At 38.3% G+C, this 101,463-nt stretch overlaps 4 protein-coding genes and 1 long non-coding RNA gene across 7 annotated transcripts; 3 read left to right on the forward strand and 2 right to left on the reverse strand.

The window, feature by feature from the left end:
- Positions 1-4,958: 4,958 nt before the first annotated feature.
- Positions 4,959-23,180, reverse strand: LOC139973335 (uncharacterized). The gene is made up of 3 exons (XR_011795186.1): positions 22,976-23,180; positions 11,160-11,257; positions 4,959-5,703 (listed from the first exon to the last, which is right to left on the reverse strand). It is a non-coding gene; the product is annotated as an uncharacterized lncRNA (long non-coding RNA).
- Positions 15,265-22,974, forward strand: LOC139973334 (uncharacterized). Its single transcript, XM_071979947.1, has 4 exons — positions 15,265-15,544; positions 17,973-18,233; positions 18,827-19,697; positions 20,236-22,974. Exons 1-4 carry the CDS (start codon positions 15,497-15,499, stop codon positions 20,523-20,525), a joined length of 1,470 nt encoding a protein of 489 aa, XP_071836048.1. The 5' UTR covers positions 15,265-15,496; the 3' UTR covers positions 20,526-22,974.
- Positions 23,181-27,258: 4,078 nt separating the features above from the next.
- On the forward strand, positions 27,259-43,745 carry LOC139973285 (protein DEK-like). Of its 2 annotated transcripts, none has more exons than XM_071979848.1 (11): positions 27,259-27,416; positions 29,052-29,310; positions 32,679-32,831; positions 34,493-34,569; positions 35,414-35,511; positions 37,645-37,781; positions 38,137-38,345; positions 38,859-38,985; positions 39,456-39,520; positions 40,131-40,283; positions 41,020-43,745. In XM_071979848.1, exons 1-11 carry the CDS (start codon positions 27,384-27,386, stop codon positions 41,032-41,034), a joined length of 1,326 nt encoding a protein of 441 aa, XP_071835949.1. In that variant the 5' UTR covers positions 27,259-27,383; the 3' UTR covers positions 41,035-43,745. The 2 variants fall into 2 exon arrangements, with proteins under 2 accessions (XP_071835949.1, XP_071835950.1); XM_071979849.1 differs by lacking the exon at positions 27,259-27,416 and adding an exon at positions 27,500-27,620.
- A 2-nt stretch (positions 43,746-43,747) lies between these two features.
- Positions 43,748-48,431, reverse strand: LOC139973286 (nuclear inhibitor of protein phosphatase 1-like). Its single transcript, XM_071979851.1, has 7 exons — positions 48,273-48,431; positions 47,763-47,823; positions 47,490-47,643; positions 46,374-46,603; positions 45,403-45,553; positions 45,042-45,106; positions 43,748-44,718 (listed from the first exon to the last, which is right to left on the reverse strand). The coding sequence occupies exons 1-7, from the start codon at positions 48,329-48,331 to the stop codon at positions 44,401-44,403; spliced, it is 1,038 nt and encodes a 345-aa protein (XP_071835952.1). The 5' UTR covers positions 48,332-48,431; the 3' UTR covers positions 43,748-44,400.
- A 2,889-nt stretch (positions 48,432-51,320) lies between these two features.
- LOC139973054 (uncharacterized) lies at positions 51,321-93,925 on the forward strand. Of its 2 annotated transcripts, XM_071979420.1 has the most exons (10): positions 51,321-52,240; positions 60,083-60,225; positions 61,367-61,488; positions 61,975-62,099; positions 62,511-62,707; positions 63,656-63,777; positions 64,412-64,545; positions 67,606-67,677; positions 68,258-68,372; positions 90,006-93,925. In XM_071979420.1, the coding sequence occupies exons 1-10, from the start codon at positions 52,141-52,143 to the stop codon at positions 91,117-91,119; spliced, it is 2,244 nt and encodes a 747-aa protein (XP_071835521.1). In that variant the 5' UTR covers positions 51,321-52,140; the 3' UTR covers positions 91,120-93,925. The 2 variants fall into 2 exon arrangements, with proteins under 2 accessions (XP_071835521.1, XP_071835522.1); XM_071979421.1 differs by lacking the exon at positions 67,606-67,677 and having other exon boundaries at positions 51,322-52,240.
- The last annotated feature ends 7,538 nt before the right edge of the window (positions 93,926-101,463 follow it).

The following is a 101,463-nucleotide window of genomic DNA, read 5'->3' on the forward strand; positions in this document are numbered from 1 at the left end:
ATGAAGATTTCTTTGTAAAGTAGACTTGGAAAGACACCCCCCCCCTAAGATCATCAGTAGTGCCATAAAATATGCTAGAAGTCATATAAAAGTCACCAATGTTCAATTTTCAACAAGCTAACCGGCTTCACAGGCATATTGAAAGTATTTAATTGTCTAATTTCTAATATTTAATTATAAATGGCTGGGACTTTTATTTCAAGGATCAGAGCCTCTAGAAAAGTGCGGTACCTTCTGTATAAGCTTGCTGATATTTGGGGCCAGTACGGGTGACCTTGCAACAATACTACTTCTAGAAGTACTACTTTTAAAATGTTGTTGTTGTTTATATAGCAGAATGAAAACGATGCAGAAGGTATCTGTCATTTTCCGATAATGGGGATGAGGAGGGTGGTGTTGCCTCCTTGCAATTTTCAAAGCCGTAATTGTCACGCTGGAGTGGCGCCGCAATTGAACACCACTGGACATGTACCCGATAAACCTGCTCCCTCTCCCTCCTCTCCATCTCAAACCTCTCTCCGGGGATCTCTGGGTTATTAGACTTTTACTTTTGTCGGAACGACTGTTTCCATAGTATGTGAAGAACCTGGTTTGTAAGGTCATTTAGCAACAATTCCTCAGTATGATGATCTTTTGAAAGATCACAGAACGGGGACATCAGGATTAACGAATCCTGCGATCTATATCAACTGAAAATCTCGGTATTTTTGACTGAGACACACAATACTATCTCGACTTTGTCCCTGAATAGAAAATTATACTAACTCTACGTAGGGTATCATAGCACAAAACCTGCCCAAGGTGGGCATCGGTTTTGTATTAAATGTATTGGTAGTACAAAATTCAATTTATTTGTTCGTGTTTTATTGGTTCAGGTGTTGTTAACTTGTAGTTGCCCCACATTCATCCTGACATAGGGTGGCCGACAGCGGCCCTATCGAACCCACAGCCGCTCGGCTAGTTACAACCTTGTTGGGGGCGCTACACTATGAACCAGAGGTTCTAAAGGATTTTTCTGCTTTGTGACGAGAGAAAAAATATGAAACTTCATTGGGGTTAAAAAGAATAAAAATCTCACTACACATATAGATTAAGTGATATACCGGTAGGTAAGTATACCATTTAAGTTAGCCCTAAAACCACATCATGTGAACGAATACCAAAGTTTGGCCTAGTACAAGATTCACGCTGTAATATGCATGTTTAATTGTTTAACGACTCCTGACTCCTATTACTATTATTAGCTCAAAAGGAGATGACGATGAAAACTTAACCGGAACCATTGGCGACACGTAGTTTGTCAAGGGCGATGGACTTCCAACGATTAACACACAACGTGAGTTCAATGTTACATGTAGCTAGTGCAATAAACAAGATCCAGTTAGAACCAGTTTACTAACCCAGTGTAACTGTAAACTGGATAACTATATTGTATACAACTCATAAAATAGAGTTTAAACCGGTTTCGGGCGGTAACATGCGTTATTACTATTATTATTATTTTTTTATTGTGGTGGGCTGCTGTTTCAACCCTTCCGCTACTTGGATTGACCCGCGGTTCAAATGTTGATATTGATAACCCCCCCCCCCCCCTGGTCGATATAAATCCAACAAAATGTCTCATGCAGGACAGCTTCCCGGAAGCATATTTTTGCGGTGTCTACCATTTTTATTGCTGAGGGGAGGGGGGAGAGGGGTGGATGTGATGGTACCAAATATGAGGCACATCTAATTTTAGAACATTTTAGCCCTTCAAAGAGTGTACATTTTATTATTGATGAGTAAGTATAGACCTATAGTTGTTAAGAGGCCAGTGATAGTTAGGCCTATCATCATTCTTTGTTGAACGGTATATATGAAATAAACTACCAATGGTCTAAAAAATCGGTAGATTAAAGATAATTTAAAGCTTCAAGTTTTAGCTTATTTATATCTAGGTAAAAACATGAAGAATGAGAGTTGGCAAATGGGTTGGGGAGTATTGTCTTAATTCCTTCCAAGTATTCTAGTTCAAAATCTGAAACGCGTCATGATGGGTTATAGTATATTAATGGTATATATGTTAGCCTAAGCCATCAGGGTGATCAAATGGTTGAGAGGACATATCCAATTGAAAAGTTCTACCAATGTTCTTTACAGTGAACTTGGAGATTTTTTGGACAATGGTGAAGTTTGAGTTATTAATTGTGGCACCGCAAATGTGGTCCAAAAGTACTGATGCAAAATTAATATTCTGCAGACAATTAATTCTATAATCCAAAGTAACTATTTTTTTTTTTGCTTAATTTTTTCTTCAAATTTACCGATATCTAATGCTTCTCAGCCCAAACCTTTTAATATAGTAAGCATACTCCTAAAGCTGTTATTGAAATGATTATCTAAATATTTTCAGACTGCCAAATATTTGCCTTAACCTATATACATGGGCTATATATTACGATAATTTACAGTCTTAGAGCCTTGCTAATTAAACGCAGTCTCAAACATTCCACCGATGTGGAATGAGAAGCTTTAGTGCGGAACCCGCATAATTATAAGAATAAATTTATTTTATAAATTCGTTAATATGTTACGGGAAATGGAAACATTATGTTGACAGAGAGAACACTGGTGACTTTAACATACAATGTGGTAACCATTGTCAACCGGCATGAATGTAAACTTCTTTGGGGACCAGGCAAACTTATGTTGTGATGAATCGAAAAATGTGGTGACCAATGTAAACATATAATTTGACTTGGCAAATGAATGCGATGATTACACAACTTAATGTGGTGACGAGAACACATTTGTGTGACGACTACAGACAATATTTTGGTGAAGCGCGAATTTATGAAGCGAAAATTGCATTGATGCGGCGAGAAATTCATATATCAGTGCAGCAAGGGGTCATTACTAGGTCACGTATATTAATATTTCAATAACTTGGGACATATAGAGTAGCCATGGCTCTATACGTATAAAGTCAGAGCCACGTAATACATGCGACTCTGCGTAAAGTCATTCTTTGGAGAGAGCGCTGTTCAACAAACATTTCCAGAACAGTATATGTCGAGTCTTTTCATATAGAGCTTCAGGTGGCATACTCCTGTTATAGTCTATATCAGGAAAAGTGCCAAAATGCAGTATAGGAGAACATCTTATTTGATATGTTATCAATCGGGATCTGGTTTTTGTGGCTTGCATGTTGAAGAGCATGAATGGAAGTATACATGTGGGCAAAAATTTGGGCAATTGTGGCAATTTTAGACCCCTTTAAGCCTTCCAGGGGCAGCGTATGAAAATTGTTTACTATACTGAGTGAAGAGGTTTGTTTACAAGACTAGTGCGAAAAATCTGCGCGGTCATGATTCGGGAAATTGATGGTGCTATTAACGGCCAAGTTTTCAGCTATCAGTAATAGGTAGCTTTTAGCTTGTGAGAACTTCTATCTAGACTGACAGACCACATTGCTTTTTTGATTTAGTGTGTAAGTCGATGGTGATTTTTAAGGGCGTATTCCACTTTAAAAACTTTAAATGTCTCCCTCTAAATATCCTGGTCCAAATTTACCAAACAAAAACAAAGCCTGCTATTACTTCCGGCAGTATAGTTGCCTTTTATTAAGCAGCACTAATATCAATCTTCTGAAGTAAACGTTATTCACATTTTAAGTGATAGGGATAGTAGGTACGGTACTATAGAAAAGATAATAATAGGTAGTCATTAAAACTGCAACTCACCAAATTACAATTTAGACAGCCTTCTGACTATTCACAACAGATCTCCCGCAGTCCAAAAATAATAAATAGGGTCCGGCACGAAATATATAAATGAAACGAAATATATATGAAAACAAAGACGAGAGGAGGCTCTATATTTTGTGGATTCACGTCGAAAAGTAGCCATGAATTCCCTTTCTCCGAAATACTAACACAAAGGCCGGGTCATTCATGACTCGGAGTGGTCCACTGGAAGAACTCCAAACTAGTTAGGACGTATTAGGACCAAAAAGGTGATATAGATTATCTGGAAAAGTACAGAGAACATTTACAAGGATGATATCTGTTTTGCGGCATTTGACCTACAATGAAAGACTTTCTGCTCTAAATCTCACCACACTATCCACCAGAAGACTAAGAGGAGATTTAATTGAAGCTTTTAAAATTATGAAAGGTTTCGTAAAAGCTAGCCCTCAGTTATGGTTTGAATTTAGCGACATCTCTTTTACTAGAGGCCATTCAATGAAAGCGTGCGCAAAATAATCAAAATTGAATGTGCGCAGACATTTTTTTTTCGGTCAGGGTTGTATCTGAATGGAACGCCCTTCCACAGTCTGCCATTGATGCTACCAATCAGTTCAAGGGACTTTTGGACAGACATCTGCAATGTAGGGGAGTTACAAGAGCTGAGATCTCTCTCCCTTCTTCATCCTACACTACATCTGTCTAGTGATGAGGTGTGGGATACAGGTGAATACAGTATTATCGAATTAGCGCAATCTATCGTGAAAGTATTGCGTCACTACAACAGCACTGCCATCATAATTTTTGCCTTACATCTCCTTTAGTAGATCTCCACCATAAAACTTCTTGGAAGTGGCCAATACCATCCCTCTTTATGAACATATACTTAATTGTTTCAAACATTTTTTTTTCTCAAAGATACCTTTTTCCTCGACACCCTTATTACGAAGCTTATTATGAGCTTATTATTAAATTTAAAATTTGCCAGAAGTATCTAACAACGAGAATAAATTATTCTCCATACCATTTCATTTCCCCGGCCGCTATCATTGCCCGCCGATCAAACCAGCATATGTTGTATTAGCCCCCCCCCCCCCCCGTCCTATAATGCCTGTACGTGTCAATAACTTACATGTATAAATAATTCAATGTCGCCGTAAATACGTGGCCAGATAAAGGTATTTATATATAGAGAGAGAGCTCTCTTGTATATATCAGTGCAATATTGGTTGCGCACACCATGCATCATTTACTTTTGGCCACAGTATTATGTCAGATGCGAGTGTAGCATTCGGCTATTAGTGTATCTTTGTAAAATATGTGTATAAATAGTAGGCCAATAGACTTCAACGATGTGGTACGGTGTTGAAGATAGCTTAGTGTTAATTGATGTGTGTCTATCGAAGCTCAAAGCTCACAAAGCATCTGTGTCTGTCTTTCTCGTGCCCGTAGTTTCCTGATTGTGCACTCCAGGCATGGATATAATTACTGTACTGTACTTTATCAAATGGCCCGAAGTAGAGTTTAGATCTTGTGACGTAACGCTTGATGTTCAGATAAAGATACATAGATGAAATTATTTTGCGCCCAGAGTGTGTCACGTGTGCAATAATACGTCACAAAAGTCTTGCTTCAAAGATCGACAATTGGTACTGACTCTATGAGAAATAGCTACAAACTGCTAGTAATGACGCCATTCCGAAATAGAGGTCGCTATTTTACTTTGACGTACACATCTCTACAAATGGACAAGGGTATTTGAAGAGATCTGCTCGTATCGGTGTAGAGCAATACTCTACACCGATACGAGCACCACGAAGTATGGTACACTTCTCTGGTAATGGACACAATAGCATGCGAGACGATTAGGGCATCACCCATCACTTGTCTTCTCTTTCCAACTCCCTCCACCATAAAAGTGCACAAGCACACTCAAATATTTATTGATGCTTCGATGCTTTCCGTAGTTCCTTATAAGCTGCAAAAAACAAAAAACAAATCTCAATGGTACACACTGTTGATCAGTTTAAAGTAGATATTGTTTTCTTGATGTGCGTTATAAAATTCACCCTCATAAGTTCTACCTTTGTTTAATAACAGGACTTATTAAGCAGTTAAATAATATTTGAGCATAATCATTCGAACCATACAACGAGTAAGGTTTGGTATGCCAGTAATAGACCTATATACATTAATATTTATTGAAGAGTATTCGATTAAACGCACACAAACATGTCGAGAGTGGGAACTATTTGTGCACAAATTCACGAACCTCATGCGTGGCTCTATTAGCACTTTCCACAATATGTTTGCTTGATGAACACTCCATGCACTCCAAGATCACCTACCTACACATATTCGCTGGTTATACGCCAACTAAAACGAATTTTTAACTAGCGTCCCCAATTGCTTTGAACTCATCGAAAGGATTCGGCGCTATTGTTATAATGTGTCATTGAACGACAACAATAAGTTCGTAATACTATTCACAGGAGCAAGATACATTATGGTATTAAAATAGCCAGGATGTTTGAGGATAGGCACAGATGGGGTGGTGAGGGGTCGCTTGGTAGCTAAGAAGTCCCCTTACCCGAAAATGGAGTCCTATCATTTACTAAGCCTTGGGGCGAATGACATTGGTAAGAGTGGGTTGAGGTAAAGGGAAATGGGAAAGAGGGGATGGGAGAGGGGGGAGGGGGAAGGAACTTAATTCCTCGGTAACCTGGTTATACGAAACTGAAACGACCTCACTTTCATACCTGTCTGCATGCCCTAAAAATCGCGAGTTCCTGCTTGCGGGAAGATCACATATACATACATACATACATACATACATACATACATACATACATACATACATACATACATACATACATACATACATACAAATGCGTGTTTGGTACATTGCTTTACTTCGAATTGCAAGATGGCCAAGCGCAGTACGCCCATAACAATGACGAAAAAATCATAATAAACATATTTGAAAGATAACATGTTTTGATACTTTCAAAGCCATACACTGATGATGACGCGAGAGAGTATGCATAAGGTGAGTATATAACAGCTTCCGTGGCGTGAAAGAACATCCCAGAGCAGTTCTCTCTTCAGCAGACGAACCCCGATGGACTTATTATAACCCCGGCCGAAATTACTCACCCTCCATGCTGCCATGAAGTGCTGTCGTGTAATAATTAGACATAATAACAAGATGACGGCTTATTGGTCGCATTTATATCGTTATATAAATCAGAGAGGCCATACTCTTGTGTAATTCAGTCACGTGATGGAAGTATATACATACACGCATAATGGGTATCATAAGCACGCAGTTTCTATAATATTGGTCTGTTTATGACCTGAACTTTGTCTCCACTTATGCAACGAGTGTTGATTCTTGTAATGCACATATTAACTTTAACAACTTATTTATTTGTTTTACAAAATAGTTCAAGATATTATGCCAATATATATATATATAATGATATGTATGCGAATATAATAACAGGTGTCATACGTTTCACATCACAACAGACAGACAGAATTCATCACGTGTGTATAGCTCGTGAGTGTGACAGTATACATGCATGCATATATACAAAATGCAGCACTCTTAATACACGCGGGAAAATATGCATGTCGCGTGACATTGGCAGAGACACAGAAGTAATGCATATCCACCCACCTCCACTCCACTCCCCCACCACACCCTTACCTTCTCTAATAGTTGCTTTACATACCGTATTTTATATACCCCGTTCCATGTGTGGTAACATTATAAACAGTCGGCTACTTTTCTAAACCAAACTGATCAATGATCGCAATTATTTATAGCGCACGATATTCTTTGACGGGATCGGGGAGGGGATTAGAGGGGTGGAGAGGTGGGGGAGGGGGCAAGCTCATCTGGCTTGAATATAGTTGGTCTCCGGATAGATATGAAGTACGGTACTCTATATCGGGTCAATTTATTAGAAATGGCTATCTTAACTATAGTTCAATCTGTACACTATATCCATGCATGGAATAGGTATAGGTTGTGGTTGCCTACCGTTCCCTCTCTTCCACCCCTCACCCAAATTATGCGACAATAGTGTAACATTAGTAGTTCCTATATTATGTATAACAGGCGGGGATCCAGGGAGGGGACGTTAGGATGCATTCACCCCAGTGGCGTAGCTAGGATTTTTTGAGTGGGGGGCCATGGGGGGCTGTTCTTTCTAGTGGGGGGGCCGGAGGTTACTATCTAAGCGGAGCGCCACCATGGTTGGCGCGGAGCGTACAGAGAAAATTTGAGATTTTCAGCACCCCCAGATCGCAGGAGATGGCACCTGTGAGGCAAAATAGCAACCAAAAAAGATGTGCAACTTTGGTGACAGAAATGCAAAAAAAGTTTTTTCTCTTTCATGCTGACTGGCCTTGCCAACTCAACCAGACTTTTAACTTGAGGGAAGTTGGCATCATTTGCAGGAATTTCAGAATTCCCAATATTTTATATCTCTACCAGTAGTGGAAAATCCTGTTTCGACAGTTTCGTGGCCATAAAAAAGTTGTTTTGTGGAATATTCAATGACATATATTCATTTGACTCGAGGCAATATATGAATACCTGCATGGGCGGCGATCTGTTTCAAATATTAAGGGGGGGGGGGACATCTGCTTGGATGCAGGCGAATTACTGTCAAAGCGGAGCGCCACCATTGGTTGGCGCGCAGCGTACAACAAAATTTCTGGTTTTGATAGCCCCCCAGATGACCGGAAATGGCACTTCTCGGGCTTGAAAATGACCAACCAGATGTACACTTTTGCCTGAGAACCAAGTTTTTCCTATTAGTTTTTTTTTTTCATTCATAACCTTTTGTCAAGATTGTCACCAGTCACACATCATGTTCGACCTCATTGCATTTGTAGGTAATTCTACGTAACGCCCCACAATACCCGTCAGCCCCACTTTTCAAGGTTTTAAGCCCATTATTTGTTCAGAATTTGAATAATAAATTCACTTCAAAACATACCCATAATGTTGCACTAAATTTCATCTATGGAAAACCAATATAGAAAACCCCCCTCAACCACTAACAGACCGGTCAAAATTGTACGAGTATAGAGGGAAGTATACTATGATGAAGAATGTTGGTCAAGGAATTTTCGAAATTTCAGACACAGTTAAATTATTGGTGTACAAATATTAAAACCTCTTATAACGGCTACTATAAAACTTCGATATCATAGAAAATACCAAAAAAAATATGCAATATGCTCGAGGGGGAGGGCGGTCTCCACCCCTTCACCCCCCCCCTCTTGGCTACGCACCTGCGGTTAGAAATCTTGTAGGAAACAGGCCAAATGGAAACCCAGTGAACCCATATCGATGTGGATCCTATGTATGATTGTACGTACTTACACTCATACACAAGATGCAAACCAAATTTCATTACGGATGCGCTCCGTCTAGCTATTCATTTCGAGAAAAAAAAAGTAAAAACCACTTTCGGTCATATATAGATACAAATTGTGACACGGTTAGACAGGCGCTTTGCGAGGAATTTGCCAAGGGAGGGGCTAAGCTTGTACCCAGACTTTCTAAGCGTAGCGCCACCATAAGTTGGCGCGAAGCGCAAAAGAAAATTTTGGCCGAAAATGCCTCCCAGATCGCTGGAAATTGCACTTCCTAGGCCTTGTTAGTTGTATCTAAGCATTTTCTATTTTGAAATTACTAGCGATATCATAAAAAAAATACAAAACATATGCTTAAAAAAAACTATGCCACCAAATATTGGGGGGGATATTAGATACTATATCCCCCACCTGAAATATTGGGGGACATGTCCCCCCCCCGCCCCCCCCCCAATGATCGCCACCCATGAATACCTGATACCTCGGCTCAGAACAAACGGAGCCAATCTTTTGATAGATTGTTGCGCTAGGTGGAAGCACTGAACATATTTTCAGCAGATATCGCTATCACGCAGCACAACAAGGTTCGTGGTGTATGGTCGCAATCGTCGCATCGACCATTGCCATGCCATGCTGTGTGACCATTCTCATGATTACTACAGATATTGTATTATTCTTATTCTGCCAGATGCAGACGAGAAAATTGTGTAACTCTATTTCCCAAATTATTGAACAAAAAATATAAGCGAATCGCACTGATGAGTGTTTTTTTTTTTACCCCATTCCCAGTGGGGGGCCAGTGGGGGGGCCAGCCGATTTCATGGGGGGCCTCGGCCCCCCAGGCCCCCCGTAGCTACGCCACTGATTCACCCCCCCCCCCCCCACCCCACCTTTTCCACCATTATACTCATTAGTAAAGTAATCAGTAGAACCCTGCTAATTGTATATTTCACATCTACACTTTGATGTGTTTCTATGAGAACACCCCCAGGGCCCCCTACATGGTAGTCGGTCTCAACGACCACAGAGCCCCACCCTCTTCCTTTTTTTAACTTCTGGGTTCGCCCCTATTTACATCTATACCACCCTGTTCACATCCGCCCTGTTTACAAACATCAGGATGTCTTGTTCAATACATGCACTGAAAGTTATAGACATAAAAACCCATGTAATATATCATAATAAAAGATAAGCAGTCTTATAAATTACACGTTTATCTGTTTTATGGGTCTCTGCTGACTGAAAACTGACATATAAATGATAATGACAATAAATAAAATAACTATAGGCATTGAATCCTGTTGGTTTACTGCAAATATAAATACATATCTATGGCATATCATAAGTGAAGATATTTTATACAGATATTCTGATTACAGCAACCTATAGCCAAAATACAGAATACAGATTGCAACCTATAGCCAAAATCTAGTATCAAGATTGCAACATATGGCCAAAAATGAAGTATAAAGATTGCAACCTATAGCCAAAATATAGAGTAAAGATTGCAACCTATAGCCAAAATAAAGTATATAAAGATTGCAACCCATAGCCAAAATATAGCAAAAGATTGCAATCTATACCCAAAATGTATAGTATAAAGAATGCAACCTATAGCCAAAAATATAGAGTACAGATTGCAACCTATAGCCGAAATATAGTATAAAGATTGCGACAATTTGGAGGGGTGGGGTGCGCGATGGGAGGGGACGGGTGGGAGTTTGCGTGATCTCTTCTAACACACCCGCGGTTGTGCAGTAAACTATACATGAGCCACATAAATATGTCCATATATAAATATGTTAGAACATTAGTACGAGATTAATACGAATGTTTCCTATGCGTCGGCTGTTTTTCAAGCTATACAATCAATTAAATTTGCTGCATCATGGGAGCAATATGGTCTCTGGAGCCTTTACGTGCGGTGCCATGCAGGCTATTAGACGTTTCGGGTACGTTCAAATTGTTGGTAGGGAGAAAAAATAGAATCATTTAAAGTTCGTAACCTATCTTTTATCATAACTCATATAAGCGTCTCACATGACTATTGTAGGTGCTGGTTGGCTTTGGTTCTATAACTCTCTTACACCTGGTGCACTTCTGGCAGGGTTTTCTTGCCAAGTCTGGTCGGGATATTCCTGCAATGCATCAAAATAATAGCTGGCTGGTTACACTTTGTACTGAGTGCAGTATGTTCTAAGTTTGGCTGGAGCCAAGTACTGTACAAATTATGTATTGGCTGCGAAGCGAGTGTCAGGTATGGCATGTAATAACTCTCCCTTTTCGCCTCTCACGGTAGCCTACAATACAGGGCCACTGAAACTAGTTGAGGGGAGGGCCCGAGGGGAGGGAATGACCCCAATAACTCACCGTTTGGTCTGGCATAGTGAGACCACAAGTGGCAATTTTAACACCACTTATTGTTGTCCTAAATACTGCTACCTCTCTCGCCCCATATCAAGTCGGATATGAAACATTATCGGAAAGCATAGGCCTTTCCTCACCACAACTCCTCCACTCCCAACACACCTCCCAGCTGCCCGCACACACCTCTTACCCGCCCCCTTGATCCTTCCTCCTATCCACTCTCTTTACACCATGCAGCTAGGAGTTTTGTAAAGCTGGACCTAAGGTGTATGATGCAATAGCAAACTTGTGCAAGACGCTACCAAAGTTAATACCAATCCCTCTCTCCCCTACCCCTCATGCCACCCCATCCTCCTCTTTAAGCATATACTCGATAATCGAGTTCATAACTTCTAGTACAGTTGAAACTTAAATAATTCCCCTTACATCATTTCATAATCATACCTGTTAAACCAATTGACTAGAAATGTATCTACGTGAGTCTTTAAACGAAATTATTCACATCAAATTAATTTCCTCCGAAATGATTCATTTAGGTGAGTAAATGTGTTATTTCTCGGTACCAAACACAACGAAACCACTTGTTTTCACGATTATCCGAATAACGGCCAAGTTGATGAACCTCACGTAGCCATGATAAAAACCCTCTGATATGATACTCGCCATGACTTTGAGACCATGTCACGCTTAGGATGAATGTCAACTTGCACTTCCTTGACAAGGCCACAGACGTGCCCCTCACTATCATACAATGGGATTGCAACAACAGACACAACCCACGTTTCACGGGGGATGTTATTCATATCATATGCGGGTTTACTTCCGACCAGTGTGTAGCAATAACTGCAAAGAGATAAGCACCTTACGGAAATGGACACGAGCCATCACTTAGAAAGACAGTAAGTAAAGAAATAAACGTAAAATATGGCACAAAATTAATATCTTATTAGTATTTTTTCAGACACTTGTCACCCAAATAAACAAAATGCAATGAAAAGTTCTCAAGAAAGTAATTTCTGTAGTATTCACCATAGATTGATAGGTCACAATGTTGTGAACCATGGGATTTAGAGTGCATGACCCATGCCATGCATGGTTCACCCTCAGAGAGGTACGTTATCCCGAAGGAATGAGGTGGCGGTGGTGTTGGCTACGTGTGGGGATTTACTTAGTCAATATGACTGCACGTATCCCTATCTAATTTTGTCCACTATCCGCGTAAAAGGAAACATTCCGTATCTCACCACAGCAATTATGAGAAATTCCTTTAATATAAATATATATAAGTAACTATAGTTCAGTGAGTAAAAATTCCATATCATATATTATGACTATGTTAAGAAGGTACAAATTTATGAAGTCGAAACTATTAATTTCCCCTTCGATGTGCTATCGAGCCATACAGCTGACAAGCGGACAGAACTCGTGCAATATACTGCACTGATGATTTGTGACTTCGGCCCATACAAGCACGTCACTGAATCATAGCTTTTCAAGGCTTCCGTATTGTTTTCATTTTGGTGCATGGTTTCGTTTCGTTTCGTTTATTCCAGTATAAATTGCATAAAATACAGTTCATAAATAGGAAAATGGTGAGTATAATAATTAAAATAAATTAAATAAATAAATAAAATGTTATGTGCCTTCATAAAATGTATAAAAATTATGAAAACAGTAACCCAATTAGAGAATAAAAAAATTGTGGAAACTATACAAATTACATCAAATCAAGTCATTTAAAGTGTCATGTTGAATAAAAATAGATGCTCTGTATACAAACGAGTTTCTGAAAACTTGCACTCTATATTCTGGTGTCAGGCTAGACAGCAACAGTAGCTAATCCTGTGCGTTTTGTTCGAAGGATTAGCCTTCTATTTCAAGAATGATTATCAAATACCAACATAAAACTTGATCACCTCTCAAGGTCTGAATAATGAGTAAATTTCAGGCACTGCTCTAAGCTCATACTTCAAAGTAATAACGTTGGCTAATGGCTATAGTGTGTAGATAATCAGGACTAGCCGGACTGGAGCACTTGGGCCGAGACACTCCCCTACCCTCTTTCGCAGGACAATTGACACCCTCATCTCTGCCTCCATCGTGAGTATATAAAACAACATCACCCTCCATAATTGTTGGTGCCTCTCCAACTTAAGGTTCCTGGCTATACGGTTCTATAGATAATGTTTTAGCCAAATGACGAAGGATTTCACTTGGGTTTTTCAGATACAGACAAGAACCGATGTATTTTAACGAGTGCCCATGAAACGTGGGCGTAGTATGGGCGGATGGGACTGATCTGGCTTTTACGTAGCTATTCTATAGGCCCAAGTGAAATGAACAAGAAGAATTGGAAGGTTTAGTCTGTTGTGGGGGGGGGGGGGCTTGGTGGATTGGACAAATCGCAATTGCATGTAATTGTCGTCCTAGGCTAGGCGGGAGGAATGGTGCAACTCTTTCTCGATCGATGCAAAATAAAATCCGCTACTGAGCGTTTTGTACCCCGACTGGAGTTGGAGGGGGGGGGGGTATAAAGAAGTTCCGTGACTCGATCCTCCCCCCCCAATTTGTCCACGTCACTGATCAATCTACAAGGAATGGTGACTTTATCTATAAGTTCAGGAGGTGGCCACGATTTAGTCCTATCTGAGGGTCATGGTGATATTAATCGGTGGCCCGCAACACTTGTACTGATATGAAGACAGTTTAAGTTCAATTGCCGGCATTTTGGATATTCTGCCTTGCGTGGCCTTATCGATAAGATTAAAGAACCCGTACCTTGTGAGGAAATGCCCTCAGTAGTATATCACTTTTATCATCGCCCATGTTGACATAAATTTATAGCCAATATGAACAATGAATACATCTAGGAGAAATTTCGGAGTGTGCGGTACCGCGTTAAATTATATGGTTAAGAAAGCCTATAGGCTGCAGAAAATTTAACATTTGATCGGCCGAAATGTATCCACCTGTGATCTCTGTATAGGCTCAGTATACAAACAGCAGAAACGCCACTTTTAAAAGACCCAATTTCGCTGCTTGGCCGGTGATCCAATCTTCACGGTATGATATATATGCATTGTCGCCGGAGATCCTGCAGTATTCCTCGAAAGAGGGGACCAGGGAGGCAAGAATTGATAGACACCAATCGTATAGGCCTTCGCTACCGAAATGGCGATGCAAATATCGGTAAAATAAAAGGATCGACGGCGCGTTAAGTATATGCACTTAAGATTTGCAAAGGTGTGTTTAAAAAGAGTCTTGATTCTGAAAAACTTAACGGAAAACAATATTGACAATTTTCAAATTCTGGAATTTGCGGTAGGGAATGCACAGATGATCCATTCTGTCGTCCGAATCCCCCTTCCCCCTCCCCTCCCTCCCCTCCCCTCCCCCTCGTCTCCCACATATTGAACCCAGTTTTCAGTCAACTACAAGGAATTGTTTAGAACTTTTCAATGTTTTCACTCCGCACCACATTTTATTTGCAAGGAAGTATTCGTTCGAAAGCTTTAAAACACCCGAATAATTTATATTGTAACCCCGGCTTAGGGGATTCCTCGGTTTCCGTAAATCAGCTGCTGTATGCATGCTTGTTTCGCAAACGTTCATTCATGGAACAGGCCGCTGCTGCGTGATCAGTCCGTTGTCAGTCTTCTCTGATTGGTTGAAAATTATTCGTCAATGCTCTGATTAGTCGAACCTCTGACAACACCCCCAACTGACCTTTCTCACGCGGAGCGCGCGTTGTTTTGGTCTTGAATCACCTGAAACGCCCTAAGCATGATCAAAACATATGATTGTGAAAGAGACTATCCGAGATAGGAAATATCGATGCACGTACAGTATACTGTTTACTGGTAGTAGGCCCTAGTACTAAAACTGTACATGACGATATATCGAGATTGGTAACACAAAAGGAACGACGTTATTACATCGAACTATTTTACATGAGGAATCTATTGGGATTTAGTTAACATATTCCTTGTTCGTATATAGGCAATTCTAATATGGAATGTTTTCCTCCGTCTCCGCCATCAAGTCCTCCGTCGCAGTTGGTAAGTTGGAGTTTTGTTTTGCTTTTGCTCGTTACGATTAAGAATTAAGAGACTATTGCCATTGTTATGTTGTTTTAAATTTAATATTTATTTAAATTACATTTCACGAAAGTCTATCGTAACCGATTTTTTTTTTTGCGTTCCGTCACAAGCAAGAACTTAGGCATAAATGAACCTTATAAGATATTGTGCCACAGCTAGGCCTAGGCCATAGCTGGGCAAAGTTCTGATGACTATTTTGACGGGCTTAATTTTTGTTCGTGTATAGTTCAGCACAGCCCTGACTCCTCGAGGCCAAGGAATCCAAACAGTAACACTTACGCTTACTTAGCAGGCAACAACCGAATGGTTTCCCTAATTCAAATACAATTTCCATGACACCTAAACTTATACGTGATACTGCTGATACTAGGCAGAGGCACCGCGTAACTTCTGCTTCCAGTTCTAGTATACTCTCCATGGCCCAGGGCCTAGGCCCTAGTTCTAACTTAGGCCTAGGCTAGCCTAGACTTAACCTAATCTTAACTTAACTTAATCAGTAGGCCCTACCAATAGTTTACTTATGTTTTATCATAGCTTACTTTAGTCAAAGTCTAGCCGTTTTTAAGGGTCAAAATAAACTTTACCTAGCCAAGCCGGGACCAAAGCTAACATCGGGCTGAATTTGTTCTGACTTGCTGTTTCAGCAAGTTGAGCCTGGTGTTAGGCATAGGGTCAAGGTTTTTCTTACAACCCGAAATATTGTGGAACTGTGAGTGTGACCCCGACAGTAGGCCAAAGTCCTAGCCTAGGCCCAATCGTGTTTGCAAACATAATTCATTTTATCTTCGAATTGATCCTCCTGCCATTCATCAGTATGGCTTCCATTTACTGATTTCAAATTGCTGTCAACATTTTCCGGTAATAGGCTATGCTAAAATCACTTTGTTATCGAAACAGACAATGATTTAAGCTAGTTATAGAAGTATTATTTATAAATTGAAGGCCTAAGTTGTAAGTAATCAGGATTTTTATTTGTTTGTTTCATTTTGCAATGTCTTGCTACGGATTACTGAGTAGCTGTTAATAGAAAAGTTGGGTTGAAATCACAAGTCAGTTGTTCCTCGTTTATGTTATACTTACTATCAAGGGAAAGAAAACGATTTTTGAATGATTACACATTTCATATAGCCTAGGAGTACTACACTACAGGCTAGATATGCCTAAATTAGTAAATAAAAGTGTAACCCTTCTAGTTCTAATTTGACTTTTAAACTTTTTATTGGTTCAGAGAGAAACAGTAGAACCAACTTTGATGAGATTGTGTGTTCTTCGTAACATGTATACGGTTCAATGTCCTTCCAAATCATCGTAATTCGTCATGACTACAAACATCGTGATTTTGGTACTGATAGCGATATACTATGAGTATGACTAGCAGTCACACTAGTGAACACACGTGCTGTGCATGTCTAATTAACATAACAATTCGCAGGGGTTTGACCGTTGCTTTCTTTTGTTTTGATGATTACCATAACAGTCGTTAGCTCTATTGAGGGGTGGAGTTTATCATCAAATCCAACCACTGCGCGAAAACTACAAAGGTCATGCACATTTTTTTTTGTATTGTATCACGATCGGAGTTTGTCATGAAAGAGACCTTGTAGTAACAAATTCGTTCAAAGTTAATGACCTGATAAACTGCGTCGATAGTAAACACACACCAAGAAGAAAACAATCGGCTAGGATGTGATCGATTACGAAAGGAGGCATGCTGCACCCTCCATAGGGCATGCTGGGGGAGTGTCCTGTGTGCATTGTTGCTACTGTTACGAAACAACATACCATTTGTTCCATTCATGATAACCATCACGTTTGCACAAGCTGACCTTCCTTTAACTTTGAGGGCGGGAACTTATTTTAGTTTTACTGACATTATAGGTTTATATCACGTTCAAATTCTGATAAGCATGCGTAAGAAAAGAGGTTTATTTATCTTTTGTTGATATACTTTCTTGGCGTAGATTTATCTTCTGTTGTCATGTGCAACTTGCTATTTTCTAAGACTGTATGCAACCTTTGTAGTTAACTGCATAATTATTACACAAGAGGACAAGTATGTTTTCTAAATCTGTTTTGGTGAACAAGGGAAATGTGATTATTTGTCAGCAAGAATTTTTTTGCATAATCAAATTTTGGCATCACTTACTAAAATGTCCCATAAGTTAAATTAATGCCCCGTCTTAGGGAAAGGGAGAAAAGTTAAGAGCTGGGCGGGCCGGGGGGAACTTGAAGGGCTGGGTAAAAAGATGTACACTTTTCAGTTTGATAGTCCCAAGAGTTTTGATTCTCTGCAAATAAAATGTCAATGCCATTAATAAATAATTTGATGATGGTTTAGCATATGCATAAATTTCTTTTTTCCTTTTTTTCCCCTTTCTTCTTGAAGGATTCTACTCATTTCAAGCCCACAAAAGAAACAATGAATGTTGCCAGATCTGATTTTGATGCTATTCAGACGTTGCTCTCCATGAGGAGAATGTCACCCCCAGTCTCTGAGGACTCATGTAGCAGCATGGAGAATTCAGAAGATGAAAGACGCCGGATACCGGTGGTGCAGGCCCTTCGTGTCCCCCCATTGGTCGAATCAATGTCCGGGTTGGTCGTCAAGCCAACCTTGAAACAAATTTATCCTGAACAGCATTCAGTGGTGAGTACTGTCTTGAGCATTGTATCATGGAACTAGTGGTCCTCAAGTGGTCGACAAATTTACGTGGTTATATTTGTTGTTTTTGTCATCAATATTTCAATTTGATCAAAGTACTTAAAACTTTTAGCTTCCTTGCAAAGCTGAGCCACAACCTAAATGATATGAAACTTGCCTTTCTTGACATTTGTTTCAATTGTTTAAATCATTTGAAAAGTTAACTTTGGATTTTACTAGGTGTGTCTTCTAGGGTTAAATTTTGTTCTGTGCGACATTTGCCATTAGTGTTTAAATTGGACATGAAAAGAGGCTTTATTGAAAATAGATTCTTTCTGCTGTCAGTTTGCTCAAAACAAATCTATTGGGAAAAAAAAACATTTTTTCACCTTAATTACCTCGTATAAGTTTTTAGAGAAAATTGTGTCAATGCCACAACATGCACATTGGTTGATTGAGGGCACTTGTTGTTTGCTTTAGGTAAAGTGTGACATCATGGTGAGATTTATACATCTTGATGTCAGGATTTTTGGGGTCTTACATGATCAGCTATTCAGATAGTTCAAGTTGTATTTTGTTCCTCTTCTTGAACTCCACAGGACATCATGACGCCTCCCATGACTCCACCACACAGTAAGGTTGCAATGTCTGATGTCATTCCTCAAGTCTCCATGTGTCAAGCTTCTCAGCCTTCCAGTCACACCACCTCTGTCCTGGTTCACACTAACTCCCTACTGATGACCCAGAGGCAGGCAGCTTGTAGCGTCGTCTGCGCTACGCCAAGCATTATGAGCAGTAGGGTATCACCGACTGCCTCCTCAGATCAAAATAAAGCACAGGTGATAGTCAGAACTTCATATGATAAACCTGCAACAAGAGAACAAACTGGTAGCCTTGAAACCTCACATGCACAACAACAGCAACATCACCAGCTGGAACAAATCCCAATGGAGGCGAGTGCCCCGACAGCAACACCACCACCACCACCAATTGTGCAACAACACGGAGTTCAGGCAGTGCTGTTAAGTAGTGGTGCTCAGACACAGGGACAATGCACAAGTACAAATATGCCATACAGAACTCAGACGTTTGTGCAAGTCTCGCAAGCAAATGCTGTTAAAACGTCACAACCTATGTCTTTCGTCAGCCATAACGTTCAGCTGGGCCAGTCCCACCCGACGGAAGACGGCTCTCTTAAGACTGTCCTCATGGCAATGCCACTTCACACAAATTTAATTCTGGTCGGGTCAGTTCCGACGAGCAAGACTGAGAGCTCGACAGGACAAAAGTTGATCCCACTCGCTCCTGCCCCTGCACCGAACACCCCTGCGGCAGCCATCTTGAACAGGCAGCAAGCAGTAGCTCAGATGGAGTTCTCCCGAAGGAGAAATCACGTCTGCCATTACGAAGGATGCAACAAGACCTACTTCAAAAGTTCACATCTCAAGGCCCACATCAGAACCCATACAGGTGAGTTTACTTTGAATGTCAAAGGTCACAGACCACTGAAGGTCCTTGATTGTTCAAAGGTCAATCTTATTTATTCCACTCATGTACAATAATGTTCGGTATGCAAAATGCTTGTCAAAGATTGATTTTGAAAATGGATGAAAAATGTTTGCAAAGGAATTTGAATGTTAAAGTAAGTTGAATTATGAATTTCCATGAGAATTGATTTATGAAAGATTGATAAACATTGCTTGGTTGGTAATGAATGTATTTCTTGTCACAATTTGATCACTTCCATGTTGCTGACTCCAGAATGTTCCTTGCTCTCCCATGCAAATGCCCCATGAGAGTAACATTTGGAAGGGGGGGGGTGGTGGGGATGGGGATGGGAAAGAGCAAGAGCGAAGGGGTGGTGAGGTGCTAGACCGATTGATACTTTAAGGGTGAATGATTGTTTCACTTAACATGATCTGCAGTTTGTAGATGAGTTCGGAATGGTAGAAAGCTTAGCATCAAAATAATTTAGTTTTCTAATTCTCCTCAATATTAAATTTTTCAGGTGAGAAACCTTTTCAGTGCGTCTGGCAAGGCTGTGACAAACGGTTTGCGAGGTCCGATGAGCTGTCCAGGCACAAGAGGACTCATACAGGGGAGAAGAAATTTGTGTGCCCAATGTGCGAGCGTAGGTTCATGCGCAGTGATCACCTGACGAAGCACGCCAGGCGTCACCTGTCGGTGAAGAAGGTTCCCAACTGGCAGCTCGAGGTCTCCAGGTTGTCCTCTATGGCAAAAGCTGCAGAGAACCAGAGCATGATTCCTGTCATGTTGGCCCCGTCACCTAGTAAGTGAATTTACAGGAAACATCATCAACAACAGATGACAACAAAGATATGAGGTATAACAACCCAACCAGGAAGGAGCTGCTGCTTGCTGCTGGTGATTGGGAGGAGTGAAACTCAGAGCTTCTCTGAGAAGAGAGGTGAAGGCTGCTGCACTGTTAGCTACTGATCTATGTAAAGGAGCTCATTTAATAGAGAAATCAAATAGCAGTGTATTGTATGTGGAGGTTGATAGGTAGAGTAAGAACTGGCAAGCACACTACACATTTGATTGCAACATTCTGGCCATGCATGATATAGTCATGGTAAATGACCCCTGTTATGTATAATATGTCATGTTTTCCCTACACAGTTAACAAATTGACATGTTGAGTTTGTAATACACAGGGAAACCAATGGTAGTGATATCGGCGCCGCCATAAAATGCTTAGAGTTCTTCAACCTGATATGTAGCTCTTCATCTCATTGCTGCGGTGTGTGTTATTCATGCACACTTTAAACACACATGTGTATCATTTGTGTTTATTTATTTGTTATATAATATGCAATTGTTTCATGAGACTTGCTTGGCCTAGCTTTGACAAACAATGTTTTCAAACTATCTAAAAGCCTAGCGAATTTGAGTTTTAACTAGGATAAGGTTGGTAAACGGCTTCTCAAGTTTATGTGTCACACACTACATGAAATCAGTTGAATGTGATTTTAGCCAAGCGAACGCTGTATAAACTCTGAGCATTAATGTAGTATTGTACTATATATAACATCTCTGTACTATATAAGCTATTCAGCATGTTAGTGACTCATTATCTTTAGAAGGTAGATTTTTGTAGACTTGTACTTCAGTAGTCTAGTTCTCATATGGATGTCAACTTTGCAGCAATTGTTATTAGTGCCTGTAACTACAACTGCTACTATCAAACTTGCCTTTTAACATGCAATGTTGCATTGATTATACTGTAGGCAACAACCATTCAATTTATGTTAGGTTTTTCTACTCTGTTTTCTTGCATACTACATGTTTGTGTGTGTGTGTTTTTTTTTAATCAAACTAGACACATTCTTAAGTACTTCCACAGTGCCACATTTTTTATCACAGTTATCAGTATTAATTTTTTTCACAGTCTCTCATTGTGTAATGTGGATATTACATGCATTTTCACCATTTTCATTAAAAAGGGAAATGAAAGGAAGTTGAATTCAGTTAAAGCTAAGGTATGGTTTATGTTGTAACTTGTGTGTGTCATTGGTAGAGAGCATTTACATGATAAATGCTGACAAAGCTTATAAACTTGGATGAAGTCTGCCATTTAGTGTTGACGTAACAGTAAATTGTACAGTGGTTAGTTTATTAGCAAGAACAAATGTACTCCATGTGATAAGGTTTTAAATTACATAAATAATTATATACCATGATGAATCATATAACATGATTTGGAGGGGGGAAGGGGAGGGACAAGGGGTCCAAACAATGGGATTTCAATCCCTAAAACATGCTGAAAGTGTTAAAAGTCATGTGAAGGGTGGTGGTCAACTTATACAAACAAAAATGGTCTTTTAGTTAATGCCTAAAGGGTTTCTAAGTTACTTAACTTTTTAAAGGTTCACAAAAATTATATTCCAGCATTTATAAATCAATCTCCGTATTTGTGAGGGCAAAGCCCCCTCCCCCCCCCCCAACACTGCAACATTTTTTTAAGTGCAATAACTTTTCAATGCTTTAATAGAAGGTACATGTAATTTAAATAAATTATTTTGTGGGTTGAAGGGGAGCTATAACATAGTTATTAATGTCTTTAGATACAATGTAAAGGGAAAAAGTCATAGGAGAAGTTATATTTAAATGGATAAAGTCCAACTTTTTTTCGGGGGAGGGGGGGGGGGGGTAAGGGTAAGGAAATTTTACCAAATATTATCTTTAAAAAATAATTAAACAGTATTTTTAGTTAGAAAGCTTCATTCTGTGAAAATTGAATAAATAATTTCTGTATTATTATCATGTCTCCTGTAAAAGCATTCATTGAAACTTGTGAGGCTTTGAGTCACAAGGATGGGGGGGGGGGGGTTGGGATGGTGTTTGGAAAACAATACAATGGAGGGGGGTGGGATTGGCTCAAAACTTTGTATGCCAATGAAATATTGCAATCACCCTGAGAATATATCAACAGAGAAGTGGTGTGGAACAGAGAAAAATTCCAATCTTAGTATTTATGTACTTTTTGATATCTATATATTTTTTTTTATACTGACGAGTGACGACAAATACAAAGAAAATTACCTTAAGGAGAAGAAGAGAAGAAGTTGTGTGGTTTAGAGAAGAGATAGATTAATGGTATTCTTAAAAGGTACAATTTAAGTTACACTACATGTATAGAGTTAATGTGGATGACAGCTTTTATGTGACTGAAATCGTTGGAAAGCATTTCATACTTTTTCAAATACAAAATGTGTAAAAGTACTTACATTTGCTTGTTCTCTTCTTATTTGTCTCTGAACTTTCTCAAATAAGGCCAGTCCAGATTGGAGTTTGCCTAGCTATATAGCAGAGAATTCTTATTAGTTGCATCAGCCCCCCTGCCCCTTTGGACTCCATCAATCCCTCTTGCAAAGTTTGAATACAATCTCATACTGGACGTTTGGGGGAACTTGATTATAGCTCGGATTTTCATTTTAAGCAATGACAAAAGCAACAATATGATTCATGACGGAATGGTTGAGGAATTTATGGAAATTTTTATGGCGTTTGTATGTGTGTATATGACACACTTTGGCTTGTAAAATCTATTACTGTAAAGTATTGGATGGTTGTACTGTATATCTTAGTACAAGAACGCTACTGCCTGTAAAGGAGCCGTTGGTGTATCGTATACACAGGGTAGCAAACAAGCGGCCTCCTTAACTTAAAATAAGTGTTAAAAAACACAAATACCCAAAAATTTCGGCATAACGATGTAGAATTTCGACCCGAGGGAATCAATTTTAACGAAAAGGCTGAAATTTCAAAAAGGTAGAAAGTCTGACTGAAGCCAAAGTTTATGCTAAAATAATCGAAATTTTAAGAAATCTTGATATGAGATAATCCCCGATTATGAATAACCCTCGTTTCCACGAATATAAAGAGATATTCTCATAGCTGACAATGCCATATTTATCTGAAAGATAATAACTCTTCAAAATTGAAAACCATATCTCAATTTCTTTTTCCCTAACACGAGAAATCAATATTGACTGGGAGTGAGCTGTTTGTACTGGCTTTTAAAAAACTTGGGAGTGATACGCAGTATGCGGTCTATGACGTCATCATGCAATATGTTCTTCAAAAGCTTTCCGATAATAAATTTCTCGTTGATTTATCCTTTAAATGTGATATAGTTTGAATGTTTGCCCAGCTGTCAATTTTCTCGGTATTCACAATTTCTCCCAAATACAACTTTTCTTGTATACTGTAATATTCTTTTCCCCTGTCAGTAATTGAGATACCTATTATTAAGATTAAATCAGTACATTTTCAGCGGAATTTCCGTGAAGACAGATCTGCAATTGCAAAATATCACCAAATTTCATAAAGTGCTTCGAGGATGTGTTTTTTTTTTACCTAAGTATCAAGAAACTTTCTTCATGCACCGGAATAACCCTCCCATATAATGCTTACTGTAACGTTCGGCAAGTCCTGTCATTTACAAGATTACAACGTTCCTGGTAGTGACATTGTCAACATACAGTGTCAAAAAACAACAACATAAACACATGAACGAAATGACGCTATCCGCCCTAAAATGGGGGCAGTATATAGCAATACGGATCTGCCCTACCAATAGTATCCGAAGTATCATATAGGACTATACCCACATGGAATATTAGTAAGAGAGAGGGAAAAGCCTGTCTTCATGAACCAGCCAGGGAGAGAGCTTCGCTCGTATGGCAAGCCATTTTACTTTTTATTCGATATTTGATGATATCATCAAATATTTGTTGATATCAGCAAATAATTGTTGATATCATCAAATCATTTGATGATATCATCAAATCATTGCTGATATCAACAATTATTTGGTGATATCAGCAAATAATTGTTGATATCAGCAATTCATTTGCTGATATCAGCAATTCATTTGCTGATATCACCAATTCATTTGGTGATATCACCAAATAATTGCTGATATCAATAAATAATAGCTGATATCAACAAATATTTGCTGATATCAGCAAATGAATTGGTGATATCAGCAATTGAATTGATGATATCAGCAAATCATTTGCTGATATCAACAATTCCGACATATCACTAATTAATTAGTGATATGAGGAACCGAAATGCTGATATCATGAAATGATTTGGTGATATCATTAAAAGATTTGCTGATATCAGCAATTGAATTGGCGATATGTTGGAATTGCTGATATCAACAATTCATTTGCTGATATCACCAATTCATTTGCTGATATCAGTAATTCAAGCGTATCGAACCAACGTCTACAAAAAGGAATTAGAAACGAGCGCCATCAACAGGCATTCTTTTTGGGTCTTAAGAGCGCTGTTTGGCTGGTAGCGGGCACAGAAAGGCGCCTGGTGCGCGGTTAATTTCAGCCTTGGTTATAGCGATCAACGGGAGGGGAAAGGGGACTAAGTTACACAGTACCACTACTGCCACTGGGAGAGGTACCGTGGCTACTCATGCACTTGTGACAGGGAGGACAAACATTGGGCAAGCACCGAGTAGGCCAGGCCTATAAACCTATGAAAAATAATATCGGGGTGGTTAAGTAGCTCAATATTAAATACCAAAATGTAAAAAGTATACCCTGGTCTGCGGGCGACAGAAACAGGCTGGGAACTGCGTCCAAAAAAAAATAGACTGGCTCCCCGATGGTGGCTGCAACCAGTCATAACCTTCAACCCCTAACAGACCGGTCAAAATGGCACGAGTAGAGGGAAGTATGATGAAGAATGTTGGTCAGGGAATTTTCGAAAATTCAGACACAGTTAATTTATTGTGTACAAATATTATAAATATAAAACTTCGATATCGTTAAAAAAAGACAAAAAATATCTTCGCCCCCACCCCCCCCCCCCCCTACTTGGCTACGTGCCTGCGGTTAGAAATCTTTCGCTTCAGAAGCATTCTACTTCGCCCAAAATCCGACAACTTCTGTCAATAGCGATCTGTGCTTCATGAAGTTTACCGCAATCGCCAAGGTGAAAGTAACGCTACCCGTACCCTGTTGTCTCGCCATTGTCATTTGCATGTACTGCACAGTACACTGACATCGTGTGTGTTGCTTGTAAGACGGGCTGCCACAGTTGAATTACTGATATCATCGTCACGGTTGAATTACTGATATCAGCAAATGATTTGTTGATATCATCAAATGAATTGGTGATATCAACAAATGAATTGGTGATATCAACAAAAGCATGCATTAGTGATATGTACGTTTCATTTGCTGATATCATTAAATCAATTACTGATATCACCAATTGATTTGTTGATATCAGCAAATGAATAAGTGATATGTTGGAATTGTTGATATCATCAATTGATTTGCTGATATCACCAATTATTTGATGATATCAGCAAATAATTGTTGATATCATCAAATGATTTGCTGATATCACCAATTCATTTGCTGATATCACCAAATAATTGCTGATATCTGCAAATATTTGTTGATATCAGCAATTATTTGTTGATATCAGCAATTATTTGATGATATCAACAAATGAATTGGTGATATCAGCAAATGAATTGGTGATATCAGCAAATGAATTGCTGATATCAACAATTATTTGGTGATATCACCAAATAATTGTTGATATCAGCAATTATTTGATGATATCATCAAATGATTTGATGATATCAACAATTATTTGCTGATATCACCAAATATTTGATGATATCATCAAATATCGAATAAAAAGTAAAACGGCTTGCCATACGCTCGCTTTAGGGGCCACTTTTAATCCGTACCCGCTCCTGAGTCCCATACCGTATTAATCATCACCGTTGTGGAGAGTGATTCAAGCAAAGCTTAATGAATGAAGACGTTTATGGTTATGAAAACGCTATATGATACCACTAAATAGTCTCATAGTGTTCTACTTCTATAGGCCTAAAGGTCAAGAAATTTTGCGAATTGATTTCTTGCCGGATATTGAAAACTGAATATATACAAATATATCACCAATGACTGACTGTTTAAGTACCGTATTTATAGATACACGCCTAATCAACGCACATGCGCTTCCCGATTCATCAGTTCTTTGATGTTGCAATTTGGGCTTACGGATGGAGGGGGAGGGGGGATGCCACCACATCCATCAACAGTCGGGTATTTTTATATGAAAATGAAGGCATCCATGTCTCTGCCTGAATCAGTTGTTGATTTAGGATTTTTCCTAATCGACACATATATCCTTTCCCTTGCGAGTGTGTTGTTGCACCTCCCTGGGTGACTTCCATAGCTATAAATATTCTTTTCAAGTTGATGATGTAAACGCTGAGTAGGTTTTGTAGGTATGACACTACAATAAGTGTTATATTTTGGAACATGCAACTCACGTACGACTCTCCACGTCTGCTGACAACATGATGAACTCAGGTGACTTGGAAAAACCAAGATAGCCAAGAGAAATGCTCTTTTTTTGTGGTCTTTTCAGGCGATTCCTTTTGTCGACCCTTCCCTCTCCCACCCGTCCCCGAACTCCTAGACAGTAGACACTCGCTTTGGTTCTCAGGGAGAACGACCAATCACCCATAGCTTTTCTTCCTTTTGTTCACAAGATAAATGTACTGACTTTCAGAAATCTTACGTGAATGCTGATTGGTTCGTATTCCCGCGTACCTTGGAAAACAACAATTTCGCCACAGTAATGGAGACTACAGAAACCCCCGTCCAGAACGAGGTTTGCTATTATTCTTATCTTGAAACAGTTGTCGATTCGTGACATTTGATTGTTCAGATATGAAAACACTGATTTTGTGTTAAAAAATGTGTTCATAGTCAAATAAACGCGAAATATCCGCACACGTGGATGAGGAATTAATAGTGACTCGAAAGCGATTACTTCATCATGTTAGGCTGAATATACATGTACTACACTTTGCACGTACGTCGGTAACATTAGGCCTCTTTTGGCCCGTGTTTTATTATAGCTACAACCGGTATTATAGTGTTATTAGGCTATACAACTGCGACTCGCACAATAAGTTAATGTACACAATACATTGTGAGTCTACGTTTGTATATAATTACGAGTTTGTATTGTTAGCTTCCATATGTGGGCAATTTTATGTCTATTCATGTGATTAAATATAGCCTAACACAATATCTTAACCAACTTGCAAACTAGAAATTAAATAGCCTAGTTAGTAATAGTATAGTGGTTCTGCCAGGCCTAGCCTTAGTTGGCATAGTAAACTTGAAAGTTTCAGGTTTAGCTGGCTCGGCTATATGAGGTTGAGAAATTCCCACTATTACTCTATCCAGTTTTTGTGTATAAGACACCAAAGAAAGTTCACTAAACCCAAGGCTGCAACTATTGTTCGAGTTGGAATTTTAGCATCTAGGCTATAGCCAAACATTATGGTAGGCCTAAATTGGTTCGACTTTCTTATAATCAGAACAGTTCGGTCATACTAATTAGCCATGAAAAATATGTATGCACGATGGTTCCAGTCAGTTTTAAACGTGTTTCCAGATACACTCTGATTACAACCATTGTATTTGATGGTATTTTAAACTTGTTGTCTTGAGTTGTCGTGAAATGGGCCTGTTGACGCTGATTAGTACAACCCCAACAGTTGTATGATCTACCTTCCAATGTTAGCCTCAGCCATAATATTGTGCCTCTGGCATGGACTGACTTAACATTTGCAAAAAGCATACACTGAATGTGATCCTGATGCTAGGCTACCTGTATTTTGTAGCAAAAGCAGCATTCATTGACAAGTTAAGTTGTTTGTTTGAAGTCAAGAGTCCAACGCAAGAAAGGCCCTACTTCAGGCAAGCATTGTCAGTCCCCTAAGGAATGTGTCCAAGTGGTGAATAAGCTTTGCAATGCCTTAGAGATTTTACGTGAGAGCCATGAGGTAATGAAGGTGTGGGCTGCTCATCGCTTCTGCAATTTTTCCAATGTCACTACTAGATTGGGCTGATTTTTATAAGTCACATGAGATCGTGTGAAATGTTGTATTTTTGTTGTAATTTTACATTACTATGCAGGATTGCAGAGGTGTACTGTCCTATGTATACATGCTAAAATAATACATTTGCAACAGGTACAGTACCAGGAATGTAGAGTGATGGAAAACCACAAGTGCAGTAATCATAATGGAGTGTTTAGGTAACTTGCAAAAGATTTAAAATGCAGAATAGAACTTGTAAAGCATTTTGGAGGGAAGAGAAAGCCAGAATTCCTAAACCATACTGATCAGTTGGTACTTAGTAATTGTTCTACTGTTTTAGAACATGTCATATTGGGGTCTTTAAAACAAGAAACTCTCAACAGTAACTTGTATTGATGTGATTGGTTTGACAGGAAATATCAGAGAAGACAACTCCAGTGAAGGAAGTAAAACAAAATGGACAAGATGGGGAATCAACGGCAGAGAGTTCTGGTCCAACAGAGGAAAATGTAGAAAAGAAAGAGGAGATAGAAGAGGCGGTCGATAACCACCAAGAAGAAGAGGAAAGGAAGGGCGAAGACGAGGCAGACAAAGATGAGAAAACAAAAGAGAAGACGGAGAAAGCTGGAGATGATGAATCAGATGAATTGAGCAGTGATGATGAACCGCAGAGTAAGTCACAGTCACGGTAGTCACCAAAGTTGTTACAAAATCAAACTTGTCTACATAGATCTTCATATGGTACAACAAGCCACATCCATCTTCAAGTTAACTCAATCAAGTTGGTATTTGCTGCACACGTGATGATAAATGTCAGGGTCAATAAATACACAACTTTTGACTTCAGGTTATTATTTCTGACATTCAATTCTCCGACCAACTTGATAGAAAATCGAGGGATAAAAATTCAAATCACAACCATTACAAAGGAAAGTATGACTGTATGTTAAGTCAGTAGATATTCCAAAACCTATAAAAAAAAAACAGACATATATATATGTGTAATGAGATCCGGCCTGCTACCATTAAAGCTCTATTTTGGGGTGCACCTTTGAGTCCTTTTGACCAAAGTCATGTAGTTTTCACACATTTGTATCACTCCTCACTCCCCCCCCCCCATCCCCACACACACACTAGGGCTGTAACGGTTAAACGGTTAACCGACCGAACGGCCGGATAACCGTCCGCCGTACATCGTATAAGTTTAACCGTTTTTGTAATGCCAATTACGCAGTCGCAACGGCGCGTCTTCACATCACTTTGTTCCCGAAATAGACCGCAACATTTGCTTGCCGAAAATCACGTAACAATTGCAAACTTTATCACACATCCATACAAAAGATTTTTAAGATTGGCGGTACGATTGAAGGGATTACCAAGCGGTATGCGACCCGTGAAGCGCCTATTGTTACCCCGTTCGACAACGTGGCGAGTCTGCATCTAATCCTTTCAAATTTAGATTGTATTTAAGCAGTAAACGTTTTCTTTATTATGATGTAATTTCAGTTCAGTGTTCCCTCTAAGGTGCGGGATTGCATTCAACAGACTCAGTAATCCCACAAAGAAAACATTTGTCTACTGGAAATCCCCGCATCGTTTTCTTGCATTCGCGATAAGTTTATACTCAATGCACAACGCTTGACTGTAAAAAAAACTCTGCAAATCAGTAGAGAAATAACCAATTGTGTACGAAAAGTAAGTTGGTGCACCTTTCAAATTTTACGAAAGGTCGAGCAAAAAAACTTTAGAAAAATTCACGCGAAACTGGCATATCGTGCTAAATGGAAGTAATGTCATGTAATCAAGGCTCTAGTACACCCAATTATGAATAAAACGTAAGAACACATCTGGTGTTGAGCGGCGAAAAAGTATTTTCTAGAATTTCCAAAATTACGGAGAAAATAATATCCTACCATAGTTTAGTGTATAGCAAATAGCCTAACCACCTCGTCGGTTACGGATCTCACGTAACTACAAAAACACAACTAATTGTATATTGCGAAGTTTACGTTTTCTACAATAACATGGAAACAATATTAAGCATTTAGTTAATCATGCCAAGTGGCCTTAAACATGTGATTACAAGGTTTACTTCCATGTATCATGTGGAATAGATTGTCTTGGTCATGCGGAGGAGTCAGTTGCCTGTTTTACTTACCTAGCTGTTACGGGGATCATATTTTACCTACTTTTCTTAAACGCAGTAAGATAATAATTCTCATAACTTAACCGAACCTTTACTGACTGACCTTATTAATTCTAGACCATGAAAAGTTCCTTGGCAACATGCCAAAAAATTGTTAACAACAGGTGTTAGACAGGGGAGGAGCTCACAGTTGTTTGGCAAGGTACCTTGGAAAATGTAGCCTACCGTAGTTGTAGTATAGTGCAAGCTATTGTTAGGCAGTCTAGGAATGGGGCTTTGCCGAACGTTGTTTCATAAAATCGCATGTTTTTTAAGTTTAACTTTTTAATGATTATAAGACAGATAGATCTCTTTTCATTTTATAACAAAATATGGCTACTCTAACTTGTCATTTCAAAATTTTCATCAGTTTCGTGACAATTTAAATTAAAAAAGTTGTCAGTATTTTGCATCCACAGCTGCGAATATTTTATCGCCAGACGCGCCAAATTTTCCGGGGCGTTAACCCCTGGACCCCCACAAGGGGTTCCACCACATGACCCCACCGGTGGCCTACCCCACGCAATTATGCTACGCGTGCTAATTGTGTTTGCTGCACGAACTCCGGCGGGAAATCGACAGGGTGTTCGCGGGAAATTTTACAATGTTTTCCACACTTCCCCCCTACCCTCTGCCTACCCCGCCACAATGCACAAATTCAATATATCTGTGACCCATTGTTGTACTTGTAATTGCGTAGGCCTAGCCCTACTACCGTACACTTCTGTAGCAATCGCTTCCTAACAACCGACTTTCCTGACCTTGGCCTAGCTGGTGAAAGCCTTGTAGTCTAACACTCCATATGATCGCGAACTTGCCAATGCCAATATTAAGTAGGCCTAGTAATATTAGGCTTAAGGCCCGGTCACACTACAGCGATATTTTATCGAAATACGGTCCGATTTTTCCGATTTTAGGCCGAAGAGTGAGGTTTGTGGTAGTGAATGTAATGAATGCAGTAGAATATTCGAATACCTACTTCAAATCTGAGGGGTTCTAGAACTGACTACATTCTGAAGTGACGTCACATCGAAAAACGATAAAAATCGGAAGAGAAATCGGATAGCTAACCGATAAAAGGAAACGGAGTCAATATCAAAAGTTAGGAGAGGTCTATTCCACATCGGAATGGCTCAACAGATAGCAAATCAGGTCCTTTATCACTGTGGCTAGAAGACCCGAACGAAAAACTGTCTGTTTCGATTCCTCTGGGAAAATCGGATAGTATTCCGATAAAATATCGGTATAGTGTGACCGGGCCTTTATAACTGCCATACAATGCCTGCGCTATTACAGTAGGGGCTACGCAATTAACGAAGAAATATTTGCTTCAAATATCTCTGTAACAGTTACCGATGAACTGAAAGAGAAACAAAAATCTGTTTAAAACTTCATGAAAACGAGCGATTCGTCTTTTTCAATGCAACGATCGTCAAAACTAAGCAAATACAACCAAATTCTTGACATACGCGTTACGAAAAAACGATACTTGCAGCGCTATTTTGAGAATGTACTTCCGCACAAAAGTGGTGGCGCTCTTTCGGAATTATAATCTGAGCTATATAACTCTGATTTTCGGCTCTTATTTTGAGCCAACAACACGGGTTACGTTTAAACGTTAACCGTTCGGTTAATAGAAACGGTTAACCGGTTAGTGAATTAACCGGAATGACACAGCCCTAACACACACACCTCCTTACCTCTCCCCTCCTGTCAGTCAAGACAGTCAGGAGCAGTTTAATATAAAAAAACAGAAACTATCGCATCATGCAAATTTATTGTGGTTCATTATTTAATTTACAAGTCAGAGGTTGAGTCTAAAACTCCATCTGGATCTGTATTTTTATACTTGCAGAGGGTTCGTTAGATGGCCCAGTTGAAATCATGACGGGGAAACGGGAAAGGAAAAAAGTTGAGAGGTTATCCATGCAGTCCCCGCCAGAGAAAGAAAAAGAAAAGTTTGAAATCAAAGAGGGCAGAGGAATTAAGCTTGGAGATTGTCCGATGGGTAAGTTTTCCAATAATGATCAATATCTGGGACAAAAAGCTGCTACATATGCTTTGGCATTTATCCAACAACTTGTCCATTAAATGCTTTTCTTTATGATATTGTCCATGTTGTGTTTGAGTGTGATTATTTTAGATCTTTAGCTTTCCAAACGAGCCAAGGTTGATAAGTCTAATGCTTGCATCATTTCAAAGTTTCTTGAAATGTTTCAACGCATCAGAATATGTTCCTCAATAATTGTTTTGTTTTTAGAAATTTTAGAATAAATCGATGCAATTGCAGTATTGTACATAATATAGAATTGCAGGCCTTGAAATTCAGGCTATTTACTCTATAAATGCATGTGAATTTCATTGTTTACCAGTCGATTAACAAACAACACTGGCATTTTTCTGCCAGCATGATGCACAAGTTGCTTTTGAATTAACTCAACCGAAGAAATGCCAGTGCGAATTAAATTTGAGCAGATATGTTTCTAATTTTTTCTTAAATTTTGAAATTGTAGGCCTGAGTATTGTATGTAATAACTTTATCAGGTCTGAAAAAAGTGTTGCAAGATTCAATAACAAGCAGGTCCAACAATCACCAGTTCTAATACAATTTCCTGATTATTTGAAATGACAGTTGGACAGTTTTAAGCTAAACATGTGGATATAGCTTCATATGAACTAGAGAGTTTATTTGTTGGTGTTGTTGCCACAGCGATATCAGTGTTTCCTTATCGGTAAATATGCAGATTTTCCTTCAAAATCCAGATATCATTGCTATAACCCACGCACATTCTGACAGAACAAAATTATTTACTATCAGTAGCCAGTACATGCTGTAGAGTGCATGTGCAAGCTACAAGAGTCTGAAATGGTGATGGCTTTGTATCTATGTGAGTGTGTGTTTGAGACACCTGCTTGTAATCATGATTACTCTTGGTTGAACACTAAACTTGGTGTTGATCCCCCCTCCCCCCACTTCCATGTTGAAGTTTTGTGGAGGTTGATAGTTATTTTAGGTCACCATTGGTCAAAGTCTGCAAACCTTGCAAATATAACTTAATATGACAGAAATGATGATTCTTGTAAATGCCTGTCGAGATTGATGGAAGTTAAAGGTCATCTGAGGTCAAAAACCTTGAAAACAAATATAACTCTAGATGTTGCACCTAGATCTACCTTATTGATTCTCACAAACTATTGTTTTCTCTGGCTGTTAAAGTATGTTAACTCTGAACAGGATAATATCAAAGGTTAAGCTTGGATGAACTTGAAATGGGTACAGTAGGTCCACATTGGTTGAACATTCTTGCTGTCAAACTTCAGTTCCAAACATGACAGCCTTCTGTACAGTGTTATATTAAATGCTCTCATGAAATGTGGCAAAACAAGACTGAACAAGTCTGCTAGCAATCCGTCAATGACACTCATCATTGTCGATATTGAAATCAATAAGATTTGTCTGGTCTATTTATTTCTCACTCCTGAGGCAGTAATCTCTCCTGTTCATACTATGGTTAGTTACAGTTGTTCTTATGTCCGTTCATTGCAAGTTATGGAGTAATTTTGGAATTTTGGCTTGTCGGAAGACATCTCCTATTCACCTTCAATATAGAGGAACTTCTAAAAAAATACCAGACTTTGAGCAATTTATTTTCTCTTTCTTCCACACAGTTGAATTCCAGTTAAACAAGACAAACGCTGATGTGCTTAAGCCATTGTACAGAGTTCTCTTTGGAAGGACGGGAAAGGTATGGATAAAACAATGATTGATCTTGAGTGAGAATGTTGCTGTTCTTGTTGAATGTATTTCATGGTCAACCTCTGGTTGTGCTTGGGAAAAATATGAACACAACACAATATCTCTTCATTATGTTAGTTTGGCATTGAGAACATTGCTTTTCATAACATGTTGTCCATGGTTAGACAATCTCTACTGTTTGAAACATTTTAATTGATGTAGCTAACTAGTAAGTAGGTATAGTGGCTTTTATTATACCACCATGTTAGGATTACCAAAGTTCTGTAATAATATTGGTCACATACTGGCCTGGTAGTATATGTCATGAGAGGGTATGCAAACCAAAGCATTGTTTGTGATCTTGCCCTCCAAAGTTGAAAGAATATTTAAAGGGGCCTTTGGGCAAGAAAAGAGATAAGTTTATAGATTTGCGTCTCCTCAAAAAAGTGCCTTTTTACTTTGGTTCGTATCTTTGTTATTTTGACCTGGCCTTTTTTTATTTCCATAAATATTGAATAACCGGGAATCTAATAAAGTAAGACTTTCATGGCTGTAGCCAGTAGTCTACTCCTAATTAGCAATTGATGAACTATTGCTTCCATTAAAGAACAACAATTGTCCCAAACTTTAAATTTAATTTATTATTATGTCATTGTCAACCTTTGCAAAACCTTTAACAAAACATTTTTGAACCTCTAAAAAATGTTACACCCAATTAATTTCAGTCATGATTTTGGTGGACTAGAGTCACGATTCAGGTATCATATCAGAACCCTTTTGATGGAGGTGGGAGGTAATTGACTGAAATTTGTAGCTGTAAATATCACGTAATATCAATCCTATTTTATTTTCAGGTAAATGAAATCAAGAGACATATAAGGAAGTTTTCTGGGTTCACGTTTACGAAAGAAGATAAAACAGAATATGAAAAGAAAGAAGTCCAACTCAACAGGTGTGTACTTGAGTAAATATGAATGTATTGACACGATTGATGCTAAGGAAGATATTCCATTGAGAACTAATTTCATAAAGGTGACACACGCCCAACCATCATCTTTGCATGCTTGCATGACTGAGATATCTGTGAAGAAGTCCATCAAACAGCTTGTCCTTCTTGGGAGGTACAGGGATGTACCCACGCTGGGCGGCCCCGCCCAGCACTAAAAGTTACCGACCAGCACTATTTTCATCTAAAATCCTGGCATTCCTAACAATGTATTCAACATAATTTGAAGAAAAAAAATTAAAAATGTAAATTGTTAGTAAAACTAGTACTTGTGTATGTGCTTATAAAGCTACACAAGTGCCAGCATTTAGTATCTGAACACCTTCAAAAGACCCCCCCCCCAGGACAGCAATCAGTATACCTGGCACTCAGGAAATCCTGGGCACATCCCTGGAGGTATCCTAGTATAAAAATCATGCCTGGGAGCTGTTATATCTGTGATGTCATAGCGCCACTAGGAACTGAAACCTTTTGAATGAGTTTGCTCTCTCATAATTTTCAAGTTAGAATGTTAACAATGTTTAATACTTAAATTAATCCCAGCATTAATTAGGTATTTAGGTCATGTTATGCGGTTAGTTATTTTAGGATCCAGCCTTTGCGCAACTCATTTATATTACGGAAAATAAACATTCCAGTAATCAAAGAAAAACATGTAAGCATTGAAGTGGCTCGATGATGTCATACTTAGACTTGATCAATTCTTCAGCCTTTTGTGTAAGGGGGGTGAGGGGAATCACTGGTATCTTCCGAATGGAATAAGAACTTTTCTAATTATTTCTATCACATATGTAAGAGATGCGAGATATGGGGTTCTTGTCAGCAGCAGCTGACCAGCAGGCTTGTTGGGATTCCCCCCTAGTGGTTACGAAGTGTGAGGACAGCTAGTCACTATATTTTGAATACAACAGGCTAAATAAAGAATAAGACTTGCTGTTAGATTCAGTATATAACTATATTAACTCGGTCTCAACATTTAAGTAAATATGCATCGTGAGAAACTTGGCAAAGTACACTTCAAATGAACGCACTGTTAATACAATTATACTTAAAACAGGTATCAATTTACACTTAATTGTGGGATAAAAGTTACAATTAACTAGGGAGTGTCAAGTGGCCACAAGACTAGTATATTGTGCATGTTAATAAAAATAAGAGATAGGTTTATCTGGCAGGCGGGTCTGTATCTTCCAGTAGCACTGTTTTCCTGTCGGCTGTTTGCTTTGTTGTTGCTGGATAGAAACCTCTTGACCATGTGAATAAGTCCTATAGAACATTTTTTTGTGTCCCAAAGTGTTTATATTAAACAGTAGACACCAGATGACTGGTATGCATCATAAATGATAAAAAGGCTCGATGAATGTCCGGCAGATAACAGCAAGTACAAAAATGGACGTTGGTCAATAGCTATAGATGAACTTCCAGTAAATAACGAATATGTTCGAATGGTGTCCTTCCCAAGGAGAGTAGAAAGTCCAGGTACAATATCATCAAAACAGCGACTAAATGACAGCTCTCTGCTCCATCAATTCCACTAGTGTGAATAGGCACAGTAAACAAGATATATATACAATTTACAAATAATTCCTCCAACAAATAATTCCTCCAGAAAAGTTTAGATTAGTCTAGGTTGACAGCGCAGTTAACAACAACTCTATATATATCCACACAGTGGACAAACTTTAACCTCAAGAGTGCCCAGATTCTACTAATGCCCTGTTGACTGGCTCACAAGAAAACTGCAACTCTTTGTAAGACAGCTTTCTGGAAGTCAGCTCCTAAACCACAGCATATAAACATGTGACCAACTGAACTCCTCTCATTGGCCCAACTACACCCTTGGTCCCAGTAGCAACACTTAGAACCAATCAGGGTTAACCATCCATACTACATTTGCATACTAATACTGGGACACCCTGTTTCTAAGAAAAGGGCAGTAAGTTGGGAAGTTGTTCATTACAGACAGAGCAAACAGGCAGAAATTGACACTTAAACCTTTGGGTATATGTCAGTATTTGATGTAAAATGAAGCATTCTTCCTAGGTATTACCAGTTGTGTTGTATTATTGATCCTCACAGGTTTACGACCGGAGGTCTGAAAGAGCTTTGTATGTGGCTGAACTTAGAGAAGGGTGGAACCAAAGAAGATCTTATTCAGAGGATCTTCGAGTACTGCCTCAATCCAGTCATGTCCAAAAAGAAGCCACCGGTCAAGAGTAAGTAATCTTGTGCCAATTGGTAATGGTCACAACCGGACGTCTTCTGACACATCTAAATACTCGATTGAAAGACATTTTGTTACTTTGTTGCTTAGTGTTGTCAATACTTGTTAATTTACTGTGTGGAACCCAGAATACATTTTCTGTGAGATAAATCTTTTGCCAGACAAATAATGAAATATTTAAATTATACCCTTAGCATAAGTGGGCAAATCCAAACACATCAAGTAAGATTATAGGTTATGTGAAAACAAACTTGATTATGATAATCATACCAACTGTGGCAAGATATATTTTTGGCTTGTATCAAAACTGTAACGGTGATTTCCCGAACTTGTTGAATCTGCTGCAGGGAAGAAAGGCTCAAAGAAAACGGGTAAGAAGAGGAAGAAAGTCGACGGAAAAGGAGACTCCAAGAAAAGAAAGAAGAGCAGTAAGAAGAAGTCAGGCGACGACACTGTAGAGGACGAGGATGAGGGAGATGCGATAGATGATGAGGAGGATAATGATGATGATGATGCTGCAGGAGATGACCTAGAGGATGAGGACAGTGAGGTGGAGGTAATAGAGGAGGAGGGGACATTTTTTTGGGCAGGGGGGAGGAGGGGACATTTGCTTGGGGGAGGAGGGGACACTTGTTTTGGGAGGGGGAGGAGAGGACATTTGTTTTGGGCAGGGGGAAGGAGGGGACATTTGTTTTGGGCGGGGGAGGAAGGGACATTTGTTTTGGGAGGGGGAAGGAGGGGACATTTGTTTTGGGAGGGGGGGTGAGGCAAGGAGAAAGTTTGGATAGTAGTCTGTAGAAAAATTGCAGGGCATGGAATAGCCAATGCCACCATTTGACAAAATTGCTTTGGTGCTCTCCACATTTAGGAGATTATAAACTAGATGAGGACTGTGCATACACTTTCATGGGTAGTGGCGGGGGGGGGGGGGGGTAACTGTGTAGATGAGAAGCCAGTTGGATATTTTGTGTTTGGTGAGTATAACAGCTGGTACCCATAAATTACTATATCAAAGTTTGAGAGCTTACTGAGCAGAGACTGATTTTAACTCTTTTCTGCTACATTCCAGGAGCCAAAGCCAAAGAAAGCGAAGAAACAAACGCCGAAGCCAGTTAAAAAGACAAAGGCAAAGACCACGCCGAAGAAAACCTCACCTAAGAAATCTTCAGCCAAAAGATCAGCTGCAAAAATAGAAGGTGAGAAAAAACAGTCCTTGTCCCGCCTTTCACTCTTGACGTTCTGTTTGTGTGTCTTGAAACATGAGCCTTTTGTATACATCTAGTTCTGTAAGTTAACATGTCTACAGCAGATGTGAAGATGAAAAAAGTTCAATTCTGTGATTTCTTCTTTGCTGAATGGTGGGCGAGTTGAGGTGAAGGTCAAATTTTATTTATGATCACATGACATCAATCATATTTATCAAAATGGTTTGCCATAGAACTGGAATGCACTAAAAGTCAGGTGCAACTATTCACTTGAATTTTCAGATAAGGTAAAACGGGCGTATAAAACCATATCAAAATTTGCTGTCATTTTGCGGTCGTGTTGTTTAGCTATGGCCAATTTTTGTGTGCGTATATTTCAGCTTAGTTTTCATGGTCCTCGGTGAATATTTAAATATTTAAATATGAATATTTATATATGCTAATGTTGTTTTGTTTCCTAGATTCAGATGATGAGAGTTCGGATGATGACGCACCCCTCTCAAAGAAGTCCAAATCTCCTCCTTCTGTAAGTTCACATTCAGAGTGGTCTCTTTATCTGATAAGTCAGAATTACTTTGATTAAAGTCAATAAAAAACAACAAATTACACAAAGAAGATTTCTATTAGTCCTCTGTAAATTTAAAATTAATTTTTTGAGCTTTTTGAGTTATTTTATTTGAATTATTTGAGAATAAAAGGCCTTATACATACAGTCCAGCCATTCAACTGTACCATTCTATTTTGGTCTCCTTCTGATATGTCCTACATTTTCCATCAAAATACATACTTTTGTCCCAGTGTTTCCTTCCAATTTCCAACTTTATCCTACTATTTCTCCATATTTTTCATTCCTACATTTTGTCCTACTATCTTCATAAGGGTGTGCTGAGATATCATGGTTTATGTTTTACTTCTGATTTTTTGGTTTCTTTTGGAAGACTTTGTGGAAAGGTAGGTGGGTCTCTCCACTTTGACTGTTTAACTTCAGATTACTCTGAAGGAAACCTCAACATAATAAATATTTGTTTTGAAAAACAAATAAATGTAGGTGTTTGGTGGGTTGGGGTATAGGAAGGGGTTGATATATTCCTTTTCAAGAATATGTTTTACCAAGTTACACAAATTTTGCTTTACAGGACTCTGAAATGAAAACGGTAATCAAGAAATTCCTAGATGGGGCCAACTTAGAACAAGTAACCATGAAAACAGTGTGTAAGAAGGTGTATGAGATGTACCCTGAATTTGATCTGACACACAAGAAAGACTTCATCAAGTCAACAGTCAAGCAGGTGAGTAACCAGCCCCCCCCCCAACCCCCTTCCATCACCCCAGTCCCCCTTGACTATCTCTCATTTTGAGTCCAAATTGTACAGTCATTCCTGGTAAATTCATATCTTTATTTATAAAGGATGTACTGTCCCTAAGTATTGCCCTTTTCTTCAGTTTTCCATTTCTTGCATCATATTCAAATTATTATTGCGTTTCATATTAACCACTCATTTTTTTCCACCTAGTTCCTCAGCTTTTTCAAAAAATCATATTCCAGACATTTTTGAGACGAATACATGTTTTACATTTTACTGTGAAGCCTACACACATTAATGAGGACATGATGTTAGGCTGCTTATAGAATGCCTAAATCTTGTAACTTTTGCAGAATGTATGCCCAGCACACCTATAATTTCAAATTACATGGAAAATTTGCAATCACTCGATCATATAAATCCAAACTTGATGGCTCTGAATATGTTCTCTTTGCAGGAAAAAATCAATGATCCATATTAAAAAGTCATGCAAATAATAAGTGTTCAAAATGAAGACTTTTTCCTCACTTTTGTCAGACTAAACTGCAAATTTCATGACTTTCAAGACCCAGAAAATAAGTCTTTAATTTGCCCCCCCCCCACCCCCATTTTTTCATTTTCCAGAATTTGTGGGAACCATTTGTGACCTTGTTGATATTTGTTAACATCTTTTTCTGCTGAGGTCTCAACAAACAAGATATGTTTTTCCTCCAACTTTCAGATCATTTCGACATGACAGCTTAATTGAAAAAAAAACCCTGCAACATGGAGAGGTCACCGTGACAAATGATTCAGAGACAATTTTTAGCCGCGGTTCAATCCAGTACCTTGTTGTCATCATTCTGTAAAGGTTAATGAGAAAGTTGCCGGTTTTACCCTCTTCCCTTATAAAACCGCTGAAACAATATAAATGACCTCTATTCAATGCAGTAAAGTTTGCGACATATATTGGGAAAAGACATATTTTTACATATTTTAAACGGGGTCATTAACCACTGGTTTCTGTGACCTGCTGGATATGGGGTAGTAGCCATCAGGGATTAGGAGTGGGGATGAGAGATGGGTCGGGTCGGGTGGGGTGTATACATGTTCTGGCATGCAATGCACAACGATAGCAAAAATAAAAACATGACAGACATCCCTAGGAAGGAGCATAGGCTGGGTATGCATTCATTAATCACTCGGCCTGTGGGAGTCGGCTGTACAACTACATGTCCTGACGACTATTCAAATCTTGTCTAGTGGCATTCAGTGTCTTTGGTTGGGCAGTGTATAGGTCTGCATAAAACAACAAGGTCTAAGTTAGTCATGACTCTCTGGGGGTAAGAATGCTGCTTTACGTCATCTGTCTAAATCCAGGCTGTCCAATGCACCATGACAATCTCTCTGTGACTGGTTATTTACCCTGTGTAAACTGCTTCTCACAGTTGCTCTGTTATTTTGTCTTTGCTATACAGTTAATATCAACTGAAAGTCATTGCATATAGCCATTTATAAGGTTGGTGCTGTAAATGTGAAAATACCATGTATCTCATCTCAGTGTCTCAATACAGGAATGTTTTTGCCGGTTGTCTGAAATGACCAAAGTTTCTGTGGGCAGCTTGTTGTTTTACATCAATTTCAGATTGCATTGTTATTAAATACCGCAAGTAGTTGAAAATGATAGATTTGTATCGCCCTCATTCAATTTGAAGTTACTGACATTTTATCAGGAATTCATGAGGGGAGTTTTTGCGATCCAAACCTGGTATTCTATTCACCAAACCTACACATAGTATGTATTGATCGGTCTTTTGTTGTTTAAGCTACATTTTTGTGGACAAATGGAATTTGCTGTTCGGATGACTGAGGTAAGACCTGTTGGCCTAGTGACAACCAGAAATAAATTTCTTAAAATTTTGCCCGAAATTTTTGGACATTACATCTGTTTCCTCAGAATAAAAATGCACTCCCAACCTGTAAATGAGACCAGCACGAGGTTCTTGTGCCATCTTGATTTGGACAGGTCAGGGAACAACTTATTGCCTAACATCTGGGATAGCATGTTTCAGTTTTATACATTATCTTGCTACGCAAACAGTGCTAAGGTTCTCAATACAAGTAGTTCAATAGGTCTTAACATTTGTGAAGCAAGATGGCCAAATTTGTATACCATTATGGCTCCCTAGATGAATGAATATTAATGTAAAATATGTAAATTTTGCTTACTAAATTAGGTATTGAAATATGGTGAGATTAGATTTTATTCAGAACGAAAAAGACGGTTGACTGACTCAATTACGGTAATCCTGAGAAAAAAAAATTATTCTGGTTCTACTTCTTGAAAATCAGCGTCGAATGCCTTAAACGTCTTAAACGCCTAAAAAAGTTTACTCATTTGGACTATTTTAATACCGAGATATTAGTCAATCCAGTTCTTTTTCACCCATCGGACGCAATCGGCATGTTTTAACTGAAAATGTTTGGTAACTTTCTTCCCCCACATTTTGGGGAAAATTTTGCTCTCATCCCATGACAGTTTTGTGAGTGTGTGGATAGGATACAAATGTTAAATTTAAAGTTTGGGGATATTTTCCTCCCTTCTCAGACAGTACACATGCAGATCATTTTATTATTGACTTTGAGGAATATTTGTTTCCCTTGCTGATTGATTATTCCTTTGGAGAACATTTTTAACCATTTTGTAAATTTTAACCAGAGTCGGAGGTTCATTTGTTACGTTTCGTGTATTTTTGGTTTTCTTTTTCTTCCCAATCGTCTTGTTGCATAAATCTGTGAAATATATTTGTTCTTTATAATAAATGTAATATTATGTGAATTGACTAACTACAAGTGGTTGTATTTTTTAGGTCAGAATTGCTAATTTTGTAGAATTTTAGACTAAATTTGTTTTTGTCTTGTAGTAAGAGCTTTGAATGTGTCATGAGCTTTCATTTGGTAGTTTGAACATAACAATACTTTTGAATGGGGAAAGGGGGTGGGGGGGGGGTTGTGAAAGGGGCTGTGTGTCAGGGCCATTAACCTTCCTTAATTACAATTCTGTAGCATGCTGTATATCCTAAAAGAGTAAAAGTAAGTGTGAATTTTAATCGACGAATCTGAAACTTAGAAAGGACAAAATGCTCTTGGAGAGTGGGTTTAATTTGTTATGAATTGAAAACAAAACTTTTGTCTGTCTGATGATCCATGGGAGGTCTTTAAAGTGATTTGTTCTTCCTATTGAAAACATGCTAGTATCATGACACATTCAAAACTTCTCTAATTATGTACAGATCTCTGGTTGCCTTATCCTGCTATGTGTGAGCTTTGTATCATTGTTTTCTTTGCTTTTCCATTCCAGAGTGAACATTTAAAAATTTGTTTTGTTTGGTTCTCTTCTTTCTGAGGAGGAGAAGAGAACTCGACAGATTGTAGAAAGTAAAACACAGAATAAACTAGAAAAACAAGCGTTGAGTTTCTCTTTCTTTTTGTTTTTTACACTTGATATATATACAACTTTTAGAAAAACATCGACAAATATGTAAAAAAAAAAGAGAACCGGTTACATCATAAGAGTACTAATTTGAGTAATTCTTTGCAGCATGCCTCAAGAATGACTATAGAGTGGAATAAATCATTCATCCCCCAAGTGAGTTAACAAAGCTTCCATCTGTCCCAATAAGTCTGTAAACATATATGGATCTGGACAGGAACTTTTGCTTCGTAACATAATTTATGTAAACTTAAGCTTTCTGATGATGTATTCGTTGCTTAAGATACATTTTCATCAACTAGCACTAACGAGAGTGTTGACCAAGGAGGAGAAAATTTACTAAAATTTGACATATTACACCCTCTTAATGATTTCACCCATCTCTGCCACACCCCCCCCCACCCCAAAACCAGACCATCTCATCAATAACACTATCTGACAGTCTACCTATCCTGTCAGTGTTTGGATGGGGGTGCAATGGCCTCAGTAGTAAAAGACCTCACGTTGTATACACCATCTGCTCCTTGGTGATTTTTGCTCAACTTGGCCGAATACACTGCATAGTCCTTCTGCCACATGAATTTCCATGTAAATGACTAATTCCATGTTATTCCATGTAATTCCGTAGATTCACAATAACAGTGACGGGGTAGGTTTCTTTCCCGGCCACGCTTCTTTCATGTACTTCTTTTTCTTTGGTTCTGGCTCTGTTGTCACGGTTACGTTAGCCGGAACGATAGGTTGAGTAGGAACTGGGTCCATGCCCACGTCGGGGGCTAGATTGGGAGCGTTCTTTAAACCTAAGATGGTTGAACCTATAAAGCTAAAGGACGGGGAAGTGGGAGTGGTCGGCGAGGTTTTCTCTTCCAGGGGGAGGTCATCGTAGAGAGAAAACCGATTTCTGCCATTTTTTATATCAACTGAAAGTGGTGATTCGCTCTTCTTTTTCTAAAAAAAAAAGGTAAATGAATAAACTATTTAATAGCACTGTCAACATTTCAATCCCTTGGAAAGAAGTTGATTCACATCCATTCATATATGATGAAAACCTTCCTGGTTTCAAACGTATGTTGAAGCTTGACAGAAACTGTTATGGAATAGTTTGCGTAAGTGTTAGAGTCTGTAGAAATCTTCCCTCCACATGTTGTGAGTCATAGTACAATTATGATCAATGAGGATATGGTTTATTTAATTCAATTTTATGCGTATAAAGTTTTGTCACTTCTTCAAATATATGGGGAAAAAAACTTACTTTAACATAACTTGCTTACCTTTAAGGGTATTACAGATGTTTGCACAAGGTTTCTAAATCTCCCAACAGTTGGATCAATATCCTCTGAGGAGTTGAAAGAGATGGAAAAAAACAGAAGTACAGAGATAAACATGCATTTTGTGTTAAATTTGCTTAAATCTGGTGGTAACATTCTTGAACATTAATGGATAGATGCGGTAGTTGAAATGATCAAGTTAGGATGATGTGATGGACTAGGAAGAAAACAGTTTCAGACTTAACACAAATTGCAACTATAAATGAAGGGGTTTAAATACAAATCAGCTTCATGCAATTACAATAAGGTTACAACTGTGAGCTGATTGGAAGTTTTACAGTTTTGTCAGCTAATGCGTACATACCTGGGTTAATAACGACATCTTCATCACTGAAGCTAACATGGGATAGTTTCCTCTTTCTCTTTGTACGAGCTATTTCTGGTGTGATCGCCGTGTCCTCCACCGATGCGACGCCGATTCTTTTATTGTGCGCTGTGTTGAATTCTGTCAAATTCTGTGTGAAGTGGAGAAAAATGTTTTTCAGCTGAACATTTTATTAAAATAGATGTCAACAACGATGCCACGACCTCTAGAAAGGAATAAATAGGTCTTTGTTTCTCCTATTACTGACTCTTCACAAGGAATTTCATGGGCATAGCTGTATGACTCTTTAACTTAAATAATTTCCCCAAATATGTCATGTGGCTTTTTCAAAGGCAGGTAATTGTCCCACAGCAAATGATTTGCAAATTACATGAAGCTGCACAACTCTTCTGGAGTTAAATAAAACTAACACAAAAACAAATGCAATCCTCCTAATACAGCATTCAACTAATCATGGATTACACAGCTAATCCAAATGCAACTACCAACTAATCCCCACCACAACCCCCCTACCACCACCAACACACATTTTCCATCAGGGTTCACATATCCATGATCATCTACTTTATGATTATGCTCTCCTTTTCCTAGGTAGCATACTGAGGCTGAGTGACCATTGATTGTCTAGCATATTTTGAGACATTACTGTTGACCTATAAAATTGCTTTTAGTATGTATACATCTTTGAATTTGTGTAGCTATTTTGAAGAATATGAATTTTGTTTCTTATAAAATACTGAAATATATTGTGCTGGAAATTTAGAATGCTATAAGCTATTAGCATACTGGGCCTCGTTGAATTTGAAGCAATCTGCCAACATTTTCCATAGCATTTGACTATGTCATGCCAGGGCTCCTGTGGAAAGCAGTGCTTCTGCACTGAGCAGGACTACCCTCATTTTATATCATAAAAAAATATAAAAAAGGATAAATTGCTTCCTTCATCTTACATTTAACTCTGTCTCTTCCTCTGGTAACCCAAGCAACCCTGCAGTCATCTCCTCGTCCGATCCCTCCGCTGCTTTCTGCGCTGCATCTTCTCCACTCTGCGAGAGACTTTGAGGTTTCTCTCTGAGGATGTAAGACCTGGTGGATGCTCCAAAATGAAGCGTGTTATTTAGCTGAACCTGCTGAGGTTTCTGTTTTTCAAGGCGAATCGATCCTAAGAATGTCCCATGAGCTGTAAATGAAGAGATATAATATCAAAAGGACACTGTAAATGATTGTTGATTTTATCTGTTACTGAGAATCTAAAGGATGAGAAAGCCAACAAAAGCTCATTTGAAACCCTACTTATGTGATGATCCTGGACGATCACCGGCTTATATCACGCCTTCTCTTTCTGAAAACTGTTCAGAGAATTACGAGGCGGGGGGGGGGGGATCGTTGCACCCATTCCTGCTAAGGGAAGGCCATCTGATGTCTTCATCCGACATGTAATCTACCTCAGCATCTTACCACCTTCTCAAATACTGAGGGAAGTGAAGGCACCTTATTCTTCATCAATGCAGTGCAGCCTTAGCGAATGAATTTCAAAACTTGATTTCCCAATTTACAGACCAGTTCTAAGTACAACATGCAAGGAAGACACAACTCACCAATGCTTGACAGCAGCAATTTTGAATATGTTATTAAAGAAAATCTTGTTTTAAAGTGGAAACCAAGTGGTTGTTTGGTGAGCAAAGTACATGGTAAAGTTTATTTATTTAGAAACTTGATCTGGCTAGGCACTAAATGTTTCAAGTTGAGTGACTCATGTCATGTAGCCATATGTACAGGATATCATCACATTTCTGTCGAATAATTGGATTCATCGGAAAGCAGAAGGATACATTTTCATTGATGATTTGCCAAAACATGCCAATGCAAGGAATATATTTGCCTAGTGACAATATTTAAAAGGGAAGTATTATGAAGCATTTAATTAGCATATATTATTTTGAAAGTACTTATAATTAATTACAGGTATGACAATATGATTACTTAGACATGGCATGCAGGAGAAATGCTGTTGATAAATACTGCTTAAGGTGTACTTGATGAATAATCTTCCATAATATACTCACTACTTCCTAGATCGACCAGGAATGACCGCTTGAGATGCTTATGATATATGAGGGCAGCATGAACTCTTGAACAAGATGTATGATCCAAAACAAAATCACAGACTTGAGAATTCCTTCCAAATAGGTAGCTATTCTTATCATCGATCATCATTTTCTATGAATGAAAAAGTAAATCAAGATGATGAATGCAGATATAATTAAACAAAAACTCTTTGAATTTTGCATTTGGCTACCATTAGTGCCATCATTGAGGGTTCACTAAACTATACTAACCTCTATCATTCTGCCATCCTTGAGAACATCAAGATGAAGTCCAGGGGGAGGTTTCCCTGCCCTGTGAAAACAAAACACATGCAGGATGGTAAGAGAGAAGACATGGTTCAGTCACTTCATTTGTCATCACTAAACAACTGATTGTTATTTTATTCTAAGCTTGATTGGCAAAAAAATGTGTAAATTGTTTCTATTGAACAAACGGTAAAATTGCCAAACGTGTATTAATTCGGCTTTTATGTCGTATCCTAACGTTGGTTTGGCTAATAAGAAACATACCTTGTACCTTATTTATAAATAGTATAGGCCTACATAGTACAGTATAGCAAGCCAACCCACTTCACTTCTGTAGTACAAGTATAAACTTAGGAATAGGACACATCTAACGTTAGCATTCGACGTTAGGCCTGAGTCAATGGTCATATTATACTAAGGCTCAGTGCAGAACTGAGTTAGACTGTTGCCGGGCAGTTACATATAGGGAAAAAAAGACAGCTAAGGTTTTATTACCAAGACGGAGCTTCATATACACTTTGCGTGACCTGGCTGCTAATCTGTTTCTTCGACATTTTAAAGACAGTGAACGAAATTTCATAGACTGATACTGCGGCAACGCATGGTGAGAGCACTAAAGTACAGACATTTGTATGGATTAGCGTGTAGACATTAGTAGAACTAGACTAGCGTAAGTACCTGTATGGAGCGCCAAATGGGAATATTTCCTAACATCGGAACCCAACATAGTACTGGCCTAATGATGATATAAAACACTAATGCCAATCGGCAGTATCAATATAAATGGAATTACTAGGTGCATTTTCAAAGCTTACTTTGGTCAGCGACGTAGCCAGGAATTTGAAAGGGGTGGGGTGGGGGGGAGCACATTTTGCGATTGATATGGGGGAGGGGCAGTGGCGGCGGAACCGGGGGGGCTTGAGGGGCTCAGCCCCCCCAATGAAAAAGTTGAGGGGGCAAATGCATGATAAGCCCCCCCAATATTTACCAAGGCTCCGAAACGTGCATCTGCCCATTTTTCAATGCATACTTGTCGATCTGTCCGATGCACACGTATACTATATAGGTGTAATAATTTTAGTAAATGCTGGGGAACCCTCGGCCCGTCCCCTGGCTATAGACCACATTGATTGTCTGTATCATGCCTCATCGATTATTTGTGTTTTAAATAAGAGTGTAATAAGCTAAACGCTACACTCATCAAAATTTGCGTTTACACTACGAGTACACGCAAGGCGTGGAACATGGCTCTATGTTTAAACGCAATCAATTATTAAACGAACAAAAACACATTAGCATTTCACCTGTACTGTATAGGGTACATGCATTCGTGACAGTGCTTGGTTTATAGAAATTTGTTGGCAACTGCACATGGTTTTGGAATTACCCATTTGTTGACATTAAGAAATGCTTTCTGTTTTTGCTTATGACATTTATTTAATTATTACATTTAATTGCAAGTAGTAATTTACTACACTCAAAAACGTCTTTGCGAGTACACTACGAGTAATAGCTACACTCTTAAAACACCATCGAATATACAAATTACAATGTTTTTACAGATTTTTACGTGCAATCTGAGAAATTGCAGGCTTGAGACCCATATTTTAGGGCTAGTTATTCGCAGCATAAAACACTCGGAAAGTGCCGTTTCCGGCCATCTGGGGGTTTGAAAACCCCCAAATTTTCTTGTACGCTCCGCGCCAACCGATGGTGGCGCTCCGCTTAGATAGTCTCCACACATTAGCCCCCCCAATAATTTTCCCGTTCCGCCGCGCCTGGGGAGGGGTATAAGATATTTTTGAACAATTGAAGGTCCTTAGATGCGATCTGGTGCAATGTTTTGCCAGTTTCATCATTATCATGATATCGTTTTATCAGCAGATTTTGATTCCTGTTTGAATTCTTTTACATGTTTTTTTACATATTATATCAGAAAAGCATAGGGCTCTTTTACAATTTTTCCAGTAGGATGATTCTTGTTTATTGGCCAGTGTCTGGACTTTAATACATTGACGAACTTAACTGATGGACAATATAAACTTTCATATTGTTGTAAGACAGTCAGATGTGCAGTGGCTTAAAAACAAATATCGTTATCGCAGTGTATCAGCAGTGTAATAATTATTTATAGGAAGTGCGTATCACGCACGATTGCTAGCTTAGCTTCATATCATGCTGTTCGTGCAACACCTTGGGACGAATCATAGAAAGGATAAGAACGTTGTCGACGTCGTTGTGCATACGGTTCGTGACACTCCATCGAGTGCTGTTAGGTAGGCAATATGTATTTTATTACGCAGTGGCCAACCGTAGGCTTGTAATAGGCTAAGGTCTAAATTTAACTCATTGCATCTGCCAACTAAGTTAGTGGCTGAATAAGTAGGCCTTAATGTTACTACGTATAATCGAATTAACGGAGCTGACGAGAATTCAAGATCAAAAGAGCACTAACAAAACACCATGCTAAAAAACAACAGTTCCTAACATGTTTTTCGAGACTGAAAGGGGGGAGCAGTTGCTCCCCTGCTTTTCCCCCATGGCTACGTCCCTGAATTTGGTCATGCTTTTACAATTATATGACGCACTTGACACATGCACACGTCAAATAATGAACCAATGCTATCAAGTCAATTTGCTTCCTTATCTGACCATTTCCTTGTTGTTATGAACTTGAGGACCTTACTCAGGCTGAAATAACAAGTGAACAGATTTTGCAATCTAGAACCTGTGGGCGGGGATCATGGGCGTAGGAACCGGGGGCTGGGGGCGCCAGCCCCCAGTGAAAAATATGGGGCCAGAAGTATCATTCCGCCCCCCCCCCCCGCTTCGCAAATCAGAAAACCCCTTTTTCATTTCCAAATGAGAAAAAATCTCATTTGGAGCACCAAATTGCATCTTAGGCCAGGTGGAAATGCAAAATTATTTACAAAATGGAGTGGGTGTTGAAGTGTGCTATATTGCACCAAATTTCATCTGAGGCCACCTGGAAATGCAAAACAATAATCCAAAGGGGAGGGATGACACCTCTTCCCCTTAGACCCCTCCCCCAGGCCGGCCATCAGTGTTCAGCCCCCCCCCCCCCAAACACACACTCAAAAGTATCTTCCTATACGCCACTGGTGGGGATCATTCTTTAATAAAGTGTCGGAAGACCGGCATTCACTTCATCGAGTAAACTTAGACGATAATGACAATTTACTCAATAATTTAATCTGTCCCACTATCCCTCGAAGTATCCCCCATTATAACCAAGACTGAAATTATTCTACCATCCTTGCTGGTAGGCGAAAACGAAATTTTGTACCCAACCCACAGTCCGCGACACTTAGGGGTATACCTGTATTCGCATGACCAAAATTGGAATACTAAAAAATATAGGATAATGAAAATCAGAATGTCCTATGAATGTGATTGCATAACAATACTGCTGGAAATTGTCTGTATATCTTTGAGTCCAAATCTCAGGTGCATATAACATTGTGTGTGGCGAAGATACAGATTATTCAAATAATTTGGTGATATTTTTAATGAATCTGGCAACTATAGACTGAATTAGATCATCACGGCATTTCAGCTGAAACTATGTTTGTGTTTCTATGTAATATTTAAATCATTCACACACAGAGGAAGATTATATTTTGTTCTAGTTTCATAAAATTATTAATGTAGAGAGCCATGGCAGTGCTATTAGCAAACATTCCCATGTTATCACATTTCAGACTTATATCAACATGAGGGAAGAGTCAATTTGAAGATTGTCTGCGGTTTATGTTAGTAAATATCTAGCAGTTATATAGCTTATCACATATATGAATTTTAAGTTCTTTCTTGAGCCTGCCTTCAGAAATATCACAAAAAGTACGACTCACATGCAGTCAGTTTTGAAAGAAAGCCCTGACGGACAAATACTCATCATGTTTAACTGTTTTCGTTTCCAAAAACACGATATTTGTTGCTATGATTTTAAACAACAGGATACAAAACCAAGCAGGAACGAAAAGTAAAACTTTGATAGGCATTGGCTTTTAATTGTGACTAATACTCGTTGTTGATTGGCACAGATAAGCATCGGTACCTTCAATTAATCCTTTCGAAGCAATAGAGCAAGATACAAAGGAAACGGTGTGCTTTTATTCCGTGAAAACGACCTTGTTACAGACAGGCATACTTTTCCCGTTTCATTTGTAAATTCCCACTTTGCGGAACAACTTGAACGAGCCTGCCGTGGTGATTCTACACGTGAGCGGTATATATTAACCCTGTATACTCACAAGGAAACACATAATCATACTTTGTGTGGAATTATCTCTCGTATATATTTGAACTAAATTCAGTTTGAGTAATATAAAGCAGTTATAAGATGCCGAACCCAGAGAAGGAAGGAATAACTACATTTGTATTTACTAAATGTCTGATTTTGGTATATTGCTTATACTTTGTGAGCGGAGACAATATCCAAGGTAAATATTATAACAAGTTTTAAAGTCTTCATTGTTTACTCTTTATTAGTATCATACTAATTGAAGTTTTCCTGACCTTTTTTTCCATTTATTGTAAAATTCTGGCAGTATAGAACTTGGTGTTAGCAATGTCGATACAAATAGAGGATCCGAATTATTGTAAAACTTTGATATGTTAAAGTAATCGCTTACACACATTAATCGTATACTTCTATTATTATTGTTATTATTATTATTTTGACTGTTGTTGTTGTTTTATTATTATTATTATAATTACTACTATTACTATTATTATGAAAGTAATCATTCAGGCCCTTGCATAAATTATAAATGCTCTTTTTTGCTTATTACAAGTATACCAGATTGCAATTTGTTTCACGTTATGATGAAAAGTAGGCTACATCTTATAATTAGGCAAACTAAAAGTAACCACTCATTGCTGAGAACGGGGAAGCACGGAGGAGGGGAGGGAAAGGGCATGGGACCCCTGTATTCATTTAATTGGTGTGAATATTTTTCATTGTAAGCCCACTTTGTTTTCTCCTTATGTATTTGGTAGGACAAAACATTTCCTGAATGATTTCACATATATCGTCGACTAAGCTTTCTTCCAGGGGCTGAAGCTAATTTCTATATTAATTACATTAATATGAACCGAACATGAACGTGACTTACAGGTATTGTTATCGACACGTTGAATACGATCCGTTTTTTTCGCCGAGGAGCATATGCTTTCCATTCAGTTTAAAGCTGCCGTTCATATTAAGTTGTAACTTTGTATTAATATTCATACAGAACTGGATACCCATACACCTCTACCCCACCCCTACCCCACCCTCTATTCCCCTTTGATCATGGCTGATTCATAGAGATTCGTGCTTTATCAAACACTGGGGGGGAGGGGACTCGTATTTAGACATTTATGAACCCGTAGAGAAAACTTGATTTATTCAAACGAAGGGAGTGGGTAGCAGAGGGCTATAATTAATACCACAGGCAATCATGATACATTATAACTTTATCATTACACTTTTCTCCTTGGTATGAATGTAATTGGAAATAACAAATCCATGAGATGGGGTGATAGAGGGGAGGGGGGTTGGGTGCGGAGGATGGAGCGAGGAGGTTACTCTTCCCATATAGGCTAGTTGCGGCGACACTGTTAAAAAAAAGCAGATACGATGAACATAAGAAATCAATTAAGAATCACAGCTTAGTTGACGTAACTTTAACTATAGTTTTTATCTCAATACATTACATGTATAGAGATATTGTAACAGTAAGTGGGACTTTCTCTTCTCTTAAAAATTTTTCAGCGTCTTCAAACAAAGTTCTTTTTCTCTGGAATTTCCAGAGCAAGAATATATCATATAGACCAACAAAAGTTACTATTTTTTATTCCAGAATTGTATCTCATTCTGTGACTTTTTCACCGATTTATGTCCAAATCGGGCCAATTTGGACTGAAAACACACTTTGGCAGACCTGTTTTGCACACGCTCCAAAACTTATGTTTTATGAAAGAGAATAGAATAGAACTGTCTTTCAACAGTGGTATCGTCTAAGATAGGGTCCTATGTATTATATATTTTATTAAAATTTTAAACTTTCATTTGTTGTTTACAGGTAGGTATTAATAAGAATTTTACTACATGTATATGACATTTAATGGCTTTTATTTGCTTTATTTGATGTTTAAATGATTTTTCTTTCTTAAAACAACACTGAGCTGCCGCCCCTACTTTTAGTAAAAAGGTCCGTTTTTGATGATTAAGCCCCGCCCCCAAGTCTGTTTTGTAGCAGATTGGCTATGACTCATAACAGCTACATGTTAGATATACGAAAATGGCTACCCTCGCGAACAATTTTCTGTTCTGTAGTTAGGTACGCGAGGTGTTAGTGTATTGCATGCTAATTACATTCTGTACTGCTGAATTCTACGTAGTGCATTTAATTTATATTAGGCCTTCGTTTTTGTAACATCCATTTAAGGACAGTACTGGTGTTCAGGTAGCTTTTCAGAGCAAGGGCCATGATAAGTTTGTTTGATTGCCCTTCATGTATTTTGTATAATTACGTATACACATTCTTGTATTTCTGAAGGCTACTTAATGTAGGCTTAGTGCATTTAAAAATATATATATAGGCCTAGGCCCCTAGGCCTATTAGGCTTTCAGTGATAGCCACATTAGCATTGTACTGGTGTTCAGACAGCTTTTCCTAGGAAGGACCAGGGTAAGTTTGTTTGATGGGTACGTATAAAAGAGGAGCCGGCCATAGCATCACAACTTTGATAAGACTATAAAAATTGTATAAGGTTATGTTTTATTTATAAGGATATAAGATGTATAAGGTTATAAGAAGTATGTTTAGCTTTCTTTTGAACCTGTAATGTTTGACATCAAATGTAAAAAGAATTAAAATAAAATAACAAAATGGAGAGGAACTGAGGTGGCTATTAGGGGAAGAGGAGGCCATCCATCACTTGCATATAAAAACTTGTAATCTTCTTTTACATTATTTTTTCCAAGTCATAAATCCATGAAATCTTCATGTCCGAAAAATTGAGATGGAAAAACGTGGGTTGTTTTGATATCTAGAAGTGGACACAGTTTTGATGGTAGTCACCACTACAGTCTACAGTAACATACAGTAGGTCAATAGGCCTAGCTCTCAAGGCAGGCATCGAGAATATGGTCGAGTTGTTCGCCTCTTCTAATTTGGCTGTTGTCATTGACGTCAAACTATATGACCAAAAAGTCCAACAGAGACTGACCTAAGATGAAGGATACCACATAAAAAACAAGTTCTTAAATATTCTATGACATTACTAAACCTTGCAACGTCGTTCTTTCGACTAACAGACAATGAGCGCTAAAGGCAAGACTAGCAGGATAAAGTGTAACCTGCAGAGACTATTCGTGCCAAATAGCAAAAATGCAAGTTATATATTTGTTGTACCATTATTGATATTGATAATTGTAGAGACAGAGCAAAGATTTGAAATTAGGAATCAAAATTAAAACTTCCAGTATTGAGATACTGCGTCATTGATGCTCTTGTTCAGTGTTGTCTCGGTATATATATTATTGTTGGCAAGGAAACATAATAATAATAAGCCTACTTCGAACCACGCAGGCCAGTCTTCTCAATTACTTTTTCGCCTAAAATGGAAAAAAAGGGAAAATTAATTCAGGTCAGGAAACTTTTGACATCCTGTTCAACGTTGCTGTTGACTCACATATTGTATTCCAGGTCGTTGAGCCCCAAGCACACTGCTCGACTGATCATAAAACCGAAAGCGTTGGGTAGTGCACACGCACACACGTTAATTCAGTGTGTGTTTGTGTGCACCATAGAAATCAATTTCTATAATGTGTACTGGTCGACCATGTTGTCGTCAGCTATGACCGTGCATTTAGCCTTTGGATAATGCACGGTAATATCACCGTAAAGGTAGTCAATATAGGCCCCAAAATGATAGCACGCTTTAATTGCTACGGTATAAATGTCCTTCTGCAGGAATTATTGGAACGATTTATTTTGATCAATTTTAATATGACTCATTTCCTGTGAAAGTGCTGAATAAGTTTTGTGCTGGCTTTCATAATGTCATCTCTTATACCTTGTTGGAGTGCTGATGTTATTCAAACTGTTGCCTGTGTATATCATGTGTATACATTTGGGGAAATGAAATAATCAAAACCTCTTTTCCTTTAAACGTTAACGAAATCATTTGACATTTTTGTATGCAACCAGGCCCGCAGTCATATATAGGGACTGGCCCGGGAGGGGCAGGAGGGTAGGGGAGGCACACACAGTCGTATAAACTGGTACAATTTCAACTTGTGCAAATGTAGTTAAAACGGTGTAAATGATTGTATTTAAGCCCACTGGCTACACTAAGCGTGGCTAAGCGTATCTAAGCGTATACTGGGCGTATCTAGCCCACAAGCCTGATCTAAGGCGATTTCCGGGGACAGTCTCGCATAATTTTATTGTACCGTACCCGGAGTACAACTTTACAACTGGAATACTACAAGATTGCAATTTCATTCATGGTACACTGATAACATCATTGAATAATTTCATATAGCCAGTGATTGAAGCAAAGTATCATGCTGCACTTCTAGCGACTTATCAAGGATTTAGCCTTGGACTTTTATCTTCGGCAATATATATATATATATATATATATATATATATATATATATTTATTTCAGGATAAGGTGTTCTATATAACCTTGGGTAGGGGTAAGGGTAGGGCCAACAAAACAATGAGAGATTTAGTTTCAAAATGCCTTCCTTCAAAAGTATAGTGTATAGGTACTCACCCCAATTTGGAGGGGGATGGGGGGGGGGTGGTGTCAACATCAATGTCGTCATATATCATCATAGATTTCATCGCAAAAATATGGTTATATTAATTACCTAATTATAATATCGTTCATGGGCAATACACGTTAATTGTTATTATACAGTGGCATGTATAGGCCTTATACCTTACAACAATTACAATATTGTACATCTAGTGACTTATCTAAACTCGAGTGTTGAGTAGGAATGAAGTAAACAGTGTAAACTACTGATGGTCTAAAATCGGGAGGATTGATAGTGAAATTCCACTGAAGAAGTTCCGCAGCGGGTTGGGAGTACTATGCTATATTTCACAGCTTGCTGGGTTCAAATCTTAACGGTGATGATGGGTAACTTGAATGTGCATCGTTAGTCCAAACCATCACCCTGGTTCAAACCTCGGTGTCGACACTGACACCAATTTTCACCCCGCTCCTTTCTCGTGGTAGGAAAGTGGCTACACGTGGAAAGCGGTACTCACGTCCTTCGGAGGGGACGTTAAATTGCGGTCCCGGGAGCAGGACTACACACCCCTGCCTCGTTACTTCAGGGCACTATTCGAAAAGAGAAGGCGAGATTCGCCGTTGTCTTTCCACGCACAAAAAAATTGGAACCTCAATAATTTCCGACTAAGGATTTCCTTAGTCTGCTGAAACACCTTCGGGTGGACGCATAATACGAGGCATATCATATCATATCCAAACCATCAGCTATAAGGTCGGTAGGACCTGTCATTTGAAAACTACAATCTATATATGCTCTAGAGTCTAGAGTCTAGCCGCTTGGAAGATGACGAACTTAGTATGTCAGTGAATGGAACAATTAATTATGTCTACGGCACCTTTAGTTTAGTTAGGTTTCTCTAGTGCATTATATGCTGCAGTTCAGTTTAATTGCATTTGTTATGCCAAAGTAGTTTAGAACTCCAAACAAGCAACACATAATATTTTGCCAATTACAATATTTTTTATGGACAATCACCCAGGAATGAAACAGGACGCGAAACGAAAAGCATTATTCAGCACTTTAATCGTTACTATGCAGTAGCATATACCGTGAGGTTTCCTGTTCACGTGTGAAAATATAGTACGTTGACATGCTATAGTATCTCAAAAGTGCCGTGAACACCAAATATGCAACATATATACAAATGATCACTGATATGTGTATGGTCTGATCATGGAGGTAAAACAGTCTGTATTTACCTTCATGGTCTGATCAAGTAACCTCACCAGGTTATATCAGCGAACTGCTACTCTTAGCATCTCCCTGATTATATACTGCTATTAGAACACACCGGCTAATGCAAGAAGGAGAGAGAGAGTGAGAGGGGTGGGGAAGGGGGAGGGGATGTAGGCGCGTAGCCAGGAATTTGCCAAGGGAGGGGCGAAAATGTAGACAAATTTTCAGAGCCGTAGATACGGCATTGCATACTATCTAAGCGTAGCGCCACCATGAGTTGGCGCGAAGCGTACAAGAAAATTTTGGCTGAAAATGCCTCCCAGATCGCTGGAAATGGCACTTCCCAGGCCTTGTAAGTTGCATCTTAGCATTTTCTCTTTTGAAATTACTAGCGATATCATAAAAACATTTAATTTTTTTTTTTTAAATAGGCTCAAGAGGGGGGGGGGCGGCTGCCCCCTTCGCCCCCCCCCCTTGGCTACGCGCCTGGGGGGATGTTTGATGTGGACCATTAATAAAGTCGTTTGTCATTCATTTCATTTCCTTTTATTTTTACTTCTTTGTTGAAAAGGCTGCTTCAGATTGACTAATTGTAATCGGCAAATGGTTACCGTAACTTGCTAGGAACTGGTTACCAACTATTTAAGGTCCAAGATGTTCCGTATACATTCCTCCTTAACACTCGATATCATCAAAATAAGGTGATCTCAAATTAAGGCCGTGGTTTAAGTTCTTAATGGGTAAACGCACCCTCGTAAGATAGCTGTTCCCTTAGGAATTCATATCGTATCCCATTCCATGATCATGTAGGTTCTTAGGAACCCGAGAACCCAATGTTATCGTCACTTAAAACAAACCATCGTTACTCATCAGTAAACAGATTTCCCATGCGCCGCTATAAGAAGGAATCACGTTATGTAAAAACTTACTTTTTCCAAAATGTAATCAGTTACTCACTCTCGGTGGTATATTGATGGGCTCAAATACTTGGTGGGTGCAGGGGCAGGATTGAACCTCCCCTACATCGTCAGTCGGGGTACAATACTCCACGTACTGGGCCCGAAACGCCTTCAGACGCGCGGATCAAACTTGTGTGTATGGGCAGGCTGGGGGGGGGGGGGTATATTTCCCCTTTTTTAAATATTCCTATATATGCACAACCTATAAGTATAGACCTCATATTTATATATGCATAATGATGTACCAATTCCCGCCTTAACTAATACTTGTCTTCTTTTATAGGGGTTCAGGGGCAACCACCCCCCCCCCCCTTCCCGACACAGTTATCCGCTGCCGCCAGTATAGCATGTAGTCTGGTTTCAAGTACTTAAGAGAAAAAAGTAGACAACTTTCAAAACCTTTTGGTTGATATTTCCTTTTTTCTTTAATTAATACGAAGAAGTGGCTGGGTAACGAAATAGTAAAAATAGGAATAAATAAAAATACCTTTAACTGTGTCGCTAATGTATCTTCATCTTGAAAAAAGATCTGTGAATTTGTCTAAAGTTTATCAATTACCATCTTGATTTGAGTCATATGTCAGATGTAAGCATGAACGAATTTGGCGCGTAGCTTTAAAATGAGGTTGTCATGGGAAGTAGTCCGGTGAGTCAGTGGATATGGTGACTAATGGACATGTAAATTACATCATGCAAATTACAATTCATTTGAGTTCAAAAAGGGGAAAAAGGTGCATAGGTGCACGAAAACAAACCAATTGATCCATTTGCCAATCATAATGTTATGTATATAATAATCTTATGTTTACTTTGGACAAGCCTATACTACGAGGTTTCTTTCTCACTTGTGTGCGGGAAAAATAGTACGTTGACAGGCGTGTATCGTAAAAGTGCCTTGGAACGCCAAATATGCAAGAACGGTCGAGGGTCCGATCAAGAAACCCTCTGCCGGTTAGATACTGTAATAAGAACACAGTGGCTGGTGCAAGAAGGAGAGAGAGAGGCGGGAGGGTGTGGCGGGGAGAGAGGGGGAGGAGGGGGTGGGGGTGGACCATGCACTTTTGGGTACAAGTTATTAACAGTTAAATGAAATTATGTCTTCCCTATGTCCGTTAGAAACCACAGTACCCTGCATACCGGGTAACATAATACGTGAATTACACTCAAGTTTATTTCGATACAAGTTACAGAATTACGTAAGGGTGGTACTTCAAAATCATAGATACTTAGACTTTACTGATAATGACATTTTTGAACGAAAAAAATGGAATTTTAGTCAAAATGTTGCAAACTATTGACAATAATCAATACCGTAATGTGTACAATATTTTTATTTATTTTTCAGATGACCAATGTGTCTGTTCTCCGTCCAGTGAGGTATGTTACGTCTCTATGGACACCCCTATGACGTACGATGAGGCAAGCACTCACTGTGGTAAACTTGACCAAGGCAGTTTAGTTAAGCTGGATCCAGCCCCTCAAGTCATGGTAAGAATGGATGGGTGACAACGTTATCAATGTACAGTAAATGACACAATTACCCCTACCCCCACACCCCCTGCCTTCTGCCAAGCGTCATGCCCACCTACCTTCCTGTACATACGTCACGCACATATTTAGCTTCGGTTGGATCTCTAAGAACTGAGTGGGGCTAGGGATGGGAGCAGAAGTGGGAATAGAAGGGTGGGCTATGGATGAGAGAGGAATTTGGAGTGGAAGGGTGGGGCTAGGGTGAGAGGAGAAGTGGGAGTAGAAGGGTGGGGCTAGGGATGAGAGAGGAAGTGGAAGGGTGGGGAAGAGATGGGAGAGGAAGTCGGAGTGAAAGGGTGGGCCAATACTTGGAGCAGAAGTAGGAGTTGGAGGGCGGGGCTAAGGGTGGGAGCAAAAGTGGAAGTGGAAGGGTGGGACTAGGGGGAAGTAGAAGGGGTATGTTGATTAAAAATGTAAGCCAGATCTATAGCTATTACATCAATAATGTTCTTTATTACATTAACGTGGCTATTATGAAAACCTGATGTTTTATCATACTGCTCAATTCCTTTACAAGTTTAATGACAACTGAGTGATCAGTTGGAAGTAACAGTAAAAATAAAAAGGGAGGGCGGTCTTTCATGAGTTTCCGACGTCATCGAAGTCACCCTAACAGAAATCAATTTGTCAAAATCCCAGTCAGCACAATATCTCAAGGAAGCCTGTAATGTTCACTTGAGGTCAAGAATTTTTGCCGTCAGTCTAGAGGTCGTAATTTGTAAACCTTACAAAATCAATATCTTAAGAAGAGAAGGCCTCTGTGGATCTTATATTTTGTATGTAAAGCTGTACTAAGTATAGAATAGATAAGGTTGATCGATTTTAGTGTAGGTCATAGGTCAGTAGGGGTCAGCAAAGGTGAATAGATACAACGCAATGTCTCAAAAATGAAATCTGCGATCATCTCGTATTAAGTTCGCTACATTGATGGTACACATGGAGTACAGGAATCACATTATTGTTATAAGAAGTTAAAGGTCATTTAAGGTCAGCAGAGGTCAAAGTCTGGAAACTAATATAGGTATTATATATTTGACACGCTTCAATCAAGATAAAGCGATCTTTGCGTTCATGAACATTATGTATTTCTGTTGTCAAGGAAACTATTCAGAAAATCACGACGAAATACTCGAGGTTCTGGATAGGATTGGATGATACACAAACTGAAGGTGTGTACAGGTGGACTACAGATAGTACAACTCTAGATGATCAGAATCGAATGTAAGTAAAGACTTCACCATGCAAGTGAAAAATATTTATATCAACAACAACAAAAAATATTCATATCTTCGGGATACAATAACAAATTAAGGAAGCGGCTTCAAGTCTAGTCTTGGCCAAGTCGTTTGTAATACTCTTTTTCTCGCGTGCATACATGCATCAGGGTACGTTTATGCCTATCACGAATGTGCTTTCCCACTGTAATGTACATGCCCGAGGATCTATACTAGTATCAATCGGAAGCGTTGCAGGAGCGTATTCTGGGTATAGTACGGCAAATAGAGACGGGAAAGTGTCTTTGTGAAAAAAAAGGTACACTAGGCTGTTCATAATATGGTCTTAACAAGACTATACTTCAACTCGCGCAAAAGGGGTTTTCTCTCGATTTGTAAGCAATTGGTTAAATCCTCAACAGAATATTTCATAAGCGATCATCAGCGATATTTCATTATCTTAAATCGATGAAAATAATTCTTGTTTCCACAGAAAATTTCGATCTTATAACAATGAAGATTTGGACTGTGTCGTCATGGACGGAAGAGGAAATTTCAAGTTGAAAGACTGTAACGATAGGTTTTATGTCACATGTGAAACTGATGTCTGTGATGACGGTAAATAAAGATATATATATATATATATATATATATATATATATATATATATATATATATATATATATATATATATATATATATATATATATATATATATATATATATATATGTATATATATATATATATATATATATATATATATATATATATATATATATATATATATATATATATATATATATATATATATAGTTGGTTAGCATTATATTCGATCTCTAGAGTAAGGCAAAATACTTCACCAAAACAGAACTAGTATTGTTCGATGCAGGTGACAAACGCATACAGTGGAAGTACGACCTTCCTTACCGGTTTAGAACCTTTGGAATCCCGGTGGAGGCTGGAAGTTTTTTTTCACTGTTCTGTAGTTTCTACCTTTATCTGGGAAATTTCGTTTGTTCTTTTCACAGATGAGTGTTCATGTTACAACGTCAAGTTTGGAGCAGGCTTTGTCATAACCGCTAAGTTTGATAACAGATGTATTAGTACTTATAGAAAGGTTGGTACGTTTCTTGAACAAAGAAGGAACTGCCAAAGCACAGGGGCAATCGGGAAATTCAAACAACATGGAGAGGTGGTCCAGTTAGATCCATGGGACGAACTTAAGGTAAATAGACAAGTCCGCTATAAGCTGTTTCTGATTGAATCTGACCCTAAATGTTCTTACACGGTCACGCGGTGATTTGTTTCCCAAGCTTTGATAATTCTATGTAAGTGTGTTGATTGCGTAAGTTGTTGTTAACTAACTTTCAGGCAATGTGCAGTTTAATCATCTTTGTGAGTAAGGACTTAGAAATGTATGGGTCGCGAACATCATGGTAATCACGTGATGGATCGTCAAAGAGAAAGTTTGGGAAGCAAAGATTTAATTTCCAGATGGTTGAAACTCTGGCAACTATAACGAACTTTCAGGAATTCCATTTCAAAGAACAACATTAGTTTAATTGAAGCAAAAAGTTTTCTGTCAATTATTATACCGTAAACTTTGTCTTTTAGAAATAAACAGTTCTTAGATAAAGCGTCAGTAGTGCTATTATCTGTTTTATTCATACTGTTTAAATTTCTCGAATCTGATTGGTCCAGTGTCGTCAGTCTATGGATAATGCACATGCAGTAAATTCACCAGCGGATAAATTTGTTGCACTCTCGTTGATATAACTGAATGTACTCAGCCTACGGCATCGTGCATAGCTTGAGTTATACCCACGTTCGTGCATTATCCTACGATAAACATATAGTAGACCGTTGATTAGCCCCTAACTAAACGCATAGACTCGATCCATTATAAGAAAAAAGGTTATAAACTCTTAATTAAAAAAACAATATCAATAAACTCTGAGCTGTATGATGGTTAAAACAATATACGGAATCGAAATGAACTGGACTTAATTTCTATTATTAAACACTCGTGTCTATTGAGGTAAACCCATTAATAACGATCTAATTAATAGCAAAAAATTGTTCTGACCTTATTGGTAATACAACAGTGTGTAATGATGGATATTGACGGATAGCATCACTTTTCTTATATATATTTGTATATCTTCCCTTTCAGCAAATAGTTATGACACAGATAGCACACTTTGGAGAAAATGAGTTGACCTGGATACTCAATGACAAAACGACTGAGGATGAGATCATATTCACGTCAAACAACGAAACAGTCTCCACTGAGAGGTATGAACAGAGGTGGATTGCCTTATAGATATACCGGTGCGCTACTGGGTCAGTGGCACTCGAGGCGCCGCCAGATTTAGATATCTAAGAAGGCCAAGTTCCTCTTGTAGGCCGTTCCCAAGAACGCGGGCTTGCTTCAGGCATGCGTAGGTCGCGATATTTTCTAGTTTGTTTCAAGGCCCCGGCCCCACCGGTTGGAGGGTGGAGGTTGGGGTTGCGGTCTTACAATAATTTCTCCCGTGTATTTTATATACCGGAAATTATTTAGCAGGTAAATATTGTCCTGCCGAATAAAATTTACTTGACATCTTTTTCACGTCGAAGAGAAAATGTACCTAACTGTCATATTTGGATATCCAATATCATAGGAAAGGAAACACCTGGGAGCTGCTACTAGAGTAACAGCTCCCTGGAAACAGTATACCAAGGGAGTTGTTCTATAACAACTCCCTGCTGCTATATTAGAGTAACAGCTCCCTGGAAACAGTATCTTCATAGGCTCTCTTGTTCATAATGCTCATCCCTGTCATACTGGTGTGTTTGTTCGTTAGTTTTATTTGTTAAATAACCGTGCAGCCTTCCGCATAAAGGAACATTTTCTTCACTGAACTAGAATTTCATATTATTCTTGCAGATTTCCTGATTTTAATGCAGCTAATTCACCGTCATTGAATTGTGTTGTAGTAAACAATGTAACGGGCCTATTGGACTACGCTCACTGTGGACAAATGCATTATCCCTTTGTTTGTCAGGCAACCGATTGTTCAGGTAAGAATTCACGATGGTTGTCACCTATGGGACGCCGAAAGCGAATTTGATCTTGTCATCGTGTACCTTTTTTGTTATCAGTGTAAATTATCATTTTTTTGTCTGTGGTTAGTTTTCATCATGTCATTGAAAATGAATGAATGCCAGTACAAAGCTTATGAACCTTTTGGCGTTCTATAGTAGTGAACGGTACTGCAGGCTAAGGATCTGTGAGAAATTTGTGGACAAATTTAAAAGACAACGCGCCGAAATCACGGTGGCGAAGAAGCGACATGCACATTGACGACTTACACGGGTTGCAAAACGTTGAAACATTTGAAAGTGACCGTTTTTATACACTTACTACCATCTTGCCAAAATGTCAAAAACTTTGAAAATTAACGCTTGACTGTCTGGGAAGAACTTAAAAATCGGAAAATAGCAGTTATGACGAGATATATTCAGTCTGAAATTGCCGTTTTACACATTTGCTTTTATCTCGACAAAAAGGCGAAAATCTGATGTGCATGTCCCTTTTACACTTCCATACAAAACCCGACTCCAAAATGACCGTCTTATGTATAAGAAATCGTTTGGATGCGAGTTGTCGGCGGGGTGGGAGTGGGGTGGATGAGTGGTAAATGGTAGTTGTGGTCCGACAAGTAAGCATCCTGGTAAAATAACACATTCCAATCTTACCTTTGTTCACGTTTAGCCGCTTTGATTGTTGAAATTGTCACCATTTTTATTCAAACCTAGAAATTGTCATTGCTATAAATCGCAACCAACCTGTCAACGAGGATCGGTTTGTTAGCGAGGACATTACATGTCAGTATGTTATGTTGCACTATCAAATTACTTGAATCATCAAAAGATGGATCCGTTCATGACAATTTACTGGGCAAGGAGAGGTTACCAGGCGCGTATCCAGGATTTTCTAACCCGGGGGGGCGCGAATTACTATCTAAGCGGAGCGCCACCATCGGTTGGCGCGGAGCGTACAAGAAAATTTCTGGTTTTGATATCCCCCAGATCACCGGAAATGGCACTTCTCGGGCTTGAAAATGACCAACCAGATGTACACTTTTGCCTGAGTACCAAGTATTTCCCAGTAGTTTTGATTCCATCCATAACATTTTTGAAGATTGTCACCAGTCACACATCATGTTCGACCTGATTGCATATCCTGTGGATCATTGCTTTTGTAGGTGATTCTACGTCACGGCCCACAATATCCGAAAGCCCCACTTTTCATGGTTTTAAGCCCATTATTTGTTTAGAATTTGAAAATTCCCATTTCTCGTGAATAAAATCACTTCAAAACATACCCATAATGTTGCACAAAATTGAATCTATGGACAACCAATATAGAAAAACCCCCTTCAACCACTAACAGACAGGTCAAAATTGCACGAGTAGAGGGAAGTATGATGAAGAATGTTGGTGAGGAAATTTTGGAAAATTCCGACACAGTTAATTTATTGGTGTAGAAATATTGCAACCTCTTATAACGGCTATTATAAAACTTGGTTGAAGGAAATGAAAAATAGCAGATATTTCCGATATCAGATAACCGAACACGTACTACACACATAGGCGTAGGAGGCGGGGGCTGCAGCCCCCCCCCCCCCCAACCAGATTTTTTCCCCTGAAAATTCGGGCAATATGCTGAGAATTTTTCGGGCACCTACTGAAAGAAAAATTAATAGCAATGGTGTAGCTTAAGGAAATGAATAGTTTAAAAATGATCTCCTTGGTAATTAAAATAAAGTTCTAAGCTTGGCCGACTAATTCGCCATTACCACTGTAAAAGAGAGTTTTGACATAATTGGACCTGTATTCTTTTTCTCCATAAGACATTTGGTTGTTTACATTAGCATCCGGCGGTGTACTGCGCAACTTTGACGGACCGTACGGTACACGATGCGATGTAATGACCGATGCTTGCTTATATAATATTGACATTAACATGTTGAATGCGCGCGAAGCGCGCGAAAAATTTTGGTTATATTTTTCGGGCAAGTCGTTACAGCCCCCAAGTCCAATTGGGCTCCTACTACACACATAGACAGTTTTGAGGCTGTTCACCCTGGAACCTGCATTTTCATGCTCACTGATATGATGTGATATCTGCTCTTTGCTTTGCCAAGGGAGGGGCGAAGCCTGTAGGCAAACTATCTAAGCGTAGCGCCACCATCAGTTGGCGCGAAGCGTACAAGAAAATTTTGGCCCAAAATGCCTCCCCGATCGCTGGAAATGACACTTCCCAGGCCTTGTAAGTTGCATCTAAGCATTGTCTTTTTTGAAATTACTAGCGATATCATAAAGAAAGTTTGCTCGGGTGGGGGGGGGCGGTCGCCCCTTCCCGAAATGCGTCATGTTCCCCGACGACTCGGTTGAGTTCAAGACCAGCCACAGTTGGTTCCATAGCACAATTGTACAATTGTTTAAGGAGTCCATACACACACACGCGTTATGATAGACCATATATAGTATATAGATACATTAGTGAAAGAGGAAAAATGGAAACGTCAAAAATGGAGTTGTCGGTGTAAGGGGTAGGGTGAGGCGCACGTCCCCTCCGTAATCCTCGATCTGTCACTGGCTACCCTGTGTATATTATAGGGGTCAACGCTGTAATTATGACTGTTCCTCTTTCTCTTCCCGAGGTCTTGGCGTTTATCTTCTACTCCCTCCTGTTCTCCTTTCTTTTCCCTTTTCTCCTTATTTTCTCCTTTCTTTTCCCTTCCTTCCTCTCCTCCTTTTCTTTTTTCCCCCTCCTTTTCCCTTGTTTCTTCTCTTTTTTCTCTCCTCTTTTCCTTACCCGGGGGGCGCGGGCCCCCAACGCCCCCCCCCCTGGATACGCACCTGGTTACGTTAATGTTTTGGTTTGAAGTGTTGCCGTTTTAATGTTTTGGTTTAATGTGCTGCCGTTTTAATGTTTTGGTTTGATGTGTTGCCGTTTTATGAAATATATTGATAAATAGGATATATATCATGGAAATATCTCTCCAATAAGTTTCAGAAGAAATAAAAACATACATAAATAATACATTGGAACATTTTAACTTCATATTACAGTTCAGGTGACTTCGACGTCGCAACCGTCAGAGGCTTCATTCACATCATCAGTAAACAGTATCGACTCACATGGTACGAAAATAAATATCTAAAAAAAAAAAATAATCTAAAGCAAACAAGAAAATTAACAACGCAAAACCTACCCCCCCCCCTCCCCATGCACCCCCACTAAAAATATATAAATGAAGAAAGGCATAATGTAATGGCGTTATTTCTTCAATCATTCTTCTTTCAAACAAACATATATTAATAAATAAACAATTGTAAATCAATATCGGAATGTTTTAATTTCATTTTAAAGGTCAGGTGACTTTGACGTCACAACAATCAGAGGCGTCATTCACATCATCAGACAACATTCTCGACTCACATGGTACAAAAATATATATAATATCTAAGGCATGCAAGAAACTTAACAACGTGGCACCCCCATTCCACCTCCGCCCCCCCCCCCCTCCCGAAAGTAACCGTCTTGACAGTTATACAAAGCCAGTTTGACATAACTTAGTCTCATCTACTAATGCCACATTGACTGTAATCGAACTTAAAATACCCCCCCCCCCCTTTAAAGAGTACATTTTGAGTGACAAAGTAAAAGGTTAAAATAACATCAAATGTAGACAATCTACGTGTGTTTTCTCTCTTTACTTAGCATCTAAAACGCCCTCGGTAATGCTTGCTATTGGTCTAATTGTGTCATCGGTTACGATTATATTACTACTCGCTGTTGTCTTAACAGTCGCCTGCTGTAAATGGCAATCAAAAAGGTAAGTCCACAAGTTCAATACTCGAAAAGCAAAAAACTTTCTTCAAATTGTTGTCTTCAAGGGATGATCTTTTGATTAGAGCTGTTTGTTAATATAATACTTTCTGCTTTAACTAGCTACACCTTCGATTCGTCTAGATGCAGGTTACAAAAGGTGGTCAGTGGCGGCGTCGCCACGACTGTAAAGCGGTTTTGCCTATCACTTGAAAATTTACACACATCCGTTATGATTTTGTCGGATTTTGTCCAAAATCCCGACTTTCTTAATTCTTCTCAAAATTGTACCTGAGGTGTGTGGCGTCCTTTGGATTCCTTTCCAGGTGACAAGAGTAGTATAAACACTCATATTTTGGTGGAAAATGAAAATTAAAAGCCATATCTCGACGTCATTTAATATGGAATTTAAATGAGTAAAACTTCGTCATATGCCACTCTTGTCTCGAGAGAAGCGTCTAGTGGGTGCTGGTAGTCCGTTCTACGTATCCTGAGAAAAATTTGAAAACTTTCATTTTTGGCCCAAATATGACGATTTTGTAAGGCGATTATGATTTTGTCGGAATTTGGCCAAAATCACGACTTTTTTAATTCTTCTCAAAATTGTACCTGAGGTGTGTGGCGTCCCTTTGGATTCCTTTCCAGGTGACAAGAGTAGTATAAACACTCATATTTTGGTGGAAAAATGAAAATTAAAAACCATATCTCGACGTCATTTAATATGGAATTTAAATGAGTAAAACTTCGTCTTATGCCACTTTTGTCTCGAGAGAAGCGTCTAGTGGGTGCTGGTAATCCGTTCTACGTATCCTGAGAGAAATTTGAAAACTCTCATATTTGGCCCAAATTTGACGATTTTGTAAGACTATACCCTTATGATTTTGTCGGATTTTGGCCAAAATCACGACTTTTTTAATTCTTCCCAAAATTGTACCTCGGATGTGTGGCGCCCTTTGGATTCCTTTTCAGGTGACAAGAGTAGTATAAACACTCATATTTTGGTGGAAAAATGAAAATTAAAAACCATATCTCGACGTCATTTAATATGGAATTTAAATGAGTAAAACTTCGTCTTATGCCACTTTTGTCTCGAGAGAAGCGTCTAGTGGGTGCTGGTAGTCCGTTCTACGTATCCTGAGAGAAATTTGAAAACTTTCATTTTTGGCCCAAATATGACGATTTTGTAAGGCTATACCCTTATGATTTTGTCGGATTTTGGCCAAAATCACGACTTTTTTAATTCTTCCCAAAATTGTACCTGAGGTGTGTGGCGTCCCTTTGGATTCCTATCCAGGTGACAAGAGTAGTATAAACACTCATATTTTGGTGGAAAAATGAAAATTAAAAACCATATCTCGACGTCATTTAATATGATATTTAAATGAGTAAAACTTCGTCTCATGCCACTTTTGTCTCGAGAGAAGCGTCTAGTGGGTGCTGGTAGTCCGTTCTACGTATCCTGAGAGAAATTTGAAAACTCTCATATTTGGCCCAAATATGACGATTTTGTAAGGCTATACCCTTATGATTTTGTCGGATTTTGGCCAAAATCACGACTTTTTTAATTCTTCCCAAAATTGTACCTGAGGTGTGTGGCGCCCTTTGGATTCCTTTCCAGGTGACAAGAGTAGTATAAACACTCATATTTTGGTGGGAAAATGAAAATGAAAACCATATCTCGACGTCATTTAATATGGAATTTAAATGAATAAAACTTCGTCTTATGCCACTTTTGTCTCGAGAGAAGCGTCTAGTGGGTGCTGGTAGTCCGTTCTACGTATCCTGAGAGAAATTTGAAAACTTTCATTTTTGGCCCAAATATGACGATTTTGTAAGGCTATACCCTTATGATTTTGTCGGATTTTGGCCAAAATCCCGACTTTTTTAATTCTTCCCAAAATTGTACCTGAGGTATTTGGCGTCCCTTTGGATTCCTTTCCAGGTGACAAGAGTAGTATAAACACTCATATTTTGGTGGAAAAATGAAAATTAAAAACCATATCTCGACGTCATTTAATATGGAATTTAAATGAATAAAACTTCGTCTCATGCCACTTTTGTCTCGAGAGAAGCGTCTAGTGGGTGTTGGTAGTCCGTTCTACGTATCCTGAGAGAAATTTGAAAACTCTCATATTTGGCCCAAATTTGACGATTTTGTAAGGCTATATATACCCTTATGATTTTGTCGGATTTTGGCCAAAATCACGACTTTTTTAATTCTTCTCAAAATTGTACCTGAGGTGTGTGGCGTCCCTTTGATTCCTTTCCAGGTGACAAGAGTAGTATAAACACTCATATTTTGGTGGAAAAATGAAAATTAAAAACCATATCTCGACGTCATTTAATATGGAATTTAAATGAGTAAAACTTCGTCTTATGCCACTTTTGTCTCGAGAGAAGCGTCTAGTGGGTGCTGGTAGTCCGTTCTACGTATCCTGAGAGAAATTTGAAAACTCTCAAATTTGGCCCAAATATGACGATTTTGTAAGGCTATACCCTTATGATTTTGTCGGATTTTGGCCAAAATCACGACTTTTTTAATTCTTCCCAAAATTGTACCTGAGGTGTGTGGCGTCCCTTTGGATTCCTTTCCAGGTGACAAGAGTAGTATAAACACTCATATTTTGGTGGAAAAATGAAAATTAAAAACCATATCTCGACGTCATTTAATATGGAATTTAAATGAGTAAAACTTCGTCTGATGCCACTTTTGTCTCGAGAGAAGCGTCTAGTGGGTGCTGGTAGTCCGTTCTACGTATCCTGAGAGAAATTTGAAAACTCTCATATTTGGCCCAAATTTGACGATTTTGTAAGACTATTCCCTTATGATTTTGTCGGATTTTGGCCAAAATCACGACTTTTTTAATTCTTCCCAAAATTGTACCTGAGGTTTGTGGCGCCCTTTGGATTCCTTTCCAGGTGACAAGAGTAGTATAAACACTCATATTTTGGTGGAAAAATGAAACTTAAAAACCATTTCTCGACGTCATTTAATATGGAATTTAAATGGGTAAAACTTCCGTCTTATGCCACTTTTGTCTCGAGAGAAGCGTCTAGTGGGTGCTGGTAGTCCGTTCTACGTATCCTGAGAGAAATTTGAAAACTTTCATTTTTGGCCCAAATATGACGATTTTGTAAGGCTATACTTTTATGATTTTGTCGGATTTTGGCCAAAATCCCGACTTTTTTAATTCTTCCCAAAATTGTACCTGAGGTATTTGGCGTCCTTTGGATTCCTTTCCAGGTGACAAGAGTAGTATCAACACTCATATTTTGGTGGAAAAATGAAAATTAAAAACCATATCTCGACGTCATTTAATATGGAATTTAAATGAATAAAACTTCGTCTCATGCCACTTTTGTCTCGAGAGAAGCGTCTAGTGGGTGCTGGTAATCCGTTCTACGTATCCTGAGAGAAATTTGAAAACTCTCATATTTGGCCCAAATTTGAAGATTTTGTAAGACTATACCCTTATGATTTTGTCGGATTTTGGCCAAAATCACGACTTTTTTAATTCTTCTCAAAATTGTACCTCGGATGTGTGGCGCCCTTTGGATTCCTTTCCAGGTGACAAGAGTAGTATAAACACTCATATTTTGGTGGGAAAATGAAAATGAAAACCATATCTCGACGTCATTTAATATGGAATTTAAATGAATAAAACTTCGTCTTATGCCACTTTTGTCTCGAGAGAAGCGTCTAGTGGGTGCTGGTAGTCCGTTCTACGTATCCTGAGAGAAATTTGAAAACTTTCATTTTTGGCCCAAATATGACGATTTTGTAAGGCTATACCCTTATGATTTTGTCGGATTTTGGCCAAAATCACGACTTTTTTAATTCTTCCCAAAATTGTACCTGAGGTGTGTGGCGTCCCTTTGGATTCCTTTCCAGGTGACAAGAGTAGTATAAACACTCATATTTTGGTGGAAAAATGAAAATTAAAAACCATATCTCGACGTCATTTAATATGGAATTTAAATGAGTAAAACTTCGTCTTATGCCACTTTTGTCTCGAGAGAAGCGTCTAGTGGGTGCTGGTAGTCCGTTCTACGTATCCTGAGAGAAATTTGAAAACTTTCATTTTTGGCCCAAATATGACGATTTTGTAAGGCTATACCCTTATGATTTTGTCGGATTTTGGCCAAAATCCCGACTTTTTTAATTCTTCCCAAAATTGTACCTGAGGTATTTGGCGTCCCTTTGGATTCCTTTCCAGGTGACAAGAGTAGTATCAACACTCATATTTTGGTGGAAAAATGAAAATTAAAAACCATATCTCGACGTCATTTAATATGGAATTTAAATGAGTAAAACTTCGTCTTATGCCACTTTTGTCTCGAGAGAAGCGTCTAGTGGGTGCTGGTAGTCCGTTCTACGTATCCTGAGAGAAATTTGAAAACTTTCATTTTTGGCCCAAATATGACGATTTTGTAAGGCTATACCCTTATGATTTTGTCGGATTTTGGCCAAAGTCACGACTTTTTTAATTCTTCCCAAAATTGTACCTGAGGTGTGTGGCGTCCCTTTGGATTCCTTTCCAGGTGACAAGAGTAGCATAAACACTCATATTTTGGTGGAAAAATGAAAATTAAAAACCATATCTCGACGTCATTTAATATGATATTTAAATGAGTAAAACTTCGTCTCATGCCACTTTTGTCTCGAGAGAAGCGTCTAGTGGGTGCTGGTAGTCCGTTCTACGTATCCTGAGAGAAATTTGAAAACTTTCATTTTTGGCCCAAATATGACGATTTTGTAAGGTTATACCCTTATGATTTTGTCGGATTTTGGCCAAAATCACGACTTTTTTAATTCTTCCCAAAATTGTACCTGAGGTGTGTGGCGTCCCTTTGGATTCCTTTCCAGGTGACAAGAGTAGTATAAACACTCATATTTTGGTGGAACAATGAAAATTAAAAACCATATCTCGACGTCATTTAATATGGAATTTAAATGAGTAAAACTTCGTCTTATGCCACTTTTGTCTCGAGAGAAGCGTCTAGTGGGTGCTGGTAGTCCGTTCTACGTATCCTGAGAGAAATTTGAAAACTTTCATTTTTGGCCCAAATATGACGATTTTGTAAGACTATACCCTTATGATTTTGTCGGATTTTGGCCAAAAACACGACTTTTTTAATTCTTCCCAAAATTGTACCTGAGGTATTTGGCGTCCCTTTGGATTCCTTTCCAGGTGACAAGAGTAGTATAAACACTCATATTTTGGTGGAAAAATGAAAATGAAAACCATATCTCGACGTCATTTAATATGGAATTTAAATGACAAAAACTTCGTCTAATGCCACTTTTGTCTCGAGAGAAGCGTCTAGTGGGTGCTGGTAATCCGTTCTACGTATCCTGAGAGAAATTTGAAAACTCTCATATTTGGCCCAAATTTGACGACTTTGTAAGACTATACCCTTATGATTTTGTCGGATTTTGGCCAAAATCACGACTTTTTTAATTCTTCTCAAAATTGTACCTGAGGTGTGTGGCGTCCTTTGGATTCCTTTCCAGGTGACAAGAGTAGTATAAACACTCATATTTTGGTGGAAAAATGAAAATTAAAAACCATTTCTCGACGTCATTTAATATGGATTTTAAATGAGTAAAACTTCCGTCTTATGCCACTTTTGTCTCGAGAGAAGCGTCTAGTGGGTGCTGGTAGTCCGTTCTACGTATCCTGAGAGAAATTTGAAAACTTTCATTTTTGGCCCAAATTTGACGATTTTGTAAGGCTATACCCTTATGATTTTGTCGGATTTTGGCCAAAATCACGACTTTTTTAATTCTTCTCAAAATTGTACCTGAGGTGTGTGGCGTCCCTTTGATTCCTTTCCAGGTGACAAGAGTAGTATAAACACTCATATTTTGGTGGAAAAATGAAAATTAAAAACCATATCTCGACGTCATTTAATATGGAATTTAAATGAATAAAACTTCGTCTCATGCCACTTTTGTCTCGAGAGAAGCGTCTAGTGGGTGCTGGTAGTCCGTTCTACGTATCCTGAGAGAAATTTGAAAACTTTCATTTTTGGCCCAAATATGACGATTTTGTAAGGCTATACCCTTATGATTTTGTCGGATTTTGGCCAAAATCACGACTTTTTTAATTCTTCCCAAAATTGTACCTGAGGTGTGTGGCGCTCTTTGGATTCCTATCCAGGTGACAAGAGTAGTATAAACACTCATATTTTGGTGGAAAAATGAAAATGAAAACCATATCTCGACGTCATTTAATATGGAATTTAAATGACAAAAACTTCGTCTAATGCCACTTTTGTCTCGAGAGAAGCGTCTAGTGGGTGCTGGTAATCCGTTCTACGTATCCTGAGAGAAATTTGAAAACTCTCATATTTGGCCCAAATTTGACGACTTTGTAAGACTATACCCTTATGATTTTGTCGGATTTTGGCCAAAATCACGACTTTTTTAATTCTTCTCAAAATTGTACCTGAGGTGTGTGGCGTCCTTTGGATTCCTTTCCAGGTGACAAGAGTAGTTATAAACACTCATATTTTGGTGGAAAAATGAAAATTAAAAACCATATCTCGACGTCATTTAATATGGAATTTAAATGAGTAAAACTTCGTCTTCTGCCACTTTTGTCTCGAGAGAAGCGTCTAGTGGGTGCTGGTAATCCGTTCTACGTATCCTGAGAGAAATTTGAAAACTCTCATTTTTGGCCCAAATTTGACGATTTTGTAAGACTATACCCTTATGATTTTGTCGGATTTTGGCCAAAATCACGACTTTTTTAATTCTTCCCAAAATTGTACCTGAGGTTTGTGGCGCCCTTTGGATTCCTTTCCAGGTGACAAGAGTAGTATAAACACTCATATTTTGGTGGAAAAATGAAAATTAAAAACCATATCTCGACGTCATTTAATATGGAATTTAAATGAGTAAAACTTCGTCTTATGCCACTTTTGTCTCGAGAGAAGCGTCTAGTGGGTGCTGGTAGTCCGTTCTACGTATCCTGAGAGAAATTTGAAAACTTTCATTTTTGGCCCAAATATGACGATTTTGTAAGACTATACCCTTATGATTTTGTCGGATTTTGGCCAAAAACACGACTTTTTTAATTCTTCCCAAAATTGTACCTGAGGTATTTGGCGTCCCTTTGGATTCCTTTCCAGGTGACAAGAGTAGTATAAACACTCATATTTTGGTGGAAAAATGAAAATGAAAACCATATCTCGACGTCATTTAATATGGAATTTAAATGACAAAAACTTCGTCTAATGCCACTTTTGTCTCGAGAGAAGCGTCTAGTGGGTGCTGGTAATCCGTTCTACGTATCCTGAGAGAAATTTGAAAACTCTCATATTTGGCCCAAATTTGACGACTTTGTAAGACTATACCCTTATGATTTTGTCGGATTTTGGCCAAAATCACGACTTTTTTAATTCTTCTCAAAATTGTACCTGAGGTGTGTGGCGTCCTTTGGATTCCTTTCCAGGTGACAAGAGTAGTATAAACACTCATATTTTGGTGGAAAAATGAAAATTAAAAACCATTTCTCGACGTCATTTAATATGGATTTTAAATGAGTAAAACTTCCGTCTTATGCCACTTTTGTCTCGAGAGAAGCGTCTAGTGGGTGCTGGTAGTCCGTTCTACGTATCCTGAGAGAAATTTGAAAACTTTCATTTTTGGCCCAAATTTGACGATTTTGTAAGGCTATACCCTTATGATTTTGTCGGATTTTGGCCAAAATCACGACTTTTTTAATTCTTCTCAAAATTGTACCTGAGGTGTGTGGCGTCCCTTTGATTCCTTTCCAGGTGACAAGAGTAGTATAAACACTCATATTTTGGTGGAAAAATGAAAATTAAAAACCATATCTCGACGTCATTTAATATGGAATTTAAATGACTAAAACTTCGTCTCATGCCACTTTTGTCTCGAGAGAAGCGTCTAGTGGGTGCTGGTAATCCGTTCTACGTATCCTGAGAGAAATTTGAAAACTCTCATTTTTGGCCCAAATTTGACGATTTTGTAAGACTTTACCCTTATGATTTTGTCGGATTTTGGCCAAAATCACGACTTTTTTAATTCTTCCCAAAATTGTACCTGAGGTTTGTGGCGCCCTTTGGATTCCTTTCCAGGTGACAAGAGTAGTATAAACACTCATATTTTGGTGGAAAAATGAAAATTAAAAACCATATCTCGACGTCATTTAATATGGAATTTAAATGAATAAAACTTCGTCTGATGCCACTTTTGTCTCGAGAGAAGCGTCTAGTGGGTGCTGGTAGTCCGTTCTACGTATCCTGAGAGAAATTTGAAAACTTTCATTTTTGGCCCAAATTTGACGATTTTGTAAGGCTATACCCTTATGATTTTGTCGGATTTTGGCCAAAATCACGACTTTTTTAATTCTTCTCAAAATTGTACCTGAGGTGTGTGGCGTCCCTTTGATTCCTTTCCAGGTGACAAGAGTAGTATAAACACTCATATTTTGGTGGAAAAATGAAAATTAAAAACCATATCTCGACGTCATTTAATATGGAATTTAAATGACTAAAACTTCGTCTCATGCCACTTTTGTCTCGAGAGAAGCGTCTAGTGGGTGCTGGTAATCCGTTCTACGTATCCTGAGAGAAATTTGAAAACTCTCATTTTTGGCCCAAATTTGACGATTTTGTAAGACTATACCCTTATGATTTTGTCGGATTTTGGCCAAAATCACGACTTTTTTAATTTTTCCCAAAATTGTACCTGAGGTTTGTGGCGCCCTTTGGATTCCTTTCCAGGTGACAAGAGTAGTATAAACACTCATATTTTGGTGGAAAAATGAAAATTAAAAACCATATCTCGACGTCATTTAATATGGAATTTAAATGAGTAAAACTTCCGTCTTATGCCACTTTTGTCTCGAGAGAAGCGTCTAGTGGGTGCTGGTAGTCCGTTCTACGTATCCTGAGAGAAATTTGAAAACTTTCATTTTTGGCCCAAATTTGACGATTTTGTAAGGCTATACCCTTATGATTTTGTCGGATTTTGGCCAAAATCACGACTTTTTTAATTCTTCTCAAAATTGTACCTGAGGTGTGTGGCGTCCCTTTGGATTCCTTTCCAGGTGACAAGAGTAGCATAAACACTCATATTTTGGTGGAAAAATAAAAATTAAAAACCATATCTCGACGTCATTTAATATGATATTTAAATGAGTAAAACTTCGTCTCATGCCACTTTTGTCTCGAGAGAAGCGTCTAGTGGGTGCTGGTAGTCCGTTCTACGTATCCTGAGAGAAATTTGAAAACTTTCATTTTTGGCCCAAATATGACGATTTTGTAAGGCTATATACCCTTATGATTTTGTCGGATTTTGGCCAAAATCACGACTTTTTTAATTCTTCTCAAAATTGTACCTGAGGTGTGTGGCGTCCCTTTGATTCCTTTCCAGGTGACAAGAGTAGTATAAACACTCATATTTTGGTGGAAAAATGAAAATTAAAAACCATATCTCGACGTCATTTAATATGGAATTTAAATGACTAAAACTTCGTCTTATGCCACTTTTGTCTCGAGAGAAGCGTCTAGTGGGTGCTGGTAATCCGTTCTACGTATCCTGAGAGAAATTTGAAAACTCTCATTTTTGGCCCAAATTTGACGATTTTGTAAGACTATACCCTTATGATTTTGTCGGATTTTTTCCAAAATCACGACTTTTTTAATTCTTCCCAAAATTGTACCTGAGGTTTGTGGCGCCCTTTGGATTCCTTTCCAGGTGACAAGAGTAGTATAAACACTCATATTTTGGTGGAAAAATGAAAATTAAAAACCATATCTCGACGTCATTTAATATGGAATTTAAATGAGTAAAACTTCGTCTTATGCCACTTTTATCTCGAGAGAAGCGTCTAGTGGGTGCTGGTATTCCGTTCTACGTATCCTGAGAGAAATTTGAAAACTCTCATATTTGGCCCAAATTTGACGATTTTGTAAGGCTATACCCTTATGATTTTGTCGGATTTTGGCCAAAATCACGACTTTTTTAATTCTTCTCAAAATTGTACCTGAGGTGTGTGGCGTCCCTTTGATTCCTTTCCAGGTGACAAGAGTAGTATAAACACTCATATTTTGGTGGAAAAATGAAAATTAAAAACCATATCTCGACGTCATTTAATATGGAATTTAAATGACTAAAACTTCGTCTCATGCCACTTTTGTCTCGAGAGAAGCGTCTAGTGGGTGCTGGTAATCCGTTCTACGTATCCTGAGAGAAATTTGAAAACTCTCATTTTTGGCCCAAATTTGACGATTTTGTAAGACTATACCCTTATGATTTTGTCGGATTTTGGCCAAAATCACGACTTTTTTAATTTTTCCCAAAATTGTACCTGAGGTTTGTGGCGCCCTTTGGATTCCTTTCCAGGTGACAAGAGTAGTATAAACACTCATATTTTGGTGGAAAAATGAAAATTAAAAACCATATCTCGACGTCATTTAATATGGAATTTAAATGAGTAAAACTTCGTCTTATGCCACTTTTGTCTCGAGAGAAGCGTCTAGTGGGTGCTGGTATTCCGTTCTACGTATCCTGAGAGAAATTTGAAAACTCTCATATTTGGCCCAAATTTGACGATTTTGTAAGACTATACCCTTATGATTTTGTCGGATTTTTTCCAAAATCACGACATTTTTAATTCTTCTCAAAATTGTACCTGAGGTGTGTGGCGTCCTTTGGATTCCTTTCCAGGTGACAAGAGTAGTATAAACACTCATATTTTGGTGGAAAAATGAAAATTAAAAACCATTTCTCGACGTCATTTAATATGGATTTTAAATGAGTAAAACTTCCGTCTTATGCCACTTTTGTCTCGAGAGAAGCGTCTAGTGGGTGCTGGTAGTCCGTTCTACGTATCCTGAGAGAAATTTGAAAACTTTCATTTTTGGCCCAAATTTGACGATTTTGTAAGGCTATACCCTTATGATTTTGTCGGATTTTGGCCAAAATCACGACTTTTTTAATTCTTCTCAAAATTGTACCTGAGGTGTGTGGCGTCCCTTTGATTCCTTTCCAGGTGACAAGAGTAGTATAAACACTCATATTTTGGTGGAAAAATGAAAATTAAAAACCATATCTCGACGTCATTTAATATGGAATTTAAATGACTAAAACTTCGTCTCATGCCACTTTTGTCTCGAGAGAAGCGTCTAGTGGGTGCTGGTAATCCGTTCTACGTATCCTGAGAGAAATTTGAAAACTCTCATTTTTGGCCCAAATTTGACGATTTTGTAAGACTATACCCTTATGATTTTGTCGGATTTTGGCCAAAATCACGACTTTTTTAATTTTTCCCAAAATTGTACCTGAGGTTTGTGGCGCCCTTTGGATTCCTTTCCAGGTGACAAGAGTAGTATAAACACTCATATTTTGGTGGAAAAATGAAAATTAAAAACCATATCTCGACGTCATTTAATATGGAATTTAAATGAGTAAAACTTCGTCTTATGCCACTTTTGTCTCGAGAGAAGCGTCTAGTGGGTGCTGGTATTCCGTTCTACGTATCCTGAGAGAAATTTGAAAACTCTCATATTTGGCCCAAATTTGACGATTTTGTAAGACTATACCCTTATGATTTTGTCGGATTTTTTCCAAAATCACGACTTTTTTAATTCTTCTCAAAATTGTACCTGAGGTGTGTGGCGTCCTTTGGATTCCTTTCCAGGTGACAAGAGTAGTATAAACACTCATATTTTGGTGGAAAAATGAAAATTAAAAACCATTTCTCGACGTCATTTAATATGGATTTTAAATGAGTAAAACTTCCGTCTTATGCCACTTTTGTCTCGAGAGAAGCGTCTAGTGGGTGCTGGTAGTCCGTTCTACGTATCCTGAGAGAAATTTGAAAACTTTCATTTTTGGCCCAAATTTGACGATTTTGTAAGGCTATACCCTTATGATTTTGTCGGATTTTGGCCAAAATCACGACTTTTTTAATTCTTCTCAAAATTGTACCTGAGGTGTGTGGCGTCCCTTTGATTCCTTTCCAGGTGACAAGAGTAGTATAAACACTCATATTTTGGTGGAAAAATGAAAATTAAAAACCATATCTCGACGTCATTTAATATGGAATTTAAATGACTAAAACTTCGTCTTATGCCACTTTTGTCTCGAGAGAAGCGTCTAGTGGGTGCTGGTAATCCGTTCTACGTATCCTGAGAGAAATTTGAAAACTCTCATTTTTGGCCCAAATTTGACGATTTTGTAAGACTATACCCTTATGATTTTGTCGGATTTTGGCCAAAATCAAGACTTTTTTAATTCTTCCCAAAATTGTACCTGAGGTTTGTGGCGCCCTTTGGATTCCTTTCCAGGTGACAAGAATAGTATAAACACTCATATTTTGGTGGAAAAATGAAAATTAAAAACCATATCTCGACGTCATTTAATATGGAATTTAAATGACTAAAACTTCGTCTTATGCCACTTTTGTCTCGAGAGAAGCGTCTAGTGGGTGCTGGTATTCCGTTCTACGTATCCTGAGAGAAATTTGAAAACTCTCATATTTGGCCCAAATTTGACGATTTTGTAAGGCTATACCCTTATGATTTTGTCGGATTTTGGCCAAAATCACGACTTTTTTAATTCTTCTCAAAATTGTACCTGAGGTGTGTGGCGTCCCTTTGATTCCTTTCCAGGTGACAAGAGTAGTATAAACACTCATATTTTGGTGGAAAAATGAAAATTAAAAACCATATCTCGACGTCATTTAATATGGAATTTAAATGACTAAAACTTCGTCTTATGCCACTTTTGTCTCGAGAGAAGCGTCTAGTGGGTGCTGGTAATCCGTTCTACGTATCCTGAGAGAAATTTGAAAACTCTCATTTTTGGCCCAAATTTGACGATTTTGTAAGACTATACCCTTATGATTTTGTCGGATTTTGGCCAAAATCACGACTTTTTTAATTCTTCCCAAAATTGTACCTGAGGTTTGTGGCGCCCTTTGGATTCCTTTCCAGGTGACAAGAGTAGTATAAACACTCATATTTTGGTGGAAAAATGAAAATTAAAAACCATATCTCGACGTCATTTAATATGGAATTTAAATGAGTAAAACTTCGTCTTATGCCACTTTTGTCTCGAGAGAAGCGTCTAGTGGGTGCTGGTATTCCGTTCTACGTATCCTGAGAGAAATTTGAAAACGCTCATATTTGGCCCAAATTTGACGATTTTGTAAGACTATACCCTTATGATTTTGTCGGATTTTGGCCAAAATCACGACTTTTTTAATTCTTCCCAAAATTGTACCTGAGGTGTGTGGCGTCCCTTTGGATTCCTTTCCAGGTGACAAGAGTAGCATATAGGCTATACCCTTATGATTTTGTCGGATTTTGGCCAAAATCACGACTTTTTTAATTCTTCCCAAAATTGTACCTGAGGTATTTGGCGTCCCTTTGGATTCCTTCCCAGGTGACAAGAGTAGTATAAACACTCATATTTTGGTGGAAAAATGAAAATTAAAAACCATATCTCGACGTCATTTAATATGGAATTTAAATGAATAAAACTTCGTCTCATGCCACTTTTGTCTCGAGAGAAGCGTCTAGTGGGTGCTGGTAGTCCGTTCTACGTATCCTGAGAGAAATTTGAAAACTTTCTTTTTTGGCCCAAATATGACGATTTTGTAAGGCTATACCCTTATGATTTTGTCGGATTTTGGCCAAAATCACGACTTTTTTAATTCTTCCCAAAATTGTACCTGAGGTGTGTGGCGCTCTTTGGATTCCTATCCAGGTGACAAGAGTAGTATAAACACTCATATTTTGGTGGAAAAATGAAAATGAAAACCATATCTCGACGTCATTTAATATGGAATTTAAATGACTAAAACTTCGTCTTATGCCACTTTTGTCTCGAGAGAAGCGTCTAGTGGGTGCTGGTAATCCGTTCTACGTATCCTGAGAGAAATTTGAAAACTCTCATATTTGGCCCAAATTTGACGATTTTGTAAGACTATACCCTTATGATTTTGTCGGATTTTGGCCAAAATCACGACTTTTTTAATTCTTCCCAAAATTGTACCTGAGGTGTGTGGCGTCCCTTGGATTCCTTTCCAGGTGACAAGAGTAGTATAAACACTCATATTTTGGTGGAAAAATAAAAATTAAAAACCATATCTCGACGTCATTTAATATGATATTTAAATGAGTAAAACTTCGTCTCATGCCACTTTTGTCTCGAGAGAAGCGTCTAGTGGGTGTTGGTAGTCCGTTCTACGTATCCTGAGAGAAATTTGAAAACTTTCATTTTTGGCCCAAATATGACGATTTTGTAAGGCTATATACCCTTATGATTTTGTCGGATTTTGGCCAAAATCCCGACTTTTTTAATTCTTCCCAAAATTGTACCTGAGGTATTTGGCGTCCCTTTGGATTCCTTTCCAGGTGACAAGAGTAGTATAAACACTCATATTTTGGTGGAAAAATGAAAATTAAAAACCATATCTCGACGTCATTTAATATGGAATTTAAATGAGTAAAACTTCGTCTTATGCCACTTTTGTCTCGAGAGAAGCGTCTAGTGGGTGCTGGTAATCCGTTCTACGTATCCTGAGAGAAATTTGAAAACTCTCATATTTGGCCCAAATTTGACGATTTTGTAAGACTATACCCTTATGATTTTGTCGGATTTTGGCCAAAATCACGACTTTTTTAATTCTTCCCAAAATTGTACCTCGGATGTGTGGCGCCCTTTGGATTCCTTTCCAGGTGACAAGAGTAGTATAAACACTCATATTTTGGTGGAAAAATGAAAATTAAAAACCATATCTCGACGTCATTTAATATGGAATTTAAATGAGTAAAACTTCGTCTTATGCCACTTTTGTCTCGAGAGAAGCGTGTAGTGGGTGCTGGTAATCCGTTCTACGTATCCTGAGAGAAATTTGAAAACTCTCATATTTGGCCCAAATTTGACGATTTTGTAAGACTATACCCTTATGATTTTGTCGGATTTTGGCCAAAATCACGACTTTTTTAATTCTTCCCAAAATTGTTCCTCGGATGTGTGGCGCCCTTTGGATTCCTTTCCAGGTGACAAGAGTAGTATAAACACTCATATTTTGGTGGAAAAATGAAAATTAAAAACCATATCTCGACGTCATTTAATATGGAATTTAAATGAGAAAAACTTCGTCTTATGCCACTTTTGTCTCGAGAGAAGCGTCTAGTGGGTGCTGGTAGTCCGTTCTACGTATCCTGAGAGAAATTTGAAAACTTTCATTTTTGGCCCAAATATGACGATTTTGTAAGGCTATACCCTTATGATTTTGTCGGATTTTTTCCAAAATCACGACTTTTTTAATTCTTCCCAAAATTGTACCTGAGGTGTGTGGCGTCCCTTTGGATTCCTTTCCAGGTGACAAGAGTAGTATAAACACTCATATTTTGGTGGAAAAATGAAAATGAAAACCATATCTCGACGTCATTTAATATGGAATTTAAATGACTAAAACTTCGTCTTATGCCACTTTTGTCTCGAGAGAAGCGTCTAGTGGGTGCTGGTAATCCGTTCTACGTATCCTGAGAGAAATTTGAAAACTCTCATATTTGGCCCAAATTTGACGATTTTGTAAGACTATACCCTTATGATTTTGTCGGATTTTGGCCAAAATCACGACTTTTTTAATTCTTCTCAAAATTGTACCTGAGGTGTGTGGCGTCCTTTGGATTCCTTTCCAGGTGACAAGAGTAGTATAAACACTCATATTTTGGTGGAAAAATGAAAATTAAAAACCATTTCTCGACGTCATTTAATATGGATTTTAAATGAGTAAAACTTCCGTCTTATGCCACTTTTGTCTCGAGAGAAGCGTCTAGTGGGTGCTGGTAGTCCGTTCTACGTATCCTGAGAGATATTTGAAAACTTTCATTTTTGGCCCAAATATGACGATTTTGTAAGGCTATACCCTTATGATTTTGTCGGATTTTGGCCAAAATCACGACTTTTTTAATTCTTCTCAAAATTGTACCTGAGGTGTGTGGCGTCCCTTTGGATTCCTTTCCAGGTGACAAGAGTAGTATAAACACTCATATTTTGGTGGAAAAATGAAAATTAAAAACCATATCTCGACGTCATTTAATATGGAATTTAAATGAATAAAACTCCGTCTTATGCCACTTTTGTCTCGAGAGAAGCGTCTAGTGGGTGCTGGTAATCCGTTCTACGTATCCTGAGAGAAATTTGAAAACTCTCATATTTGGCCCAAATTTGACGATTTTGTAAGGCTATACCCTTATGATTTTGTCGGATTTTGGCCAAAATCACGACTTTTTTAATTCTTCCCAAAATTGTACCTGAGGTGTGTGGCGTCCCTTTGGATTCCTTTCCAGGTGACAAGAGTAGTATAAACACTCATATTTTGGTGGAAAAATGAAAATTAAAAACCATATCTCGACGTCATTTAATATGGAATTTAAATGAATAAAACTCCGTCTTATGCCACTTTTGTCTCGAGAGAAGCGTCTAGTGGGTGCTGGTAATCCGTTCTACGTATCCTGAGAGAAATTTGAAAACTCTCATATTTGGCCCAAATTTGACGATTTTGTAAGGCTATACCCTTATGATTTTGTCGGATTTTGGCCAAAATCACGACTTTTTTAATTCTTCTCAAAATTGTACCTGAGGTGTGTGGCGTCCCTTGGATTCCTTTCCAGGTGACAAGAGTAGTATAAACACTCATATTTTGGTGGAAAAATGAAAATTAAAAACCATATCTCGAGGTCATTTAATATGGAATTTAAATGAGTAAAACTTCGTCTTATGCTACTTTTGTCTCGAGAGAAGCGTCTAGTGGGTGCTGGTAGTCCGTTCTACGTATCCTGAGAGAAATTTGAAAACTCTCATTTTTGGCCCAAATTTGACGATTTTGTAAGACTATACCCTTATGATTTTGTCGGATTTTGGCCAAAATCACGACTTTTTTAATTCTTCCCAAAATTGTACCTGAGGTTTGTGGCGCCCTTTGGATTTCTTTCCAGGTGACAAGAGTAGTATAAACACTCATATTTTGGTGGAAAAATGAAAATTAAAAACCATATCTCGACGTCATTTAATATGATATTTAAATGAGTAAAACTTCGTCTCATGCCACTTTTGTCTCGAGAGAAGCGTCTAGTGGGTGTTGGTAGTCCGTTCTACGTATCCTGAGAGAAATTTGAAAACTTTCATTTTTGGCCCAAATATGACGATTTTGTAAGGCTATATACCCTTATGATTTTGTCGGATTTTGGCCAAAATCCCGACTTTTTTAATTCTTCCCAAAATTGTACCTGAGGTATTTGGCGTCCCTTTGGATTCCTTTCCAGGTGACAAGAGTAGTATAAACACTCATATTTTGGTGGAAAAATGAAAATTAAAAACCATATCTCGACGTCATTTAATATGGAATTTAAATGAGTAAAACTTCGTCTTATGCCACTTTTGTCTCGAGAGAAGCGTCTAGTGGGTGCTGGTAATCCGTTCTACGTATCCTGAGAGAAATTTGAAAACTCTCATATTTGGCCCAAATTTGACGATTTTGTAAGACTATACCCTTATGATTTTGTCGGATTTTGGCCAAAATCACGACTTTTTTAATTCTTCCCAAAATTGTACCTCGGATGTGTGGCGCCCTTTGGATTCCTTTCCAGGTGACAAGAGTAGTATAAACACTCATATTTTGGTGGAAAAATGAAAATTAAAAACCATATCTCGACGTCATTTAATATGGAATTTAAATGAGTAAAACTTCGTCTTATGCCACTTTTGTCTCGAGAGAAGCGTGTAGTGGGTGCTGGTAATCCGTTCTACGTATCCTGAGAGAAATTTGAAAACTCTCATATTTGGCCCAAATTTGACGATTTTGTAAGACTATACCCTTATGATTTTGTCGGATTTTGGCCAAAATCACGACTTTTTTAATTCTTCCCAAAATTGTACCTCGGATGTGTGGCGCCCTTTGGATTCCTTTCCAGGTGACAAGAGTAGTATAAACACTCATATTTTGGTGGAAAAATGAAAATTAAAAACCATATCTCGACGTCATTTAATATGGAATTTAAATGAGAAAAACTTCGTCTTATGCCACTTTTGTCTCGAGAGAAGCGTCTAGTGGGTGCTGGTAGTCCGTTCTACGTATCCTGAGAGAAATTTGAAAACTTTCATTTTTGGCCCAAATATGACGATTTTGTAAGGCTATACCCTTATGATTTTGTCGGATTTTTTCCAAAATCACGACTTTTTTAATTCTTCCCAAAATTGTACCTGAGGTGTGTGGCGTCCCTTTGGATTCCTTTCCAGGTGACAAGAGTAGTATAAACACTCATATTTTGGTGGAAAAATGAAAATGAAAACCATATCTCGACGTCATTTAATATGGAATTTAAATGACTAAAACTTCGTCTTATGCCACTTTTGTCTCGAGAGAAGCGTCTAGTGGGTGCTGGTAATCCGTTCTACGTATCCTGAGAGAAATTTGAAAACTCTCATATTTGGCCCAAATTTGACGATTTTGTAAGACTATACCCTTATGATTTTGTCGGATTTTGGCCAAAATCACGACTTTTTTAATTCTTCTCAAAATTGTACCTGAGGTGTGTGGCGTCCTTTGGATTCCTTTCCAGGTGACAAGAGTAGTATAAACACTCATATTTTGGTGGAAAAATGAAAATTAAAAACCATTTCTCGACGTCATTTAATATGGATTTTAAATGAGTAAAACTTCCGTCTTATGCCACTTTTGTCTCGAGAGAAGCGTCTAGTGGGTGCTGGTAGTCCGTTCTACGTATCCTGAGAGATATTTGAAAACTTTCATTTTTGGCCCAAATATGACGATTTTGTAAGGCTATACCCTTATGATTTTGTCGGATTTTGGCCAAAATCACGACTTTTTTAATTCTTCTCAAAATTGTACCTGAGGTGTGTGGCGTCCCTTTGGATTCCTTTCCAGGTGACAAGAGTAGTATAAACACTCATATTTTGGTGGAAAAATGAAAATTAAAAACCATATCTCGACGTCATTTAATATGGAATTTAAATGAATAAAACTCCGTCTTATGCCACTTTTGTCTCGAGAGAAGCGTCTAGTGGGTGCTGGTAATCCGTTCTACGTATCCTGAGAGAAATTTGAAAACTCTCATATTTGGCCCAAATTTGACGATTTTGTAAGGCTATACCCTTATGATTTTGTCGGATTTTGGCCAAAATCACGACTTTTTTAATTCTTCCCAAAATTGTACCTGAGGTGTGTGGCGTCCCTTTGGATTCCTTTCCAGGTGACAAGAGTAGTATAAACACTCATATTTTGGTGGAAAAATGAAAATTAAAAACCATATCTCGACGTCATTTAATATGGAATTTAAATGAATAAAACTCCGTCTTATGCCACTTTTGTCTCGAGAGAAGCGTCTAGTGGGTGCTGGTAATCCGTTCTACGTATCCTGAGAGAAATTTGAAAACTCTCATATTTGGCCCAAATTTGACGATTTTGTAAGGCTATACCCTTATGATTTTGTCGGATTTTGGCCAAAATCACGACTTTTTTAATTCTTCTCAAAATTGTACCTGAGGTGTGTGGCGTCCCTTGGATTCCTTTCCAGGTGACAAGAGTAGTATAAACACTCATATTTTGGTGGAAAAATGAAAATTAAAAACCATATCTCGAGGTCATTTAATATGGAATTTAAATGAGTAAAACTTCGTCTTATGCTACTTTTGTCTCGAGAGAAGCGTCTAGTGGGTGCTGGTAGTCCGTTCTACGTATCCTGAGAGAAATTTGAAAACTCTCATTTTTGGCCCAAATTTGACGATTTTGTAAGACTATACCCTTATGATTTTGTCGGATTTTGGCCAAAATCACGACTTTTTTAATTCTTCCCAAAATTGTACCTGAGGTTTGTGGCGCCCTTTGGATTTCTTTCCAGGTGACAAGAGTAGTATAAACACTCATATTTTGGTGGAAAAATGAAAATTAAAAACCATATCTCGAGGTCATTTAATATGGAATTTAAATGAGTAAAACTTCGTCTTATGCTACTTTTGTCTCGAGAGAAGCGTCTAGTGGGTGCTGGTAGTCCGTTCTACGTATCCTGAGAGATATTTGAAAACTCTCATTTTTGGCCCAAATTTGACGATTTTGTAAGACTATACCCTTATGATTTTGTCGGATTTTGGCCAAAATCACGACTTTTTTAATTCTTCTCAAAATTGTACCTGAGGTTTGTGGCGCCCTTTGGATTCCTTTCCAGGTGACAAGAGTAGTATAAACACTCATATTTTGGTGGGAAAATGAAAATGAAAACCATATCTCGACGTCATTTAATATGGAATTTAAATGAATAAAACTTCGTCTCATGCCACTTTTGTCTCGAGAGAAGCGTCTAGTGGGTGCTGGTAATCCGTTCTACGTATCCTGAGAGAAATTTGAAAACTCTCATATTTGGCCCAAATTTGACGATTTTGTAAGACTATACCCTTATGATTTTGTCGGATTTTGGCCAAAATCCCGACTTTTTTAATTCTTCTCAAAATTGTACCTGAGGTGTGTGGCGTCCCTTGGATTCCTTTTCCAGGTGACAAGAGTAGTATAAACACTCATATTTTGGTGGAAAAATGAAAATTAAAAACCATATCTCGACGTCATTTAATATGGAATTTAAATGAGTAAAACTTCGTCTTATGCTACTTTTGTCTCGAGAGAAGCGTCTAGTGGGTGCTGGTAGTCCGTTCTACGTATCCTGAGAGAAATTTGAAAACTCTCATTTTTGGCCCAAATTTGACGATTTTGTAAGACTTATGATTTTGTCGGATTATGATTTTGTCGGATTTTGGCCAAAATCACGACTTTTTTAATTCTTCCCAAAATTGTACCTGAGGTTTGTGGCGCCCTTTGGATTCCTTTCCAGGTGACAAGAGTAGTATAAACACTCATATTTTGGTGGGAAAATGAAAATGAAAACCATATCTCGACGTCATTTAATATGGAATTTAAATGAATAAAACTCCGTCTCATGCCACTTTTGTCTCGAGAGAAGCGTCTAGTGGGTGCTGGTAGTCCGTTCTACGTATCCTGAGAGAAATTTGAAAACTTTCATTTTTGGCCCAAATATGACGATTTTGTAAGGCTATACCCTTATGATTTTGTCGGATTTTGGCCAAAATCACGACTTTTTTAATTCTTCCCAAAATTGTACCTGAGGTGTGTGGCGCCCTTTGGATTCTTTTCCAGGTGACAAGAGTAGTATAAACACTCATATTTTGGTGGAAAAATGAAAATTAAAAACCATATCTCGACGTCATTTAATATGGAATTTAAATGAGTAAAACTTCGTCTTATGCCACTTTTGTCTCGAGAGAAGCGTCTAGTGGGTGCTGGTAGTCCGTTCTACGTATCCTGAGAGAAATTTGAAAACTTTCATTTTTGGCCCAAATATAACGATTTTGAAAGTTCTTCGGCCCGGATTTCGGCCAAAATCACCATATCAGTCTCAATGGGCACATACCATTTTATAGATACTTTCCAAAAGATAATAATAATTAATACATAAAATAAAATGAAAGACAAAAGTACAAGCAGCTTGCGGCATCACAATATGTATTGTCTTTATGTTGTCTTCTAAATTGCTCTCAATTTGTCCTCATTAACAGATTGTCTTCTCAATCACCGGAGAGAAGAAATCGTAATACGGAAGATGTAGAAGATCAGAACAATGGAAACATTGGATTGGTAATAGGATCGCATACTCCAGACGACACAGATCCACGGTACGCTACACCTGACAGAAACAGTGTGATTCCTCTTGTCGACATAAATAGGTCTTCTGCTGCTGTTGGAAACGGTGGTGACGATCTCTACGAAGATAGCAAATCGATGGACAGTAGCGATATCCGTACAACTGAGACGGTCTCGAGGATTAACAGTTTTAAAGGAGAAAATCTGATTTACGAAGATGTAGATTCAGTAACGAGCAATGAAGAGGGAAAATTTAAAAATGGCGTCACGGATAAGCTTAGGCTTGAAAACGGTGATGACCATCTATACGAAGATAGCAAATCGATGGACAGTCGCGGTATCCGTACAACTGAGACAGTCTCGAGAATTAACAGTTTTAAAGGAGAAAATCTGAATTATGAAGATGTAGATTCAGTAACGAGCAATGAAGAGAAAATATCTAAAAATGGCGTCACGGATAAGCTCAGGCTTGAAAACGGTGATGACCATCTCTACGAAGATAGCAAATCGATGGACAGTCGCGGTATCCGTACAACTGAGACAGTCTCGAGAATTAACAGTTTTAAAGGAGAAAATCTGAATTATGAAGATGTAGATTCAGTAACGAGCAATGAAGAGAAAATATCTAAAAATGGCGTCACAGATAAGCTCAGGCTTGAAAGTATTAACCTTGAAAGGTCTGCTTCGATCCAGTCGCGGAAATTACCGATTAAACCAGACCCAGAGGATGCCGGAGGATCTGGGCAAAATAAGAATTATTACGAAATAAAGAATCGAAACTACGATGAAGTCAGCCTTCCAGACAACGCTGAGAGCTCATCTAATGTAGATGTGAATGACGTCACTGGTGCCAGCCAATCAAATGCCACAGAAATGGTTTACAATGATTTGTACGAGAGTGGAAGTCCAACTAACAAGGATATGGTCTATAACTGTGCATATGAGCAAAGTGGGCGTGAAAATAACGAAGACATGGACGATATGGAACCTAAGGAAAATCTAGATATCTATGATGATATCGATTCGTAAATGAGACAAGTTGACTCAGTGCTTGCGATATAACCACGTCCAACAAATATAGTACTGTAAATACTTCAAATAAGAGCGATTTGGGTGATCTACCGCGGTATACATAGTAAATGGCTCACCCAAACTTAAACCTGTTTCAGCTCCGCATCAGATGCAACCAATGGCAAAAAGGGGATTAAAAAAAAAGGAATAAATGTTATCCTAATTGATGACGAAAGTTTTATCTAATCGATCCAGGCGAGCAATGGTGAATATTTGATTGGGTGGTGCTCTATTACATGTGTGGTGATCATCCCAATGTTGCCAGAGGGGTGAATCGAGACAGAGAGAGGTGGAAGTAGACGCTGCGGAGAGATAGGTAGAGTGGTTGAGAGACGTAGGTGTGTAGAAAGGTCCTTGGCTCTATTCGTGTACCCAATGTTACTGGTCTGAAAGAATGCTCGAGAGTACAGAGGTGAGAGACGGGGTGTGGTGGGAAGTAGGTAAAGGATGTACTTCATATATGAGGCCTACAACAAAGAAAATGAAAACGTTGTTACACAATGTGACGTTACTCTTTGAGATCACAGAAGTCTTCTTTTGCTCATACTGTTAGGCTGGACTGACCTCTGTGGTAGACTTTGTATTCCAGTCACTTTGTTAGATGGATCAGTTAAAGGGTTCTTTCCACCCTCAAATGAAGAAAACAGAAGAGAAAAGAAGAAGAAAAATCTAAAACCACTGTAAAAACATATCAAAATTAATGTTCTAGTTAGAGATATCCTATAAGTACATGTTATAACTGAACGGTCGGTTCTGTCACACAAGTACATTGACCTCGGAATAAACCGTTTGGACAACACATATGGTGGCGACAGTTGAGTCCAACTTTGAATAATTATAGACTTTCCTGATTGAAATCATTTGAGTTCCTGTCCTGTATGCGATAAAAGACAGGTGAAGGCCACGTCAAAAGTTTAGGTTTAAACCAAGTAATCGGTGTCAACTAGCAGGTTTGTAATATGACTACATGCAAAAACCAGGCCAGTAGCCAGGTTTGGATTTTGTGAAGGGGCGGGTGGCGAGGGTGGGTGCTGGCTGATTACCGTGGAAGGTGTTCCTTCCCCTGGGGGAATGGTTAGATGCAAAATAGTGCTATCACCTACGTCATGTTAAGTAAAGTTGTGTTGTACAAAAACTCATTTTTAGCGTATGATAGTGAATGACGGCCATTGGATATCTGAAAATAGTGGGGACGAGGCCCACTCCCCCACCCACCGCCCACGGCGCTTGTCACGGCATCAGCATCAGTACAATACAATGTGAGGACGAGTACAAATTGACGAGTACTCGCACAAATAATAATTCTATAGAATAAGAGTTACAGACGCACCAAAAGTCTAGTGAGAACTAGTGAAGGTGGACCCTGACGTGATTTAGCATGCGTCTTTTACTTTAAATGATATTTGCCTGTAAGTATACTGTACATAGCGATGCAAGTTTAAAATATCGTTCCAAATAGCACTTAACTTGCACAGACATAAATAAGGAATAAATTAATTAATCGTTTGGAGACCTGTTCGATTTTTTTCAACTAATAGTAATTCATCACCAATATAGATTTGGCTGTGATAAAATAATGCGCTGTCGAATAGCCATTACATGCTAGTCCAGGTGTCCTCAATCATTTTATCTTCTAGAGGGCCAGAGAAACCCCCTCCCCCCTCCTCCTTTCCTAGACAAAAGACATTGGTTTGAATAAAGTATTTAAGGGGCAGACACAATAAAATTCTCAATATACCTAGATTGAGTACTCGAGTGGGGGAGGGGGCTGAGGGGGCGAAATCTTTCACGGGTTGGATTTTGCTCAAGGGCCGCCGGAAGAGAATCTCTTGCATATGGTTTATTTCTCGTGCATATTCAATAGGAAAAATCTTTTTCTAAGTAAATATATATATATATCTTGTAAGATTACTTAACGTAGGCCTATACACATATAGGTATAGACATCTTTAGGTAGGTCAACATTATAAGTTCTAGTTAAATTAGAAGAAAAATGCAGCTTTCAGTTTCGTTTTGAGAATAATATTGCCAATAAACGTGCTTATTGTTATTATACTACTTGTTATGGTTTTTTTTTCCATCTTGTAACTTCACATCTTTGAAACTTCACTAACCTCTTTAACAGTTTATGGTCCGCAAAGTGCTGTCATCATTTCCGGTAAACTTCTATTTTTGGTTTATGTTTTTCTTATATTGGTCATTCCGTACAACAAGATTATTAGAAGTTCGACATTATGAAATTATTTTCCCAAGTGTAAGCCCGGCGTACGTGGTCATTTTTAATTAAAATAGATTACATACAAGAACAGTGCGTATGGTGTGATAAACAGTCGATAGCCTACCCTCTCTTTGCATTTTGAGCTTAGACATATAACATTACAATTATTTAATTTTATTTATTTAGAAAACTTGAAATAAAATGTAAGAAATATGACACTTTGAAAGCTGAAAACATTTTCGGGAGAGTCGGGTGGAGGGTTGGGTAAGGTTGTTTAGTTACACATCGTGGATCATTGCTTTTATATATATACTTTCTATAACCTTCTTCGTTAAGTTTATTAGCATTATTCCAGATACGCTAGAAAGTCAAGTAACAAATTATATATGAAATGACGAGGACTTAATAATTAGATTTTTACTTGAAACCTTCAAAACAGTTTACATTGCAAACTGAGTTAAATTTGAATTGTTTAATTTCATTACTCTTCCATATCTGTAAGTAAATTTAAGGCTTGGAACTTCAATAAAAGTACCTTTAAAATCATCAAGGAGTTCTAGCACTTATTGGTTTAAGGGATACTACTTGAAGAATATAATAATAGTTTAAGAATATCCACCCAAGATAAAGCCTTAGTGGTGAATATAAAAAATTAATCCGTCATCCACAGTCCCGTTGCGTCGAGACATTAACCAATGTGATTATGACGCACGGCTTCACGCCATGTGAAGTATCACAAAATGTCGTAATATTAATGATAGTTGTGCGCATGCGTGGTATTGTGCGGGTGTCACCTTGAAAACACAACCAGATGGTTTTGAAATCGACAGGGGTTGTATCGAAATCATCCTTTAAACACTTTTGCGGAAAACAAACAAAAGAGTACTTTTGTTTGAAGAAAATAAGATGATCCAATCTCAAACCCGACAGTCTATACATAAAACGTCATATCAGGAATCCGTGAAGAATCTTCCCTCACTCGCGGAGATATCCCTACCTAAGAGAGAGGGGATGTTGTAACAGGTGCTTGTAGTAGCTGTCTAGTGTGTTAGTACATATTTGATTATTAAACCCGGCAACCGAAATACTCAAATAGTACAGTCAAGCTCTTGTTATATCTTCCTGTATTGCAATAGTTCTCTACAGTACCCGTCATAACTTATTAAAACCCCTTGACTCGTGATTTAGCCGTCAATTACCAGCTATAATCTACATAATTAAAACAGGAAACTGACAATATTGTCGACAAACCCCAACGAGGTTACTCGAGAGTTTACAGAACGTACAAAACATCGTCAACCTATAGCTACGTACTAACAAACCACGCCTATATTAGGCGCGTACTAAAATAAACCCCGCCTTCCCGCATTGAAGGCAGCGACTTCGAGTGAGTATAGTATACTCACAAACCACGCCCACAATAGCGACGTATTTCTAAACCACGCCACGCTATGAGAGTACGCAGGTATAGATAAACGGTTGCTCGCGTACATAGAAACAAATCAGTTGTAATATAGTACTTGGAACGTGAACATCATCTTCATATTACGCGGAGAATCACAGTCATTTGTGTGATTTACAGCTACATTTTGTGACGAACGGTCAGTGTTTGTCAATGACGTTTCTCCATTAATCACGGTGAGTGTTCATCTCTTATGCAAATGCAATGTATGTGCATTAACTTCCATCGTCTTTTTAAAAAATTATCTTCGCAGTGTTTGCTTGTTTGTTTACAAATTATTCCGTTTACTGCATGATTTATAAGCTTATTATACTCAAGGGGAAAAATAAAATAGCATTTTAATAACTAGGAATAGGGCAAAGAAATGTATGGCCGGAACGAGATTTGAACCAGCGACATCTGGATTACAAACCCTGGGCTCTACCATTCTTTCGAGCGAGCCAGTCCTTAGTGGGTGGCGATCCCTAAATCCCTATATAACCATTTCTTTTCTAGGGTTTCAGTAAGAAGCCACTGTAACTTGCAAACCGTGTAATCAGGGATCACGCCCCAGTTTCATTCGATTCAACACAGAAAGTGATTTTACGAGAAATTCCTGTTTTTTTTATATATGTAATTATATAAGTATATGAATAACAGAAATGTGACTGGAAAATGATAGACAATAGAAAAAGAGCCTGGCAAGGAAATTTATGTCCAGAAAGTACTTCGAACCAGTGACCTCTGGATCTAATAACTTTTGAACTATTTGAAATTCTCAGGTTTGTTGACAGACCTTATAGTCCCAGCAATATGATTGCAACCAAACCGACACTTTTCTCCTTCGTAGTAAAGTGACAAGAACTATTTTGCGGCCCTTGTCTATAATTTAATTTTACTTTCTAATTTGGTGGAAGTAATTTCGGTATACTTTGTTCTTACTGCGTTTGAAATACAAATAACAAAAATGTCATATTTCTTTAATTAATTAAAAACAAAAAGAACGCTAAAGTCTCATGACGTCATCGTGAACTAATAGCTATGCTATTGCACTAGTAAATTCGAAAATCGCGGATAGAAAATCCATAATTCATTGGTAATAGCCTATCATTCGTGTTCGCTTTCAATCAGTAATTTATTATCGTTAGCTCCAATAGATACCCCCAAAAAATGCTTATTATTACTATAAGAATATAACGCAAACTGTCTGAAATATTTTTTCAGAGTTTCATTCAAATTTATAATTAAATATATCACACAATTCAAGGCTTCAGAATATCAAACCAAACCAAACAAAGAATAAACAAACTGATCCATATTCACAGTTTGTCCCGTTGCGTAATTAATTACTTAAAAATAACCCTAGACGTCAAATTTTTTGTTGCTCAAGCAAATGTCGTTCTTTAATTTAAAACAAAGCATCTAAGTTTGTTATTTTGTTCGCATATATAGATGAATTGCTCAACGTATATTATAAGAAATTTGAACGGATGTTTGATTTCATCTATCATTAGACCCCCCCCCCCCCATTCCCTCGCCCTCTCCAGAAAGGGAATTGTTCTCCCGAGTTTATGGTGGCATCACGAAGTATTACAAGATGTACTCCTTCAAAAGATATGAATAATTTTCATTTTATTTTTTTTTATCTCATCGACGGAACACGCGACGAAGATAGAAGTTGGAAAAGGCAGCACCTGGTTGTGCTTCATTGATTTTTTCTTTAACCTTGGACTTTTCTATACACTTCAAGCACTTATAGCCCAATGCTAGATATACAATCACCCCATCAACTCAAACCCACCACCACCCCACCCCCATCACCACATCGCCCATATGTGTTTAAACCTGGCTTGCGAATATCGAAACCGAGGCGTTCAACGTTTGATTTAGCGAATTCATGTTGCGAATAAAGAGTTTCATATATGTATCGATCAAATTAAACATTTGATACTGATTGTTGAATGGTTGAGATTGTTCGCCGTAAAGATTGACCTCCTTCACAATCAGTTCTTACCTTTTATTTATGAAGGAGATGCGTCTCTATGGTAAACAGGAAGTTATGGTAAACAGGAAGTTACCATAATAACTCTGGAATTAGAGCCAATTTAAAAATTGTCGATATCAGGTCGGTTTGTGATTAAACCGTAAACGGTAAAGACATTTGTAATTCCTCCTGTATCCACAATGTACATCAGCTGAGGGTAAAATAGTACACATCCATTTTATGACGTCACTTGCCAGGAAATGTATAGTCGGTAATGTGTCTATGTATGTATATTAGATCCTCATGCAAGCAGGAACTCGCGAAGAAGCCTCGTTGGCTTATTAAAGCCGCAAGCTGACTGAAGTCAGTCTCTGACATTCATATTTAACGTCCATAATTATGAATTGTTAATTGTCAACAACTCTGTAACTGGACGACATACATTGATCTGGGAGTGACTCGAACCGGGGACCTTATGATTGAAAGGCACCGGCGTTAACCACTGAGCAAACACTCCAATAAATTTCTTGGTTGACAAGTCAACATAATAACTTGTCAGAGACCCGTGTAATATCATTAACATACTATGATGATTTCCTCCTTATGCATCTCGGTGCGACCAGATGACTTGTTAGGCTATGAGCCTTCACTATTTACAAACCCTTTGATTTGGAGTTGAGTTGAGTACTTGTCGCAGTTTTCTGTGCCACTGTAAAACTGTATATGTGTGTAAAGTGGTCTCGGTGCATTTTGATAATAAAGTAAAATTGTCTTAAATAATTGCAACACAAAAGTAAACTATTACTATACAAATATTGTAATATATAGCACATATACAATACACATATATTAAACCATCGAAGTAAAATTCGATAAAGTAGCTATGATCTTAAAAAAATTGCTATATATTTTGTCAACACTGCAATATCACCCTTGTTAGATCTGTGTGTATAATGGATACCTCAATATGGCAAAAACTGTACTCTGAATTTATGCAATGAGCCATATTAGTAGAATTGTAGATTTTTGCGTCATAAAATCCTTTTCATTGAATTCTCTTTTCAGATGGCAGTAATTGGTATTTTCATAATTTACTAAAGTCCGGAAAACTTTCCCTGAATACCCAAAGATGTCAAACTACGAGCGTTCAGACTTTGCAGAGAATCATTCCCAATTGAAAGGCAAACATTTTAAAAAGTCTGAGGAGAAAAAGCCCTGTAAGAGGAAGAATAAAACTAGCGGGAAAGATGGAGCCAGACAGTGCGAAGCGTATATGTACGTGGACCTTTTCCCTAATTTAAGGATGAAGAGAGATATCCAAGAAGCCAAAAGAAATTTGAGGAAAGTTGGCTTATCCAGTAGCGCCGAGTCTGTCGTCGAAAAACAGAAAGAGTTAAAGAAGACACTCTGTAAAATTGATTCGATTTCACACGAATCTGTTCATTCAACCAAAGAAGTTGAAAGTACCAGAAGCAGGGAGAGGTTTAAACATGCTCTGACAAGATGGATGCAACACATCGGAAAAACCTCATCGAAGCAACAAAGAGAAAAACAGGAAGTGAGGCACGAAAGGTTATCGAATAGGTACTGCTCCTTAAATGACGTCACAGATGTCAGTGACGTCACTAATTCCAGAATTTGCATAAAGAAGCATGGATACGATGTTCTGCATAGGTGGAACCCGTTGGCTATGAATGATCATAACAATGGTTACGAAGAATTGAACACACCTAGTCATGCGTCGGGTGGTACAAACGATTTGCGATATGGTATCTTATGCAAATCAGAATGGCAAGGGGCGTGGCCTGTTACCACAGACAGACCAATTAGAAAGACTAATGGATTGATTTCTGCATCTAAAGCTTAATAAAGCCATAAAGTGACCTTACAGTCTTTAATTGTTAAACAATCTTGTCGCGAAAACTCCGTATTATTAATGCATATGTTGAATAATCGGATAAACGTTGTTGGTATATGTTAAACGGTGTCAGATATTCGAAGGGGCGAGTTCTGTTTTTACAGGCTCTTTGACATGATTTGGCTTAGACTGAAAGAAGATTGTACCTTCATTTTGCCTCAATCTTTGAAAACAGTACTCAGCAGGCATGGTGCTTTTGTATGTGATCACGTGTTTGCAACCCTTGCAGATGAAAGATGACGTCATGGTCACGTTGAACCATAGCGCTGGTCATTTTTGGATGACTTTATGTCTCAAACAGCATGCAAACGGCTAGATGCCATTAGAAAGAAATTGAATTAAATGTTTAAAATATAGCAAAACAAGAGATAAATTTTAATGTTCCAAGGAAGGAATCGAATAGTATGTAGTTCACTATGCATTACAACTCACAACCTGCTCTTCGGTTATTGGAAAGTACATCCATCAAATCAGGACTGTTTATTGTTTTAATTTCATGCCCAAGTATATGCACGCCACCCCTTCTAATCCTCGATACCCGTTATAATCATGCAATTGAGATAATCGCTAATATTTACAACTAATCCTAAGCTAATCCACAGTTGTTATATATTATGTAATACATATTATATATGATGTATATATACCCTATAGCCTGGTACTTCAGTAAACAACTGTGAACAATTTTACATTGTTCTTAAATTGAACATGTTTAATGAAGTATTGAAAAGTAATGTCCATATCTCCATTCTCCATAGACGTTTTAGTTAATTTTTTTTAGTTAATATATTTTATATTGTTGCGTGAACGATTAAATCATTCAAAAAGAATTCATGATATGTAAGGCTCTTGTGGTCTCTCTCTTTGCTGAGTTTATCGAAAGTTTTAAACATAAATTGTTGTCCCAGGCAACCATCGGTGATGGTGGTTGGTCGGAAGGTGTATGTGGGGGGGGGGGGGTTACCCTAGCCTGCAGGACCGCCTGCTATAGTGAAGACAAACTAAGCATAGGAAGAAAAAAAGCTTATATATCATAGCGATATGTTTATATTTTACCTGTAACAAGTCTTCTACAAGTTACACGAAACTTGTTTCTCATTGCGAGATATCAAAACACATAATAGTCACGTGTGGGAAGCTGACGAGGTGACAATCATGTCCAATGTGTGACGTCACAGTGACACCAGAATGTAAATTGTGTTCGTTTCCCATCGGTTTTCCCTTTTACACTGTTTCTAACTTCAGGCTTATATTAGTGTACGGTCAAAAGTACGTTTAAAAATTCTATATTTCCAAAACAACATTAAATTAGTTTTTCTCTCGATGAAACTAATATAAATAACTAATGTCAAAAAGAAAAGGAAAAAACGTATAAGAATACAAAAAAAAGGAATCAGTCTTACAATAAATATGCTAGATAGTTATATAGTGGTCGCGCGTTTACTAGATAGTTTTACTGTGGTCGCGCATGCACTTTGTATTCAAATTTATAGGTTTTCCTTTAGTGAAACAAATTTTCTTTAACAATCATTTCTGTACGGAAAGAGTCGTAACTTTCGGCAAAGAACTTCTGAAAACTCTTAGTAATTTAAGCCTGCTATCTCTTGGAGCCAAAATTGACCAATCAGACGATTGGTTCACTTCTATGACGTCATGGTTAAGCTTGTTCAGTTTCCAAGTTTTTCCTATTCAAGCATACGTTTTGGGGTTGTAATTCAGCTCACCTTTCACTCATCAATCTTCAGATTTCAAATAATGAAGTGGACATAAATGTTCACTTTTTTGAAGTTTGAAATTTGCGTTTTACATCTGATTAATACGAATTCTGAAAAGAAGGTGTGTTGATAGCAACTAGTATGTATGTATGTATGGGTGTATGTATGGGTGTATGTGTGTATGTATGTATGTATATTAGATCCTCCTGCAAGCATGAACTCGCGAAGAAGCCTTATTGTCTTTTCAAAGCCGCAAGCTGACCGAAGCCAGTCTCTTACATTCATATTTAACGTCCATGATTATGAATTGTTAATTGTTAACAACTCTGTAACTGGACGACATACATTAATCTGGGAGTGACTCGAACCGGGCACCTTATGATTGAAAGGCACCGGCGTTAACCACTGAGCTAACACTCCACACGAATAAGATTCCATATTAAATCATTTATAGGACAAATTGAATTATAGGTCTAGGTACATCTGGACTATATGGGGTTAGTGGATGATGGGTCGTACGTCTGCGAGGAGAGGTAGGGTTTGGATTGTAGATCTAATATTTCTAATATTAGGCTATAAATACAGACATTATTCAATTAATCAACATGAAGAAGTAAATAATAAATATTCGCGCAAACATCTGTTGTGAAACAACAAGTCAAACTGGCAGTATCTTTATTTATTTGTTTTGTTGCTCCATATGACCGAACTTATGTCACACTATATATATTGGAATGGTTCCAATTTTCAAGTTGACAATTTGTTTATACAAGGCAAGTGACGAATCTACATCACAGCATGATTCCAAGTAGCGTTATTTCCTTTACGGTGATTTATTTGGACGAACCTTCACATGCAGCTGTGAATCCCCCTTGTTTCCACTAATGCAAGGAAACAGGTTGGTCATCCGCCCTTGGGACTGGACAATAGTTGTAGGCACAGTTCGTGTTGTATGTCAGGGAAAGGCATGACGTACCTTGGGAATATGGAATGAAGTTTGTCTGTCACTGGGAATAGAAGATCTTT

Source organism: Apostichopus japonicus, chromosome 9, assembly GCF_037975245.1.
Source record: "Apostichopus japonicus isolate 1M-3 chromosome 9, ASM3797524v1, whole genome shotgun sequence".
Lineage (NCBI taxonomy): Eukaryota > Metazoa > Echinodermata > Holothuroidea > Aspidochirotida > Stichopodidae > Apostichopus > Apostichopus japonicus.

Coding starts and splice junctions, on each gene's coding strand:
- LOC139973334 (XM_071979947.1), top strand. CDS start 15,497: ATGGAATGTTTTCCTCCGTCTCCGCCATCAAGTCCTCCGTCGCAGTTG. Junction 15,545..17,972: donor CAAGTCCTCCGTCGCAGTTG/GTAAGTTGGAGT, acceptor TTCTTCTTGAAG/GATTCTACTCATTTCAAGCC. Junction 18,234..18,826: donor ATCCTGAACAGCATTCAGTG/GTGAGTACTGTC, acceptor TGAACTCCACAG/GACATCATGACGCCTCCCAT.
- LOC139973285 (XM_071979848.1), top strand. CDS start 27,384: ATGGAGACTACAGAAACCCCCGTCCAGAACGAG. Junction 27,417..29,051: donor AAACCCCCGTCCAGAACGAG/GTTTGCTATTAT, acceptor TTGGTTTGACAG/GAAATATCAGAGAAGACAAC. Junction 29,311..32,678: donor CAGTGATGATGAACCGCAGA/GTAAGTCACAGT, acceptor TTATACTTGCAG/AGGGTTCGTTAGATGGCCCA.
- LOC139973286 (XM_071979851.1), bottom strand. CDS start 48,331: ATGTCGAAGAAACAGATTAGCAGCCAGGTCACGCAAAGTGTATATGAA. Junction 45,554..46,373: donor AGGAAGAGACAGAGTTAAAT/GTAAGATGAAGG, acceptor CACTTCACACAG/AATTTGACAGAATTCAACAC. Junction 45,107..45,402: donor AGATGTCGTTATTAACCCAG/GTATGTACGCAT, acceptor TCAACTCCTCAG/AGGATATTGATCCAACTGTT.
- LOC139973054 (XM_071979420.1), top strand. CDS start 52,141: ATGCCGAACCCAGAGAAGGAAGGAATAACTACATTTGTATTTACTAAA. Junction 62,100..62,510: donor AACTGATGTCTGTGATGACG/GTAAATAAAGAT, acceptor TTCTTTTCACAG/ATGAGTGTTCATGTTACAAC. Junction 63,778..64,411: donor GAAACAGTCTCCACTGAGAG/GTATGAACAGAG, acceptor TTATTCTTGCAG/ATTTCCTGATTTTAATGCAG.